A 101567-nucleotide genomic window follows, 5' to 3' on the forward strand; every position below is an offset into this window, starting at 1 on the left:
AATTTTCAATCAGTAGCCAGAACTCACACAGCCCTTTCCAAAATTGAAACTGGAACACTATCAAATTTAAGCTGATAAATGGGTACTCTCTGCTGATTGGATGAAATTGGCAACCAATGCCTGAAAATGTATTATCTGTTTATTAAAAAAAGATGGAGGGACAGGGAGACTCCTGTTACTGAACACTCTAGTCTATAGCAATGATTACTGTATGAATATAATCATTGGTTTCCTGCGCAAGTGCTGACATTTTTACCATTGAGCTAATAGAGCCTGCCTGCTTGTTCAGGGGATAAATTTAATCTTGACCACCAGGTCAAAGTTCATGTCAGATCCTGAGTCTAGGTGAGACAGACCTGACCTTTGACCTAAATGTCTCAATAGAAGAGCAGGGAGACAAAATACAACCACCCGAAATAAGTTGTATTATATTAACATACTCTACCATACAAGATTGGACAAAATTACATTGTATTCATTTGAAAAAAGTTACATAGTGCCACTTGTTTTTTCTTAAACTAAGGCCCTACTTCATCATACAAGAGTGTCACACAAAAGTAGTAGAAATCTATTTTCACCATTTCTTTTTAAAATAATTATAAAAAAGGTTTACACCCGACAGTGACGATTTGCACCCTTAAATGTACTCGGCAAATACCCCCAAAAAGAACTAAAATGGAAACAAATACTATTACTATTGTTATTGTTACAGTCAGAGAGGGGGATCTAAGACATATAGCATCACATTACATAACATACAGACAATGAATTTGTACATTTGTCTGCTCTCTCCCACCCCAGAGGCTTTACTGCTGCAGTTATAGAGTGAATTATGCAGAGGGTATAATCTGCATGGTATGCTTAAATCATCACTCCTATTTTTATGATTCTATATGTGACAGCAACCGTGGCAGGAGACAGACAGACAGACAGACAGACAGACAGACAGACAGACTGCCATTTGGCAGTCACAGATAGACACATGGATGTACAGACAGACTGAAAGATAGACAGGTAGACAAGGCGGTGCCAGAGAAGGAAGCCAGGGTGCACCCACTGCACTGACGTTTCAGTTCAGAGGTATTATACTGTCTGTCTGTGTGTGTGTGTGTGTGTGTGTGTGTGTGTGTGTGTGTGTGTGTGTGTGTGTGTGTGTGTGTGTGTGTGTGTGTGTGTGTGGGTGTGTGTGCGCGCGTGTGTGTGCGCGTGCCTGCTTGCATGCTTTTGTATGTGTGTGCATGTGATTCAAGTACTTTGGAAAATTACAGCACATTTTTGTGACATTGGATCTCCAATCCAATGTCCAAAGGCTTATTTAATTCATCCTGTCTGCATGCCTGCATGTCTGTAATTCTGCTAAACTGTATGTCTGTCGTTGGTTTGCAGTGTATATGCAGTGTATATATTATATATATATATATATATATATATATATATATATATATATATATATATATACACTGCAATACTATATATAGTATTAAGAATGTATTTTTGAAATGTATACAAATGAATACTCAAGTAAAGTAAAAATACCTAAAAGTTGTACTTAAAGGGAGGGTTAACCCCCAAAATGACTTTTTTCTATCGATCACTCACTCATTTGATGACCAGCAGCGGTTCCGGTATATTGTGTCTCCTTCCGGAACCGCTGTCGGTCATCAAATTATTGGCTTAGGAATGCGACAAAAACAAAATAATATCCATCAATAGAAAAGATGTCATTTTGGGGGTGAACTATCCCTTTAAGCACAATAGTAGACTTTTTCTTGAAGTCTCTTTTCAATCCAAAGATGACCACAAGCACCCCGCAAACCAACCCTAGTCCTTACAATAGCTTTTGCATGAAACGTGCACGCCTTGTTTTTGCCATGCAGATTACCTTACAGAATGACAGCCACCAATGCCTGCAAAATGATTCCTTGGCTGTCCACAGAGTCTCTTTATAGAAAGATGCGACCACAGGATGGGAGATTGTATGTGTCTGAAAAAGAAGAGGAAACACGCTGTGTTGTTATTCATAGAAGACAGTATAATGTCAGACTGGCTTGTATGAGATTATACAGAATGAGATGAGGAGGATAATGCAGAAAGAGATACAGTTAGGCCTACAGATATGTCATTTCACACAAGGTAACAAGTAATCAGCATAACATGACATGATAGGTATAATGGTACTGTATGGTTTATGTAAACAAAAAAAAGTTTATGTAAACAGCACAACGGTACAGTAAGACATTCAGGATGAAAGGATAACACAGAAAAAGTTCTGGGGACTTGCTTCCATTGTGATCCTATGTATTCAATTAATCATAGAATATTAAAACATTCAGTGGTGGAAGAAATACTCAAATGTTTTACTTAAGTAAAAGTATCAATACTGCAATGTAGAAATACTCTGTTACAAGTAAAAGTTATTTAAAAAATTCACCTCAAGGTACAAAAATTCAAGGTACAAAAGTTTTGGTATCAAAATGTACTTAAAGTACCAAAAGTAAAAGTACTCATTGTGCAGAATGTCCCATTTCACATGTTAAGAAAAATATATACAAATCTTGACAAAATAACAGATTGTCACAAAAATAACAAAAACAAAGATACAGTTTGACTCTATGCAGGCTATCCCCTGGTCATCCCCAATCCCCAAGGTCAACACAATGAGAGACAAGCAATGGTTGAACACTTTAAGTCTACAGTTAATAGACTAAAGTAATTTTGCTTATGTTTTTCCTTGCCTTGTTTGTATTATTTGTTCCGATTCTGAATACGTATTATTATTTTGTATCATACTGTATGTAATGCTTTGGCAATATAAGAATGCTTGTCATGCCAATAAAGCATATTTGAATTGAATTGAATGACACCTCCTTTCAATGGGAATTCAAATCTTCCTCTCCTTGTGGTTCTTCCGATAGATGTTTTTTCAGGCCAGATTTGAAAGAAACCAGTGATTCACATCCTTTAAGTTTAATGAATGGTGTCAGTCAGGGCATTCCACATTGTGGTGGCAGAGTAGTGGAATGACTACCGTAGTTTCCCATGTTTGTTCTAAATTTGGGGGGTACCAGATTGTGGGTGCATGATATCACAGTGTCTCTGTCTCTGTCTCTCTGTCTCTCTGTGTGTCTCTCTGTGTGTGTGTGTCTCTCTCTCTCTCTCTCTCTCTCTCTCTCTCTCTCTCTCTCTCTTCTCCCTTCTCCTTTTGGGAAACTGTAGACTGTCTGATATGTTTGGTAATATCACAATTTAACGACAACTATGTTAGATTAAAATAGCTGATCTACAAGCTCACAACTTTTGCTATTTGTCATATGAAGAAGTATATAGGGCTTTAATCTCTCAAGAACAGATTCAGAGCTGGTAACAAAAACAGCAGAGGGCGCTGTTTTCATTTTTTTTAAAAACATGGGTTCCCAGATTGATAGGGCTTAAATATCCTTCTAGGCGGGTGCAAATATGGTTTGACCCCAAAGAAATTGGAACAAAAGGTTTCTCAATGGTTTATTGTAGTATCAGGTGTACTTAATAACATATCAAAAGTCTACCGAAATCTGATCATTAGAAATGTCAAATTTCCAAGATGGCCGCCACCAGTTCCTTAAAAGACCATTACTCCTTCATTATTTGCCCTACACAAGTAATTATGGTGCCTAACCCCATGTTTTGGTGATCCAGGAATCCAATTAGCATATACATTATAGTCAAGTGATTATAAGTACAATTAAATATTGAAGCAATTGGTTATAAGCATATTTAACAATGTAATTGGACATTTCTCCCTTTTCTACACGCCATAATGCCCAGGATTGGTGAATTCATCACCTATACATGTAATTCACATTCTGTTGAAGCTTTCAAAATTTCTTTGGATACCAATAAGGAATAAATTCATTATTACTGGGTGGTACTGTGACATTTGTAAAAACATGGCTGCCAAGTGATAGACTGGGAATATTACACAAATCTTGGAAGAAATTCCTTATAGAGAAATGTCTTCACCAATTTGTTTGTAAAGGTGTCTGGTTCCCAAACTGGGGGTCCCCCAAATGATTTTGGGGGGTCCCCAGATGGTTAGCTTAATGTGCAACATTGTTTTCTCACTCAACAGTAAACAAACCAACATACAGTATAAGTGTATACAGGGTATCTGCACATTTCTAAAGTTACAATTTAATTACTCTTAAGACTATATTATCTATATATATTATCTCAAATATTAGGTAAGAAAGAGGCAAACATTGTGAAAATAGCCGATGTACAAGCTCACAACGCAACACTCAGTAAGAAAAAAATGGCCACTTGTGGGCCTAGAGAGGGTGTGCAAGTCAGTACAGAGCTATCACAACATGTATCTAGTGCCTTCTACTGGGTGTCTAGGCAGGGGTGGTGGAGGAGTGTGGCGTGGATAAGGTTCAGATTTGCTTGTCACAGACATCTCCTTATTCCTGTGAGTAGTTGTGTGAGGTTTTAGTGCAAAATTTATTTCACATGTCTTTGTTTTGTGTTTGGTACTGACCCTCCTCACTACCTATGCCCACTCACGAGCGCCTATCTCGGGCATAGGAGCCAGACCCGCCTGGAGGTCCATTTGGGACCAGCATACATAGGGAGACGACTGTCTGCCTGACACAGTCTTGCAACATGTGGAGGTCTTACAACCACCACCACTGTCTACCTATGCTAACTCAAGAGTGCCTATCTTGGGAGTGCCTATCTCGGGAGCCAGCGTGGAGGTCCACTTGGGACCAGTGGGACTATCCAGTGAGCCAGGCGACATAGGGACACTCCTCTCAGCCTCACGCATTAGCTAAATTCCAATACCTTAATTTCTGCCTCCTCCTCACTCCGTCCTCCAGCGTGCCGTGGCTTAGAAATCGTTTGCATCCCAAATGCTAATTTGCTTTTGGAGGAGCTGAGAACGAGGAGAGCGCAGGCTCCCTAAGCCACTTGGAGTGAGATCTGGCAAAGAAGTTTATCTTTCGTGTATCGTTTGCAGAACTGTCTTCGTTGAAATGGCGTATCATTTCTATTGGAGGTTTTGCACATCGGACATGGGGGAGATCAGAAGCTCAGGGTCTCCTTGGCTCCTAACTTTGCTCTTCTGTGCTCCAAGTGCCCAGGGAGCAATCCAGTAACCCCCATACTCCCCTCTACCCACCTGAGGGGAACCCTAGGCCCACTAAACTCTAGACCTCACCAGACCCACCCCGCACTCCCCTCTGTCTAGGCACCCAGTTCTGACAGCTCTAAACTAACCTCCATAACCACCCCATCCCTCTTTGCACACTCACACTGATTGCCTTCCTAATGTGTTAAAAAAGTTCTATAAACATCTATTCAATGTTTTTCAAAATCATGTGTCTACAAGATGACACTGCGCTTGTCCACGAGAAAAATAAGTATTCTCGTGTATGTAGGGGAGGAGTTATGAAGTTCCTGTGGGGTGGGTAAGGGGAGGGGTGCAGAGAGATTGGTTCAAAATGCAAGAAATTGTTTTTGGGTGGGGTGTATAGTCAAAGATGAATTTAGTTTGGGCAATATTGAAAACAATACTATATTGCAACTGACAATATTCTCTGCCACCACCTTCTGCAAATTGTGACTATTAGTTGTGTTGTGTTTTGAGGATATCTTAAAGCCTTGTTCCAGTAAAAAATAAATACAAGTTGTTGGACATTTATTATATAATTAGTTAAGTTAACTTGAAACGGGTGACCATTTCATTTCATTTCATTCATTTTTTATTTTGTTTCGCATATGGTAGTGTATAACAATTCACACAATTCATAATTTCAAAAATTCATTTAAATCACATACACCCATGAGCGAAAAGGAGCAGGAAGAAGAATACATTCTTATTAATACCTGCCCCCTATCCATTTAAAAAAATATATATCCTTGATGATCGGCGCATACCGCCAGTACCTGCACTAACATGCAAGTTTAAACATAACCAAAACAATCAAAACAAAAACAAAAACAAGCAAAACGAGCAACAAAACAAGCAACAAATGAACAAACATATATAGTAAACAAAACACAACAACAAAAGAAAACTCCAAAGTCACATCCTTTCCTATTCATCTTCTTCATATTGTCTAATAATCTTTTTTTTATACCATTTTTTAAATTGATAAATATTTGTACAACATTTTAAGTCAGTGTGGAGCGAATTCCACATTCTGATTCCTACAACTGAAGGACACATTTGCCTTTGAGTGGTTCGTGCAAACTGATGCTTGAAATCATATTTCCGCCTACTGTCCCCACTTTCTGAACTACATTCAAACAGCTTTTGTATATTAACTGGCAGCGTTTTGATTTTTGCCCTAAACATGATTAATAGTGTCTGTAGCTTCACTATCTCTTCGAGTTTCAAAACTCTTGAATGTATAAATAGTCTGTTTGTGTGTTCTCTATAATTGACATTATGCATGATTCTTACCGCTCTCTTCTGTAGTATGTATAATGGTTTTATGGTAGTCACATACGTATTCCCCCAAACTTCAGCACAATAACTGAGGTATGGTGAAATAAGTGAGCAGTATAGTAATCGCATTGACACATAATCTAACACATGTCTTACTTTATTTAAAACAAAAATGCTCTTCGAAATCTTTTTTTTAACATGTGCTATATGGGGTTTCCATGTTAATTTATCATCCATTATTACTCCCAAAAATTTAAATTCTGATACTCTTTCAATTGCCACTCCATTTATAGATAATAAGACCTCGTCATCCTTTTCTCGATTACCAAAAATCATAAACTTCGTTTTTTCCAGATTTAACGATAACTTATTTTCATCAAACCATTTTTTCAGTTTTGTCATTTCATGTACAATGCTTTCAGCTAATTCTTTTAAATTATATCCAGAGCAATGGAAATTTGTGTCATCTGCGAACAAAACAAATTGTAACAATTTTGACACGTCACAAATGTCATTAATGTACAAATTAAAAAGTTTTGGTCCTAAGACGGAACCTTGTGGAACCCCACATTCAATATTCATATACTCAGATGTTTTACCGGCATACTGCACATACTGTTGTCTTTTATCTAAATAACTTCTCATCCAGTCCAGCACCATTCCTCTCACACCATATGTATATAGCTTAGAAATCAAAATAGAGTGATTCAGAGTATCAAAAGCCTTTTTTAAATCGATAAATACCCCTATTGTATATTTATTTTTGTGTGTTGATGTTGCTATCTCTTCTATTATGTTCATTAGAGCAGTAGATGTAGACCTATTTTGTCGAAAGCCATATTGGTTCTCACTCAACAATTTATGTTTTTCAATAAAGCTATCAAATTTTTGTGCAAAGAGCTTTTCCAGCACTTTGGAGAATTGTGAAAGCAATGACACCGGTCTGTAGTTATTGAAGCTATGTTTATCTCCTGTTTTAAAAAGTGGAATAACTTTTGCAACCTTCATTCTATCTGGAAAAATACCTGTATGAAAAGAGAGATTAAATATATAACAGAGGGGTTTCATTATACAATCAATCGTTTTTTTCACTATAACCATGTCTAACCCATCACAATCAGTGGATGTCTTATTTTTAGACTTTGTTACAATGGTTACTATTTCTTTTTCACTAACATTTCCCAAGAACATAGACTGCAGCACTTTGCTATCTCCTCTCCATCCACCCTGTATTGGTTCATCGTGTCTTTCAATTAAATCTGCCAGTTTTGGTCCAATATTTACAAAAAATTAATTGAATTCGTTTGCCACCTCATTCATATCTTTTACGGTCTTATTATTATTAATGAAATGGCTAGGCAGGTTTGTAGATGCAGATTTGTTACCCGTTACTTTATTTAAAATGTTCCAGGTTCCTTTTATGTTATTTTTATTTTCATCCAATAATTTATTATAATATTCTTTCTTGGCCCGTCTCATAATTAATACCAACTTATTCTTGTAGACTTTATATTTAGTTTCAGCAATCTTTGTTCTGCTTTTTATAAAATCTCTGTACAGTTTGTTTTTCTTCTTACATGCATTCTCTAGACCCTTTGTTATCCATGGTTTTCTATTGATATTTCTTTTTTGACGCTGTAATACCAGTGGACAGTGTTTTTCATACAAGGCCAAATAGATGTTAATAAAAGCCTGATATGCAGCATTTACCTCATTCACATAGACCCCCTTCCATTCTTCATTCCATAGATCATCCCTGAACCTGTTTACTTCATCATCCTTTCTTATTCTGATGTATCTATCCAAATTTTCCTCCTTATTTCTCTTCATTTGACAATTAAAAGTCACAAAAATAGGTAAATGGTCACTTATATCATTTATCACTAGTCCACTTATTATGTTATTTTCTAAGCTGTTAGTAAAGATATGATCAATTAATGTAGCAGAGGTTTCAGTAATTCTACTGGGCTTAGTGATCAACGGGTATAACCCTCTTCCATATAATAACTCCAAAAATTCTGATGATGCCTTATGACTAGATATTTTTAAAAGGTCTATATTGCAATCACCACAGAGGAAAAACGTTTTATTTTCGTTTACCTTACTCAATATATCTTCTAATGTGTCTGTAAATGTTTCTATCATTGACCCAGGTTTCCTATATATACAAGTGACAATTATATTTCTCCTTCTTTCCATTTCAATTTCCACCGTTACACACTCCATTAAGTCATCAATTGCCACCGTCATATAATCAACTGATTTACATTTCAAATCACTATCTACGAAAAGTGCCACACCTCCTGCTTTCTTATTTGATCTATTTATGTGATATAATTCATACCCATCAATATGGAAATCACTGCCTCTTTCCTCATTTATCCATGTCTCTGATAAGGCTATCAGCTTAAACTTTCCTTTAAGAGTGTTCAAATAATCATTAATCAGTGTAAAACTTTTATAAAGGCTTCTGCAATTGAAATGTATAAACGAAAATGTATTAACTAAATCAACATTGTCCCTCACTTGTTCCTCAGTATAATAATCACAAGTGTCATTGATGGCATTAAACACATTACTTTCTGGATCAATATTAGATTCAAAATTGTGTAGTTTATATTCTGTATCCTCATCCATTGAGAATAAGTGTCTTTCGGATGTCTCTGTCATTTTAAAGTGTCACTTTTTTGTTCCATACGAGAGTGATGAAAAAAAGTTCTCTCATACCTTTGAAGTGCCATAACTTCAGTCCCAGGCTTACTCCCTAAGCAGGCCGTCCGCCACTCCGCTGTCAAACGGTGACTCAAGCCTACTAATCCGGTTTCCATGCCGGCTGGAGACCTCACCCTGGTGCCGTTCCAATGTTCTCTCGCATACCGAACCAATGTCCATCTCCCAGCTGAATCAGCGACTCCGACCGCATGTCCCAGGCTAAATGTAGCCACACTATCCAACCCGGTATTAATCCATGCTATCGTCCGTCACGGTCAATGTCATTATTGTCAGTAGTTGTCCAAATCTTTGAGGTCCTTGATCATTACGACCTTGGCTTCCTCTCCGTTGAGCTTTATCATCACTTTGCAGTTTCTCGTCCATGTTGCTTGAATTTTCTTATCTTTCCTTAGGATGCGAGCTTGTCTGGCGATGTCAGCGTTCCTCTTCGTGAGATGCTCATTCAGGTACACGTCGCTCCCCTTCAGGTTCCTAGCCTGCCTCAGTAGCTCAATTTTGTGTTTCCGATTCACAAATCTCACTATTATAGCTGGCTTTGAACTGGTGTTCTTTCAGAGGGTGTTAATAGAGTCTCAAACAAAATATAGGATTTCACAATTATCTAATTGTATCTCTGCAATTTGGACAAGTCCAATGGATTCCCAGGCCCCCAAAACATGGGGTTAGACACAAAAAGTACTTGCCTAGGATAAATAATGAAGGAATTAAGCTATTTTAACGTTTGTTTGGCCATCTTGGTCGCCATCTTGAAAACAACACCTTAAAAGTGGTCAAACTTTGGTAGACTTTTAGAATGTTATTCAGGACACCACATACTACAACAAAACAGTTGAGAAACCTTTTGTTCCAATTTTTTGGGGGTAAGGTGCTTTTTTTTCATATATGCACCCGCCTATTCCCTCTGGTTTAGTTTTTTACAAATCAAACCTGTCTGTCTGTCTGTCTGTCTGTCTGTCTGTCAGGTCTCTCTGATCAGTTCTACCAGCACACCCCTCTCACCTCTTTCATCAGCCAATCTACTCACCTGTTGTCAATTTCCTGGACTCAGTTTGTAAACCTGTTTGGTGTGTGAGGTGAGCAGCTTACCGTTTTGGCTTTTAGCGTTCACTTCAGCCTGTGTTTTCTGACCTTGAAATTATTATTATTCAAATGTTTTTATTGGTTTTTCAAGACATACACGTAACAACATATAACAAACTACACAACACCACAGACACTAGTACACAATATCATAAGAGAATGAGAAAAAATAAAAAAGAAAGAAAGATAAAAGAAAAATCAGTAAAACAGCAAAATCAAATAACTGGGAAGGAAGGGGGAAGGGAGGGGGGGGGGAAGAAAGGCAAATGGCTATACTACAATGGCTATATTGTAACAGTAGAATACACCTCCTCACAATATGAAAGGAACGGTTGCCAGACTCTAGTATACTTCTGAGTGGAGCCTCTGATCGTATATTTAAGCTGTTCAAGTTTTAAATGTGACATAACATCCGCCACCCAGTGTTTGTGGGATGGCGGAGCCTCTTTTTTCCAACTGAACAATATCAGTCGTCTAGCAAGTAAAGAGGAGAAGGCTATAGCTTCAGCTTGGTGATTCGCTATTGGTGTTCCCTGTGGGAGAACACCAAACAATGCAGTCACTGGATTGGGGTCTATAGTTGCCCTACACATATATGAAAAGGTACTAAATACCTCCGTCCAGAATGTAGTCAGTCTAGGGCACGACCAGAACATGTGGCTAAGGGTAGCTGGGTCCTGATTACACCTAACACAAGCTGGATCTAAATTGGGATAGAAAGTAGCTAGTCTACTTGGAGATAGATGCAACCTGTGTAAAACCTTGAATTGTATCAACCCATGTCTTATGCAAATTGAAGATGAATGTACCAGTGAAACTGCCGACTGCCAAATTGAAACGGGCAGATCCATCCCTAGCTCTTCCTCCCAAGCCCTTGCTACGTGATTAAGCGACGGGGAAGCTACCCTCTGGATGGTGTCATATACCCTAGAAACTATGCCCCTGCCTCCCGGGTCCCAGCTCAAGCACTCGTCCACCCAGGTACCTTGTGGAGTTGCCAGGGAAAAGTGTCTTATGATAAAACTGCGTACTTGTAGATATTTAAAGAAGCTTGATTGTGGAATATCAAAATCCCTCTTCAACTGCTCAAAAGAAATGAAGTGTCCCTCTTTAAAGAGGTCCTTCACACACTTAATTCCCCTCCTATACCAAAGCTGATAAGATGGATCTGTGAGAGAAGGAACAAAATTACAGTTCGCCCGGATGGGGGAAGTGATGAGGGCCTTTTTAAGTTTAAAGTGAATTCTGAACTGTGACCATATCCTTAAGGAACCTTGAATAACTGGGCTATTTGTCTTATGACGCTTGCTTAACGGTAGTGGGGCACAAATCAAAGATCCAAGTGATACTGGGCTACTCGCATGCTGCTCCATTGCCAACCAGGCTGGGCATTCCTCCTCAGGTAGATCATAGACCCAAAACATCAGCATATGGATATTAGCTGCCCAATAGTAATACAAATAATTGGGTAACGCTAGGCCGCCCTCCTCCTTCTGCCTTTCCAAAAACTCTCTCCTTATACGGGGAACTTTGTTGTTCCAAATAAACGTAGACGTGTATTTATTCAGTTCCTTAAAAAAAGACTTTGGAATAAAGACTGGGATTGCTTGAAAAAGAAATACAAATCTAGGCATAATAGTCATTTTCACAGAATGTATTCTACCAGCTAGCGACAATGGAAGTGAAGCCCACCTCTCCATGTCTTGCTTGGCCTTTCTCAGTGTAGTTTTGAAGTTATTGTCCATCAGATCTTTGTATTTATAAGTTACACAAACTCCTAAGTAAATAAAGCTATCTTTACTAACAGAGAAGGGAAAATTCTGGTATGACAGTTGACGGGCCTTATCGTTTATGGGAAATAAAACACTTTTGCTGAGATTTAACTTATAGCCTGACACCTGACCAAACTTTGAAATAAGGCTTAATGCAATCGGTACCGTGGTGTCTGGCTTCTCGAGAAAAAGAAGGAGATCATCCGCATAAAGCGACACCTTATGCAGATTCCCCCCCCTCTGTACACCAACCAGACCCTCCGCATCCCTAAGCATCACTGCCAGTGGCTCAATGGCGAGATCAAATAGCTGGGGACTCAAGGGGCAACCCTGCCTCGTACCACGAAAGAGGGGGAAGTACTCAGACATCACCTTATTTGTACGGACAGAAGCCTGTGGCGCCGCATACAAAATCCTAATCCACGAGCAGAAAGTGGGGCCAAAGCCAAATTTTTCCAGAGCGGTGAAGAGGTAGTTATATTCAATTCTATCAAACGCCTTGTGCGCATCCATCGATATTATAATCTCCGGCTCCACGTTGTTGGCTTGGTATATAATATTGAACACCCGGCGAAGATTACTCGATAATTGTCTACCTACTATGAAACCTGTCTGATCAGGGTGTATCAATTTGGGCATAATCTTCTCAAGTCTCCCCGCCAGCACTTTGGTTAAAATTTTGTAATCGCAACAGAGCAGGCTTACGGGGCGATAAGACTCACAAAGTAACGGATCTTTGTTCTTTTTGAGTAACAATGAAATCGAAGCCTGTGTCATCGTTGGAGGAAGGGCCTTCTTAACTAGAACCTCCTCGAATACCTTCAACAGCACTGGCAATAATTTCGGAGCAAACTTCTTGTAGAATTCTATCGGATACCCATCAGGGCCCGGTGCCTTCCCCGATTTCATTTTTTTGATTGCATTCTCAATTTCTACTGCAGTTATGAGTCTTTCTGAGTCTCTTTTGTCTGATTCATCCAGCGAGGGCATCTCCAGATTGCTAAAGAAGCCCTCCACTGAATCCATACTGCCCGCCTCGGATGAATATAGATTCTCGTAAAAGGATTTAAATTGCACGTTAATGTCCCTCTGGTTTATCACAACATTGCCCGTTCTATCTTTTATTGCAGAAATAAAACCAGCTGTAGCAGACTGTTTAAGCTGATGACACAGGAGCTTACTGGCGCGCTCGCCATGCTCGTAGAAATCATGGCGCAATCTCAAATGAAGATCTATCGCATTGTTATTCGTAAGGGAATCAAACTCCGTCTGGAGCAGAATCCTCTCCCTGTGTAGATTGTCAGACGGTGATGCAGAATGCAGCTGATCAACCACTTTTATTCTATCTATCAGCTCTGAAGCCCTTTTACTTTTACTTTTACGTTCGTTGGCACTGAAGGAGATCACTTGACCTCTCACATACGCTTTCAAGGTCTCCCATAGTGTGGAATAGCTTATATCCGGGGATACATTAGTTTCGAGGAATGGATCTAAATGGGTGTTTATGAAATCAACAAACTCTGTATCTGCCAGTAGTCTTGGACTGAGGCGCCATGTGCGCTGGGGGAGTGTATTTTCTGGGAAGCAAAGCTTCAAACTAACTGGGCTATGGTCGGATATAACAATACTCCCATATTCTACGTGTTTGATTATAGGCAATAACTTTTGGTCAATTAGGAAATAGTCAATTCTGGTATACGTTTGGTGTACAGGGGAGAAGAAAGAGAATTGCTTGGTCGTTGGGTGTTTACATCTCCAGGGATCAATCACTCCGTATGCCTGAAGGAATGAGTTAATGCATCGTGCCGATTTAGTAAGGGTAGTGACCTTTGTGCTGGAACGATCCAACGACTGATGTAAGACACAATTCAGATCTCCAGCTAAAATTAAATCATGCGAGTCCAACTGAGGCAGAATTGAAAAAATATGACTGAAAAAAATATGACTGAAAAAAAAACATTGTCCCAATTAGGGGCGTAAACATTGGCCAGTACTACCGGCCTATTAAATAGCTTCCCTTGAACTATAATATAGCGCCCCTGCTTGTCTCTGATAACACTTGATTTTTCAAACTGTACATCCCGGTGTAGCAGAATTGCAACCCCTCTACCTTTGGCGTTAAAGTCTGAATGATACACCTGCGTAAATCCTCCCCTGCAAAGTCTAGAGTGATCCTTATCTACTAATTTGGTTTCCTGCAGATATACTATATCTGATTTTAGTTTATTCCTCAACTGCTTACCATGTAAACTCCCCACAGGAACAAAACAAAAACAAAAATAAGGAATTATATATGTCATTTCAAATGCTCTCTAGCTAATCCACTCTTATTAAACAAAAACTTGCATCTTAACCCAAACAGTATCATACTGTCAAATGCAGTACCAACCTCTCAATAGGGGGAATGATAGCCTTTCTAACGTGTCAAGCCAAGTCAAATGCACTTCTAGCTAATCAACTCGAATCCAACAACCAACAACCATTCTAACAGAACAAATCCAATCAACCCGGGATGAGAAACACCAATTCTGTCTGACCGACAAAAATATAATAAAATAAACCTAGACTAATGTCCATTATGCAGCCTAAAACATCATCTAATAATCCTGTTCATGGCAAATTGTACCGACAATAAAAATAAAAAATGTCATACTGCCCTTTCTATACAAGAAAAATTTGAATCCTTAACATCTTTAGAAAAATACAACAATTCTGCATCAGATTTTAGCAAACACCATTGAGCCTGGTCAAAATATACATTCATTGTGTTAAGTATCTCTACATCCATCTTAGTTAACCCAGAAATGTCACAGAAACAAGATAAAATGACCAAAAAAAATAAATGGGGGGGGCACCAGAAAATGGAATGATACAGATATGTTTCAGTACAACAAAATTCTTTGTGGCATTTTCTAATCTGGGGGGGGGGGGGTTACTGTGCCAACTACTGAAATACAATTACATCATTTTAAATCGAATTCAAATTCAGAAATAAAAGGGGGAGGGGGGGTTAGGGTGGGGGGGGGGTGGGGGGGGGGCTTAAAATGGGGGGTACCTAATGCCACATGCTGAAATCAAAAACATGTAATATGTAAAATTATTCATGTCACATTTTCAATCTTTTCTTCTTTCTTGATATAACTAACAAAATAACACCTTATTCTATCCTAAACTCAAAACATTCCTAAACACTTCCTATAACAACAAAAAATGAAGGCAATATACAAAGGTCACAACTTACTACTCAAAATCAACTGCATCCATGATACCTTATTGCTGTTGTCGTCTCATGGTGCAGTCTGTGACATTGTGCTGGTTGCTTGTAGTCTGGTTGTTGTAGTCTTTATCTGTAGTCCTTCGCGCTAACGGCCGCCGCCATTTTGTAGTTTTTTCCCCTTTTTTTTTGTAGTTCTCAACTCTGACGTCGAATGGCGGCCGCCATTGTAATTGTAGTCGAAATGTAGTCTTTAACACTGCTGTGGCTAAACTTTAGCAAGATAGCCGCTAACGGCTAGCCCGCCACAGCCCAAATCAAACAAACCCTTAATCATCTTTTCCCACCACATTCTTCAAGACGAACTCCTTTGCCTTTTTCGGGTCGTTGAAGCTTGATTCCTCGCCGTCTTTCGTCGTTATTCTGAACGTCGCGGGGAATTTAATTCCAAAGCGGACTCCTGACCTTGAAATTAAACAGTGAAACAAATTGTGCACCTGTTAAGGCTATACTCTGTAGAAACGTATATTTAGCCACGGTGGTAGAACTCTCTCTCTCTCTCTCTCTCTCTCTCTCTCTGTGTGTGTGTGTGTGTGTGTGTGTGTGTGTGTGTGTGTGTGTGTGTGTGTGTGTGTGTGTGTGTGTGTGTGTGTGTGTGTGCGCGCACGTGCGTGTGCATGTGCGTGTGCTTGAGTCTGGGTCATCTCTGTGTAAATCAAATGGTCTGCGATACAAGCCATGCAAAGAGGCCAAGAGGTAGGGTCTTTACGTCTTCATATAAAATGGCTCCCTCTGCTGTGTAAAACATAGTAGGCCTACTGCAGTTATGTCATTTATTTACATGCCCCTAAGCAGCGCATTTACCTGACGCCCATATATTAAATTAAACCGCCGAAAAATAATCTGTATCATAATCTGTCATATTGTTAAAACATTCAAAATATTCAAGTATTCAGTAAATTTGAAACGTCTTTTCTTCAGTAGAACATTAGTCAAAACATTTGTCACTTTGGACAGCATGAATGATAAAGCCTTTCCAGCTGGTTTCAGAACGGTGAAAGTTTTTTTTAATATTGTCCATTACGTTGAGGCACACAGGAATTAGTTTTGGTCAAGGTGCAAGAAACAGGTGAAACGAGAAGAAACGGATGAAACGGGACATAAACCATTTGCAAGACCAGGAACAATTTGCAAACAAGCAACAACTTTCAGTTACTTTTTGTCGTAAATAGCTGTTTTTAAGAGGGCTATGTTATTTCTTTTTCCATGTAATTTTAGTTGCGTTTTCACCACATAATATGATTCTTGTTCAACTAATCAATACACCCCATAAAAAAGACACAGAACCCTCCCCCCCGCCCCACTTCAAAATTCAAAAGAATCCCATCAACATACAAGACAAAAAGAAAATAATTAAAAGAAGAAAAAAAATATCCTTCCTCCTTGGGCTATGTTGTTTTTTCAGTTGTTGCAATAAGTAATACAAAGGATAAGAGCACTGCAATAAGAAGAATGGTTGAAATCAAGTTCATTATCTTCAGCTTTCCCTTGCGGTACTTTTTCTAAATCAAACAGCCTTCCTTACATCACGACCAGGTGTATTCTACGGACAATGTGTCGTCAAGGGGAGAGGCTGGCCGAGGCGTAGTCATGGCTTCCAGTTCCCACCTGATGTCATGTGTGAGTCCCGACTGCTCCAGACCGTACTGAATAACAGCCAGCTGGCATAATGTCTTCAGACTAGGACTTAGGTCTAAGATGTACAGGTCATTGGGTGTGAGTCCTCCGAACAATATGACACGATCTCCCACCATGCAGCAGCACATTCTAAACATCTGAGACGGGCATTTCCCCCTGGGCTCGACCTTCATCCAGGAGAAGGTTTCTGGGCTGAATTTCCACAGATCCTTGAAGTCCTCTGTAATGTTGGTGCCACCACATATGTACAGCTCGGCATTGTAGGTAAAGGCTGAATGACCAAAGCGTCCTTCTGGAAGAAGCTGTGCAGAAAGCATACTCAGCCAGCAGTCGGTCTCTGTGTCAAACACTGTGACGTTGTTGTAGGGGGCCCGGGCCCCCCGGTTCCCCCGGCCCCCAAATACAAACATCTTTGTCCCGATGATGGTGGCAGAGTGACATGACGAAACAGGTGCCAGAGTGCCTCTGGTCTTAATTAAGGACCAGACCATTGTGGTAGTGTCCAACCTGTAGATGTCATTAGTGTAACCGGTCAGCTGGTTATATCCTCCGTAGATATACATGAGCTCCCCCAGGACACAGGCCGAGTGGTCCTCTCTCACCTCTGGCACAGTCCCAGAAACCGTGGGCCTGGACCATCCGCGGGTGTCGACGTCAAACGTGTAGAGCACGTTGTCGTAAGAAATCCCGCCCCAGATGTAGATCATATCTTCTATGAGCACAGCCGAGTGAAATAAGCATAAGCAGGGAACCTCAAGGGGACGTTCTCCTCTTCCGGTTGTCGTTGCCGGGGGCAACTTCATCCAATGCAAAGACACAGTGTTGAAGATGTGCACACCAATCTGTCCATCAACATCCATGTTGTTCTTGTTACTGTACCCTCCAAATGAGTACACCTTGCGCCGTACTGCTGCAGCAGCATGGAGGCCTATCTCTGGTTCATCTCCCTTCAGATCTACCGTCCAGTGAAACATCTCACACCCCGGCACCACGCGTCCTCTAACTGATGTACAAGACGGTCTGATCGTTTAGTGAAAGCCGCTAAATTGATGTGATTTGTCTATTTGACGATTCAGTTTAAAGGGCAATTACTTGGTTATGATGACGACGTCGCAATGTCACTGTGCGATGACGTCATCGTGTAGAGCAGTGGTTCTCACCCTGTAGGTGGGGACCCCAGGGGGGTCTCTACCCCCCTGGGGTCCCCAGATAACAGTGAAGTGACAATTTAAGGACTTTTAAGACCTTTTTAATACAAAAAAAAAGACAGAAAGAAAGGAAAGAAAAAAGTAATCAACAAAATATATTATGAAAAAAGATTCAAACATTGACCAAATTGTCAAATAATATAAAGAGAAGCCGATCTACAAGCTCACAACACCTCACAACGTGAGGCGTAGGGAGCTTGTAGATTGTCTATTTTCACAATATTTATCTGTGGAAATATAGATTATTTTGGGGGGTTGCGGCCTGAAAAGGTCGAGAACCACTGATGTAGCTCAAACTGAATGGCCATTTGGCAAAAATTCTAATGTTGACATTTTGTTTAGATTATTAGATTAAGATTTAGTTCTACAGTACAATGATGTCAGTCAGCTATATATTAGAGGGATATCGAGAGAGACAGACACAGACATAGACACAAATATAGACGTGGTGTAACAGCCCAAAGTATTCCCCTCAGCCAAATTATATCCGGGGTTGAAGTGGGCTATAGCATATATACCCCAGGGTATATTGTGGGCTAGTCCAGTTTATACCCTGGGGGATGAAATAGGCTAGCCCAAAATATACCCGCCTAGCCCAGACTTCAGTATATCCCCTTGTGTTTTTCATTAATTATGTTGTTTACAAATGTACAGTACATCATAATTATTTTAGCAATGCATTATTAAGTAGGCCTAACATCTCTCTAGTCCAGATTAGTATTTCAATGAGTTTTCTTTTTATTGAATTTATATATTTTGGATTAGATCAGATATCTCTTATACCTCCTTGTGATTTTCATAAATAACGTAATTTGGGTGAATACTAATAATCTAGACTAGATGTGTATTACTTGATATTAAATCCAGTATATTGTTCACCCAAATTACCGTATTTATGAAAAACACAAGAGGGGTATATACATAATCTGGACAAGAGTAATAAACCCAGTATATTATTCACCCGAGTATGAAAAACACAAAGAGGTATTTCTAGACCAGTGGTTCCGAAACTGTGGGCCGGGACCTCCAGGGGGTCCCCGAATTATTTTGGGAGATCCCCAGATGATTAGCTTAATGTGCAACATTGTGTTCTCACTCAACAGTAAACAAACCAACATACAGTGTAAGTGTATACAGTAGTGATGTGCGGGTCGGGTTTTTTCATGACCCGCCCCGCCCCAACCCGCGACGGAACGCGACCCGCCTCAACCCGCCCCGCGAACCCATATATAAATCTATGGCTCAACCCGCCCCGCGACCCGCGGTGGGAATATATATATATATTATATAGCGCTCTTTTAAGTACCCAAAGTCCCTTTATATGTCTACAGTAGCACAACATTGTCATGGGCTGAATAAACAAGCATGTTGGTCAAAATAGTTTTTTGTTTGTTTTTTTTTCGTGGAGAGCGGCTGACCCGCTCACCCTCAGCCCGCATAATTTTCTCTGAAATCCTGACTCGACCTACCCGCGCCGCGGGTTGACCCGCGGGTCCCGCGGGTTACGGGTCGACCCGCTCATCACTAGTATACAGGGTACATTTCTAAAGTTAAAATCTAATTATCTTATATACATAAGAAAGAGGCAAACATGCGAGGCGTTGTGAGCTTGTAGATTGGCTATTTTCACAATATCAATCTGTGCAACCGAATCAAACTAAATGTAATGCCTACAATTCCAAGTAGGCTACTCCCCAGTTCAAATATGATTATTTAGGGGGGTCGCGGCCTGAAAAGTTTGGGCAGGGGTCATCACCATGGCAGCTTGTGATGGACATTTTCATCAACATTTCATTTTTGCCACAGACATGCAAAATAATCATTTTACCAAAAACACATTGGCCTAGCCCTAAATGTATACAAATGGCCTCCTAATGTGTCATAGGGTCTATTGAATAGTAAATAGATAGTCAGGTGATAAGAAGGTCAGTTGGCTCTCATGCATTGAAGGAGGGATGAGCTCGGCCCTGGCCTCCCTAGGTTGGCAGAGGGAAGGTAGTGCCCAGGATTACATAGACAATTGGCACTGGGTGTAAACTAGAAAAGGTGCTCCTCGGAGCACTGCCAGACCCATAGTGGTTGAAATCTGAAGATCAGAGCACTACGTCACGCGAAGCTTGGCCAATCAAGGGGACAGGTAGGAAAAGAGGGACAGACCGACCGACCGACCGACCGACAAAGCCTCCTGTAGGCCGACCCCCTGGGTCTGGTAAAAATGGGGTTACAAAATCGTGGGATAAAATGTTAAAATAATACAACAACAAAAAAGAAACAGCCATTACGACGCCATCAAGGCAGGTAGTTGCTAGTCATGGCTTCCAGTTCCCACCTGATGTCATGTGTGAGTCCAGACTGCTCCAGACCGTACTGAATAACAGCCAGCTGGCATAATGTCTTCAGACTAGGACTTAGGTCCAAGATGTGCAGGTCATTGGGTGTGGTGAGTCCTCCGAACAATATGACACGATCTCCCACCATGCAGCAGCACATTCTAAACATCTGAGACGGGCATTTCCCCCTGGGCTCGACCTTCCTCGTCCAGGAGAAGGTTTCTGGGCTGAATTTCCACAGATCCTTGAAGTCCTCGCTAAAGTTGCTGCCACCACATATGTACAGCTCGGCATTGTAGGTGAAGGCTGAATGACCAAAGCGTCCTTCTGGAAGAAGCAGTGCAGAAGGCATACTCAGCCAGCAGTCGGTCTCTGTGTCAAACACTGTGATGTTGTTGTAGAGGGCCCCCCGGTTCCCCCGGCCCCCAAATACAAACATCTTTGTCCCGATGACGGTGGCAGAGTGACATGACGAAACAGGTGCCGGAGTGCCTCTGGTCTTAATTAAGGACCAGATCATCGTGGTGGTGTCCAACCTGTAGATGTCATTGGTGTAGCCAGTCAGCTGGTTATATCCTCCGTAGATATACATGAGCTCCCCCAGGACACAGGCCGAGTGGTCCCTTCTCGCCTCTGGCACAGTCCCAGAAACCGTGGGCCTGGACCATCCGCGGGTGTCGACGTCAAAAGTGTAGAGCACGTTGCCGTAAGGAAGCCCACCCCAGATGTAGATCATATCTTCTATGAGCACTGCCGAGTGAAGACAGCATAAGCAGGGAACCTCAAGGGGACGTTCTCCTCTTCCGGTTGTCGTTGCCGGGGGCAACTTCATCCAATGCAAAGACACAGTGTTGAAGATGTGCACACCAATCTGATCCATGTTGTTCTTGTTACTGTACCCTCCAAATGAGTACACCTTGCGCCGTACTGCTGCAGCAGCATGGAGGTCTATCTCTGGTCCCTTCAGGTGTACCGTCCAGTGAAACATCTCACAACCCGGCACCACGCGTCCTCTAACTGATGTACAAGACGGTCTGATCGTTTAGTGAAAGCCGCTAAATTGATGTGATTTGTCTATTTGACGATTCAGTTTAAAGGACAATTACTTGGTTATGATGACGACGTCGCAATGTCACTGTGCGATGACGTCATCGTGTAGAGCAGTGGTTCTCACCCTGTAGGTGGGGACCCCAGGGGGGTCCTCTGGGGTCCCCAGATAACAGCGAAGTGACAATTTAAGGACTTTTAAGACCTTTTTAATACAAAAAAAAATCACACCCAGTGTGAAGTGGGCGGTGTGGTCACAGTGGTCATCACAGTGATGGAAGAAGTGATGGAAGAAGTGATGGAAGAAACCATAACTTTAAAAAAACAAATGTATGGGTTTTTTTAAGTTATGGTTTCTTATATAGGGCTATGCACATGTGTCATGTTTCCCTAGCCAATCACAGTCCTGAATAGACTGTGATTGGCCAATCACGGTGCAGGGTTAGGGGGGTACATTTGTGGCCAATCACAGCGCAGGATTTGGTGTGCAAATATCCAAACCTCACATATAGGGGCGGTTTCACCGCCCAAAAAGACAGAAATAAAGGAAAGAAAAAAGTAATCAACAAACTATGAAACTAGAAAAGGTGCTCCTCGGAGCACTGCCAGACCCCTAGTGGTTGAAATCTGAAGATCAGAGCACTACGTCACGCGAAGCTTGGCCAATCAAAAAGAGGGACAGGGAGGAAAAGAGGGACAGACCGGGAGGAAAAGAGGAGGAAAAGAGACAGACCGGGAGGAAAAGAGGGACAGACCGACAAAGCCTCATGTAGGCCGACCCCCTGGGTCTGGCAAAAAGATTCAAACATTGGCCAAATTGTCAAATAATATAAGAGGCAAGAATTGTGAAAATAGCCGATCTACAAGCTCACAACACCTCACAACGTGAGGCGTAGGGAGCTTGTAGATTGTCTATTTTCACAATATTTATCTGTGGAAATATAGATTATTTTGGGGGGTTGCGGCCTGAAAAGGTTGAGAACCACTGATGTAGCTCAAACTGAATGGCCATTTGGCAAAAATTTGGCAAAAAATGTTGACATTTTGTTTAGATTATTAGATTAAGATTTAGTTCTACAGTACAATGATGTCAGTCAGCTATATATTAGGGGGATATCGAGAGAGACAGACACAGACATAGACACAAATACAATGGATAAATGAACTTGACATTGAAAACAGACACATAGTTGATGAGTGATGGGTTTTAATGGATTGCAGTGTAATAACTTATTTGATGCTGCATCTTCCAGTCAACAGAGAGGGACTGATAGTTTCTAACAAATGCACAATCAACGATTCACACGCAAGGTTGCAGATTTACAAATGTTACATTTACAAATACACAAATATTTAATTTAATAAATCGAGTCAACCACAGAGTCACATGCAAAAGCAGAAATCACGATACATGGATATAGCATTTTTGACTATCACTGACATTGACAATGAACCTGCTTTTACTACAGACACATATGACTTAGACAACAATGAGAGGGGTCATCAACATGTCCGTACACGGACAAACGTGTCCACGGCAAGACTTGCCTATGTCCGTGGCCCATTTTATTTTATTTATTTTGAAAACATGAAAAATATAGCCTATATTATTTATTTATTTATTTTCATTATAATGTAAAAGCATATTCTAAATATTCACAACCAAATTTGTTTGAATTATTTTGGTGACTCGTAAAGTGTCGGGATGACATGCTCAAGAGTCATTAATATGTTGCAGGAGATTTGTGGTGTAGATCAGGGGTTTTCAACTGATTGTGAACCAGGGTCCACCACCCTGATTAAGAATCAACCTGGGGACCACTGTTGTGTTGGATAAGATTAGAGTTAAGATTAGACTCCATCAGGCAATCCGGTACACTTCCCCTTCTTGAGATTCTAACTCCCTTTTCTGTGGAATTTCTTGAGCTCCGACTTCTCAGAAACCGACAACATTGACATGTCATCATAGGTCACCAGGTCGATAATTTGCACTGTTCCATGGAACAAGAAGAAAAAAACATATTGCAACATGGCCAGGGACCACATGCAATACCTTCAGGGACCACAAGTGGTCCACGGACCACCTGTTGAAAACCCCTGGTGTAGATGGTACCGTGTTGATTGCATCAGGTGAGGACAAGACAGCTACAGTAGAAGTAATGTTTGATAAAATAGCTACGTTAATTCCCTGAAAATAGCAAAATATGTGTTCAATCCTTTGTTGGAGTTTTTTTTATCCCGCGATTTTTGTAACCATTTTTTTCACCCGGTGCCAATTTCCTAAGTGATCCTGGGCGCTACACCAGCCCTACACCAGCGCTACACCAGTCCCCCATAGCCTAGGGAGGCCAGGGCCGAGCTCATGCTTCCTTCAATGCATGAGAGCCAACTGACCTTCTTGTCACCTGACAGGGGGGAGTTTCCCTGGTAGGACTTAGCGCGTGGAAGGAACACGTTATTCCAACCAGTTCCCTTCCCCTCCATCAGGCGCCCTGGCTGTCATGGGGGAGGCGGTATAGCGACCAGGATTACTACATGTTTTTGTGAGGGTATTAACTACCCTAGGAGACATGGGGAGAACATGCAAACTCCACACACAGTAGGCCCTTTCGCCAACCCCACCTAGGGTATGGGCGCTGATGACGCGGAGGAGAAGACACGCCCCCAGCGCCCACAGCGTCCCCGGCGGGAATCGAACCCAGGACCTTCTAGCTGTGAGGCGACAGCCTCAGAAACCATTTTTTTAAAGACAATGGATTAATATGTGGTGGGGTCAGACAATTAAACTATTAAAGACAACGGGAACACAGTGGATTATGGTGCAGGAAAAGCTCAAAAACAGATCTGTTCAGAAGGATCTATATGCTAAAAAAGACAAGGAGGGCAGAACTGGACAAGTAAAGCTTGCTGAAAAAGATTTTCACCGTTGAAAGAAAGTGTTTCAGAGTGTCCAAAAGTAACAATATGTAACTGTAATAACACTCCACAATCATAATCCGTGGAAACCCTTGATCCACAGCCTGGATGTCCACAATCACCATCAGACCTCCAGCTTTCCTCTCACCTCTGATCAAAGTTAGGAGCCCTTGCGAGTTGCATGAAACTAACTTGTGACACTGCATTCCTTTTAATCCTGTCATGCCCTTTATCATTATCTAATCACTCACATTACATCGCAACTATGCAAGGTCTAAGACTTTCTCATCATGATAGAAGATTTCTCATCAAGATGTCACCAACTATCGAAGCTAGGGTAAAACTGGTAGAATTTGATCTTCTCCTCCTAACCAGGGGTCATCACCATGCCAGCTTGTGATGGACATTTTCACCAATATTTAATTTTTTGTCACAGACATAGAAAAGAACTGGTCAATAATTTGACCAGAAACTCAATAGTGTCTATGCCAGTGTGCTACACATTTTAAAACTATAGACTAGTACTTCAGCACAAACACTAGTGCCACAAACACTGAGCCACTGTGTGTGTGTGTGTGTGTGTGTGTGTGTGTGTGTGTGTGTGTGTGTGTGCGTGTGTGTGCGTGCGTGCGTGCATGCGTGCGTGTGTGCGTATATATATATATATATATATATATATATATATATATATATATATATATATATATTCTGAAAAATTAATAACGATCTACAAGCTCACAACGAAACACATTTGTGACGTGAGTGCTAATTCAAGAAGGTTAGAACAGAAGAGTCTCATTGTGGGCATGAGATCTATTTAGCCACTGCCTTTTATTATTATTATAGACCGCTAATTCAAATAATGCAAAGAGAATAAGTAACTAAGAAATAGTTGAATATGTATAATTAGGAAAAAAAATAATGCACATCAAACTATAATAAAACATGATTCATGATTAACTAATCATATACTGATCATAATACTACGCATCATCAGTGCCCATACCCTAGGTGGGGTTGGCGAAAGGGCCTCTCTGTGTGGAGTTTGCATGTTCTCCCTGTGTCCCCTAGGGTAGGTACCCTCACATGATGAGACGGGGTCATCCCTATGTTCCCCGGGTTCTATGTTTCCCCACTAAGGTTAGGGAATGGTTTGGGTTGGACTTCAGTGCTAAGTCTTTTTTAGAAAGGGCATCCTTTCCGAAAAAGGCAGAGCAAGGAATTTTTGCTCTCGCCATCTTGTTTTTGAAAGAAAGTCTTTTTGGGATCCCGTTACTCTTTAATTTTAAGGTCCTTGTACTTTTACATTCTGTTTACTAAGTCTTTAATCTAAATTCTAAATCTTAGCCCTAAGTTCTTTTTGGCTGTTTCGCCTTTCCTAAGAAAGGATTCCCCATTAGGGTTAACCATTTTCCCTTTCTTCAAAGTTTAGGTTTTTAGGCATGTTTACAAACTATAAATAAAATTGCCAGTGAGCTTTGTGAGGAATGTTCACTGGGGACTGTGCATGGCAGGTACGTCCAGTCATCCTGAGTCCCACCTTAGTTGGACTGCATACCAAAATTCATCCATAGTCTCATTATAAGAATGGTACAGGATTAGGACTCAATAAAAGATTTTAGGAAAACAAATATAGTTATGGACCCAACCGCGATGGAGGGGCGCAGTCTCAAGCGAACTTGAGCCACGAGAGGCACCACCGAGCGCGCTAAGGCGCGCGAGTTGCCGTGCCGAACGTTGCGAAGTTCGCTTTGAGCCTACTCAGCCCCGTCCGAATTATGTACCGATAGGCACAGAATAGTAAATGATGTTTGTGGGGACTGCGTTTGCCCCAACTGAACCTCCCAGTGACTACTGGTCAATTCTAGTGCGTCTTTGCTGGGACTGACACCATTCTCCATTTCTGCTACAAGGGTTAGGGTTTAGAGTAATGAGGACCTTAAAACATTTAATTTTAAGGTCCTTATTATTTCACATTTGTTCATCTAAGTCTTCCTAGGTCCATTGTTTGATTATGTGTGTATTAACCCACTTAGTCCTTTTGAAGGTTTGAGTGGGCATTTGGGTTGAGTACCCTCACACCTATTTGGGTTTTAAGCTATGGGTCAGGAAGAAGCCCCTTGTCTTCCCATAGGGTCGTTGATGCTTCTGTGTTTGTCCTTAATCTAGTATCCCGGTCAGGCGTTACTCCTCCTTCCTCTGAGTGGGTCCTTGTTCTTTTAGTTCTCTCTGAGTACCTGGTGGTCTCTTTGTGTTTCTGTGAGTTTGTTTGATTGAATTAAGAAGGGTTGTTTTGTGTGTTTCTAGTGTTTGTCATATTAAGTCCCTCTGGAAAAATTGTACCTAATCTGTTTATCCATTGTCTTTCGTTATATTGCCTTTGTCCTAGTGTCCAATTTGGGTTATGTTCTAGGCCAGAGACTTTTAGGGAATTTATTCCATGTGTCATAAAGTGTTGAACAATTATTAAATTGGTCTTCTTGGCATTATTTATATTATATCTATGCTGGTTTAATCTGGTGGCGATTGTGTTTTGTGTTTCACCCACATATTGAAGGTTACATTTGGTGCAGGTGATTAAGTAAATACAGTTTTTAGTGTTAGCTTGTATTTTTTGTTTAATGCCAAACACCCTTTTGTTGTGTCTGTTGGTCACCATTTGGGTGCTTTTAAAGTAATGTGGTCTCCTGTTAGTTGGTCCATTCGTTCCTTTAAGAGTGCTGTGGACTAGATAATCTTTGAGATTCTTATTTTTTCTGTAGGCTGAAATGATTTTACACCCATTTAAAAGAGTGTTTCCTCTGTTCTGGAAATTCCTTTTTATCCTGGTGTTAGCCAATTTGCTTTGTGAGGAGTATGTAGTTACCAGAGCCAGCTGTGGGCCCTGGTATTTTTCCTTTACTTCCAGAAAGGTGTCTTGGGCCTTTCGTAGGAAGGTCCTTGTGTACCCTCTTTTTCGTAGGGCGCAGAATAAGATCTTGCAGGCTGTCTTAAAATCCTGTTCTTGTGTGCAAATTCTGTGGAATCTTAGTAGCTGTGATTTAACAATCCCTGTGTAACAGTGTGGTGGGTGGAATGACGTTTTATGTAAGAGAGCGTGGGTGTCAGTTTCCTTAAAGTAGACTTTGAGATCTAATTTTCCACTGGTGTTAAACAGTGGTCCTTTGAAAATGGTTACATCCAGAAAATCAATTTTGTCTGTGTCTGTTACAAATTTTATAGTGATGGATCGGTGATGTGTGTTTAGAACTTCAATAAAATCTTCAAATTCCTCCTTGGAGTGCTCCCAGATCCCAAAAATATCATCCAAGAATCTAAAATAGTGGGTTGGTTTTAGAATACATTTTTTTAATGCTGTTTCCTCCCACATTGCCATGTAAATATTAGCATACGAAGGAGCAAACCGTTTTCCCATTGCTGTCCCCTTTGTTTGTAAATAAAACTTATTGTTAAATTCAAAATCGTTCTTGGTCAGATTAAGGCTTAACAATTCTAATAATTCAGCATCTGGCCTTCCCCTATCCGGATATTTGTTGAAAATTTCTTTCACTGCCTTCAACCCTGCATCCGTCTCAATGTTGGTGTATAGGCTGTCAATATCAATTGAGAATAACAAGGCCGTTTGTGGCATTGTTATTTTCTTGATTTTTTCAACAAAGTCATAAGTGTCTTTCACATAGCTCGGATGTTGGGTTGAGAGAGGTTTCAGGAAATATTCAACAAATTCTGCTGTCTGATAGGTTTCGCTGCCACAGTCAGAAACTATTGGTCGGCCCGGTGGGATTTCAAAGGGTACGGTCCATGTGGCCGGGTCTTTATGTATTTTTGGCAATAGATAGAAAACTCTTGGTCGCGGTGTATCCTGACCCGAGAGGTAGGCCTCTTGTTTGCTACTTATTAATTTCTTCTCTTTCAATTGTTTTATAATCCTCTTAGCTTCAATTGCTGTGTTTTTGTAGATTGGTTCCCTCAATTCTTTGTAATGGTTTTTATTACTAAGTTGTCTCTCTGCTTCAAAAATGTATTGGTATCGGTCCATTATTACTATGCAGGATCCTTTGTCAGCAGGTTTGATTATAATGTCTTTATTCTTTGCTAGTTGTCTAAGTGCCCTTACCTGTGGAGTTGTCATGTTGTCTGTTTCTTTCAAGTGTCCTGGGATCCTGCTCAATATCTTACTGTCTTCTCTCAGTAGTATTTTAAGGCTGTCTGGGAGGGAGCCGTCTGTTGGTTCCCAGGTGGAGCTCGTCTGGAACGGTGTTATTTCTCCCCTCTGTCCCATTCCAAAATGAGTGGCTAACTTTATCCTTCTATGATAATCTGATACATCTTTTTCCAGTCGCTTGGTCTGTTGTTTGTAGATGTCCAGTGTGGGAACAAATGATAATCCTTTCTCCAGAACGTCTCTTTGAGCTTGGTCTGGTTTGAAATAGTGTGATAAGTTAATTATGTTTGATTTTTGCCCCGTCTGCATTAGCCTTGTAGGGCATTCCAGTTTAAACTAGTAATCCAATTCTCTAGCATTGCTTTGGCTGTTTCTGGTACCCAGTGTATTTTGTCCCCTTCGGTTTTGAAATCCCTGTCTTCCAATTTGGGGGTGTGTTTTACCTGTGAGATGGACCTGTTTAGGTTGTCTAGTCTCCTCTGTTCTGGTACCCTGAGTTTGTCTGAGTAGTTAATCAAAGCTATGTGTATGTTGGCACAAGGAAATTTTTTAGTTGCCCAGTGAAGGGTTTGTAGCATCTTTTTATGTCCTGTTTGGTCTGTTTTGTTTTGTTTGTGGTTGATACCTACTGAAATGAGGCAGTGCGCTACCTTGTTGTTTTCCATGGTGTGGTCTTTCAGTAGGTCCACGCAGGATTGGAAGTCCATCCCTGGGAAGCTTTCGATCTGGATGTCACTTCTGGCAAAAGGTGGGATCCTTGCCAGGTTTGAGTCACCGAAAATCAGAATCTTCTTCTCTGGGTTAAGTCTCCAATTCTTCTTGTATTTGGACCCTGGGTGCCTGTGTGGTATTGTCAGGGGACCTTCTCTCCCGTCTGTTTCGTTGGTGTCCTCCTGTTGTGGTTCTGATCCCTCCTGGATGGCTTCTTGTGGTGTGGTGTCTGGGTTGGTTTGTGTCTCCGTGGTTTGGCTTGGTGCTGGGGAGATTTGGTTTGGGTCCTCCTGTGTTCCTTTGGGCTTCCTTCTCTTCCTCTGTTTCTTTGGTGATGTGGTCTTCCTTTGTGATGTTGCTAGGTCTGGATAGTTTTCCTGTGTCAGGTGTAGTGCTGAGGGTCCCATCTCCCGGATTACCTGTGCTTGGACTACGATGGTGTTTCTTGGTGGAGTGCTGGGTCCTGGTGTGGGTATTCTTCTGGTGTCCCTTTCCGGTGGATCTGTGGATTGGGGGGGATGGGTTGGGGGAGGGGGGGTGGTTTGGATTGATGGGGTAGGGGTGGGGACCCGAGGGTGGGGGGAGGTTGGATGGGAGGAGATGAAGGGTGGGGGTGTGTCTGGTCTTAGCTCAGCGATCGCTGTCAGGGCCTGATCTAAGTCTGTTTGTTTTAATCTTTTGCCTAAATTTTTTCTTGCCCATTTGGTTGCTATGGAAAAAGGGTTTTTCCATTCCTCTGTTAGGCAGTCGGAGAGCTCTTGTTTAATTGTTGTCAAGTGTGTCATGTAGTGGTCTTTAAGAATCAATATTGTAGTGTGTTCCCAATTCCTTGCATTTCCCTCCAGCATGAGAGTGGTGTTTTGACTTGGCTGTGCCGGTTTAATCAAGGTCATTAATTCGTGTGTTTTTTTGGCTATGCTGGCTGGTGCCTTTTCAGAACGGGTTATGTTCTGGAGGTGGTGTGTGCAAACTATAAATTTGTTTAATAATCTAATTGTTTTAAGGAATTGGTCCCTTTCAAAGGGATCTGTGTGTGTGTGTGTGTGTGTGTTCTGCTCCTCTGTACCTGTCTGGTTTCTGGTCACTCTGGCTCCTGCTCCGTGGTTGTGACCGGAGCGAGGGTGTTCAGGTCTCTGCTCCTGGTGGACTCTACGTTGTTGATTCCAATCCCATTGGGGCCAGTGGTTCTGCTGTTTCCAGCGATCTCCTTGGTCCCAATGGTTCTGGTGGCGTCCTCCGTGGTGCCAGGTCTCCCCATCTCTCATTCCCGGTCTGTGGTTGTTTCCTTGGAGTTGATGGTTCGGTCTGTTCCAAGTTCCAGGTCTCCCCTGGTTTCTCATTCCGTGGTGTCTCTGCGCTCCTAGTTGATTCATACTTTGCAACGTTTCGGACTCTGTTTGTCCTTCGTCAGGCAATTGTGATTCTCCTTGTGAGAATGATTCAATGGTCCTCCTACTCCTGTATTTATGCATTGGGAGGTGGGCGTGGCTTTTTTCTGCTTTAGCCTATCAATTTGTTTTGGAGGTGTGGCTGGATGGCCTTTGTTTCTTCCTTTGTCCAATCAGTGTATCTATGGGTGTGGCTTATTTTCCTCATTTTCACTCTGTGTCTATGGAGTGAGCATGGGTTGTTCTGTTTCTCTTGTGAGATTTTTTTAGACAATGAAAGAAAAGAGAATATTTAATTTTTTGTCACAGACATAGAAAAGAACTGGTCAATAATTTGACCAGAAACTCAATAGTGTCTATGCCAGTGTGCTACACATTTTAAAACTATAGACTAGTACTTCAGCACAAACACTAGTGCCACAAACACTGAGCCACTGTGTGTGTGTGTGTGTGTGTGTGTGTGTGTGTGTGTGTGTGTGTGCGTGTGTGTGCGTGCGTGCGTGCATGCGTGCGTGTGTGCGTATATATATATATATATATATATATATATATATATATATATATATATATATATATTCTGAAAAATTAATAACGATCTACAAGCTCACAACGAAACACATTTGTGACGTGAGTGCTAATTCAAGAAGGTTAGAACAGAAGAGTCTCATTGTGGGCATGAGATCTATTTAGCCACTGCCTTTTATTATTATTATAGACCGCTAATTCAAATAATGCAAAGAGAATAAGTAACTAAGAAATAGTTGAATATGTATAATTAGGAAAAAAAATAATGCACATCAAACTATAATAAAACATGATTCATGATTAACTAATCATATACTGATCATAATACTACGCATCATCAGTGCCCATACCCTAGGTGGGGTTGGCGAAAGGGCCTCTCTGTGTGGAGTTTGCATGTTCTCCCTGTGTCCCCTAGGGTAGGTACCCTCACATGATGAGACGGGGTCATCCCTATGTTCCCCGGGTTCTATGTTTCCCCACTAAGGTTAGGGTTAGGGCTAGGGTTAGGGTTAGGGTTAGGGTTAGGGTTAGGGCTAGGGCTAGGGTTAGGGTTAGGGTTAGGGTTAGGGTTAGGGTTAGGGTTAGGGTTAGGGTTAGGGTTAGGTTTAGGGTTAGGTAAGCGGGGAACGTGTTGTGTGTGTGGTGTATGGTGCGCAAATACATGGCTGAGATTTCAGTTCCTTATTTATTTTTCTCAGTTCTTTGTTTGCTGGAAAGGTCTAGTCAAATGATTTGTGTCAGAAAGTTTGTCAGAAAGGGTCTTTCCAAGTTCCCTTTCTTTACTTTCACTGCATAGTTGTTGCAATTCTTGTCTTTTGTCTGATGACATCTGTTCCCAAACTCATACTGACGTCTTGTCTCATGTCTCATTAGTTGCGGTTGAAAAATAGTAGTAGCTTAATAAACAGGTAACAAACACACCTGTACCATTGATATGCTGCCCGGGTCAATCCTGTGTTAATTCACACTGCCCCACTCATTTGTTGGGGTTCACATTCAAACCAGCACACCTGAACGATGTAGGACGGGAGCCGATATGAATGCATGTTTTTGTCAGGGTTTTGAAATTGCTCCACAATGGACAAGCTCAACTTGTTTTCTGTTTGTTTGTCAAGGTACTGTAGTTAGTTTTAAGAGCTGTGGTTTCAGTTAAAGGAGAATTTTGGACTAAAGTTTTCTTACCTTTTCTATGACGTTATGATATCTTAGGATGAATGGTACAGTAGAAAATTTTCATAACTCCACCCCTGAGCCGCCACAGCTTAAAAGGTGCGCGGATAGGCCTTAGGTTAGATCACATATTTTAATAGCTTTTTTTTTTTTTTTTTTTTTTAGATCTGACGTTCATAGTGACAGAACACTGTCCCCAAAAAAAAAACAGAAGTCTCTTTTGGTTGCATAGTGTTCTGTCACTATGAACGTCAGATCTCACCAAAAAATAAATTAAAAAAAGCTATTAAAATATGTGATCTAACCTAAGGCCTATCCGCGCACCTTTTAAGCTGTGGCGGCTCAGGGGTGGAGTTATGAAAATGTTCTACTGTACCATTCATCCTAAGATATCATAACGTCATAGAAAAGGTAAGAAAACTTTAGTCCAAAATTCTCCTTTAAGGTGAACAAGTATTCGATGTTGATGAGAAAGTCTTAGACCATGCATAGGTGGTGTAATGCAAGGTATGCCAGTGGAACAATGAAGTATGAAGTATGAAATAAGGCAGCTATTAACATTACGTCTAGCTGTCTGTCTTGTCTTGCATCCTCACCTGATGCAATCATGTACGGCTATACCAATACGACAAATCTCCTGCAACATATTAATGAGCATGACTTGTCATCCTGACACTTTACGAGACACCAATATCATTCAAACAAATTCTTTAAAAAAGATGATTGTGAATATTTAGGATAGATATGTACACATTATAACCAATATACAAAATGTGCCACAGACATGGACATGTTTTGCCACGGACACGGACATGTTGATGACCCCTGCTCCTGACCTGAAGTAACACTGTCCTCTGAAAAGCAAGCAATCTCTATAATAACCATATGACACCATAGAGGTATAATATAACTAGAGGGCGGATTGCCCCGCCCCCAGCTATCATTTCAATGAATGTGCTCAGTGGCGTTTTGAAGCACCCGGAAACCTGCCGGAAGTAGAATTATTGGTTCGATTTTGACCGTAGAGTTATGAGCATGCGCACTAGTGTCCTTTTTGCGTTCTACGGCAGCCCGTGTGTCAAGGATTGAACGCGAGATATTTATTAAATACACTCGAGATGCATATGTATGTATGTATAATATGTTTACATATTTATATGTATAAATATAAATATCTCTCAGTATGTTTTGCGCGTGCATGTATTTCTCCCCGCCTGCAGTTCCAGCTTTGGCCACTGGGGTGGCAGCTTCAATGTTTCTCAGCAACTCTGGGGGCTTGTATGACACGCACTCACTCACCTCTGCACCTAAATGGCCCTTTGCTCATGTAATGTGCGATCGATGGAAGCACTCACTGTACTGACATGACCCAATTATTGAAATCCCAAATACGGAATAAAGTTTCACCATAACACATTGAATGCCTGTCTTATTGTAAAATGTAAAATCATTGTAAAATGTGTAGCACATTGGCGTAGAAAAAAAAATAGGTAAAAAAACATATTGATCACTCATGTTGTATGTCTGTGGCAAAAAAAAAGAATATTGATGAAAATGTCCAACACAAGCTGGCATGGTGATGACCCCTGCCTCCAGCCATAGTCAGTTCTGTTCAGGGGTGGAAAAAGTACTCTTCTTTCTTTTCTTTTCTTTTTCCTTTATTTAAAACTCAAATGTTTTACTTAAGTAAAAGTATCAATTCTGCAATGTAGAGGTACTCTGATACAAGTAAAAAATTCAAATTCAAAATGTACTTGAGTAAAAGCACAAAAGTATTGATATAAAAATGTACTTAAAGTATCAAAAGTAAAAGTATTTGTAAAAATGTTTGAAAATAGCAGATCTACAAGCTCACAACGCGTCGCATCGCGAGGCGTTGTGAGCTTGTAGTTCGGCTATTTTCAAATAGCCTGGGTATAAAATAGGGCTAAAGTGGTTAATGTATGTTTTATAATGTAATAATATAAATCTGCAAAGTAACTAGTAACTATAATCAAATAATTGTGGTGGAGTAAAAGTACAACATTTGCCTCTGAGTTGTAGTGGAGTAGAAGTAAAAGTATAGACAATTGGAAATACTCTAGTAAAGTAACAATACCTCAAAATTGTACTTAAGTATAGCACTTGAGTACACGTACTTAGTTACTTTACACCACTGGTTCTGTTCATACCTCACCATATGTTGTGTAACTCCAAGTAGCAGTTAAACCATTGCTTCACAAAATGTGGTATAATAAGTCATGACTCATGTTCAACGACAACAGATGCATGCAAAAGTGGACGAGACACTACTGTTAGTTTGTATTGGCCAGTCTTTATTATGTTTGTGTGCCTTCAGGTGCTAAAATGAGTACTTGAAGTTTGCTTAAAAATAATTTACATGCCCACATGATTAACTGCTTATGCTTATGAGCATTGATAGACTACTGTACATTCACGTCATGAATTAAAATAATTTGAGAAATCATAGCAAAGCCTGCTGCTGCTGGCCAATGTTGTCAGATTCTGCGAGAGAAATAAGCAACCAGGTCTATGAAAACAAGCCCAAAAGAAGCAACTAGGCCACATGAGCACTTTAAACCTATACATACATTGACTGTGAGAAACTCACAGTCTACTGGGGTGGCCCGCCCCCAGTTCAAATGGATCAAACCATTGAGCAGGATATATGGGGGTGCGCAGAATCAAACCCTTAAGAAAGCGATGTGTTTGTGTGAATTGTTTTAAAAGTGGATTACATATATATGTTACATTACGTGCGAGTGAGTTGATATTAAGTCCTTTGTCGTTCTGGGTGGTGGGGAGCCCGGGAGGTGGGGGGGGGGGTCTGGGAGAGCCGGGCAACTGGCCTACGTGGGGGAGCCCGTGCTGCCCTTGGCTTCAAAAGCTAGGCGCCACTGCCCCTACACTACTACTCTCCTCAGTTAGATAACTGAAATAGTTGCTAGTTGCACTCATTCTCTTTCGTGGACAAATTTTGGACAATCATTGTACTTTTTTTTTTTGGTGTCATAGAGAGGCATCGCAAATAATGGCTGAAGGTAAGACAATACATCAAAGTCAAACTGTCTCTGTCGGGTGGAACCTGTCCAAAACTGTTACTTTTCAGGATTCAATTTTTTTTTGTTGCAAAAGTAGCAGATAAGTGTACATCTACTTTTGATACTTTTGTGTGACGCTGCGTATGATCAAGTAGGGCGTTAATTTACGAAAAAACACAAAAAGTTAAAATATATAGGCAAGAGGTTTCTGCCCGACTGAGAATGATACCCTAGACAGCTGCTGCTTGTTACTATGTTGTGTTATGGCTTTATGATATGTTCTGACCATATGTATATCATAGAGTCAATGGCACAGCCACTGTTCTATTGTTTAGGGCAGTAGTTCTCAAACATTTTCGTGCCAATAACCCCCAAATTGATATGTATTTGGCCGCGGACCCCCATCTGAAAATATTTGGTGCCAGGGAACCCCAGAAGAGAACCATTATGTTAAAAAATATACATGTTCAATTTTCCACACATTTGATATATTTTTTTTTATTCTCAAAAATAGCATGAGCTTGTACATCTGCAATTTTAATAGCCAAAGTATAAAATATGGTTAAAGTGGTTAAAATGATTGTGACTGATTTTGCTGGGGACCCCCTGATACCCCCCAAGGACCCACTTTGAGAACCAATTGTTTTGGGCACAGCTTTGTCCCCTGACACAAGCAAGTTCCTCTCTTATCTTAAATTTGTGTAAGGGGATTTATCTTTGTTTGAGATCTGGGTAATAATAATGGTAATGTTTCGGTTATTACCTCACACTGTGTGGGATAGGGGGAACGGATATTTCCGTCCAGGGAGATATATAGACGGACCTTTGGGGAAGTTGTCTCTCCACCTCTTTATTAAACAGAAAATGCATTTTCGTTTCAGTTTTAGTTTCATTTCCAATTTTATCCAACAGGACAAGTGAAATTGGAAGTGATGACACTAAGAAATGAGCAGACAAAATTGGAACTAGAGAGAGAGAGAGAGAGAGAGAGAGAGAGAGAGAGAGAGAGGCTATTGTTTCTAAGTGAGCATGCCTGCGGTCCATTACTAAAGCATCATTAAGCTGCTGTTCCTTCCTCATGGTTTGGCCACAGCAGTTAAGTGTTTCCCAAACACATTAATACCATATCCTCTCTCTCTCTCTGTACATAAACTTTCTGGAAGCCTAACTCAAAGTACTGTAGATAATGGTCCACCGACTGTTTTTTGCACACACATGGTGAAATGCTGAGTGCTATTGACTATATCGCTTTGGATAAAAGCGTCTGCTAAATGACTGTAATGTAATGTAATGTAATGTAATGTGAGAAACTCACAGTCTACTGGGGTGGTCCGCCCCCAGTTCAAATGGATCAACCCATTGAGCAGGATATATGGGGGTGCGCAGAATCAAACCCTTAAGAAAGCGATGTGTTTGTGTGAATTGTTTTAAAAGTGGATTACTATATATGTTACATTACGTGCGAGTGAGTTGATATTAAGTCCTTTGTCGTTCTGGTGGGTGGTGGAGAGGCCAGGAGGTCGGGGGGGGGGGGGGAGGGGGGGGCGGTCTGGGAGAGCCAGGCAACTGGCTCTGTGCTGTCCTTGGCTTCAAAAGCTAGGCGCCACTGCCCCTACACTACTACTCTCCTCAGTTAGATAACTGAAGTAGTTGCTAGTTGCACTCATTCTCTTTCGTGGACACATTTTGGACGATCACTGTACATAAAGACTGTAATTTTTTTTTTTTGGTGTCATAGAGAGGCAGCGCAAATAATGGCTGAAGGTAAGACAATACATCTAAGTCAAACTGTCTCTGTCGGGTGGAACCTGTCCAAAACTGTTACTTTTCAGGATTCAAATAAAAAATTTGCAAAAGTATCAGATAAGTGTACATCTACTTTTGATACGTTTGTGTGACGCTGCGTATGATCAAGTAGGGCGTTAATTTACGAAAAAACAAAAAAGGTAAAATATATAGGTAAGAGTTTTAATTTTGCTGGGGACCCCCTGATACCCCCCAAGGACCCACTTTGAGAACCAATGGTTTTGGGAACACCTTGGTCCCCTGACACAAGCAAGTTCCTCTCTTATCTTATCTTTGTGTATAAAGGGGATTTATCTTTGTTTGTGATCTAGGTAATAAAGGCAATGTTTTGGGTATTACCTCACACTGTGGGATAGGGGGAACGGATATTTCCGTCCGGGGAGATATATAGACGGATCTTTGGGGAGGTTACACCAGTTCCAATGTGGAGACTGATATGGAGGGAATGTTTTGATCAACAAAGAGAGTTTAATGAAATTCCTGTCTCTGTGTCTCATTTCCACCACGTCTGAAACTCTAACTTAAGTATCCTTCAGGATTAAACTTGTATATAATAGTCAATTCACCTTTATTTTTTCTTTTGATTTTGTCTCTGCTTGTGCAGGTCCGTACTTGTTGAGGATAGTCCTGGTGGGCAAGACTGGCTCAGGGAAGAGTGCGACAGGGAACACAATCCTAGGAAGAAAGGACTTCCAAGTGGGCAGCAGTCCTCGTTCTGTGACCACTGAGTGCAGTAAACAGATTGGGGAAGTGGATGGGACCTTGGTGCATGTCATTGATTCACCAGGCCTGTTTGACACAGGACTAAGCAATGAAGAGCTGAAGTCAGAAATAGACGAATGCATTGACCTGTCCCTCCCGGGGCCGCACGCCTTCCTGCTGGTGATAAGGCTAGGGGTGAGGTTCACCACGGAGGAGCAGGATGCCGTCAAATGGATCGAGGGAAACTTTGGAAACGACGCCTCCATGTACAGCATTGTGCTGTTCACTTGCAAAGACCTACACAGTCCTGACGAGGCTAAGAAGGAGTCCAAGGAACTGGGGAGGATCATCAACAAGTGCGGAGGCCGGTACCATGCCTTCAACAACCTCGACGAGGACGACCGCGATCAGGCCAAAGAACTCATCGCCATGATCAAGACGATGGTAGAGAACAATGGTGGGATGCACTACACCAACGAGATGTTCAAGAAGGCTCAGCAGGACCAAGAGCAGGCGGAGCAGAGGAGACGGGAGGAGGAGGAAGAGAGGAAAAGGCAAAGGTGGCTAGAGGAGGAGAGAGAGAAGGAAAAGCAGAAGGCTCAGCAGGACCAAGAGCAGGCGGAGCAGAGGAGACGGGAGGAGGAGGAGGAGGAAGAGAGGAAAAGGCAAAGGTGGCTAGAGGAGGAGAGAGAGAAGGAAAAGCAGAAGGCTCAGCAGGACCAAGAGCAGGCGGAGCAGAGGAGACGGGAGGAGGAGGAGGAGGAAGAGAGGAAAAGGCAAAGGTGGCGCTGTAGGGGGTGCTATGGGGGGTCGGCGACCTCTTAGTTCTGGCGCTGGCTGGGGGGCTGGGAGCTCCACATGCATGCACGCGCGAGCACGCACCGTCAGCTGCGGTCTTAACACCTTAAAGTTTAAACAATAGCCTCTCAAGGTTCGCGCCGTCAGCGGCGAGCCGTTCTCAATAGCGTCTACCTGGCTGCTTTGCATAACATTAGGCTACTCTAAAAAAGCCATGGACTTGAATTGAATGTGTACATTCCTCTCACAATGCGAGACAACAGTCTCTGCACTGCAGAGTGTGAAGGGGATCGCTTAGAAGAGAACCCAGTTCTCTGAGACAAGACAAAGACAAGTTGTCTGATTATTTTAAGTACTTATGTGTGGGTGAGTCTATGTAAAGGGCTTTTATATAAAACTAAAAGGAAAATAAAATAATTAATTAATTGAAACAAAAATAAAAAACAACAAATTAACAATGCAACTAAATAATAAGATATAATCACATAAAAAATCACATGCTGAATACAGTATTTCAACTAGCACTGAGCTGATTGGCTATGTGCACGTCAGAAAATATAGCCCCCCTAGTTCAAAAATCCACAGCTCATCACTGTGCGGGGGCACTCGCGGCGTTTGGGTCTGTGCTAATTGGAATTGGAATTGGTATTGCAGCGCTACTCTCAGCGTTAGCCCAGTCTGTAGGAACACCATTGATCCTAGTGGGACTTGTGTGTTTCATAGTTGCTATCTGTATGTGTACCGGGGTGTGTTGTAAGCCCAAAATGGCAACGGTAACGGCAATGTCAATGGCATCAAATTCAAAAGTGTAATTAGAATCATTGCAACAATTAACACCTTAAAAGTGGTGTGTGTGTGTGTGTTTAAAGATTTATCATGAACTGCTTTTACCATGGAACACACATCTTGAGTGATTTTGGTAGCCTACCTGAACACAGATTTGGTCATTAAACGACGAATAATAATTTCTAATAAACAGTGTTTGCTTGTATGTATTGATCGTCTTGCGTATGTTTCTCAGGAGCTGATTCTGTAATAATATTTCTGCTTAGACAGTGTTTCACATATTGTATTGAAATGAATAAAACTGATTACTCAATGTATTTGTTCCATTATTATTATTATTATTATTATTATTATTATTATTATTATTATTAATATTCAACTCTTACCGGCTCCTGTAAATCCATATGCTACACATTAATTAATTAATTAATTAATTAATTATAATCTTAGTCATTTCACTTAGACACTGTCACATGATAGTAGCCGTTGGCCACACAGGAAAAGAGGAATGACTTTCTCCTGACTTTCTACTGAATGTCACAGTGATGGCTTTGCAATTAGATGGGTTTAGTGACATTTGACTACTGTGGACCCAACAGTCGAGCTTGTCAAGGACATGCAGCCTGGGGAGACATTACTTTGTCATGGTCAAACACTTATCAACATACAAGTCTACCCAGGAATGTAAGCCCATGGTGTAAAGTAACTAAGTACATTTACTCAAGTAATGTACTTATGAGGTATTTTTTACTTTACTGGAGTATTTCCAATTTTCAATTATTTTAATTCTACTCCACTACATCTCAGAGGCAAATATTGTACTTTTACTCCAATGCAATTATTTGAAAACTTTCAGGGGTCATCAACATGTCCGTACACGGAGAAACGTGTCCGTGGCAAGACATGTCTATGTCCGTGGCACATTTTTTATTTTGAAATAAAATGTTCTTCATTATAATGTAAAAATGTGTTTGAATGACTTCGGTGACTTGTAAAGTAACATGCTCATTAACATGTTGCAGGAGATGTGTAGTATTGCACATGTGAAGACAACAAGACAGCTAGAAGAAATGATTTTTCCCCCCTCTTTTTTATTTTTTTGTTGTACATAATGTAAATTTTTTTGCTGTTTATTTTGAAATGATATTTGAACTGTGGTGCCACTATATATGCCTATGAATTAAATACCAAGGCCCTCATTGGAAACAAGTCCGCAAGGACTTTTATGAACGGACCTGTTACACAAAGTATTTTAAATGTAACTGTGCTGTTTTACATTTTTTTTGCCTAATAAAATATTCAATCAATCAATCAAAACAATTGCTAATAGCTGCCTCAATTCTGTGAAAATATAGCAAAATGTGCTTTCAATCCTTTGTTGGAGAAAAAACTTGTTTTCTTTCCTTTTTTAAGACAATGGATTCATGGAGTGTAGCCTATGTGGTGTGGTCAGACAATTAAATAATTAAAGTCAACAGCATGCAAGGGACCACAGTGAAAAAATGGTGCAGAAAAAGATTTCCGGAGGGAGGGGTTTACCAGGCTACCTTAGTAGGGGGTACTAAGTGAAAAATCGTTACGCGGCGGATAAAAGCATGAAATTTGATACAGATGTCCCTTGGGTCATCCTAAAACATCCTAGAAGGGGTGCCCAAAAAAATCTTAAACAGGAAGTGACTTATGGACAAAATTCAAAATGGCCACCTAAACTGTTGACCGTTGACTCAAAAGACACCAAAAGAATCTCCAAAAAGCATAAAATGTGGCACACATGTCCTTTGGGTCATCCTAAGACATCCTAGAAGGGGTGCCCAAAAAAATCTGAAACAGGAAGTGAGTTATTGACCAAATTGAAAATGGCCGCCTAGTGTTGTCGATTGACTCAAAAGACAACTAAAGAATCTCCAAAAAGTATAAAATGTGTCACACATGTCCCTTGGGTCATCCTAAGACATCCTAGAAGGGGTGCCCAAAAAAGTCTTCAACAGGAAGTGAGTTATTGACTAAATTGAAAATGGCCGCCTACAGTGTTGGCGATTGACTCAAAAAGCCTATAGAATCTCCAAAAAGTATACAATTTGGCACATATGTCCCTTGGGTCATCCTAACACATCCTAGAAGGGGTGCCAAAAATAATCTTAAACAGGAAGTGAGTTATTGACTAAATTGAAAATGGCCGCCTACAGTGTTGAAAGATGATGCAAGATACCTACAGAATCTCATAAAAGCATGAAATGTGGTACAAATGTCCCTTGGGTGATCTGAACGCATCCTACAAGGGGTGCCCAAAAAGGTTTTACACAGGAAGTGACCGCCTAAAAGCAGTTGACACAAAAGAAAACATAAGGGGACGTCATAAAGTGTATAATTTGGTACGTACATTGAGTGCTTCTTAATATATCCTAGAAGGGGTTATTTATTTGTTTGCTTGTTTATTAAACTTTTTAGGAAGGGACCATGTTGAAGAAATTCTAAATGGCTGTTTAAACAGTTGACCATGGCAGTCTGCATATTATGCAGACTCAATACGACAGGTTATGCAGTGCATAACTTGCCGTATTTTGTAGTCTACCTTCTGTTTTCATTTCTACATCACTTATTTATTTTACTTTCTGCATAATTTTTTTATTGTACTCTTTGAATCTTCTTTATTTATCTAACTCTCTGCATATTCTCATTTATTTTACTCTGCATCTTATCTTACTCTGCATATTCTTATTTTACTCTCTGCATCTTATTTATTTATACTCTCAAGCATCTTCTTGCTTGTTTTACACTCTATCTTCTCATGTATTTTCTTCTTGATCATTACTGTTTTTTTGTGATTAGTGTTTAGTAACTACATGTATTCATGTGTGCCATTTTGCAATTACCAGCACATTGGCATAATGCTCTGCAAGGTAACCCAGCATCTACACTTTCTCGAACAGAAGGGCTCAGCTTTGCAGCCACACTTGAGTTCTCTACAAACTTAAGCAGCCTCTGGCAAGAGTGTCCATAAAGGTGTCCACGAATCAGCGACTTTAATTTATTTGTCAGGAGATGGTAGAGATTGCATAGCTTTCAGGCTTCTGGACCAAATGCTAGATTGGCTGCTCGATTTGAATATTGTAGCAGTGCAGCCCGTGTGGGAGGAGTGTTTTCCATTGAGAGACTATTCAAACTTTTTTTGGCACCCCTTAGGATGCATTCAGATCACCCAAGGGACATTTGTACCAAATTTCATGCTTTTATGAGATAATTTTTTATGAGTGTCTTTTGCATCATCTGTCAAGACTGTACACAGCCATTTTCAATTTAGCCAATAACTCACTTCCTGTTTCAGATAATTTCAGGCACCCCTTCTAGGATGTCTTAGGATGACCCAAGGGACATGTATGCCATTATGAGATTCTTTAGTTGTCTTTTGAGTCAATCGACAACACTGTAGGCGGTCATTTTCAATTTTGTCAATGACTCACTTCCTGTTTAAGATTTTTTTGGGCACCCCTTCTGGGATGTCTTGGGATGACCCAAGGGACATGTATGCCAAATTGTATGCTTTTATGAGATTCTTTAGTTGTCTTTTGAGTCAATAGATAACACTGTAGGCGGCCATTTTCAATTTTGTCAATAACTCAGTTCCTGCTTAAGATTTCTTTGGGCACCCCTTCTAGGATGTCTTAGGATGACCAAAAAGACATGTGTGCCAAATTGTATGCTTTTATGAGATTCTTTAGTTGTCTTTTGAGTCAATCGACAACACTAGGCGGCCATTTTCAATTTAGTCAATAACTCACTTCCTGTTTCAGATTCCTTTGGGCACCCCTTCTAGGATGTCTTAGGATGACCCAAGGGACATATGTGCCAAATTTTATGCTTTTTGGAGATTCTTTTGGTGTCTTTTGAGTCAACGGTCAACAGTTTAGGTGGCCATTTTGAATTTTGTCCATAAGTCACTTCCTGTTTAAGATTTTTTTGGGCACCCCTTCTAGGATGTTTTAGGATGACCCAAGGGACATCTGTATCAAATTTCATGCTTTTATCCGCCGCGTAACGATTTGGCCATTTTTTGTGCTTAGTACCCCCTACTACCTCAAGTAACCCTGTCCTTTGAAAAGCTAGCAATCTCTATAATACCGTATAGGTATAGCCATATTATGCATAATACGCACCCAATCACCTTTGCAGCTACAGTAAGTGGCCCTTTTGCGATGGAAGCACTGTCTGTACTGATGAGACTTCTTTAATGTCTCTCATTTGTATCTCCTTTTGTTTGTTGGTTTGTTTGTTACTCAATTTTGATCAGTATTCTATACCACTCTTATCTCATTGTTGTCTAAGTCATATGTATCTGTAGTCTCTACTGATTAGACTCAATTATTATTATCCAAAATAATTAGGATACAATATTTTTGGTGGTTAAGTGGCTCAGTAGTTAAAGCAGACATACTATTGTTTTAAAATGTGCAGCACATTGGAATAGACCCTTCGACACATTAGGAGTCCATTATTATACATTTAGGGCTAGGCCAATGTGTTTTTGGTGAAATTATTATTTTGCATGTCCGTGGCAAAAATGAAATATTAATGAAAATGTCCATCACGGGCTGCCATGGTGGTGACAAGCCATGCAGAGAGGCCAGAAGGTAGAGTACGTGGGTATTGATATACATGGCTCCCTCTGCTGTGTAAAACATAGTACTACAGTCATCTGTCATTTATTTACATGCTCATAAGCAGCGCATAGTTTCTGAGTTGTTTTAAAAGGTTCAGCTAGAATCAAACAGTGTTTGTTATATCATTTATTTTGTTGTAAAAACTCATACAAAAATACATACATACATAGAAAAAAGTGAGGTTTGCCATAGCCACATTGGTCAGCACATCATTTCTGAACTACATTTAGCTCAGAAATGACTTGATGTGCATATTCTTACTCACAGTCACAGGGTGATATTTTACTAGACGCAATACAATAAATAAATTGTATTGCGTCTAGTAAAATTAAAATAGTAAATTAAACCGCCAACATTCAAAATGTTCAAGTATTCAGTAAATTTGTAAATGTTCGGTGTCTTTTCTTCAGTAGAACATTAGTCAAAACATTTGTCACGTTGGACAGCATGAATGATAAAGCCTCTCCAGCTGTTTTCAGAACGGTGAAAGTTTTGAAACACTTTATTGTCCATTACGTTGAGACACACAGGAATTAGTTTTGGTCAAGGTGCAAGAAACAGGTGAAACAGGAAGAAACGGATGAAACAGGACATAAATTATTTAAAAATTTACTCAAGTAAAAGTATCAATATTGAAATGCAAAAATACTCTGTTACAAGTACACGTCCGGTATTCAGAATCTACTTGAGTAAAAGTACAAAAGTATTGGCATCAAAATGTACTTAAAGTACCAAAAGTAAAAGTACTCATTATGCAGAAATCTTCCATTTCATGTTTTCAAAATGTATCATTTGAAAATAGCCGATCAACAAGCTCACAACGTGTCGCAATGCCTCGTATTGTGAGCTTGTAGATCGGCTATTTTCAAATAGCCACGTTTTGTAATAACAATCAAAATCTACAAAGTAACTAGTAACTTAAGTTTTCAAATAATTGTAGTGGAGTAAAAGTATAATATTTGCCTCTGAGATTAGAATTAAAAGTATTGAGAATTGGAAATTACTCCACTAAAGTAAAAATACCTCAAAATAGTGCTTACGTACAGGACTTGAGTAAATGTACTTAGTTACTTTACACCACTGAATGTAATGAAACAATGTACAAATCAGTCATTTCATATTTCCCACTACAACCCCCAGCCAAATCATACCCGTGGTTAAAGTGGGCTAGCCAGTGTTTGATTCTGCCTATGCTTTTCAATGGGAACAGAGCGGTAAACTGTGCAATGGCAACATATTTTGGGTTAGACCAGATACTGTATCTATCCTGTCCAGTTAGTTAAACCCCCTTGTGTTTTTCATAAATAAGATAATTCGGTGCAAATATACTGAAATTATACCTTTCTATTCCAGATTATAATCCCCCCTTGTGTTCTACATAAATAAGGTAACTGGAATGAGTAATGTACTGGATTTAGAGTTACTCTAGTCAAGATTATACTATCTTGATTTATCAAGATACCAGTTACTCATGAATGACGTAACCGGAAATAAAATATATACTGGATTTGGGTTTTGGACCGGTGTAATCTGGGATAGAGGTATTATTTTATATCACATCCAGTATATTATTCAACAAAATTAAATTTGCATATAAAATGTCATGATGTATGTCAATTATAACATACAATGTGGATATTTGTTATTTGAAGCAACTGAACTCAATGTTTATTTGAAGTAAACATCATTCCTTCATGAACAATTTTCTTTAAAGATGTATTTAATTAGAACCAAAATCAATCAATCATATCGGTGAATTATTTTGTAGCATGACAGGATCTGTGAAAAGTTAAATGAAATAGTTTAGTCAAATCTTTTGAGGTACATCCAAAGTGGTACAGCGATTCTGAGAAGCTGTGTAGAAATATACGTATTAGAAGTACTAGACAACCAACATCATTGTGAGTGACACACTACAAAAAAATATACAAAAGTCGGTATGCATGAAATATTTTGTACAAATACAAAATAACTTATTGTTTTTCTATAGTCTGACTTTAATTTGGTATGCAATTCCATTTCACATCAGAAACAGTATGTCTCCCATCTTATTTAAGAGACTATAGGAAAATAGCTAACAGAACAGTTCAGCGAGCATACTGAAAATAGTACTGTTAAAAGCAACTCTGCCAGCTTGAATCACTGTCATGTTGAGATTTTCCCCCAACTATATGTACTCTTTTAGTTGATTGTCTTGTTGTATTATTCAAAAATATATATTCAAAGATTTGCAAAAGAGAAACATGATTTTTCCAAAAAATAGCAGATCAACAAGCTCATAGCGCCGCACTCTAGTGCCGGCGCTATGAGCTTGTAGATCTGCTATTTTTGAATAGCCAAAGTATAAAATAATGGTTAAAGTGGTTCAAATCTAAAATGACAGATGCTTTCCCGGTCTTCATGGGTTAAAGACATGACATCATCATCATGTCTAACTACATTGTGTCAGACTAACACTGACCTTCCCTGGCAACACCTTGATAGGGACGGTATGACCAGTGTAAATGTAGGGAAAGAGTGTGTCAGCGAAAGTGTGTGTGAAGGTGTGTAGGTGAGTGTGAGTATCGGAATCAGAAAACGACAGCTTTCCTCCTTTCCAGTCTAGCTGGATTCTGATCCTCCTGGGCTTCTGCTTCACCGGGAGATCAACAGGTGACCCCGGTTTGGACGATCCTGGTCTGGAGGACCATGTACTGACCTTTACCTAAGCGTATTGTCCAGAATTTACCCCCCCTGACACCCTTCCTCTGGCAAGACTCGGCTACCACGCCCAGGTCCCAGTGGATGTTGTCTCCCACCTCGACGTCCCAGCTGTGAGTCCCCGAGTTAAAGCCCTCGGAGCCCAGGACACAGTGCCAGTGGTCGAACCTCTCCGGGTTGTCAGGAAGCTGCTGCGTTTTCCCACGTCTCACGCTGGTCAGCTCGTCGGACAGGATCAGTTGTGAACGGGCAGTGTTGGGGTCCAGAATGACAGGAGTGTAGGAGACGATGTGCTTCATCTTGTCCCACACTCTGTAGGACAGGTTACCCAGGTGTTTGACCTCGTCTATCAGTGCTCCTGAGACAGGCTGTGTCTGCATGCTGTGGCTGCGGTTGATGGGGCTGACGTGTAACACACACATCTGGTATTGCTGCAGGAACGCGGTGTGTTCAGCTCTCATCGCCTTCTCTACGTCTCGGACTGCGTGTGAGATGTATGCGAGGTCTTTGTTCAGAGCCTCGATCTTCTCCTTCATCATCTGACTCTTCTGCTGCTCTTCCTGCCTCAGTGCAGCAACGCTAGCATCCTCTTCCTCCTGCAAAAACTGACGAAGCTTCTAAAACCGTTCCTTGATCTTCCTCTCTGTGTGCCGGGCCTGGACCTTAATGTGTTGTGCCGTTTGCTCACATTCTGTTTTAAATGTATTAAAGTCTGTCAGTTTCTTCTGTAAAGGTGTAATTTTTTTCTGGATTTCCTTCTTGTAATCCAGTGCCGCTTCATCGATGGGTCTGAAACCGTGGTTGGTGTGTTTTTGTGAATGGAGACACACAACGCACACCGGCTCTTTACATTTCTGACAGAAGAGCTTTAATTTCTCGCCGTGCAGACTGCAGAGATCCTCCGGAACCACCGCTGAGGCTCTCTGATGATGTCTCAGCTGTAAGAAGGCCTCACACAGGTTCTTCAGGACCAGGTTACAGGGCGGGCGGTTGACTTCGATTTTCTTACAAACTGGACATTCCTTATGCTCCTTCTCTCTCCACCATTTCTGCAGACAGGCTTTGCAGAAAGTGTGGCTACACGCCAGGACAACAGGATCTTTAAAGATATCACAACACACAGGACAGGAGAAGTCATCTTCTGAAAGACCCAGCTTGGAAGCCATTAGTGTCTCTTGAGTAAAGCAACAACCAACACTCTGCTGTTCCAAGACAGGAAATCGGTCAGTCGGTGACTTGGTGGTGGCAACAACAACACTCCCTGCTCTAGATAGAATGTTCCCTGAAGTTTACTTTTCACTTTGAATCCTGGTTGTTATTAAAGTCCATTCAGCTGAGCTGTCAGAGTCAGCAGCAGGTTCCAGTGTGGGTCAGTATTCTGTAGCTGTGGTGTGGAAAGACAGTCTGTCCTCCCTCACTGGAAGCTAGTTTGGTCGGAAAGACTCTGAAGGTGAATCTCAGCGTGTCCTCGGCAGAATAACAACAACCTCTCTGTTTCCTGGTTCTTCTCACACGAGTTTGTCAAGGGGCGGGACTATGACAGACCGGTTACACGCATGCATGTGCATGCGTGTAACCATGCGTGTAACCATGCGTGTAACACACACACACACACACACACACACACACACACACACACACACACACACACACACACGCACTAAATCTAATTCACGCATACGCTAATTGAAACTACATCTGCGTCACTTCTTGGAAAGTTGGAAATAATAATTTCAGATGTGTGTTGCTGTTTTATTTTTTTCTGGCAGTTGCTACTTTTATTTGTTTCATCATAGCTGTGGGTGTTTGTTTGTGTGCGTGTGCGTGTGCATGTGCGTGTGTGTGTGTGTGTGTGTGTGTGTGTGTGTGTGTGTGTGTGTGTGTGTGTGTGTGTGTGGGGGGGGGGGGGGGTCGTTTTAGTTTGTGCGTTCAGTGCGTTGTCATGGTCAGGGAGCCTTTCATAAGATGCAGTACCTTCATTCAACACATGATGGTAGCAGAGGGCTATAATCATTCTTAGTGGATCCAGAGTCCGACTTGACTAGACCGCTGTTTCCCAAACAGGTCGCCAAGGACCCTTTAGCTGAGAGAGAGATGAAGCAGGGACCCCCACTACATATTGTATACAATTGTGTTTCAGATTAAACTTCATTTCATAGACAGCTTCGTAGACTTGTTTGACAGCATAGTCATCATCAGTGTATTTTCTGAAATGTCAAACTCTTAGTAAACTTGACCTTATAGAGGTACCTTAGGCTCTGTACTTGGTCTGCTCTTTTTCCCTCACACACCAAACCTCTACCACCACAACAGCAGTGCGTTGTGTTGTGAGCTTGTAGATCTGCTATTTTTGGCCGATGTTCCGCTCAGAAAATAGGGATGCTAAATTGTTCAAGCTAGGGTTCAAGTGGTTAATGTAAATAAAAGAAAAAGTTCCAGCGCTCCAGTCAGTCAGGAGAAGAGGATCGGTGCTGAACACACACAAAACACAGTCACATCAGAGATAACTCAATTCAAGATAGGCCTAAAGGACAGAGCAGGAGGCATTGATGTGGTGTAACGCCAGTATTCTTGCTTATTATTGTGGATATAGCCAGCTAAAGCTCCTATAATCTGTTAAAGGAGTAGTGTTAAGAAGATTCCCCCAACCCTAAGTTTAGTAGTATTGTTTCAGTTTTCTCCTCTAATGGACCCCTTTGTTTTCACCTCAATCTGTGCTGAGTGCACAGCAGTTAATTGGGCATTAGTTGCACCTGCTGTTGAGTTGATGTGTAATCCCATGCACCTGTATAAAAGCAAATGTTTGGTCAGTGTGTCAGGTCTGGTACAGAGAGCAGCAGTGTGTGCGTTCATTCTAAGTAAGTTTGTTTCTAGTTCGGATATGTTTGATGTGCAGTATAATCGATTTATGTTAATGTTGCTTTTGATTACATGTGGGTAACTTTGCTCCTTCTGTATTTTGTCTGATATACAGAAAACCACACAACTAAACCTGCATACCCTGTAACCCCCTGCACAGTGTGAAAAATAAAACAAACAAAAGAAAAGAAGTGCGTCGTAATTTGCGCACCACGGTGATCACACCTATACCTACACCTTCCACTATTGAACATTTTTACAAGTAGTTCACCCAAAAAATTACTTATTTTCTATCAATTGCACACCTCATGAAGCCTTGAATTCATGGATTTGTTTTTGTTTTTGTTGCATTCCTAAGCTAATAATTTGATTCCCGTCTCCTACCGACTAATGTATCCGGTAGGAGACACAAAGTAGATTCTTTGTGTCTCCTACCGGAAATACACACGGTCATCAAATTGTTGGCTTAGGAATGCCACAAAAACAAAAATAAAAATAAGTCATTTTTTGGGTGAACTCCTCCTTTAAGTGGAGTGTTGGCCAGTTAGCTCATAAGCTAGCCTGACCAATACAAATGATAATATTAAAACAACAAGCTTTTCCTTTTGTAGGAGGGAAAGCCTTTTGGACACACAGACACAGACAGGGGTGAACTCCTGGCAGAGCTAGATCATAATTAATAGGGTGGATTATTTTTCGTCACCTGGTTTTGTCTAATCCTTGAAGTGTGCATTTTAAGATTCTGCCAGGTAACAGGCTGAAATGATGTCCCATATGGGGTTCATTTTAACCCTTTATTACACACATCCTGAACCCAAACCCGAAAATGGAAATATTTGAAAAGAGCATAAAATTGGCATTATAAAGATTCAAGTATATATACCTTGACTCTATTTAAGGGCAAAAAACCCTGAGCCAACAATGTTCAGATTACGTCTATATTTGTCTTTTTACTGTTGATTGTTTTCTTGCCGACCATTTTCTCATAATTCTGGAGTGTCTATTTAAAGATTCTGCCTGGTACAAGGCTGAAATAAGGTGTGTGTGTGTGTGTGTGTGTGTGTGTGTGTGTGTGTGTGTGTGTGTGTGTGTGTGTGTGTGTGTGCGCGTGCGTGCGTGCGTGCGTGCGTGCGTGCGTGCGTGCGTGCGTGCGTCCGTGTGTGCTCCCAGAGAGAACTTTCAACTATCAGGCTCCTCTCCTGTGGAACCATCTTGGAGGTTTGGTCCAGGAGGCAGACACACTAAGTTTATGAGCAGGCATAAAACCATCATCATCCATTAATTCATTGGTGGCTACCACATCCTCCCTACCTACATATAAAAGAAGCCTAATAAGTAAATTAAATACCCAAATCTAAAACTAGACCAGCTTCCAAATAATTTAATCCTTATTTTCACATGAATATGTAACAGCATAATTGTTTTGCTTTGTTCAATACTTTTTGTTTTTGTTTTTGTTTTGTTTTGTTTTGTCTCTTCTGCTCAGTCTTGTAGGCCTACTTTTATTTTTATCAGTTGTCCTATACCCTTTATCATATGTATATACTTTGTTTTTTATTTTTTGTTTTGTTTTCTGTTCGTCTTTGCTTTTAATATTAAATAACTCTTATTATATGTAATGTAAACGGTGAGGTTCTCACATAAGCCCCCCAGGGTTTCTTACCTCACCGGCACAACTATCTCATAATCTTTCCCTCGGAAATAACTAACATGTCCTGTAAATGTATACAAATATGTTGTGCAAATAAAATAAATAAAATAAATAAAATAAATAAAATAAATAAAATAAATAAAATAAATAAAATAAATAAAATAAATAAAATAAATAAAATAATTTAGTCTCTAATGTCGTCATGTAGCCAGTGCAGTGCCACGTTTGATTACCTCATTAACAAATGACATGACCTGCCTGCAACTTTTATGAACGTGTGGTGAAGTAAGTGTGTGCATTTTATTTGTATAGCACTTCTCACAGAGATAACTCACAAGTGCTTTACATACAACAGAAATAAAAACATAGCATGGAACATTCAAATGATTACAAACAACAAAAACACAAAAAAACTGAAAAAGTGCTCCTCGGAGCACAGGACAGGTCTCCGCCAGTTCAGGTAGATTATTGTGGGCCAGCAATGTTTGGAATTCGCCAATCAGGATGGAATATGAAAAATTGGACAGATCCGTCTTGATCACATGACTATAGAGATACTGTGTACCGATTTGTGTGATGTTTGGACAAAATCTGTAGGAGTTATAATCAAAAAATGTGTTTGACAAATCAGCCTCCTGGTGCCGCTATAACAGGCCGATCTGAAAATTTTGAAGCAGCTCTGGCATCCAGGGAGTGTGTGTGCACACTTTCGCTGTGATTGGGCCAACGGTGCCGGAGATTAGCTGACCACAGATAGACGGACTGACACACGGACGGACGGACAGGATGAAAAACATAGTCTCGGCCTGGCGGAGACAACTAAAAATCGAAGACATTCCACAAATACAGTACTTGTCTTTAAGTGGTTCTTGAAAATGTCCACAGAGGCTGCAGCTCTCAAGACCTGCCGAAGGGCATTCATCAACACCTTTATCTCAGGGAATGTATTCCATCGGGGCCAGGGGCTTGGTTTTAGTCCACCTTAATTGTCTCTGCACCTCCAATGGATGCATTTCAGCCAGGAGGGTTTGGTGATGGAGGGGGTTTAAAACCATGCTAAAAGAATCTCAATATAATTCGCTGGGATTTCCTGTTCTTCTACCCTGGCACTCAAAAGTAAAATTCCACTCCCCAGGTCAAAAGAGAAGATATAAATTCAAAAGAGCATCTGCTAATGCCCGTCTTGTGAAGGAACTGCTCCTCAGTTAGATGACTAAAGTAGTTGCTGTATAGTTGCACTCATTCTTTTTTCCGTAATACTTTTCATACAGTTATCTTTTTGGACAATCATTGTACATAATTCAGTTGTATTCTCTTTCTTGGTGTCATATAGAGGCGGCGCAAATAATGGCTGAAGGTAAGACAATACATCAAAGTCAAACTGTCTCTGTTGGGTGGAAACCTCATTATATCCAAAACTGTTGGACATTTGTTGGACATATAGTATAGCAGATAAATGTACATCTGCTACTTTTGATGCTTTTGTAATTGTGTGATGCATGCGTATGATCAAGTAGGGTGTTAATTTACGAAAAAACACAAAGAGTTAAAATATGTAGGTAGAGGTTTCTGCCCGACAGCAACGATATTAAGAATGATTTCTTAGTCAGCTGCTGCTTGTTATTATGTTGTGTTATGTCTTCTGGAAGAAAAAGCCTCGCTCGCTGCATACAAATTAAGGAAAAATCCTTAGACAGACTTAAGAAAATATAATTTATTTATTTTAAATGCTCATAATGTGCTCTGTGCTCATATGTGGGGGGTGAATTAAAAAAAAGCAAACGTTTCAGTCCTGGGACCTTCGTCAGTGCTATATTGCACTGACGAAGGTCCCAGGACCGAAACGTTAGCTTTTTTAAAATTCACCCAGACTTTAGCTTTTTACTTTTTACTAAGTATTTATGCATTGTGGTATTGATACTTTTACTTGAGTAAAAAAGCGAGTACTTCTTCCCCCACAGCCTGTGAATAATTTCCCATAGCAGAATTCTCATCAGAGCATGTGACTTGGGGGTCAATAAACCTTTTTTTCTTTTCTTTAGATTTAGTCTCTGCTTCTGCAGGTCCGGAATCGTCGGGGGGGCTGAGGATAGTCCTAGTGGGCAAGACTGGCTCAGGGAAGAGTGCGACAGGAACACAATCCTAGGAAGAAAGGACTTCCTAGTGGGCAGCAGTCCTCGTTCTGTGACCACCGAGTGCAGTAAACTGAGTGAGGAAGTGGATGGGACCTTGGTGCATGTCATTGATTCACCAGGCCTGTTTGACACAAGGCTAACCAATGAAGAGCTGAAGTAAAAAATAGACGACTGCATTGACCTGTCCCTCCCGGGGCCGCACGCCTTCCTGCTGGTGATAAGGCTAGGGGTGAGGTTCACCACGGAGGAACAGGATGCCGTCAAATGGATCGAGGAAAACTTTGGAAACGACGCCTCCATGTACAGCATTGTGCTGTTCACTTGCAAAGACCTATACAGTCCTGACGAGGCTAAGAAGGAGTCCAAGGAACTGGCGAGGATCATCAACAAGTGCGGAGGCCGGTGTTATGTGCTTGCACAGTTAAAACACCTCAGTTTAGCTCATAATATTATTGGGTCACTAATGGTTGTTTGTTTTTCAGTGTCTACTCTGTATTGCTGCTGTGTTCTGTGGCTGTCACTCATCTGTGATTGAGCTGGCTGCTCCGCCCCTGTCCCAGCTGTCCTTCATGAGGAATTAGGGTCCAGGACATAAAATGAGCTGTGGCCAGCTCTCATTATCTCCCCCAGCACCCCAGCAGAGCACAACAGTTATTTTGTTCCCCTGACTTTTGTATGTTCTTTCTTTCAGTTTCGATGGGCTGGCCGTAAGTATTATTTGGTATGAGTTTTCGTTATTGACTAGTTTAGTTTGTTATTTAGTTTTGGTAGTTTATGGGAGTCTGGTGAGACGACGAGCACATAGTGTTTGGCTCACCAGACTCCCCACTTTTTGAGTTTGGCCAGCCCATCACTTTACTTTGTTAGGAATTTAGTTAGGTTTTTGTTTCAAGTTCTGAGTCTTCCTAGTCTTATTCAACACTGTATTTCCTGGTGCATAAAATACTACGCACTTGCTGTTATCTGCTTTATGGTACAATAAACTTCCATCAAAGTGTGAAAAAACCTGACTATTTCCTTTTTATGTTGTGGTCCCTTGTGCGAGCGAGCCAAGGTTAAAGGGGCCGTAACATAATTGGGGGATCGTGCAAAATTTGGAATGTTGGTATGGTAAAGTAGGGAGGTTATCTGAAGGCGTGGTTTTTTGTTTGGTGGAACCGTAAATTGAAGTGTCTAGGTTATTTTTTTTTCTGGGTTGAGGTTTGTGAGGTAATTTGGTTTAATCATGGACTTTAAAATTGAGGACTTTGTGAGTGATCCTAGCATGGAAGTGTTTAATCGGTGTACCAAAGCGCAGTTAGGAGTAATTGCCGATCATTATAAAATCACTGTTAACCTATTAGAGAAAAAACAAGTGCTCAAACAAAAGGTGTGGGTGGGGTTAAGTGATAAAGGGGTGCTTCCTGATCCTACTCACAGTCCGGAATTTCCTAAACCTGTGGTTGAACAGCCTGGGGAGAATTTGGTTCGGGTGAAGGAAATAGAACTGGAAATTAAGCGCATTGAGTTGGAAGGGATAAAAGTGAGTGCGGGTGTTGAGAGAACCCGGATTGAGGAGGAGTGCAAGAAAGCCATCCGGTTGCGTGAGTTGGAGCTCAGTCAGGCTTCTCCTCAATCTGGGTTTGATGTGGGCAGAAACATTCGCATGGTTCCACCGTTTTTTGAGAAAGATGTTGACAAGTATTTCACAATGTTTGAACGGGTTGCAACATCGTTAAAGTGGCCTAAACCTCAGTGGACAATACTTTTGCAATGTGTATTGGTTGGGAAAGCCCAGGAAGCATACTCATCATTATCATTAGAGGATAGTCTTAAGTATGACATCGTAAAAGAGGCTATTCTGCGCACATATGAATTAGTCCCTGAGGCCTACCGACAAAAATGTAGAGGTTTTAGGAAGGATGATAACCAAACATATGTTGAATTCGCTCGGGAAAAAGAGTCTCTCTTTGATCGCTGGTGCGCATCAAAGGGTGTTAAGGATGTCGCTCAGATGAGATCCTTGATACTCATGGAGGAATTTAAGAACTGTCTTCCCGAGCGAATTACAACACATCTTAATGAGCAAAAGGTTTCTGACTTGGCTAGTGCAGCTGTGCTAGTAGAGGAATATGTGCTCCCTCATAGGGCTGTTGGGGAACAGCGGTACTCTGGTGGCAGACAGGGGGAGTTATACCAGAGAAAGTCTAAACCCTAAAGGTCAGGCCTCCAGGTTTTCTCCCTCTATGCCAGTAGAAGGCGGCAGTATTTGAAGGCATATGGATACTGTGCAACAGCAGAGTAAGGTTGAAACGGATGGGGGTGATAATGAGGGTCCTTCATGTTTTTACTGTAAAAAGAAAGGTCATATTGTGAGAACGTGCCCTTTTTTTAAGGAGAAGGAAGCGGCTAAAGCAGTAGTATTGTTGGGTAAGCAGCAAGTACCAGGAGCTTCTGGGTTGCTCGAAGAGGGTCATGGGGTTTTTGCTCCTTTCATTATGAAGGGTTTCGTATCAGTGGGGGATGGGCAGAAAATTCCCGTGAACATCTTAAGAGACACTGGTGCTAGCCAGTCTTATTTTAGAAAGTGTTTTACCGTTTTCGGAGAGGACGTGTACTGAGGTCAATGTACCACTATTGGGTATAGGGATGACAAATTTTGGGGTACCTGTGCATAGGGTTCACTTGGAGTCCGAATTAGTTTCCGGCCAGGTGGAGATGGGCACACGCCCTGAGCTCCCAATACATGGAGTAGCAGTCATTTTAGGTAACGATATAGCTGGCGGAAGGTTGTTGGTGACTCCTGAGGTAGTGCCATGGAAGTACTGCTGCTATCCAATAACAGTCTATTCCCAATAGTCCACTAAGACCTCCCACCAAGTTTGGGACCCATAGGACGCTCAGAACTGGAGATATTTACATAAAACCCCTCAGCCAATAGGAACAAAGAGGGGGTGTGGCCTCCAATAACCGTCTATTCCCAATAGTCCACTAAGACCTCCCACCAAGTTTGGGACCCATAGGACGCTCAGAACTGGAGATATTTACATAAAACCCCTCAGCCAATAGGAACAAAGAGGGGGCGTGGCCTCCAGTGGCAGCCTATTCCCATTAGTCCACTAAGACCTCCCACCAAGTTTGGAACCCATAGGACACTCAGAACCGGAGATATTTATATAAACCCCTCAGCCAATGGGAACACAGAGGGGGCGTGGCCTCCGATACCAGTCTATTCCCATTAGTCCACTAAGACCTCCCACCGAGTTTGGGACCCATAGGACACTCAGAACTGGAGAGAATTACATATAACCCCTCAGCTTATAGGAACTCAAAGGGGCGTGGCCTCCAGTGGCAGTCAATTATCATAGGTCCACTAAGACCCCCCACCGAGTTTGGGCCCCGTAAGACACTCAGAACCAGAGATATTTATATAAAACCCCTCAGCTAATGGGAACACAGTGGGGGCGTGGCCTCCAGCGGCAATCCATTCTCATTGGTCCACTAAGACCCCCCACCGAGTTTGGGCCCCGTAGGACACTCAGAACCGGAGATATTTACATAAAACCCCTCAGCCAATGGGAACACAGAGGGGGCGTGGCCTCCAATACCAGTCTATTCCCATTAGTCCACTAAGACCTCCCACCGAGTTTGGGCCCCGTAGGACGCACAGAACTGGTGATATTTACATAAAACCCCTCAGCTAATAGGAACAAAGAGGGGGCGTGGTCTCCAGTGGCAGTCTATTTCCATTAATCCACTAAGACATCCCACCAAGTTTGGGACCCATAGGACGCTCAGAACTGGAGATAAATACATAAAACCCCTCAGCCAATAGGAACACAGAGGGGCGTGGCCTCTAGAGGCAGTCAATTATCATTGGTCCACTAAGACCCCCCACCGAGTTTGGGCCCCGCAAGTCACTCAGAACCAGAGATATTTACATAAACCCCCTCAGCCAATGGGAACACAGAGGGGGCGTGGCCTCCAATAACAGTCTATTCCCATTAGTCCACTAAGACCTCCCACCAAGTTTGGGACCCATAGGACGCTCAGAACTGGAGATATTTACATAAAACCCCTCAGCCAATAGGAACAAAGAGGGGGCATGGCCTCCAATACCAGTCTATTCCCATTAGTCCACTAAGACCTCCCAACAAGTTTGGGACCCATAGGACGCCCGGAGATATTAACATAAAACCCCTCAGCCAATAGGAACACAGAGGGGGCGTGGTCTCCAATAACAATTTGTTCCTATTGGTCCCCAAAGACCTCACACCAAATCCGAGACCTAAAGCATGCTCAGAACTAGAGTTATTCCCAATAAACCCTCAACCAATAGGAAAAGAGGGAGGAAGACCAGTGGTTGAGTGTCTCATCTCTTATAGCTGGAACAGTCTTTGTTGCAACAAAGACTGTCCCAGTATAAGAGATGAGACACTCACCCACTCCAACCGTCTTCACTGCAACAAAGACTGTTCCAGCATGTGTGTGTGTGTGTGTGTGTGTGTGTGTGTGTGTGTGTGTGTGTGTGTGTGTGTGTGTGTGTGTGTGTGTGTGTGTGTGTGTGTGTGTGTGTGTGTGTGTGTGTGTAACCCGATCGCCAGAGGAAACGTTCTCTTTGAACGTTTTTGAAATTCCGTGCATAGACAACTGGAAAACCCGCATCTCCCCCATTGTGACTAAACCATTTCGGAGGCGCGCAGTCTCAAGGGAATTGTCGCCACGTAAGGGGCCAGCGAGCTAAAGCGAGCGAGTTGCCGCCCCGAACGTTGCGACATTCCCTTGTGCCTACTCAGCGCCGTTTGAGTTATGTACCGATAGGCACAGAATCGTAAATTTTGTTGTGGGGACTGCTGTGCTTCCGGGTTTTTCCAGGTTGCGACTGGTTACGCCCACCGTGGGACTCGCCGTACATATGCACGGAATTTCGGGGTTTCTAGGCGACTATGCATGGAATGACATGCACTGGATCCGTGCAATGTATACTAATTCTCTGGCGATCAGGCGTGTGTGTGTGTGTGTGTGTGTGTGTGTGTGTGTGTGTGTGTGTGTGTGTGTGTGTGTGTGTGTGTGTGTGTGTGTGTGTGTGTGTGTGTGTGTGTGTGTGTGTGTGTGTGTGTGTGTGTGTGTGTGTGTGTGTGTGTGTGTGTGTGTGTGTGTGTGTGTGTGTGTGTGTGTGTGTGTGTGTCTCTATTTCTCTATTTCTCTCTCTCTCTCTCTGTCTCTCTCTCTGTCTGTCTCTATCTCTCTCTCTGTCTCTCTCTCTCTGTCTCTCTATCTCTGTCTCTCTATGTCTGTCTGTTGGTAAAAAATAATTGGCTACTCTAAATGTAAACAATAAATAAATAATAATTCACAAAAGGAAGATTATATCATGTATTTATCAACAATCTATCATCATCTACACATTAAGACATGTTGAATCACACTTCTGTTGTCAGTGCTTTTATACTTTCACCATAATTCACACAATGAAGATTTAAAATGTTAAAATAGGAAGTTAAATATTGTAAGCAGAACTCAGGCTTATGACTAATGGTAGATTGAACTGCATGGTTTTACTACCACCTTGTGGATAAAGACGTTAACTACAGTCTGGGGCATTATGGTATAGCAGTGGTTCTCAAAGTGATCCATGGGGTCCTTGGAAGGGGGTCCCCGGGGGTCCCCAGCTAAATGTGTTTATATAGTAGTAGCACAATCAGTTTAACCACTTTAACCTGTGACTCTTTACTTAGTCTGCGACTCGTTGTGGGCTTGTAGATCTGCTATTTTTGGCGACTGCTCCCCCAGAATGGGGACGCTATAGGGTTCATGTGGTTCAAGAAAAGAAAAGAAAGTTCATCACACAAAGGTAAGTCCTCTTTAGCAAGTCTGAGGACCACCTGTTGAAGACCCCTGCCCTAGTAGTAGCAGCAGGAGCAGCAGCAGCATAGTAGTCAGTGGTGGAAAAAGTACTCAAATGTTTTATTTAAGTAAAAGTATCAATACTGCAATGTAGAAGTACTCTGTTACAAGTAAAAGTCTGGAATTCAAAATGTACTTGAGTAAAAGTACAAAAGTATTGGTATCAAAATGTACCTAAAGTACCAAAAGTAAAAGTACTAAAATGTTTGAAAAATAGTACTTAGTTACTTCACACCACTGGTAGTAGTAAGCAGGGATGAGCTGTAGGGGGTGGGTGCTATGGGGGGTCGGCGACCCCTTAGTTCTGGCGCTGGCTGGGGGGCTGGGAGCTCCACATGCACGCGCGAGCCTCTCAAGGTTCGCGCCGTCAGCGGCAAGCCGTTCTCAATAGCGTCTACCTGGCTGCTTTGCATAACATTAGGCTACTCGAAAAAAGCCATGGACTTGAATTGAATGTGTACATTCCTCTCACAATGAGAGACAGTCTCTGCACTGCAGAATGTGAAGGGGATCCTTAGAAGAGGACCCAGTTCTCTGAGACAAGACAAAGACAAGTTGTCTGATTATTTTAAGTACTTATGTGTGGGTGAGTCTATGTAAAGGGCTTTTATATAAAACTAAAAGGAAAATAAAATAATTAATTAATTGAAAAAAAAATAAAAACAACAAATTAACCATGCAACTAAATAATAAGATATCATTCATTACATTAAAAATCACATGTTGAATACAGTATTTCAACTAGCACTGAGCTGATTGGGTATGTGCACATGCAGCGTGCACGTGCGCGTGCACGTGACGTCAGAAAATATAGCCCCCCTAGTTCAAAAATCCACAGCTCATCACTGGTAGTAAGAGTGGTGGGTGGTGGTAGGCATAGAATTTATATTTTTTTATTTGACGGACTCGTCAAGTCCTCAGTAATGCCTGTCTATGACCAGTAGATGGCAGTACAGTCACATTGAAGAATGTTGCAAGGCCATGAAGCGGTTGAAAGCTGGTTGATATGGCACAGATATGGTATCTGTTTAGGGCTTTGACAGTGTGAGCACTCCTTCTTATCTTAAACTATTCTACGAATCGGACAAAAATCTATTGATCTATGAATACGAATATTTAGAAAGCGTATGCTTTTAGATGGGAAAACATATTCAATGCAGGATTGTAAAAAACTGTAAAAAAAAAAAAAAAAGAGAGAGAGATGCGTGTATTGTAGACTACAGTAAATGCAAGGTTGAACATCCTTATCCTTATCCTTATCCTTAACACTTTGATGCGTTTCTAAACATGAAAAGGGATTGAGGGCTATTTTCTGTGGTAGCCTACACCACCCACAATCCCTCTTCTGATCCCAATTGTCACATTTGTGCTTTGTAGTACAAATCCTCTCTTGCAAAAATTTGCTATTACTAGTGTTGTGTATTTATTCAATAGATAGATAGATAGATAGATAGATCAGGCTGGATAGATAGATAGATAGATAGATAAATAGATAGAGGGTTAATGTATCCATTTGTCAGAGTTTACATGAACACATTTTACTATGTGTATATGATCCTGCTGCTGCTGTAATAACTCACATTACTGTAAGGAAGTGACACAACATTATACAGTGTGTTGAGCGTTGCAGTGAGTTATGACGCATTTTGTGAATCGTATTCTGATCTCATTTTGTTTTTTCTGTCTTTTCATTTCCGTCCTGTTCTTTTATCTCCTCTTTTCTCATCACCATCTTTCTTCTTCCAGAGGAAAATGAGTCATTTCACGATTGGGCTGGGCAATACAGTATATGGAAATGGTGATATGAGATGATATGGAAATTGATGTCTTTTCCTGTTTTTTTACTTATAAAGGTGGTTCTCAAAACATTTTCTTGTCAAGGGCCCCCAAATTAATATGTTTTTGGCCGTGGACCCCCATCTGAAAATATTCTGTGCCAGGGACCCCCCTACAAGATTTGTGTTGTTAAAATGTTTCAAAAAATATGCCCAAATGCTTAAATATTTTTATTTGAGAGCTTGTAGGCTATTCTCAAATAACCGATGTTTGTATATATGTAAAAAATTAAACAATATTATTATTATTATATTATTGCCACAATATCAATATCGAGGCATTTATCAAAAACATCCTGATATTTGATTTTGTCCGTATCACCCCCCCAACCCTATTTCAAAGCTATTCGTAATGTCTCATTTAGACACAGTCATATGAAAGGTTTAAATCAGGTTTTAACCCCCAACATCCGTATTCTTTACGTTCACCACAGTTTAGTGTGTGTGTGTGTGTGTGTGTGTGTGTGTGTGTGTGTGTGTGTGTGTGTGTGTGTGTGTGTGTGTGTGTGTGTGTGCATGCGTGCGTGCGTGCGTGCGTGCGTGCGTGTGTGTGTGTGTGTGTGTGAGAGAGAGAGCGAGAGAGAGGCTATTGTTTCTAAGTGAGCATGCCTGCGGTCCATTACTAAAGCATCATTAAAGGGATATTTCACTTTCAAAAAAACTTTTGCTCATTTTATCGTCTACTCAGGCTTTTGTGAGCCCCCCAGACCGTTTTTAAGTTGCTTGATTCATTATTTAGACATTTGATATTCATTTTATCAGACACGCCCCCTTCCTATACAAACCAAACCCATTAACTTCAAACTTCATTTTTAACCCGTTAGATTCGTCAAAAACACCCGTCCTTGGTTCTGCTAACTCACCCTGCCCGAGGGGGGCCGTGTTTTTTCGATAACTTTTTTCAATTATTTTTAATATTTTTTTGGGAAAATGAAAAAAAATTAAATACATTAAAAAAATAAAATAAAATAAATGAAAAAAGTAATCGAAAAAACACGGCCCCCTCACGTATTAGGGGGGCAGGGTGAGTCAGCAGAACCAAGGACGGATTAAACGGGTTAAAAATGGAGTTTGAAGTTATAATGGGTTTGTATAGGAAGGGGGCGTGTCTGATAAAATGATTATCAAATATCGAAATACTAAATCTAGCAACTTAAAAACGGTCTGGGGGGCTCTCAAAAGCCTGAGTAGACGATAAAATGACCAAAAGTTTTTTTGAAAGTGAAATATCCCTTTAACCCTCTAAGACCCAGTGATCCCTTTTGGAAACAATTATATTTTATAAAGAAAGATGTTTAAATCTTTTTTTTTTCTGTTATTTTTTCACCTCTAAATGCTCATTGGGTCCTATTGTTTAGTCTTACAATGCCATTGGCCAGGATATTTGCATATAAATACCCCCCACAGAGCCAGGAATCATCACAACTTGAAAAATCTCTGTTGGAACAGATCTCTTTTTTCTCTGGAAGATATTCCTCACAAAAACGTAAGTAATATGCCTGTAATATTTTTTTTGTTGAACATTACAATGTCTAGAACATGTACATATGTTATTATTGTGAAATATATGTCCCAAATTAGAAATTAAAGCATGATTCATACTTGTGTCTTTTTGGAATCGTTGGGCCCTCTTGGTTGCAAAAAATACAAGGGCAGGCCTAATGTTCACCTGCTACTGTTCAGCCTTATATATAGTTTTCACAATAGATTTAAACAGTTATATGTGTATTTCCCCCACTTTGCATTACTATATATATATATATATATATATATATATATATATATATATATATATATATATATATATATATATGAGAGAGAGAAACAGTGAGAGAGAGTAGGCTATATGTGCATTTTTACTTTAATTTCTAATTTCCAATGATATTTGTAACCACTGTTTTAACAGTCAGAACCATACAAGCTGGTTCCTTTGTTCACAAAAACTGAATTGTTTGCTTTGAGCAGTAAGCCTCAGAAAATGTCCACCCAAACTTTCTCTCTCCCCCTAAACAATACATATTCAACCATAGTTTAACCAATATATTCCCTTGTTATTTCTCAGTATGTTTAGTAGTATTTGCTTTCGATACTACAAGGACAGTGGGACCACTTTGGTACTTGTTGGGGGTTGTGGGGGTTGTTCATTATTCATTCAAGGTGTGGTGGGTACTTAGGGGCAATGGAATGATGCCCACTTAGCGGCAATCATCATCACACAATAGGTTTGCCAGACAGTATTGTATGACTTGTATGACTACTAAATGTACTAATGGTCTTTATTTCATTTCAGAATGCCACAACAACAGAAAGGGCCTCGCTTCTCAGCAAGGGATGTTCTGGTTATCGTGATGAACGGAGAGAGTGATGTTGACATAGACATCAATGAGACTGATGAAGAGTCAGATGAAGAGGACTGTGGCATGGGGTCCAAAGAAAACCAACCACCCAGTGAACCACCCAGTGAACCCACTGACCGCCCAGCAGACATTCAGCCGCCCCAACTGACCAAACCCGCTCAGCGCCGTGATTCAAGATATCAGTGGCTGAAAAAGGACTTCATCAGCCCTAATACAGACTTTTCTGGCCCACCTCTGACCTCTGAAGATATGAGTTCTCTCCAAACACCACTGCAGTACTTCCGCCAGTTTGTGTCCAAAGACATGATTGACTCTCTCACAACGAACACAAACATTTACAGCCTTCAAACAAAAGGAACATCAGTCAACACAAGTCCAAAAGAAATTGAGCAAATGTTGGGGATGTATCTGAGAATGGGCCTTTCTCCAATGAATGGATGCCGGATGTACTGGGAAGCAGACACACGAAACACGGCTGTAGCTGATGTGATGCCACGCAACCGATTTCAGTCTTTGTTGACCTCGTTACATCTGGTTGACAACTTGACCGTGCCAGAGAAGGACAAGAAGGACAAACTCTGGAAACTCCGACCATGGCTGTTGTTCTTTTAATAAAATTGATTTAAAAATATGGCTTATTGGTGTTATTATTCATAATGTATACTGTTCTGAGGCCAAATATTATTAATAATTGATCTGAGGCCAAATAATAAACCATATAAATGAATCCTTAAGTTGTTTTAGTGAAGTAATTACACATTTGCCATGTTATCCTTAAAAATGGCCTATAGGAAATTTTGCTACCTGATGGACCCAACGTTTCCATATGGAAACATTTGCATAAAAACTTACCAAAACATAAAAAATAAAAAAACATTATATTTTCCTCTCCTAAGTACTCCTACAAGACCATCTGAAAGGTTTTAATTTTTTTTTTGCAAGTAGAAATATATCCGGGTCTTACAGGGTTAAGCTGCTGTTCCTTCCTCATGGTTTGGCCTTGGTCCTAATAATCAATACTCCTGAGACACACTGCTCCACACAGCAGTTAAGTGTTTCCCAAACACATTAATACCATATCCTCTCTCTCTCTCTGTACATAAACTTTCTGGAAGCCTAACTCAAAGTACTGTAGATAATGGTGCTATTGACTATATCGCTTTGGATAAAAGCGTCTGCTAAATGACTGTAATGTAATGTAATGTGAGAAACTCACAGTCTACTGGGGTGGTCCGCCCCCAGTTCAAATGGATCAAACCATTGAGCAGGATATATGGGGGTGCGCAGAATCAAACCCTTAAGAAAGCGATGTGTTTGTGTGAATTGTTTTAAAAGTGGATTACTATATATGTTACATTACGTGCGAGTGAGTTGATATTAAGTCCTTTGTCGTTCTGGTGGGTGGTGGAGAGGCCAGGAGGTCGGGGGGGGGGGGGGGGGGGGGCGGTCTGGGAGAGCCAGGCAACTGGCTCTGTGCTGTCCTTGGCTTCAAAAGCTAGGCGCCACTGCCCCTACACTACTACTCTCCTCAGTTAGATAACTGAAGTAGTTGCTAGTTGCACTCATTCTCTTTCGTGGACACATTTTGGACGATCACTGTACATAAAGACTGTAATTTTTTTTTTGGTGTCATAGAGAGGCAGCGCAAATAATGGCTGAAGGTAAGACAATACATCTAAGTCAAACTGTCTCTGTCGGGTGGAACCTGTCCAAAACTGTTACTTTTCAGGATTCAAATAAAACATTTGCAAAAGTATCAGATAAGTGTACATCTACTTTTGATACGTTTGTGTGACGCTGCGTATGATCAAGTAGGGCGTTAATTTACGAAAAAACAAAAAAGGTAAAATATATAGGTAAGAGGTTTAATTTTGCTGGGGACCCCCTGATACCCCCCAAGGACCCACTTTGAGAACCAATGGTTTTGGGAACAGCTTGGTCCCCTTACACAAGCAAGTTCCTCTCTTATCTTATCTTTGTGTATAAAGGGGATTTATCTTTGTTTGTGATCTAGGTAATAAAGGCAATGTTTTGGGTATTACCTCACACTGTGTGGGATAGGGGGAACGGATATTTCCGTCCGGGGAGATATATAGACGGATCTTTGGGGAGGTTACACCAGTTCCAATGTGGAGACTGATATGGAGGGAATGTTTTGATCAACAAAGAGAGTTTAATGAAATTCCTGTCTCTGTGTCTCATTGCCACCACGTCTGAAACTCTAACTTAAGTATCCTTCAGGATTAAACTTGTATATAATAGTCAATTCACCTTTATTTTTTCTTTTGATTTTGTCTCTGCTTGTGCAGGTCCGGATTTGAAAGAGCTGACGATAGTCCTGGTGGGCAAGACTGGCTCAGGGAAGAGTGCGTCAGGGAACACCATCCTAGGGGAAAGAAATGCCTTCCTGGTGGGCAGCGATTCTGTGTCTGTGACTTCTGAGTGTAATAAAAAGAGTGGGGAAGTGGATGGGACCTTGGTGCATGTCATTGATTCACCAGGCCTGTTTGACACAAGACTAAGCAATATAGACCTGAAGTCAAAGATTGCAGACTGCATTACGATGTCCGTCCCGGGGCCGCACGCCTTCCTGCTGGTGATAAGGCTAGGGGTGAGGTTCACCACGGAGGAGCAGGATGCCGTCAAATGGATCGAGGAAAACTTTGGAAACCACGCCTCCATGTACAGCATTGTGCTGTTCACGTGCAAAGACCTACGCAGTCCTGACAAGGCTAAGAAGGAGTCCAAGGAACTGGGGATGATCATCAACAATTGTGGAGGCCGGTACCATTCCTTCAACAACCTCGACGAGCACGACCGCGATCAGGTCACAAAACTCATCGCCATGATCAAGACGATGGTAGAGAACAATGGCGGGAAGCACTACACCAACGAGATGTACGAGGCGGCTCAGCAGAAGCTGCGGGAGCAGGCGGAGCAGAGGATACGGGAGGAGGAGGAGGAAGAAGAGAGGAAAAGGCATAGGTGGCGAGAGGAGGATAGAGAGAAGGATAATCAGGAGAGTGTTAGAAGACTCCGCTGCTTCGCGGGGGCACTCGCGGCGTTTGGGTCTGTGCTAATTGGAATTGGAATTGGTATTGCAGCGCTACTCTCAGCGTTAGCCGAGTCTGTAGGAACACCATTGATCCTAGTGGGACTTCTGTGTTTCATAGTTGCTATCTGTATGTGTACCGGGGTACCGGTACCGGGGTGTTGTAAGTCCAAAATGGCAACGGTAACGGCAATGTCAATGGCATCAAATTCAAAAGTGTAATTAGAATCATTGCAACAATTAACACCTTAAAAGTGGTGTGTGTGTGTGTGTGTGTGTGTGTGTGTGTTTAAAGATTTATCATGAACTGCTTTTACCATGGAACACACATCTTGAGTGATTTTGGTAGCCTACCTGAACACAGATTTGGTCATTAAACGACGAATAATGATTTCTAATAAACAGTGTTTGCTTGTATGTATTGATCGTCTTGCGTATGTTTCTCAGGAGCTGATTCTGTAATAATATTTCTGCGTAGACAGTGTTTCACATATTGTATTGAAATGAATAAAACTGATTACTCAATGTATTTGTTCCATTATTATTATTATTATTATTATTATTATTATTATTATTATTAATATTCAACTCTTACCGGCTCCTGTAAATCCATATGCTACACATTAATTAATTAATTAATTATAATCTTAGCCATTTCACTTAGACACTGTCACATGATAGTAGCCGTTGGCCACACAGGAAAAGAGGAATGACTTTCTCCTGACTTTCTCCTGAATGTCACAGTGATGGCTTTGCAATTAGATGGGTTTAGTGACATTTGACTACTGTGGACCCAACAGTCGAGCTTGTCAAGGACATGCAGCCTGGGGAGACATTACTTTGTCATGGTCAAACACTTATCAACATACAAGTCTACCCAGGAATGTAAGCCCATGGTGTAAAGTAACTAAGTACATTTACTCAAGTACTGTACTTATGAGGTATTTTTTACTTTACTGGAGTATTTCCAATTTTCAATTATTTTAATTCTACTCCACTACATCTCAGAGGCAAATATTGTACTTTTACTCCAATGCAATTATTTGAAAACTTTCAGGGGTCATCAACATGTCCGTACACGGAGAAACGTGTCCGTGGCAAGACATGTCTATGTCCGTGGCACATTTTTTATTTTGAAATAAAATGTTGTTCATTATAATGTAAAAATGTGTTTGAATGACTTTGGTGACTTGTAAAGTAACATGCTCATTAACATGTTGCAGGAGATTTGTAGTATTGCACATGTGAAGACAACAAGACAGCTAGAAGAAATGATTTTTCCCCCCTCTTTTTTATTCTTTTGTTGCACAGTGTTATTTTTTTTGCTGTTTATTTTGTAATGATATTTGAACTGTGGTGCCACTATATATGCCTATGAATTAAATACCAAGGCCCTCATTGGAAACAAGTCCGCAAGGACTTTTATGAACGGACCTGTTAGACAAAGTATTTTAAATGTAACTGTGCTGTTTTACATTTTTTTTGCCTAATAAAATATTCAATCAATCAATCAAAACAATTGCTAATAGCTGCCTCAATTCTGTGAAAATATAGCAAAATGTGCTTTCAATCCTTTGTTGGAGAAAAAACTTTTTTTCTTCCCTTTTTTAAGACAATGGATTCATGGAGTGTAGCCTATGTGGTGTGGTCAGACAATTAAATAATTAAAGTCAACGGCATGCAAGGGACCACAGTGAAAAAATGGTGCAGAAAAAGATTTCCGGAGGGAGGGGTTTACCAGGCTACCTCAAGTAACCCTGTCCTTTGAAAAGCTAACAATCTCTATAATACCGTATAGGTATAGCCATATTATGCATAATACGCACCCAATCACCTTTGCAGCTAAGTGGCCCTTTTGCGATGGAAGCACTGTCTGTACTGATGAGACTTCTTTAATGTCTCTCATTTGTATCTCCTTTTGTTTGTTGGTTTGTTTGTTACTCAATTTTGATCAGTATTCTATACCACTCTTATCTCATTGTTGTCTAAGTCATATGTATCTGTAGTCTCTACTGATTAGACTCAATTATTATTATCCAAAATAATTAGGATACAATATTTTTGGTGGTTAAGTGGCTCAGTAGTTAAAGCAGACATACTATTGTTTTAAAATGTGCAGCACATTGGAATAGACCCTTCGACACATTAGGAGTCCATTAGTATACATTTAGGGCTAGGCCAATGTGTTTTTGGTCAAATTATTATTTTGCATGTCCGTGGCAAAAATGAAATATTAATGAAAATGTCCATCACGGGCTGCCATGGTGATGACAAGCCATGCAGAGAGGCCAGAAGGTAGAGTACGTGGGTATTGATATACATGGTATTTTGTTGTAAAAACTCATACAAAAATACATACATACATAGAAAAAAGTGAGGTTTGCCATAGCCACATTGGTCAGCACATCAAGTAATTTCTGAACTACATTTAGCTCAGAAATGACTTGATGTGCATATTCTTACTCACAGTCACAGGGTGATATTTTACTAGACGCCCATACAATAAATTAAACCGCCAACATTCAAAATGTTCAAGTATTCAGTACATTTGTAAATGTTCTGTGTCTTTTCTTCAGTAGAACATTAGTCAAAACATTTGTCACGTTGGACAGCATGGATGATAAAGCCTTTCCAGCTGTTTTCAGAACGGTGAAAGTTTTGAAACACTTTATTGTCCATTACGTTGAGACACACAGGAATTAGTTTTGGTCAAGGTGCAAGAAACAGGTGAAACAGGAAGAAACGGATGAAACAGGCCATAAACTACTCAAGTAAAAGTATCAATATTGCAATGCAAAAATACTCTGTTACAAGTACACGTCCGGTATTCAGAATTTACTTGAGTAAAGGTACAAAAGTATTGGCATCAAAATGTACTTAAAGTACCATAAGTAAAAGTACTCATTATGCAGAAATCTTCCATTTCATGTTTTCAAAATGTATCATTTGAAAATAGCCGATCAACAAGCTCACAACGCGTCGCGATGCGTCGTGTTGTGAGCTTGTAGATCGGATATTTTCAAATAGCCACGTTTTGTAATAACAATCAAAATCTACAAAGTAACTAGTAACTTAAGTTTTCAAATAATTGTAGTGGAGTAAAAGTATAATATTTGCCTCTGAGATTAGAATGAAAAGTATTGAGAATTGGAAATACTCCACTAAAGTAAAAAAATACCTCAAAATAGTACTTACGTACAGGACTTGAGTAATGTACTTAGTTACTTTACACCACTGAATGTAATGAAACAATGTACAAATCAGTCATTTCATATTTCCCACTACAACCCCCAGCCAAATCATACCCGTGGTTAAAGTGGGCTAGCCAGTGTTTGATTCTGCCTATGCTTTTCAATGGGAACAGAGCAGTAAACTGTGCAATGGCAACATATTTTTGGGTTAGACCAGATACTGTAAACATCATTCCTGAACAATTTTCTTTAAAGATGTATTTAATTAGAACCAAAATTAATCAATCATATCGGTGAATTATTTTGTAGCATGACAGGATCTGTCGAAAGTCAAATGAAATAGTTTAGTCATCCAAAGTGGTACAGCGATTCTGAGAAGCTGTGTAGAAATATACGTATTAGAAGTACTAGACAACCAACATCATTGTGAGTGAAACACTACAAAATAAATACAAAAGTCGGTATGCATGAAATATTTTGTACAAATACAAAATAACTTGTTTTTCTATAGTCACATCAGAAACAGTATGTCTCCCATCTTATTTAAGAGACTATAGAAAAACAGCTAACAGAACAGTTCAGCGAGCATACTGAAAATAGTACTGTTAAAAGCAACTCTGCCAGCTTAAAATCACTGTCATGTTGAGATTTTCCCCAACTATATGTACTCTTTTAGTTGATTGTCTTGTTGTATTATTCATTAGCATCCTTCTCCTTATATATCCCTACGAGTGCATTCATCCTTTTCACTCCATTTCTCTATTATTTCCATTCTTTGCTACTGCCGGACAGCAAATCAGTCTGTAAATCAATCATTTTGATAAACCCCGCCTAGGGTCAAAGTTTTTAACCACATGTTGGTGTTATTTTCCCCCTGTATAATAGATGAAATGAAAAAACAAAGTACAGTTTGAGTCTGATATGTTATATTAAAGCCCCCTGAGTCCTCAACTAAAACAATAGATAATCCACAACGTGACATCATCACCATCATATGGACGTGCTGATAACATGACAGATCAGAGTGTTGCTACACAATCATGTAGATAGAAAAAGCTTGTAATATGCCGGGAACGCATTTGTGTAACCAGTATATTTTATACTTTGGCTATTCAAAAAAAGCAGAGATACAAGCTCATAGCCGCGCTATGAGCTTGTAGATCTGCAATTTTTTTTCTATCGTGCAAATCTGTGCAAATCTTTGAATATATATATTCTTTAAAGCAAACATTTTTAACTCAAATCTTTGCTCCTGGGGGGTCCCTGGAACAACATATTTTGAGATGGGGGTCCGCAGCTAAATACATTTAATTTTGTATTTTTTTTTGGTACATTTGTGGAATCCCCAGAAGCAAAGATTTGAGTTAAAAATGTTTGCTTTAGAAAAATATATATTCAAAGATTTGCAAAAAAGAAACATGATTTTTCCAAAAAATAGCAGATCAACAAGCTCATAGCACGGCACTCTAGTGCCGGCGCTATGAGCTTGTAGCTCTGCTATTTTTGAATAGCCAAAGTATAAAATAATGGTTAAAGTGGTTCAAATCTAAAATGACAGATGCTTTCCCGGTCTTCATGGGTTAAAGACATGACATCATCATCATCATCATGTCTAACTACATTGTGTCAGACTAACACTGACCTTCCCTGGCAACACCTTGATAGGGACGGTATGACCCGTGTAAATGTAGGGAAAGAGTGTGTCAGCGAAAGTGTGTGTGAAGGTGTGTAGGTGAGTGTGAGTATCGGAATCAGAGAACGACAGCTTTCCTCCTTTCCAGTCTAGCTGGATTCTGATCCTCCTGGGCTTCTGCTTCACCGGGAGATCAACAGGTGACCCCGGTTTGGACGATCCTGGTCTGGAGGACCACGCCGTGTACTGACCTTTACCTAAGCGTATTGTCCAGAATTTACCCCCCCTGACACCCTTCCTCTGGCAAGACTCGGCTACCACGCCCAGGTCCCAGTGGATGTTGTCTCCCACCTCCACGTCCCAGCTGTGAGTCCCCGAGTTAAAGCCCTCGGAGCCCAGGACACAGTGCCAGTGGTCGAACCTCTCCGGGTTGTCAGGAAGCTGCTGCGTTTTTCCACGACTCACGCTGGTCAGCTCGTCGGACAGGATCAGTTGTGAACGGGCAGTGTTGGGGTCCAGAATGAAAGGAGTGTAGGAGACGATGTGCTTCATCTTGTCCCACACTCTGTAGGACAGGTTACCCAGGTGTTTGACCTCGTCTATCAGTGCTCCTGAGACAGGCTGTGTCTGCATGCTGTGGCTGCGGTTGATGGGGCTGACGTGTAACACACACATCTGGTATTGCTGCAGGAACACAGTGTGTTCAGCTCTCATCGCCTTCTCTACGTCTCGGACTGCGTGTGAGATGTATGCGAGGTCTTTGTTCAGAGCCTCGATCTTCTCCTTCATCATCTGACTCTTCTGCTGCTCTTCCTGCCTCAGTGCAGCAACGCTAGCATCCTCTTCCTCCTGCAAAAACTGACGAAGCTTCTTAAACCGTTCCTTGATCTTCCTCTCCGTGTGCCGGGCCTGGACCTTAATGTGTTGTGCCGTTTGCTCACATTCTGTTTTAAATGTATTAAAGTCTGTCAGTTTCTTCTGTAAAGGTGTCAGTTTTTTCTGGATTTCCTTCTTGTAATCCAGTGCCGCTTCATCGATGGGTCTGAAACCGTGGTTGGTGTGTTTTTGTGAATGGAGACACACAACGCACACCGGCTCTTTACATTTCTGACAGAAGAGCTTTAATTTCTCGCCGTGCAGACTGCAGAGATCCTCCGGAACCACCGCTGAGGCCCTCTGATGATGTCTCAGCTGTATGAAGGCCTCACACAGGTTCTTCAGGACCAGGTTACAGGGCGGGCGGTTGACTTCGATTTTCTTACAAACTGGACATTCCTTTTGCTCCTTCTCTCTCCACCATTTCTGCAGACAGACTTTGCAGAAGCTGTGGCTACACGCCAGGACAACAGGATCTTTAAAGATATCACAACACACAGGACAGGAGAAATCATCTTCTGAGAGACCCAGCTTGGAAGCCATTGTGTCTCTTGAGTAAAGCAACAACCAACACTCTGCTGTTCCAAGACAGGAAATCGGTCAGTCGGTGACTTGGTGGTGGCAACAACAACACTCCCTGCTCTAGATAGAATGTTCCCTGAAGTTTACTTTCACTTTGAATCCTGGTTGTTATTAAAGTCCATTCAGCTGAGCTGTCAGAGTCAGCAGCAGGTTCCAGTGTGGGTCAGTATTCTCTCCTGTAGCTGTGGTGTGGAAAGACAGTCTGTCCTCCCTCACTGGAAGCTAGTTTGGTCGGAAAGACTCTGAAGGTGAATCTCAGCGTGTCCACGGCAGAATAACAACAACCTCTCTGTTTCCTGGTTCTTCTCACACGAGTTTGTCAAGGGGCGGGACTATGACAGACCGGTTACACAACACACACACACACACACACACACACACACACACGCACTAAATCTAATTCACGCATACGCTAATTGAAACTACATCTGCGTCACTTCTTGGAAAGTTGGAAATAATAATTTCAGATGTGACGTGTTGCTGTCTTTTTTCTTCTGGCAGTCGCTACTTTTATTTGTTTCATCATAGCTGTGGGTGTTTGTTTGTGTGCGTGTGCGTGTGCGTGTGTGTGTGTGTGTGTGTGTGTGTGTGTGTGTGTGTGTGTGTGTGTGTGTGTGGGGGGGGGTGGGTCGTTTTAGTTCGTGCGTTTAGTGCGTTGTCATGGTCATGGAGCCTTTCATAAGATGCAGTACCTTCATTCAACACATGATGGTAGCAGAGGGCTATAATCATTCTTAGTGGATCCAGAGTCCGACTATAGTCAGACTAGACCGCTGTTTCCCAAACAGGTCGCCAAGGACCCCTTAGCTGAGCCTGAGAGAGAGATGAAGCAGGGACCCCCACTACATATTGTATACAATTGTGTTTCAGATTAAACTTCATTTCATAGACAGCTTCATAGACTTGTTTGACAGCATAGTCATCATCAGTGTATTTTCTGAAATGTCAAACTCTCAGTACTTAGTAAACTTGACCTTATAGAGGGTTGGTACCTTAGGCTCTGTACTTGGTCTGCTCTTTTTCCATCACACACCAAACCTCTACCACCACAACAGCAGTGCGTTGTGTTGTGAGCTTGTAGATCTGCTATTTTTGGCTGATGTTCCGCTCAGAAAATAGGGATGCTAAATTGTTCAAGCTAGGGTTCAAGTGGTTAATGTAAATAAAAGAAAAAGTTCCTATCACACAAAGATTTGGAGACCCCCTGTAGTAACTCTGAGGACCCCCGGGCCCCTAGGGGTCCCAGACCCACTGTTGAAGACCCATGTATAGAGCAGGGGTTTTCAACTGATTGTGAACCAGGGACCACCACCCTGACTAAGAATCAACCTGCAGGGACCGCCGTTGTGTTGAGAGGGGATATGGGCTAAGATTAGTTTCTCAACCAATGGTCCACGGACTACTAGTGGTCCATGGCATAATTAGGCCTGCAGGTGGTGCATGGGAAAATGTTTTAAAATGTAAATAAACATAAATAAAATACATTTGTTAAATGTATTAAAATATTTTTATATAATATTTAATAAGTTCATCAAATGTCAGATTTATTTTTAATTAATAGGCATGCTCTGGGAGAAAATGCTTGAAATCAAATAATGACTGTTACAGTAAGGGCTTGATTTAATTCGTAGCACAATATACGTGCAATAAATGATATCAAGCCCAGGCATTTTCAACGGACCACCTGTTGAAAATCTCTGTACTAGAGCATCAATGCTGAGGTACTGAGCATAGCTCCAGTCAGCCAGGAGAAGAGGATGGTGTTGAACACACACAAAACACACATCAGACACATCAGAGATAACTCAATTCAAGATATAGGCCTAAAGGACAGAGCAGGAGGCGTTGATGTGGTGTAACGCCAGTATTCTTGCTTATTATTGTGGCTATAGCCAGCTAAAAGCTCCTATAATCTGTTAAGTGGAGCGTTGGCCAGTTACTGTAGCTCATAAGCTAGCCTGACCATTACAAATGATAATATTAAAACAACAAGCTTTTCCTTTTGTAGGAGGGAAAGCCTTTTGGACACAGACAGGGGTGAACTCCTGGCAGAGCTAGATCATAGGGTGGATTTGTTTTCGCCACCTGGTTTTGCTTAATCCTTGAAGTGTGCATTTTACGATTCTGACAGGTAACAGGCTGAAATTATGTCCCATATGAGGTTCATTTTAACCCTTTATTACACACATCCTGAACCCAAACCCGAAAAGACTCGGCGAGTCTCACTGGGAAATGGGAATAGCCTACATGACTACTTTATTTTAGTGTAACTCTAACGCGCACTGCTCGGTATGGGTTAAATAAATTAATATACAAACGTATTCCATTCATGGTGATGTGATTGGTATCATAATATGTCATTCATGTAGGCTACACGCCTACGTGACAAAATCAGACGTGAGATTTATCAAAGCTCCGACCTAATGTACGCCAGGATTGGCTGTGTAGGATCCTTTGATAAATGTGACTTCGACGTTGGTGTACGGCCGAATATATGGAAAAATATAAGCCCGTTTTTACGCTCCGTTGATAAATGAGGGCCACTGTGTACCGATTTGCGTGATATTTGGAGTTATAATCAAAAAATGTGTTTGACAAAAATAGGCCTCCTGGTGCCGCTATAACAGGCTGATCTGAAACATTCCGCTGCGATTGGGCCAACGGTGCCGGAGATTAGCTGCTCACAGACAGACGGACTGACACACGGACGGACGGACAGGATGCAAAACATAGTCTCGGCCTGGCAGAGACAACAAAAAATTGAAGACATTCCACAAATACTTGTCTTTAAGTGGTTCTTGAAAATGTCCACAGAGGCTGCAGCTCTGTCGAAGGGCATTCTTCAACACCTTTAACACTCTCAGGGAATGTATTCCATCGGGGCCAGGGGCTTGGTTTTAGTCCTCCTTAATTGTCTCTGCACAGTGCACCCCCCATGGATGCATTTCAGCCAGGAGTGTTTGGTGATGGAGGGGATTAAAACCATGCTAAAAGAATCACAATAGAATTTGCTGGTATTTCCTGTTCTTCTACCCTGGCACTCAAAAGTAAAATTCCACTCCCCAGGTCAAATGAGAAGATATAAATTCAAAAGAGCATCTGCTAATGCCCGTCTTGTGAAGGAACTGCTCCTCAGTTAGATATCTAAAGTAGTTGCTAGTTGCACTCATTCTTTTTTCGTAATACTTTTCATACAGTTATCTTTTTGGACAATCATTGTACATAATTCCGTATTTTCTCTTTCTTGGTGTCATATGGAGGCGGTGCAAATAATGGCTGAAGGTAAGACAATACATCAAAGTCAAACTGTCTCTGTCGGGTGGAAACCTCATTATATCCAAAACTGTTGGACATTTGTTGGACATATAGTATAGCAGATAAACGTACATTTGCTACTTTTGATGCTTTTGTAATTGTGTGATGCATGCGTATAATCAAGTAGGGTGTTAATTTACGAGAAAACACAAAAAGTTAAAATATGTAGGTAGAGTTTTCTATATAAAGAATGTAGTCAGCTGCTGCTTGTTATTATGTTGTGTTATGTCTTCTGGAAGAAAAAGCCTCACTCGCTGCATAAAAATTAAGGAAAAATCCTTAGAAAAATCACATTATGATCATTTTAAATGATTATAATGTGCTCTGTGCTCATAGTGAGGGGTGAATTAAAAAAAAATCTAACGTTTCAGTCCTGGGACCTTCGTCAGTGCTATATTGCACTGAGGTCCCAGTACCGAAACGTTAGCTTTTTTTTAATTCACCCAGACTTTTGCTTTTTACTTCATTTATACATTGTGGTATTGATACTTTTACTTGAGTAAAAAAGCGAGTACTTCTTCCCCCACTGCCTGTGAGCTCACGTATTAATCTTAACATGAAGTGTCTCCGACTCATTTGCCTCAACAATTGCTAACTGAATTGAATCAAAATTCCTCGACACCTCTCAGAGCAAAGAAAAAACAACAACAACAAAAGAGAACTCTTTTTTGACGGTCAGACAGGTATTGTCAGACAGGTATTGTCTATCTGGCTGTGAATAATTTCCCATAGCAGAATTCTCATCAGAGCATGTGATGTTAAACTTTTTTTTCTTTTCTTTAGATTTAGTCTCTGTTTCTGCAGGTCCGGAATCGTCGGGAGGGCTGAGGATAGTCCTGGTGGGCAAGACTGGCTCAGGGAAGAGTGCGACAGGGAACACAATCCTAGGAAGAAAGGACTTCCTAGTGGGCAGCAGTCCTCGTTCTGTGACCACTGAGTGCAGTAAACTGAGTGAGGAAGTGGATGGGACCTTGGTGCATGTCATTGATTCACCAGGCCTGTTTGACACAAGGCTAACCAATGAAGAGCTGAAGTCAAAAATAGACGACTGCATTGACCTGTCCCTCCCGGGGCCGCACGCCTTCCTGCTGGTGATAAGGCTAGGGGTGAGGTTCACCACGGAGGAGCAGGATGCCGTCAAATGGATCGAGGAAAACTTTGGAAACGACGCCTCCATGTACAGCATTGTGCTGTTCACGTGCAAAGACCTATACAGTCCTGACAAGGCTAAGAAGGAGTCCAAGGAACTGGCGAGGATCATCAACAAGTGCGGAGGCCGGTACCATGCCTTCAACAACCTCGACGAGGACGACCGCGATCAGGCCAAAGAACTCATCGCCATGATCAAGACGATGGTGGAGGAAAATGGCGGGATGCACTACACCGACAAGATGTACAAGGAGGCTCAGCGGGAGCTGCAAGAGCTGGAGGAGCAGAGGATACAGGAGGAGGAGGAGAAGGAAGAGGAGAAAAGGCAAAGGTGGCTAGAGGAGGAGAGAGAGAAGGAAAAGCAGAGGAGTGTTAGAAGAAACACGGTACTCGCGACGATAGCGGTTGGGTTTATGCTAGTGTTTGCCGGAATTTCTATTGCATCGGGAGCAGGCACAATGGTAGCCCTGGCTTTAGGAGCACCAGCAATCCTACTGGGACTTGTTTGTGGCATAGTTGCTATCTGTATGTGGAACGGGGTGTGTTGTAAGCCCAAAATGGCAACGGCAATGGCAATGGCATCAAATTCAATAGTATAAATAGAATTGTGTGTGTGTGTGTGTGTGTGTGTGTGTGTGTGTGTGTGTGTGTGTGTGTGTGTGTGTGTGAGTGAGTGAGTGAGTGAGTGAGTGAGTGAGTGAGTGAGTGAGTGAGTGAGTGTGTGTGTGTGTGTGTGTTTAAAGATTTATCATGAACTGCTTTTATCATGGAACACACATCTTGAGTGGTTTTGATAGCCCACTTGAACACAGATTTGGTCATTACACGACAAGTAATGATTTCTAATAAACCGTGTTTGTTTGTATGTATTGATCGTCTTGCAAATGTTTCTCAGGAGCTGATTCTGTAATTATATTTCTGCTTAGTTCACAGTGTTTCGCATGTTGTATTGGATTGAATGATGGGATTCCATGGCATGTTATGCTGTAAGGAAATGTGGGGTTACAAAATTGAAATTAAACGTCTAGGTGGAGCATCTAAGATACACTTTGTACACGTTGGAATGACTTATGAAAGCTGCAAAGCCGATGTTTACATTTCTTAGTTGTGCATTTTGTGTAAATAATGTAAATTTATACTATGTGTTGGGTTGGGCCTATAGGTCATGATGTCACAGAATCATGTCCTGGTCTGGTTGGTGTGATGACTGTAGCCACACACAGGTCACAGACAATCACTGAGAGACACTCCTACAGAAGATTGTGATTGTCTCACACCTGTGAACAGGAATGGGTGTATATATATATATGAGAAGATGTTGGTATCATTGCTGTAAGACACTCTTGATGAAGGTCCAGTGGGACCGAAACGTCTGTCAATTTAAATAAAAGAGGCTGCCTGAGCAAGAGCAGTGTGCGGGACTTTTTGTTCACGAGAATATCTTTTCATGTTTGCTTCAGTTTTCACTGTCAGGACAGTGGAAAATGAGAGGCCCAAGCACTGTTGCATGGCTCACACCACCTCTGAGCTCTGCCCGGCCGGTAGCCCAGTTGGAGTGTCAGTCTTGGTACCGTACACAGCCAGAGACAAAGCTACACAACCAGGGCAACAGGGCCGACCTGACGCCCAGCTAAGCGTTCCATTGCGACAGTAACTTCCTCCCACATAAAACTGCAAAGGGATACAGTTACTGTAAGATTGGTTTTGCAATGGCAACGATTACTCAAGAGATCATGCTTTTGTTCAGATAATTTATTGAAAATAAAAAAATAAAACACTGATTGTATGCACACAATAACATACAATTATGTGGAAAGCATAATAATGTCCACATCAAAGCAACAGCACTAAGGTATTGTTTTGATTGCATTCAGTCATATTTAACCATAGACAGATGAATGCACAGTCCTGTAATTAAACTATGTCTTGCTGCAATCGTTCGGTTAAGCCTCATTCAGTCTCCGACATGTACAGACAGCAGACGAGGCAAGGAGGTCGACCTGTGGCATTCATTTCACCAGACAAACACTCCCACTCCTAGTCTATTATTGATACACTTATACATTCTTAACTCACTCACATTTGCCATCATTTCCTTTGAAGAACAACAAAACAAAACAATATAATAAAAACCAAAAGTGTGCACGAGGAATTGAGACTCATTCCACATCTGCATGTTTTAAGAGTTCTAAAAGCCTACACATTGTGAATGTAAATACTTTTGTATGAATACTGTGGCTACATCATGCTTACAGTAAATGCAATGAGGTAACACTTCAGTGCAGTACAATAACAGACTCCAGACTATATATCTGAAGTTAATACTTAGAAATACATCATTACAATATGTACATTTTCATTTTACAACCTTTAAAGTCTTGGGCATTAATTAAATGTTGACCTGATATTCCAGGCTGTCGCTATCGGATACCTTTCAGCCCGACAGGGAGCAAATATCTGCTTGTGCATCTGCTATTTTTAAATAGCCAAAGAAATCTAAAATGACACAGATACCTTCCCGGTCTAAATGGGTTAACACAGGATGTTGAAAGCGTTATGTCCTTTTAGTTGTGTGGTACAGAGAAGTGGATTCGATTTCTGTAGATTTCTGTCACACTGAGAGCCTTGTAATGCAAGTCGTCTTTTCCATAACTTGCCGGTACATGTAAGGATGGAAGGGTGTGAAGTTATTAGTCATTGGGATGAGGCTACAAATGGATATTACTCAGTATGACTCCGCCTAGTTGTCGCCTCGATTTTCGGTGACGGGCGCGGGTGTTACAATGTCGTGCGTGACGCAAGGGGTGAGGTCTCCCGGTAACGTCACGTGCGGCGTGAGAGGCGGCGCCGTCGGGCCGCTGGTGCTCATCCTCTCTGGTACGGGCGTGGCCGTCGTCATCACGGCGTCGACAGTGGGCGTGGCTGCTGTGGAAGGTGACTCCTGTCCGGGCGTGGTCGGGACCGGGGAGGTGACGATGATAACTTCCTCAGAGGATTCTTCTGAAGACTCTGAATCGTCCTCCTCGCTGGATTCAGATGATTCTTCTGAAGAATCTGAATCGTCCTCGCGGGATTCCGATGAGTCAGAGGAATCCTGCTGTGAGGATGAGTTGGACTCAGATGATTCTGATTCTGACGACTGAGAGGATTGCCAGGATTCCGATGACCTCATCCTGGCGACGGCGTGCATCTCCAGCAGGGTGGACAGGTCGTCGTCTGCGATATCCGCATCGTGACGCCGATGCCAGCCGGCCTGTGGAGGCGGGAGCATGTCACATGAATGTCAGACATTCACTCTTAATGCAGTTCTGAGACAATGACATACAATATTGAGGACAATTCTGTGCTACTCTATCATCAGAATCATCACCACCATGAGTTAAATTCAGGATTTTACCGTGTACAGAATCAGAATGCATAGAAAGTAGTAGGATTTGAAAACCAACAGAGGAGTTCAATAGGAAATAAACTCCAGAATGTTGAAAGGTAATCTCAGTGCAGTAAGTTAAGATTGCCATTGAGGTCAGTGGGTATGCATGGCCTACTGGCGAGCCGGAGGCTGCTGTAAGAAAGATAATGGCACTTCCCTGCCTTATTAATAACTGTTATGTGCAGCAGTATTCTACAAAGAGAATGCAGGATACATGCGCACAGTAAGTACAATGTACGTCTCACAGACTGAGTAATTACAACTTATCCCTGACACATTTCCCTTTCATATTGCCACTGTACATACAGTGCAAACAAGTCCTCACAATGAGGCTCAGAAGAAGTTGAGTGAGAGGTAGAGAGAGGTATAGAGAGAGAGAGAGAGAGAGAGAGAGAGAGAGAGAGAGAGAGAGAGAGAGAGAGGAGAGTTATACAGAGTTAGAGTTATATAGGGGGATTGTTAGCGAGGGGGAGAGAGACAACTAGAGAGATGTAGTGAGAGGGAGAAAGAGAGAGATAGAGACAAGAGATAGAGCGTCAAGAGTCAGAGCAAGGAAGAGGGTTGACGTCTAGCGTAGCGTTGTGGTCATCATCTCACCGGCTTAGCAGACGTTGTCGCGAGGATCACAATGACGAGGAACGATGTCAGAAGCTCCATCTGTGATTGGCTGGTCTGTCTGGAGGAGGGAAGCCGCAAACAAAACACAGGGTTACCGTGGAAACAGCCAGCCACTCAGTGCGTCTCTGTGTGTACTTATCAGCGGGGATACTAAGTTGCACATCTACAATGTATGTACAATCAATCATCACATCAAAAGGAAGTTAAAGCACATATTGACCGTGCACACATCTTCAAATGTATTTTGTTTTTGTTTTTACAGGTTCATTATCCATGATCACATTTCATAATTTTTCAGAGCATATTTTCATGATATGTATATCCTTTACATATTATTATACTCATATAGGAAGTCAACCCTTTAAATCTGAACTGATCAGGGAATATTTATTTGAAGGAAATAAATGTAATACACAGTAAAATCCTCAGTATTAATTTATCCATTTGTAACTTCGAGAGGTAAATTGACAATAATGTGTAGCATCAACTTTTCAACGCTGGCAGGTAAAACAAAAAGCAACAAAAGCCATGAAAAGTCATAAAACCAACAACATACCAAATCTCAGTCCCACCGATTGTAACCGATGCTTTTTCCTCGAACTTATAAGGCTTTGGTCGCCTTCTCTTAATTGTCAGATCAGTGAATCAGGGGGGAATCAGCTTCCGTGCGTCTGTGATCAGTATACAGTAGCTCCTTCAGAGATCAGAGTTACAGTGTGTGCTGAGAGTCTCCATGCTTCACAGCTGTTCATATATACACATGAGGATGAGACGCAGCGAGCACTGGGCGGGGCCAGGATGGGCAGGAGGGGGGGGGGGGATGGGCAGGGGACCAGCGACCACACGTTGAGCAAACAGGAAGAGGAAGAGAGAGAGGATGGCACAAGTGGCAGAGGACGGCAATTCAGGTCACCTCAAGATGCCCCGAGGGGGGAGTTTTGTGTGTGTGTGTGCTCTATGTGTGGTTTCCCATTGAATAACACTAGGAGTTTGTTTTTTGTTTGCTTTGTGTAACTTTCCTTTCATCACTCGAACGTCACGTTGTGAGCTTGTAGTTCAGTTATTTTTGGAAAAAGGGAGCGGACCAAATATAGACCCCTGGAGGATTCCGGTCTGTGACGTATATAAGGTTTAAGTGGTTCAGGAAGTGTACGTAACGTTTGAGGAGTGGATGGACAGACAGACACAGTAAATGGACAGAAAAACAGACACATGGATTGATTGATTGGACAGACAGACAGACAGACAGACAGACAGACAGACAGACAGACAGACAGACAGACAGACAGACAGACAGACAGACAGACAGACAGACAGACAGACAGACAGACAGACAGACAGACAGACAGACAGACAGACAGACGGACGGACGGACAGACAGACAGACAGACAGATATACCAAGCGACGGAAAGACAGCCAGACAGACAGACAGACAGACAGACAGACAGACAGACGGACAGGTATGCCGTGTTTATGTAATGACAGAAAGACAGATAGACACAGACATTCAGACCAGGTTAGCTGAGGACAGACAGACAGACAGACAGATTGAGGTAATAACGTGTCAGTCGTGTCGGTGTATAAGGGATGGTCCGTCAGCCTATGGAATGTAACAGTAGAATGACTTTGGCCGGATGTGTGTGTGTGTGTGTGTGTGTGTGTGTGTGTGTGTGTGTGTGTGTGTGTGTGTGTGTGTGTGTGTGTGTGTGTGTGTGTGTGTGTGTGTGTGTGTGTGTGTGTGACACCGACGTGTTACACACAACGCGTTATTTCATCACACCATAATCTTTCCATATGTACATTCTCATACTGTACATCCACATTAGGCTGAAGACTCATCTTATTAACCTGCAGATACTATCTCGCCCCTCCCGTTTTTATGCGAGAACTTCTGGGAAATCAGAGATACAGAGGTACATACATACAACAGACAGACAGACCTGGATTGACCCCACAGGGGAACTTCAGTTTTCATGGCAGTGCAGACAGATACAGAAAAAGAGATACAACTAAGAGTGAAAAAAGAATAATAAGAGCAAACAGGTAGTACCACACAGGGATTAGGAATGAAGTACCAAAAAAAAACTATGGAGAGGTCCTAATTGGCCCTCGGCACTGTGGCCTGCCTGAGATTTGCCTGTTGTATGAGCTATTAATAGGTATACATATAAAAGGGGTCAAAGTACACTGTGTATCAGCAGTATTAACAGTATAAACAGGTATAAATAGTGTGCAAACAAATTGTACATAAACGATCTTTCCTTGTAATGCGTTGTTATTTTGGGATTCTTTCTGTGAAATGTGCTGTACAAATGAAGTTTAACTTACCAAATATGGGAGAAGCAAATAAATCATGATGATCAGTGTTATTTTATGCTGGTCGGTTTAGTCACTTTATTTTGGATTGTCATGCTAGCATAACCTCAGATACAAACAAAGACTCAAACACAAAGACACAAGACACCAGATCTTAAAGCATGAATGATTATATTAATTGTTGCAATAATGAAGTCAAGAAAGACCAACACAATATAGACCCTGAAGTGATATGTCTGCCTGTCACAATCACAACCAGAACCGTATCCTTATCCTTATACCCCCACGTGACAACAAATTCTAACCGACTGTGTCCATAAACCTATCTATATAATCTAGCAGGTGTTGGCCTAGGTCATACTGTAGGTCGAGGTCAAAGGTCACTAAATACAACGCATACCTAAAACCTACATTCCAGTATGCTGTAGCTTCAAACTGGTTGCACTGGGTGAATTCAAACATACTCAGAGAATCTCAAGCATACTCAGATAATCTCTATTATAGGATCAATGACACATTACAGACAACAAGACATGAAGCATAAAATGAAAGTATCATCACATGCAAAGATATCAATATACATAATGCAATGAATGGCTATTTGGAGCAAGATTTATATGATTGGTTATAATGTGTTATACATTTGAATTGAAGCAAAACTGTACTGTATACATCAGGGTATAATATAATGTATTCATAAAGAGATCATATTGAGTTTATAAATGTATTCTGTCTCTTTCCTTTTTTTTAATAATTATTTTCTTATTGAGTGAATGAGTACAAGGTACAACATGCTTCTTGACAATTCAAAACCATAGACATAGTCATCGATAAGAATCAAGGAGGGACTTCTTGGATTGGTTTCTCAATACATTACGCATTTATCTTTTTTCCTTCACATCATCCTCATACATGCTTACGCATTCGTGCTCAGACTCTCTCCCTCACTCATACACCCACACAACCACACAAACACACACACACACACACACACACACACACACACACGAACACGCACACGAGAGAGAGAGAGAGAGAGAGAGAGAGAGAGAGAGAGAGAGAGAGAGAGAGAGAGAGAGAGAGACCCAGAGGTCTTTCTTTCCTAACTGGGAAAAGGTTCATATTTATGGAGTGTCATTAACAATAACAAAACTTTTTTAATTTAAATTAAATTCATTTGAAACATTTTAGCAGTTCTCATTAGTGATTACTATCTTACTGTACATGTTAGCTGGTATATCTAAGGTTTTAAATGTTACAATCAATCACATAATATTAATATTATTAACATAATATTAGTATGTATACATAACATTTCACTCATTTACTGACATTCATATCAAAGTGAGTTGACAGTCAGTGGACACGATCAAATCTGTGATCTTTTGGTTACAGGATTGTCTAAAAACAAGCGAGGAGCAACATTACAAAGCAGCACGGCATGGTGGCAGTGCTGCCTTGCTTTTAGCACATTGACAAGAACACATTATTGTGGGAACAGAACCTGTGATCACACACACACACACACACACACACACACACACACACACACACACACACACACACACACACACACACACACACACACACACACACACACACACACACACACACACACACACACACACACACACACACACACACAGAGAGAGAGAGAGAGAGAGAGAGAGAGAGAGAAACCCATCTTACCTTAATATCATACTGAAAGAGGAATTATTACTTAGGAAATATAATATTCACAACACAAACATGTACATTACATCATTAATCAATCATGCGTGATTATATTCCATACCCCAGTTTCTGTGTGAGTCGTGACTACACAGGACACAACAAACCCATGCCCCTGTGGAAACCCCCATACAACTCCACCATTGTTGCGAAGTCCGCTTACTAAGTGACTTTGGGCTTGCTTTCCAGTTTTTTGGGGCTTGTTTGTAAAGTGTAGTTGCTTATTTGGGCTTGCTTCAGTTATAACCACTTTAACCCTACATCGGCTATTTGAAAATAGGCAATCTACAAGCTTTGTAGATCTGCTATTTTCAAAGAATCTTGATTTTTCTTCTGAAAAATCTGGAATGTTTTTGAAATAATATTATTTTAGAACACAAGTTTTGTCCGTCCGTGGCACAAAATATTTTCAGATGGTGGTCCGTGGCCAAATACATATTAATTTGGGGCTCATTGACATCAAACCGTTTCAGATCCCCATGGTCTGAAACAACATTAGACAATTAGACTGACCTGCCCCATAGTCGCTTATTTTGGGCTTGTTTTCGTAGACCTGGTTTGCTTGTTTCTTTCACAGAATCTGGCAACACACATCACCACACATGAGGCTTTTTGGTCATATGGTACTGGTTGGAAATTAACTAGACAGTGACGGGAGTTTCAACCACATTAGTTATTGTACAACCCATTAAGCAAACGTACCAGAAACCACAGCATAGCACCATCATGTAATACAGTCCTGTACTTCCCCATTACAGTAACACTCAGCTCATTACAAAACAAGACTGAGCAGAAACTTTCCATAGCAATGTGTTATGATGGAAAACTTTTTTGAAATGTATTATAGGCTACTTTGATAATTAACTTTTTAAAACTTATATTTTATAAGATATTTTAAATTGTATTTTTCTGCCTTTATTGATAGTATTACAGTGCAGCTAGGACAGGAAACAGAGAGAGAGAGAGAGTTTGCGAGTGACATCATAGATGGCCTCTGAGTACTGCCTATTTCACCTGCAACATGAACCTTAACATTAACAGTGTCAGTGCTAATATATATGTTTATTTATTATTTTGTTAATTTGTAAGGAAACTTCTTTCCTTATAATGCGTTGTTATTTTGGGATTCTTTCTGTGAAATGCGCTGTACAAATGAAGTTTAACTTGGAGAAGCAAATACTAAATCATAATGATCAGTGTTATTTTATGCTGGTCGGTTTAATCATTTTATTTTGTATTGTCATGCTAGCATAACCTCACACAAAGACACAAGACACCAGATCTTAAATAAAGCATGAATGATTATATTAACTGTTGCTTGCAACAACAATGAAGTCAAGAAAGACCAACACAATATAGACCCTGAAGTGATGTCTGACTGTCACAATCAAAATATCCTTATCCTTATACCCCCACGTGACAATAAATTCTAACCGACTGTGTCCATAAACCTATCTATATAATCTAGCAGGTGTTGGCCTAGGTCATAGGTCGAGGTCACAGGTCACTAAATACAACGCATACCTAAAACCTACATTCCAGTATACTGTAGCTTCAAACTGGTTGCACTGGGTGAATTCAAACATACTCAGAGAATCTCAAGCATACTCAGAGAATCTCTATTATAGGATCAATGACACATTACAGACAACAAGACATGAAGCATAAAATGAAAGTATCATCACATACAAAGATATCAATATACATAATGCAATGAATGGCTATTTGGAGCAAGATTTATATGATTGGTTATAATGTGTTATACATTTGAATTGAAGCAAAACAGTGCTGTATACATCAGGGTATAATATAATGTACAATTTTTTAAATAACTATTTTCTTATTGAGTGAATGAGTACAAGGTACAACATGCTTCTTGAAAATTCAAAACCATAGACATAGTCATCGATAAGAATCAAGGAGGGACTTCTTGGATAGGTTTCTCAATACATTACGCATTAGTGACATTGCAACTCCACTCAATTATCTTTTTTCCTTCACATCATCCTCATACATGCTTACGCATTCGTGCTCAGACTCTCTCCCTCACTCATACACCCATACAAACACACACACACGCACGCACGCACGCACAGGCGCGCGCGCGCGCACGCACACACACACGCACGCACGCACGCACGCACACACACACGCAACACACACACACACACACACACACACACACACACACACACACACACACACACACACACACACACACACACACAGAGAGAGAGAGACCTACAGGTCTTCTTTCTTTCCGAAACTGGGAAAAGGTTCATATTTATGGAGTGTCGTTAACAATAACAAAACATTTTTAATTTAAATTAAATTCATTTGAAACATTTTAGCAGTTCTCATTAGTGATTACCATCTTACTGTACATGATAGCTGGTATATCTACGGTTTTACATTTTACAATCAATCACATAATATTGATATTATTAACATAATATTAATATGTATACATAACATTTCACTCATTCACTGACATTCATATCAAACTAGTGAGTTGACAGTCAGTGGACACGATCAAATCTGTGATCTTTTGATTACAGGATTGTCTAAAAACAAGCGAGGAGCAACATTAAAAAGCAGCAGGGCATGGTGGCAGTGTTGCCTTGCTTTTTACCACATTGACACAAGAACACATTATTGTGGGAACAGAACCTGTGAAATGTCCTTCAAACCCCTGAAAAAAGTTGGCATTTTTGCACTTCCAGTTCCCTCGACGTCTGTTTTAAAAAAAAGAATATTGGGTTCTTGGTTAGATACCTGAAATAAAGTCTGTGGTTGACACAAAGCTTAACCTCTGACGACCGCAGTCCCAGAGGGCTCTATACTAGGCTCCCTCCTTTTTTCCCTCTAAGCCAAATCCCTTCACTGAAAATAGCCAAGCTCGTAGATCTGGTAGTTTTGATGAATGTTCATGTATAGTTAAGAGATTTAACTTTTTTGTTCAACCACATAAAACACATCAGTGAATTAATACACCACTTGTGAATTTTGAAGCTTTTATGTCTCTTAAAAAAGGCAGTTGCTAACAACTGGCTAAATGGGATTACAGAGGTTGTCGGGCACATTTACAAGTCATCACGGCGAATATACAAGCACTCGTATTGGTGACGTTGAAGTCATGCGTCCATGGTGTATAGTTTGTTCACATTGCTATACAAATTAAATTTGTATAGCACTTTACACAGAGTGAACTCACAAAGTGCAGACAACAGAAATAGAAACAGCAAGAAACATTCAAATGATAAGAAACAGAACAAAAACACAATGCATCTCAGAGAAAACATAACAGCAGACATATTTGAGAAGCTCAAGGACATTCCCCAAATGCATTTTGAAACAGTAGCGTTTTTAGATGATTCTTAAAAATATCCACAGACGCTGCAGCTCTCAGGCCATGGGGAAGGGCATTCCAGATGATAACCCATAAAGTAGGTAGTTGATGTAGAGAGTGGTGGAAAAAGTACTCAAATGTTTTACTTAAGTAAGTATCAATGTAGAAAACTCTGTTAAGTAAAAGTAAAAAGTACAAAAGTATTGGTATCAAAATGTACTTAAAATACCAAAGGTACGCATTATGCAGAATGTTTCATTTAACAAGTTTTCAAATGTATAAAATGAATAAAAATCTCCTGAAAATGGTAGATCTACAAGCTTTGTGAGCTTGTTGATCGGCTATTTTCAAATGGCCGAAATGTAAACAGGCTGAATAATCACATACACACACACACAAAACCTGTAGAACCTGTTTGTTCTATGTTGCTTAATGATGTTATAATTTAGTGTTTATCAGCCAGTGGTTCAGGCCCGTGCCTGGATTATACCACTAGAGCAGGGGTTTTCAACAGGTGGTCCGTGGACCACTTGTGGTCCCTGAAGGTATTGCATGTGGTCCCTGGCCATGTTGCAATACGTTTTTTTCTTCTTGTTCCATGGAACAGTGCATATTATCGACCTGGTGACCTATGATGACATGTCAATGTTGTCGGTTTCTGAGAAGTCGGAGGTCAAGAAATTCCACAGAAAAGGGAGTTAGAATCTCAAGAAGGGGAAGTGTACCGGATTGCCTGATGGAGTCTAATCTTAGCTCTAATCTTACCCAACAACAGTGGTCCCCAGGTTGATTCTTAATCAGGGTGGTGGTCCCTGGTTCACAATCAGTTGAAAACCCCTGCACTAGAGGGCCCCGTCCTACTCTAGTGTTTGTCAATAAACCCCACCACACAATGGTATATCTGCCCTGTCATGTCCACACCCAGTCAACTAAACATTTCCACATAATACCTTCTGGGGACCTTTTACTTAGAATCATTAATAAGATTATGCATTTGAACTGAAATCAGTCACATCTTTGAATTAATCTACTCTTAAACTATAGGGCTTTCCGAGGCCCTGGGTTTTTTTCTCAGTCATCCCAGTCGGTGCCACGGTCAGGACCAAATAATGAGTCATCGGGACATGTCCATCAACAAAGAACAAAGTTAATAGCATAATTGTGTTATTAGTAATTCAACAGAACACAGTAAAATCATAGAACACAAAATCATAAAACAATGAAGGTCAGCAGGGCCGGCCTTTGTTTAATTCTAGCTGGTTGTGGTGGGGGTGGTGTTGTTTTTAGCACTCTTTTTGCTGAAGACAATTAACTTAAACGAGGAGCTGCGCTGTGCACCCAACACGCACTCAAACAATGTCAAACTCTAGCTGCTGAAATAAACGTTCCATTTGTATCATTATTGACAAGAGAATTTGCAAAAGGATTATTTATTTATTGTCCATCAGAGCGCCGGTGAGGTCACAGCTTATCTCTACTTTTGTAGGATATTGATTTGATAGCCTAAACTTGTAATTTGTTTGCAGTTATTAATTTATATTAGGCTACTTGCTGGATATTAAGAATTTTGGGATGTTGGCTGTATGTTGTCAAATGTATTAATCTATATTTTGTTGTTGATCAAATGTCGGGTTTTGTAGTGTGATTTTGATGTGCACATGCATGCGCTGCCACTGACAATCAATGAGACAGACAGCTGTTGTGCAGTTCACTTGTTCTACTGGGTAGTTCTAGTAAAATGGTAGTTTGAACGTTCTAAAATGCAAGTGTAGGTAGGGTAGGCTACATTAATGATGATAAAAAAATCGGACCACATCGGTCTAATTCTCTCTCTCTCTCTCTCTCTCTCTCTCTCTCTCTCTCTCTCGCACGCTCTCTCTTGCTCTCTCTCTCTCTCTACAGCTCTCCTCTCTCTCTATCAAAAGCATTGCTTGGCTTGCGCGCATTTTAAGCTGGAATATAGGCTCGAAATCAAACCTACCCACTGTTTATGCAGCGTTTCACTTGATGTTGAATCTCAACTAGTCAACTGGTGTCTACTGTTTGACAGCAGAGGAAACGGTGAAATCAGCATGCGCAGGGCAGGCAGGGGGGCATCACGGCCACTTGTGTTTTATTTTGTTCATTACTGTTACATGATTCAGTGCGTCCTGGTCGGCAACGCGGCAAGTAACTTGGCTAATTATAATAGTAATTCCTCCGCGCTGTAGATAGGCCTTTCTACTAATTAGTATTCATTTCTAACAAGAAAAAAAAAAAAACGGGATCCCGGGAACCGAAGTCAGTTCCCGGGACGGTAAATAACCTCGGGATTCCCGGGATTCCCGCATCCCGGGATTCCCGGTGTTAAACCCTAGTTCAGACTAAATTGATAGTGTGATCTCTGGTTGGTCATTAAGACGGTGTGACTCTGCAAGAGGACCTCCACATATTTGATATTCTTATGCACTGTGTTTTTTATGTATATTTATTACTGTACGTATTTATACTTTTTGAAATATTTATACTTATTTATAAACTTTTGTTTTCATAATGGAAGTAAATATGGCTGTGACCGGGCTGAAACCGTGTCCCATATTTGCAGTTATATCATACGTCATAGATATGTAATAGAAGACATGAAGACAGATATCATATGACCAATGTCACAGGCTGGTCACATGAAGTCCGAGAGAAGATCCATATCATTTCCTAGTTTTTTCACATTCTGTACTATAGGCTACATTCTGCAAAGTCAAATTCATAATACTTTCTTTTAAATGACACTTTCAACTGGAATGTGTTGTGTTGCATTGTACATTGCATTCCAGATATTCGACTTAATCCCATTGTTTTTACATCGTGATCAGCAGTACAGTGATACTCACAGGGAATACAAGAACGCTTGACCCCGGCCGGGGCGAACGTGTTTTTTAGGTATTTAGGTATTTAGGTATTTAGGTATTCCTAAACGTAACCTGAGTAAAACTATATGCCTAAACCTAACCTTATTCCTAAACGTAACCTAAGTAAACTATGCCTAACCCCTAACGTATTCCTAACCTTAACCTCAGTAAAAAAAAAAAAAATACAAGAATATAAGAAATGGGGGCGAGTGTGTTTTGGGGCGAGTCTTCCGGTTACCCTCACTGGTGCAGTGAGACCAGGCCAGAGGAAACAGGATAATAACACTGCAAACCTCATCATGTAGCCACTGCTCACACACACAGAAGGGGTCAGAAAAAATATATAATTGTCAATGATTTGGTAACTACACATGTACCTGGTGTAATAAAAACTTTAATTGGCATGTTGTCAAGTATGCAAACTCATAATACCAACACAAATATTTGCCTGCTGAAAATATTATTTGTGATACTTTGGTGACACATTGTGGCTATGATTGGTATCATTTGAAAAAAGTTTACAAAGCCAATAAATACCTTACCTGTCCATTACAATACAACACTAACAACAGTATCATAAATATTTCATAAGAATTTAAAAATGGTTTATTTATGAAACAATTATTCTTTAGAAATGGGTTCTGAGAATGTAAAAGTGTCTTGTTTAAAAGTAACTGGAATTAAAAACAACCTACCTTGAAACCATTTTAAATGTTGTCTGCGTAACTAAAAACAAAAGATGTGAAGTGCAGTGCATGGGGCGACAGTGTAAATGATCTGAAACATTGTTGGTTTTAAAATTATATAAGTCGCAGCCCTGACTCAACCAATCAAAATAGAGCCGCACCAAAACAATTTGTCAAACCCATGTAAAACCACAGCTGATGACATCAGGTAGGTTGGTAGAACTTAAATTGTCCCTGGAGGGGCATAGTGGTTGAGCAGCAGTTACACAGTAAAACAATAATAAAACAGTAATCACACAGTGTCACGAAAAACATACAAAACTATTTGATGCAATTTCCAATTTACTAAAATGAATATAAAAGTTACAATGTGCATAATATCTGTTAAACCTCATGTATATCTGTCAACTGCCTCATACCATTGCTATTTCTTCATGCACCCTATGTACAGGTATGCATACACGTATACTGTACCTTTCTCTACTATTGCAGCATAGTCCAGTAGTACAGGGCCGGCTCCTGGAAGAAACTATTGGGTGCAGTTGAAAATTGCGAGGGGGCCTACATTTTTTATATAATAAAACTGAACAGTAGGTTATCATCCCGTTATGCCATATATGCTGATTGATTTAACAACACAATAACTGAAATAAAACACTTACTGCCGTTAAATAGCATTTATTTAACTTAAAGGCATACTAGGTAACGTTTTCAACTAAACTAAAGTTAAATTGTATATCTTTTGTGAGTGGCAAAAGTTTCACTACACCCACTCCATGAATTTCACCCCCGTCATACGTCATACTTTACACCACTGATGGTCCCACTAAGTGCAGACCATTAGGGATAGCAAGTTGCTGCAGAATGCTGTGGTAGCCATGCTGGTTAAGCGTGCCTTGAATTTTGAATGAATCACCAACGGTGTCACCTGCAAAGCATCCCACCAACACTATCACACCTCGCCCTCCATGCTTCATATGTGGGAACCACACATATGCAGAAACCATCCGCTCACCTTCTCTGCATCTCACAAAGACATGGCGGGTGGAACCAATAAAATCTCAAATCTGGACTCATCAGACCAAAGTACAGATTTCCACTGGTCTAATGTCCGTTCCTTGTGTTTCTTGGCCCGCAAGACATTCTCTCATCTTGTCTGTTCGTCCAGCCATCCATATTCAACGGCTTATCCGGAGCCGGGTCACAACATTAGCCACTTCCTCCTGGGAAATCCTGGGGCTTTCCAAGGCTAGTGTGGACATATAATCCCCCCATCTTGTCCATCTGGTCTGCCAGGGGGTCTCCTCCCAGTCGGACGTGCAGCGAGGATCTCCCTAACTCTCCGTATAGATGCCCGAACCACCTAAGCTGGCTCCTTTCCAAGTGAAGGAGCAGCGGCTTGACTCCTTGTCCCTCGTAGATGACTGAACTTCTCACCCTATCTCTAAGGGAGAGGCCGGCCACCCTTCCGAGAAAACTCATTTTGGCCGCTTGTATCCGCAATCTTATTCTTTCGGTCATGACCCGCACTTCAGTGACAAATAAAACCTTGAATCTTGAAGCAGTAGGGAAGCTGAAAGGGACTGAGATACTTATTATTACATGATTGTCTATATAGTATTGCTATGCTATTATATTTAATCAAATGGTTGGTGTATTTTTACACTGCTGCTGCCAAACCATTAAGAAATGGAATCTACTTATTGAGGGCTCACCTTATTTACCAAACACAGGTTAATAGCACATTACCACTGCATTTCACCATGTTTAATCGTCATGTCCACATGAGGTTAGCTTTGATGTAGATAAAGAATTGCCCAATGTCATGTCAACATCACACATCAACAGACTTATTTTAATGAATAAAACATTATTTTAACCAATCGGTATGGTAGAGTATTTTGATGCAATATAACCTAGCTAGCACATCAGCAGTTTGGAGGTGGTCTGTCAACTGTTCCATTGAGACCTTTCAAGAGTCAGATAAATGGCTGAACCCCTGCCTGCTAACTCAGTGTAACATACTGTACCCCTTTCCCTGATTTATGCAACCGTGTAACCCCTTTACCCCAACTACTGTAAGTTGTGCTTATAAATGTGGCTATACGATGCCATGAATGAATGACAACCCACCTTTTTGAAGAAATATAACATACAAATAAGAAATGTGTGAAAGAGTTTCAATTAGTGCCGTCTGTGCAGGTTTATTTTAAACTGTGGCCAAAACATTTCAGTAAAAGAGCAGTTTTGATATAATTTGGTTTGACACTTTACAGATAAACACACAAAGTTCTTTTTTTCTAATTTTTTCTCCATTTTCCACTTTCCATGGGTGCCTTGGTTTCCCATGGGGTATACTGTATGTACCCCTATTTTAGAAACACTGATTCTACATACATTGTGACTGTGACACAAACATAAAACAAATAAATGGTCTACCCTAACTCTATAACCGTAGAATACTATAAAACATTTAACCTACATTTGTCAAGCTTTAAGGTGTATTTCAGAACTGAAATGTTGTTCAGTGTTTTTAAATGTATTTACCCACACGATGAAGCAACTCCAGAATGATTGAATGTCTAGACATGCAGACCCAAGCCAACATAGAGAAAGTGGTTAAATGTGGTTTAATTAAACTTGTGTCATTATCTCTAACTGGTGGTCAGGCTGTTTGTTTCTAAGGCAATTTTTTTCCATCAGATAACCATTGGGCTCTTTGTTTACTTACTTAATTTGCATTATTGACTTTGGTTTATGATGTAGTTTACGTTTGGGACAACTGACAGAATGACATTCATCCAGTAATTAGCCGCATAAGCCCCATATACTTAATTGCAAGGAATAGAAAAAATAACATATCTACAAGCTCACAATGTGATGTTGTGAGCTTGCAGATCTGCTATTTTTGTTTGAAAGTCAAGATTGTCTGTCTGTCTATGTATAATGAAATGCCCAAAATAGGGACGCCAGTTTGCAACTTGTTAGAGACTGCATACTGTACATTAACATAAAACTGATCATTATGTAAAATCAGCAGTTTCATATGAGTTAAGCAAAGTATATGATCAATATAATACTCGGCTCTACAATGACCTTACTGTATTCCATGTATATTGCTACTATAAGTAATACTAATTATGCCGTGATGCATTGAAAGTGAATGAAGGATGTAAAAGCACTTTATAGGCAGTGGTCGCAGAAGCACTCTATTTTTTTACGTAAGGTAAAGTAAGTAAAGTAGAAATACCACAATATAGAAATCTCTGTTACTAGTAAAAGTCCTGTATTAAAAAAATGTGCTTAAAGTAGACTAAACTAGTTCAGCCAATTACACACCCCATGAAGCCTTGATTTTTTTGCGGTTTTTGACACGTTCCTAAGCCAAAAATGTGACGACTGGCAGAGTATCCTGTCGGAATCTCAATGGAGACTCTTTGAGTCTCCTACCGGATACTCTGCCGGTCATCAAATTATTGGTTTAGGGAATGCGAATTCAAGGCTCCATGGGGCGAGTAATCGATACAAAAAAAGGCATTTTGGGGGTGAACTATACCTTTAAGTAAAAGTACAAAAGTACTGGCATCAAAATGTAATTACATTGCCAAACGTAAAAGTACTCATTTTGTAGAATGGCCCATTTCACAATCACATTTTTGTAAATTAAATGCCCTCAAGCGGCTGACAACCTCCACATGTGTTCCCCTGGTGTGATTTGTTTTTGAGTGCATGTTCTGATAGGAGAGATAACAGTTGATTAATAGTCGTCATCATTTCATGTTGGGCTGTGTGGTGGTTAAATTCCTGTGGAGGTACCACTCTGATCTGATTGGTCCAAATGATCTGAATGGTCTGACAGCCAATCTCTGGTGGGTTTTTAAATGACTCAGTCAACAGCAGCCTGACAGAGGATTGACTGAGTTCAGATACACAAGGTAAGATAACTTCTCTCTTTTCTCTCTTTTTTATTATATTCAGGGTTCAATTTACTGGGGGGGATTTATGACTCTGCTTTCAATCAGTTCAAATGATTTGATGACAGTCATTTATCTGTGTTTGTCTGTGTCTTTGTGTGTCTGGCTTGTGTATAGGCATACAGATCAAAGCTGAAACATGAAGTCTCTGGTGGTGTTGCTGCTGTTGGGTCTGTTTAGCGACTCGCTGAGTGTTCCTGTAAGTATTTATCTATCTTACTTAATTATTTAGTCTTATAGAAGACAATGTGGTAAAATTACTGTGCTTTTGATTAAAGGTTGTCTTGTTGCAGGATCATTGTAACCAAAAGTGCACTATAGAGTCCATCATGAGAACAGGCAGCAAAATCAATGAAATAGCGCCCTCTTCAGGCTTTGTGCCATTTCTGGTCATGTTGCTTGCTGGGGATCATATAAGGGAGTTAAAGGGACAATTCACATTACACGTTGTATGTAAAATACATACATAATACATGTATAATACATCGCAGTTAACTATAACCACCAATGTGCTATGAGATCAGGCTGCTACTGTACTCTGCTACAACCTGTATTTAAGCATGATGTTTTGTATACATTATATTGTAGCCTACTAACATCCTCTATACAGATTTGTTAAATATATAACTGTATTCATTAAAATAATGAATACACATTGAAGTGTAGAATTCCGGTCTACTGAAAGTTTAATCGTTCACTTAGTTCATCAGTTCTCACCCGGTGGGGTCCTGAGATGATGGAACAGGGATGCAGATGATTGATTTGATCAGGTGCATTGTGCTGTTTAAGGTTAGATAATATGATTCAACTGAACATGTTTATTGGTGTGTAGATGAGCCAGCGTGTGGAAGAGGCAGCAAACACTGAGCCAGTGGAGGTAAGAGTCTGCCCATTTGACTGGTTTTCATATAAATATTGCCTTTTATATTTTACATTTAGTAAATGTTGGCAACATGGACCACACAGGTCATGCAGAGCATAGGGACAGGCTATAAACACCAACAGATATTATATTGTACTAACATACTCTATACAGATTTGTTAAAATGCCATTTTATTCATTAAAATAACTGTCAGATTGCAGCTTTAAATGGCCCAACTTGAACGTGTGTACTCCCAAAGCTAAGAAACGGTTACTGAAGTGTAGAATTACTGTCCACTGCACGTTTAATCGTTCACTTTGAATGATTTGATCAGGTGCATGGTGCTGTTTAAGGTTAGATAGGATTCAACTGAACGTGTTTATTGGTGATTATTAGATGAGCCAGCTGGTGGAAGAGGCAGCCAACACTGAGCCAGTGGAGGTAAGAGTCTGCCCATTTTACTGGGTTTCATATAAATATTGCATTTTATATTTTATAAATATATGAACCTCTTGAACCCGAGCGTCCAGGGGTGAATGTTTGGCTAGAATATCTGATCTACAAGCTCACAATGCTTCGACGCGTTGTGAGCTTATAGATCAGCTATTTTCATCTGACAGATGTGGTGTAGAAGAAATACTTGTGGACCTGGTATAGAGCCCTGACCTAGTAAAGTCGTCCTTCATGGCCGCTTAAAGGACATATTAATAACATGTGTGTGTAGATACATTGACCTGTCTGTCCAGTATAAAATGCTGGATGAATGAAAACTTTCTTAAGCTAAATGAGGATAAAACAGAAGTTCTCATAATTGGCTCTAGTGAGCAGAGAGAATCAATAATAAGTAGACTTGGCAACCTGACTGTAGAAAGTAACACTACAGTAAAGAACCTGGGGGTTATTATCGATTCTGAATTTAATTTTAATACACACATTAATCATGTTACCAAGATTGCTTTCTTTCATCTTAGAAATATTGCACGAATTAGAGACTATCTGTCGTTGGACGATGCAAAAACGTTGATCCACGCTTTTGTTTTCTCTCGGCTTGATTACTGCAATGCACTCTACTCTGGCCTGCCAAAGAAAACAGGTTAAGACAGATTACAACTTGTTCAAAATGCGGCAGCCAGTTTTAACTAAAACTAGGATGAGAGAACATATTACTCCAGTTCTAGCTTCACTAGGCTCCCGGTTGTTTTTAGGATTGATTTTAAAACTATTTTACTAGTTTATAAAGCTCTAAATGGTCTGGCCCCTTCCTACCTCTATGACTGCCTAGAGAGATATGTTCCAAACCGGCCCCTCAGGTCTTCAAGTGCTGACCTGCTCGAGGTGCCTACAATGACATATAAAAAATACGGTGAAGCAGCATTCTGCTTCTACGGACCGACAGCTTGGAATAAACTCCCATTACACCTAAGACAGGCAGCCTCTGTCGATAGCTTTAAAGCACAGCGTAAGACCTACTTCTTCACTCTTGCTTTTAGCTGATTTTTTGTTGATTTTTAAATCTCTGTGTTGTTACCCATGTCCTCACTGTATTGCCCTTTTGCTATTATTTTAATGTTGTTTTATGCTTTTGCTTTTCTTTTTTTTTGCTTTATTGTTAAATTGGTTGTAACTGTAATTCTTGCTCTGTAAAGCACTTTGAGCTGCATTTCATTCTCTCTCTCTCTCTCTCTCTCTCTCTCTCAGAACGAATCTCCTCCCCTTGGGGATCCTCTTGCCCTCACTAGCGGAACACCCGCCATGTACATCCTGTACCCTGTCCAGCAGCAGGGCCTCAGCAACCAGCAGCAAGGCTTCAGCAACCAGCAGCAGCAGAGCTACTGCTACTGCACCGTCCCCGTTCCTCTCAATAACCAGCAGCAGGGCCTCAGCAACCAGCAACAAGGCTTCAGCAACCAGCAACAAGGCTTCAGCAACCAGCAACAAGGCTTCAGTAACCAGCGACAGGGCCTCAACAACCAGCAGTGGCAAGGCTTCAGCAACCAGCCGCAGCAAGGCCTCAGCAACCAGCAGCCGAGCTACTGCTACTGCCCCGTCCCCGTGGCCCAACCTGCCTCCAACCCTTACATGTTCTTGACGTATTCGTCCACTCAAAGCCGCGGAATGAGCAGCCCTGCTTACCAACCCCAGACCCAGTACACGATGTACACGCTCACTCCACGGTACTGAAAATAGACCCCGTCTGCAAGCTCACAACACGTCTTATCTAGTAGATCTGGTATTTTCAACGTGCGACATTGCCGTGCAACTATAGATTATGCACATTAAAGAGTCAGCAGTCATCAGGTGGAGGGATTGGATAAAAAAAGACAGATGACAAAAGTGTATACTCCTATTATAAATGTTTTACTATACAAAATACTTTAGTCGTGACTGTAGTGCTGACATAGAGGTGAATTATTACAGTACGTACACTGTAAAATCCTTGGTGTTAATTTAACACAAATTTGTGTTAACACAGACCCATAAGGCCAAGGGTCCATTTGGTTCCTAGCTGGGAGCTAGAGGTCGATAAATCAAACGCTGAGGACTTTTACTGTGTACACACCAATGAATCATATTATTATTATTATTATTAATCACTCTTCTACATGTTAACATTTGAATCATTCCGTGGTGTGAACTAAAGAGTCATTGCAGGTGTCTGTAGATCATAAGTGGTGCTGTGTGTATTAAAAATGTTACACAATGTTGTTTGTTGTGTGTATAATGTCAGTCACTATTACAGTATGTTTGCTGTGCATTTTTTTTAAGTATAGCTCCTTTATCCAATGCATTACATTCACCCAGTCCCACTCATTCACACACCGATGATGGAGGAAACCATGCAAGGCGCCAACCTGCTCATCATGTTTGGGGTTCGATTCCCTGGCCGGATCATACCAAAGACTATAAAAATGGGACCCAAGGCACTGCTTGGCACTCAACACTCAGCGTCAAGAGATGGATTGGGAGTAAGTCCCTGAGACATACTAGCGTCATGTCCAGGGGGTGTACTTGTACATCATGGCTGGGGTATGTACTTGTACATCATGGCTGAAGAATATGTGGTTGATGAGGACAGGATTCAACTAAATATGAAAATCTGTGTTTGAGATAAAACTAGAAAGGGTTTCACAAGGTGGCATATGCCCTAATTATAATAGTAGGCTACTGACAAAGTGGTCAAACTGTATCTCTATCACAAGGTTTGGCAGGCAACAGGAACCAACACACAAATGTGTTTTGAGATCGTGTCATTGCAGAGAATTGAATGGGAATTCAGATGATATGAGGTGTGATTTATTATGGCTGAACTTGTTTACTGTCATCATGTGAGTCAGCACTTGTATCACTCTGTGTGTGTGTGTGTGTGTGTGTGTGTGTGTGTGTGTGTGTGTGTGTGTGTGTGTGTGTGTGCGTGCGTGCGTGCATGCGTGCGTGTGTGTGTGTGTGTGTGTGTATGCGCCTGCGTGTGTGCGACGTGCATGCTGTCATAAACTTATCAACGGCAGCAGCAAGGTTAACACACAGGAGAGGTATAGCTACAGGTGAGAGTAAGAGTCAAAAACAAGACAAGTTTTTTTTAAATCAAGTCACAAGATGAACTCTCTGTTCCAGAATGGATTGTAAGCTGCTACCTTAACTGGGCAGAGTAAGTTAGGGATACAGTCAAACCGTATGCGACAGCGGCCTCTAGAGTTCGGGCTGCTCCTTACATATATACATCCAGACCAGTGTTTCCCATGTATTTGTTACTATAGTTGTGGTATGAACCCTGCAATCCAACTTGACTTAAAACGATTTTTAAAACTTCATTTTTATACTTATCGTGTTATCGAGTTACTATCTCAGTGTGAATGGCCCTTTTAGAGCCCCTGATCTCACTAGTGGGGGTAAAAATGAAATAAAAAGTAAGTACATTTGAAATGGGCTAGGCCTATCCACAAGTTTCCTAGCGCATGGTGGGCATCACTTCCGGTCGATTTGATCCCTGAGGGGTGCATCCACACATGTGCACCAACTTGACGCCCGGAAGTCGGAAGTCCCGCCCACTCCCATGTTTTTCCTATAACATGGGAGTGGACGGGACTTCCGGGCGTCAAGTTGGCGCACATGTGTGGATGCACCCATACCTGATCAAATCGACAGGAAGTGATGCCCACCATGCCCTAGGAAACTTGTGGATATCGCACAAGATTATGCATATTTGTCACAGTCCCTGCTTGGTTCCTGGCTTCCAGATTGGTGCACCTGTCTCTGGTCATCTCATCTCGCACACCTGCCTACCATCTTCCCATCAACCTCCACAGTATAAAAGCCT

General features: G+C 41.0%; 5 protein-coding genes and 1 pseudogene across 7 annotated transcripts; 3 read left to right on the forward strand and 3 right to left on the reverse strand.

Moving 5' to 3' along the window:
* Positions 1-37182: 37182 nt before the first annotated feature.
* LOC308078992 (GTPase IMAP family member 9-like) lies at positions 37183-39491 on the forward strand (the record flags this gene model as incomplete). Its single annotated transcript, XM_080420330.1, has 3 exons — positions 37183-37192; positions 37839-38712; positions 39458-39491. 3 exons carry the CDS (start codon positions 37183-37185, stop codon positions 39489-39491), a joined length of 918 nt encoding a protein of 305 aa, XP_080276456.1.
* Positions 39492-46744: 7253 nt separating this feature from the next.
* LOC308077823 (zinc-binding protein A33-like) lies at positions 46745-48311 on the reverse strand (annotated as a pseudogene). The gene has a single exon. The product of its transcript is annotated as a zinc-binding protein A33-like (transcript).
* A 4424-nt stretch (positions 48312-52735) lies between these two features.
* Positions 52736-79053, forward strand: LOC308078993 (GTPase IMAP family member 8-like; the record flags this gene model as incomplete). The annotated part of the gene is made up of 9 exons (XM_080420331.1): positions 52736-52745; positions 53691-53913; positions 54943-55121; positions 65911-66696; positions 71600-71720; positions 71786-71954; positions 72049-72217; positions 77055-77924; positions 78860-79053. The coding sequence occupies 9 exons, from the start codon at positions 52736-52738 to the stop codon at positions 79051-79053; spliced, it is 2721 nt and encodes a 906-aa protein (XP_080276457.1).
* On the reverse strand, positions 69480-73212 carry LOC308077821 (E3 ubiquitin-protein ligase TRIM39-like). Its single transcript, XM_080418777.1, has one exon. It carries the CDS (start codon positions 72894-72896, stop codon positions 71457-71459), a length of 1440 nt encoding a protein of 479 aa, XP_080274903.1. The 5' UTR covers positions 72897-73212; the 3' UTR covers positions 69480-71456.
* A 75-nt stretch (positions 79054-79128) lies between the features above and the next one.
* Positions 79129-82154, reverse strand: scpp8 (secretory calcium-binding phosphoprotein 8). 2 transcript variants are annotated; one of them, XM_080418789.1, is made up of 3 exons: positions 82004-82154; positions 81427-81501; positions 79129-80652 (listed from the first exon to the last, which is right to left on the reverse strand). In XM_080418789.1, exons 2-3 carry the CDS (start codon positions 81484-81486, stop codon positions 80140-80142), a joined length of 573 nt encoding a protein of 190 aa, XP_080274915.1. In that variant the 5' UTR covers positions 81487-81501; positions 82004-82154; the 3' UTR covers positions 79129-80139. The 2 variants fall into 2 exon arrangements, with proteins under 2 accessions (XP_080274915.1, XP_080274914.1); XM_080418788.1 differs by having other exon boundaries at positions 81427-81505.
* Positions 82155-96304: 14150 nt separating this feature from the next.
* Positions 96305-99827, forward strand: LOC308077828 (uncharacterized protein). Its single transcript, XM_080418784.1, has 5 exons — positions 96305-96350; positions 96507-96588; positions 97222-97266; positions 97649-97693; positions 98951-99827. Exons 2-5 carry the CDS (start codon positions 96529-96531, stop codon positions 99431-99433), a joined length of 633 nt encoding a protein of 210 aa, XP_080274910.1. The 5' UTR covers positions 96305-96350; positions 96507-96528; the 3' UTR covers positions 99434-99827.
* Positions 99828-101567: the final 1740 nt, after the last annotated feature.

This window comes from Gymnoscopelus braueri, assembly GCF_963280865.1.
Source record: "Gymnoscopelus braueri genome assembly, chromosome: 22".
Classification (NCBI taxonomy): Eukaryota; Metazoa; Chordata; class Actinopteri; order Myctophiformes; family Myctophidae; genus Gymnoscopelus; species Gymnoscopelus braueri.

Bases quoted from the DNA above. Each gene is read 5' to 3' on its own strand.
- LOC308077821 (XM_080418777.1), bottom strand. From the start codon at position 72,896: ATGGCTTCCAAGCTGGGTCTCTCAGAAGATGATTTCTCCTGTCCTGTG.
- scpp8 (XM_080418789.1), bottom strand. From the start codon at position 81,486: ATGGAGCTTCTGACATCGTTCCTCGTCATTGTGATCCTCGCGACAACG. The intron at 80,653-81,426 runs GTGAGATGATGA...CCGCCTCCACAG, and splicing joins CGACAACGTCTGCTAAGCCG to GCCGGCTGGCATCGGCGTCA.
- LOC308077828 (XM_080418784.1), top strand. From the start codon at position 96,529: ATGAAGTCTCTGGTGGTGTTGCTGCTGTTGGGTCTGTTTAGCGACTCG. The intron at 96,589-97,221 runs GTAAGTATTTAT...ATTGGTGTGTAG, and splicing joins GCGACTCGCTGAGTGTTCCT to ATGAGCCAGCGTGTGGAAGA. The intron at 97,694-98,950 runs GTAAGAGTCTGC...TCTCTCTCTCAG, and splicing joins CCAACACTGAGCCAGTGGAG to AACGAATCTCCTCCCCTTGG.